This window comes from Molossus molossus, unplaced genomic scaffold (assembly GCF_014108415.1).
Source record: "Molossus molossus isolate mMolMol1 unplaced genomic scaffold, mMolMol1.p scaffold_m16_p_13, whole genome shotgun sequence".
NCBI lineage: Eukaryota > Metazoa > Chordata > Mammalia > Chiroptera > Molossidae > Molossus > Molossus molossus.
The window spans coordinates 82879163-82980205 of record NW_023425348.1 but is presented as its reverse complement, the minus strand read 5'-3'; the positions used below and the strand labels follow the sequence as shown (position 1 = coordinate 82980205).

At 50.2% G+C, this 101043-nt stretch overlaps 5 protein-coding genes across 62 annotated transcripts; 2 read left to right on the top strand and 3 right to left on the bottom strand.

Annotated features, from left to right (window-relative positions):
- The first annotated feature begins 732 nt into the window (after positions 1-732).
- On the top strand, positions 733-18827 carry MYBPC3 (myosin binding protein C3). Its single transcript, XM_036259603.1, has 34 exons — positions 733-775; positions 1864-2130; positions 2933-3046; positions 3128-3220; positions 3309-3457; positions 4258-4375; positions 4855-4903; positions 5052-5081; positions 5259-5312; positions 6010-6030; positions 6311-6474; positions 7432-7564; positions 7793-7795; positions 7917-8041; positions 8120-8225; positions 8317-8483; positions 8857-9022; positions 9780-9886; positions 9970-9999; positions 10860-10999; positions 11173-11250; positions 11886-12045; positions 12365-12469; positions 12559-12747; positions 13616-13750; positions 13944-14111; positions 14723-14811; positions 14964-15159; positions 15418-15557; positions 15780-15939; positions 16050-16186; positions 16482-16668; positions 16765-16911; positions 18793-18827. The coding sequence occupies exons 1-34, from the start codon at positions 751-753 to the stop codon at positions 18825-18827; spliced, it is 3987 nt and encodes a 1328-aa protein (XP_036115496.1). The 5' UTR covers positions 733-750.
- On the bottom strand, positions 18569-59017 carry MADD (MAP kinase activating death domain). Of its 50 annotated transcripts, none has more exons than XM_036259326.1 (39): positions 58793-59017; positions 54952-55111; positions 53776-54372; positions 53061-53364; positions 52177-52308; positions 51644-51757; positions 50495-50575; positions 49576-49584; positions 48473-48651; positions 47909-48144; positions 47557-47713; positions 47172-47275; positions 46891-47081; positions 46253-46506; positions 45866-46005; positions 44462-44563; positions 43073-43132; positions 42615-42717; positions 42092-42278; positions 41844-41994; positions 41368-41574; positions 39336-39389; positions 38098-38198; positions 36067-36150; positions 35613-35771; positions 33280-33388; positions 32932-32994; positions 32591-32711; positions 32386-32491; positions 30969-31079; positions 29251-29358; positions 24413-24577; positions 24110-24182; positions 23882-23988; positions 22018-22026; positions 21768-21837; positions 21108-21110; positions 19908-19954; positions 18569-19579 (listed from the first exon to the last, which is right to left on the bottom strand). In XM_036259326.1, exons 2-39 carry the CDS (start codon positions 55011-55013, stop codon positions 19475-19477), a joined length of 4965 nt encoding a protein of 1654 aa, XP_036115219.1. In that variant the 5' UTR covers positions 55014-55111; positions 58793-59017; the 3' UTR covers positions 18569-19474. The 50 variants fall into 50 exon arrangements, with proteins under 50 accessions (XP_036115219.1, XP_036115218.1, XP_036115222.1 ...); XM_036259325.1 differs by lacking the exon at positions 58793-59017 and adding an exon at positions 58448-58566; XM_036259329.1 differs by lacking the exon at positions 58793-59017 and adding an exon at positions 58448-58566 and having other exon boundaries at positions 36070-36150.
- A 220-nt stretch (positions 59018-59237) lies between these two features.
- NR1H3 (nuclear receptor subfamily 1 group H member 3) lies at positions 59238-72797 on the bottom strand. Of its 5 annotated transcripts, none has more exons than XM_036257790.1 (10): positions 72782-72797; positions 65544-65623; positions 64853-65041; positions 64165-64431; positions 63717-63925; positions 63434-63613; positions 63153-63252; positions 60564-60677; positions 60254-60348; positions 59801-60090 (listed from the first exon to the last, which is right to left on the bottom strand). In XM_036257790.1, the coding sequence occupies exons 2-10, from the start codon at positions 65584-65586 to the stop codon at positions 59944-59946; spliced, it is 1344 nt and encodes a 447-aa protein (XP_036113683.1). In that variant the 5' UTR covers positions 65587-65623; positions 72782-72797; the 3' UTR covers positions 59801-59943. The 5 variants fall into 5 exon arrangements, with proteins under 5 accessions (XP_036113685.1, XP_036113683.1, XP_036113681.1 ...); XM_036257788.1 differs by lacking the exon at positions 72782-72797 and adding an exon at positions 66368-66590; XM_036257789.1 differs by lacking the exon at positions 72782-72797 and adding an exon at positions 66368-66590 and having other exon boundaries at positions 65544-65618.
- A 223-nt stretch (positions 72798-73020) lies between these two features.
- ACP2 (acid phosphatase 2, lysosomal) lies at positions 73021-81278 on the top strand. Of its 3 annotated transcripts, none has more exons than XM_036257797.1 (11): positions 73021-73155; positions 73745-73840; positions 74144-74230; positions 75269-75421; positions 75520-75618; positions 75695-75784; positions 76248-76380; positions 77103-77185; positions 77301-77407; positions 77526-77701; positions 80759-81278. In XM_036257797.1, exons 1-11 carry the CDS (start codon positions 73042-73044, stop codon positions 80770-80772), a joined length of 1152 nt encoding a protein of 383 aa, XP_036113690.1. In that variant the 5' UTR covers positions 73021-73041; the 3' UTR covers positions 80773-81278. The 3 variants fall into 3 exon arrangements, with proteins under 3 accessions (XP_036113690.1, XP_036113688.1, XP_036113689.1); XM_036257795.1 differs by having other exon boundaries at positions 80369-81278; XM_036257796.1 differs by lacking the exon at positions 80759-81278 and adding an exon at positions 80420-80539.
- DDB2 (damage specific DNA binding protein 2) lies at positions 73039-100804 on the bottom strand. 3 transcript variants are annotated; one of them, XR_004959201.1, is made up of 13 exons: positions 100541-100804; positions 99066-99202; positions 98499-98690; positions 87228-87373; positions 85717-85816; positions 85449-85626; positions 85025-85167; positions 82267-82431; positions 82088-82133; positions 81662-81797; positions 80699-80761; positions 74765-74947; positions 73039-73151 (listed from the first exon to the last, which is right to left on the bottom strand). XR_004959201.1 is itself a non-coding variant. In XM_036257793.1 (10 exons), the coding sequence occupies exons 1-10, from the start codon at positions 100665-100667 to the stop codon at positions 81748-81750; spliced, it is 1284 nt and encodes a 427-aa protein (XP_036113686.1). In that variant the 5' UTR covers positions 100668-100804; the 3' UTR covers positions 81393-81747. The 3 variants fall into 3 exon arrangements, 1 of the variants encoding a protein (XP_036113686.1); XR_004959200.1 differs by lacking the exons at positions 73039-73151; positions 74765-74947 and having other exon boundaries at positions 80665-80761; XM_036257793.1 differs by lacking the exons at positions 73039-73151; positions 74765-74947; positions 80699-80761 and having other exon boundaries at positions 81393-81797.
- Between the last annotated feature and the right edge of the window lie 239 nt (positions 100805-101043).

The window sequence follows — 101043 nt, the reverse complement described above, 5'->3', positions numbered from 1 at the left end:
AGAGACTTTCCCTCATGCCCTCATCTGCTGGCTCAGTTCCCCTGGGGCAACGTCAGCCCCCACCATTGCTCCCCCACCTGGCTCTGAGCGCACCCGGGGCGCCACAGCCGGCCCAGGGCCCTGTGAGCAGCCATACGCGGGGCCAAGAAGCAGCGCAGACACTCAGCACGGTCCTGTGCCTGCACTGCGCCAGCATTCTCATAGGTGAACCCACTTCATTTATGGAGCAGCCGTATGCGGTGGGTGCTGCCATCACCAGCCCCACTTTACAGATGAGGAAACTGAGGCCCTAGGAGGTTAAGGAAGTGGCCACCGCAGGACTAGGGCAGCCCCACGGCAGGGTCTGTGTGCATAACCACCACCCACGCGGCCCAGCAAGGATGCACATTTGCTCCATCCTCCTCAGGGCCGTGGGCCCAGCACACTCCCAGGGCACAATACCTCTGTCAGATGGACGTGCAGACAGGGCCTGAGGTACCCCTGAGGTTCACTGAGGACTGGGGGGGCAGAAGCCACCATATGGGGCTGGCAGGGGAAGGGATGGGGGCCAGGAGCAATGCAGCCCCACCTTCTCCTGGAGAGCCCTTGCTCTCTGGAATTTGTCTATATTTAGCAGGTAGCTGGGAAGGAGGCAGATAAGGAGGGCCTGGGGAGGGGGAGGGCCCCTTATATAGTGGGGGGACGGGTCCCTGCTCAGATCCTCTTTGGGTGGCCTGTGCCTGCTCAGTTCCAGGTTCAACCTCTCTCAAGATGCCTGAGCCAGGGAAGAAGCCAGGTAGCTCCAGGCCTGGGGTTGGGCTGAGGGTGGGGCAGGGAGTGCTGGGGGCATCTGCAATTAGGGGCAGGCCTGGGATTGAGTTCCTGAGGTGCGTACTGTCTTTCTGGGTCCTTTTCTGACTCTCTGTTTCTCCTTCTTATTTTTCTGATGAGAGTGAGGGTTAGCCAGAGTCAGGGGCACAGAGGAGAGACGGCCAAGCCCCCAGGGTTATCCCCCACTCTGAGATGCAGGGCGACCCTCCCCGACCCACTCCCATCTCCTTCTGCAGCAAGGTGAGGCCTGCCCTTTGGGGAAAGTCCGCTGCAGCCAGGAGCCCAGGCTGAGTCTAGACTCAAGCCAGGCTCACTGAATGCTGGACAAGAACTTCCCCTCTCTGGGTCTCAGTTTCCTCATCTACACCAGGACGGGTTGGTTTTTTTCATCGTGAGATTCTCTGCTTTATGAGTCTGCACCCCTGTGGCCCCCGTACCGGGTGCGGCCCCACGTTGAGGTTGTGCAGACTTTCTGCTCTGGGAGAGGAAGGTCAAGAGGCCCCTGAGCCCCTGCCAAGGGCAGAGAAGGTCACAGCCTTTCACAGGACCACAGGGTCCTGGTCCTGGCCTGTGTCCTTAAAGAGGCTGTCCAAGGCAGGGATCCAGCCCCCTGCCCCCAACCCCCTCCCAGGCTAGCTTTATCTCAGTTGCTGATTCTTAGCCTGAGGCTCTTAGAGGACAAATTTAGCCACATCCAAGTAGGCAGTGTCCCCGTCCCTCGCCAAGGGCCCCAGATGGTGGGGAGAAGGTGAGCTCATCGCTGGTTTCCCTGGGTGGGTTATCCAGGGATGCACTTACCAAAAGTCTTGTGTGGAGACTAGGGCCACAGCCCTGGCTTTCCTGCCTACTGGCTGTGTGATAATGGTAAGTCACTTAACCTCTCTGAGCCTTGGTGTCCTCATCTGAGAAATGGGCATAATAACTGCACCTACCTGATAGAACATTAAATGAGGTGATGAGTTAAAGAGCTTATCGCTGTTTTTAATAATAGGGGCTGCAAGGGTGGGGTGCCGGGCAAGCCAGGGGCCCCTACAGCCTCCATTGGACCCTCAGTCTCAGCCTTTAGCAAGAAGCCACGGTCAGTGGAGGTGGCCGCCGGCAGCGCTGCCGTGTTCGAGGTGGAGACAGAGCGGGCAGGAGTGAAGGTGCGCTGGCAGCGCGGGGGCAATGACATCAGTGCCGGCGACAAGTTTGGCCTGGCAGCTGAGGGCACACGGCACACGCTGACAGTGAGGGACGTGGGCCCTGCCGACCAGGGATCTTATGCAGTCATCGCTGGCTCCTCCAAGGTCAAGTTTGACCTCAAGGTCATAGAAGCAGGTAAGACCTTAGTCAGTCTTCCCTGAGGTTTGAACTTCTGGGGGTTTGAGCAGGGGCAGCCCCTCCAACTCTCCATTGCCCAGGGCTTAGGAGGTACTTTCCCACTGTCCTGCCTTTGCTTTGGTTGTGCCCTCTGCCAGGAAAGCCCCCCTTGTCTGAGAGAGCAAGACCTCTCTGAGTGCCCTATGTGGCTCCCTGGCCTATTCCAGCCATTGTGGAGGTGGGGGAAATTCAGAGATGAATACACAAGGTGCCCTCCTGCTGGACACCCACGCAGCTGTGGGCTGTGTTCCCCAGGGAAGCCCCTGGAACCTGGGGTGTAGGCGTGGAGGGAGCCCAGCCTGGGGGCCTGGACCAAGGCCAGAGCCTGGGGAAGGAAAGGAGGGTGAATGTCAGACGGGGTCAGAGCAGGCCCACGGGACGTGAGCATAGACGGGCGTGAGGGCGAGGGGAAGGCCACAGACTGGCCCCCTGCTCCACGTGAGTCGCTCAGAGAGGGTCCTGGGAGTGGGAAGAGTTTTGGAACCTTCATCCAAGTGAGATGCCTCGTGGACAGTGCGTTCTTGGGTCTGATGCTCAGGAGGGGGGAGGTGGGGGGGGTGCAGGAGCTCACAGAGGTGTTGTGTAGAAAGGGGGAGCATTTAGGGGAGAGATAGGGTCATGGGGGAGTGAGGAAGACAGGGACCAGATGGAGCTCTGTGCACACTGTGGTATTTGATGAGTCTACAAAGACCAAGGAAAGACTAGGTGCAGGGATCTCTGGGTAAAAGCTGCTCCATGACCCTCCCTCCATCTCCTGCAGAGAAGGCAGAGCCCCCGCCAGGCCCTGCCCCCACCCCTGCCGAGGCTCCTGAAGGTCCCGGAGAAGCCCTGGCCTCAGCCACTGAGGTGGAAGGAGGCTCCCCAAGTCCCGAAGGTGAGAGGGGCTGGGCAGGAAGGGCCAGGGCCAGTGCATGGGGTGTCCCAGTGCAGATCTCAAAGGTCTCTCTGCTCACAGGGTCAGGTTCAGCAGCCCCCAATGGCCCTGCTGCCCCCGATGACCCCATTGGCCTCTTTGTGATGCGGCCCCAGGATGGCGAGGTGACCGTGGGTGAGTGTGGGGCTGCTGCAGCCCGGTTGGAGAGGGGAGGGAGGCAGCAGGGCATCCCCCAAGCCCGACTGTCATCCCTCTTTTGCAGGTGGCAGCATCACCTTCTCAGCCCGAGTGGCTGGGGCCAGCCTCCTAAAACCGCCCATGGTCAAGTGGTTTAAGGGCAAGTGGGTAGACCTGAGCAGCAAGGTGGGCCAACACCTGCAGCTGCACGACAGCTACGACCGGGCCAGCAAGGTGGGGCCTGCAGGGCCCGGGAACCTGGGGGTTATGGAGACACATGGAAGGAGGGCACACGGAGAGCCCTGGGAGGCACTGGGGCACCAGGAGACTGGAGGCACCCAGGGGGTGCAAAGAAGGGCCATGGGGAGCCTGGGAAGCAAGTTCGGGGTCAGAGACACATGGACAGCATGGGGAGGCTCAGGGGACCTGTGGGACACAGGGAACTTGGAGACCATGATAGTCTCAGGGGGACATAATAAGGCTTGGGGGGCCCAGGGAGTTCAGGCAGGCAAAGGGACACTGGGAAGCATGGAGGCACACGCCAGTGAGGGTACAAGGCCCCTGGATGGATGGGAATCAGAGCTAGCAAGGACCCCAGTGGCCAACCAGAATAATTTGTTATACAGACAGGAAACCAAAGCCTCAGAAGTCACTCAGAGCCAGGCCTAGAACCTGCGCTTGGACTCTCAGCCTCTGCTGCTTCCACTCTATAAATCTGGCCCAGGCGGGGGCCCTCTGGCAGGGCGGGGCCCACAGTTCAGTGGTGTGTGCTGCGCACAGCACCCTAGCGCCTCACGCAGTGAACACCACTTGCCTGCAGCCGTACTGATTTATATTTCATTGCCTTCCTATGCCAGCAGGTGGCAGTGTACGTCTTGAGAAGGGGTTCTTTTTGCTAGTTACACAAAACCGCATGGGGTAACTTAACCTTGAAGGGTGAGAGGTTGGTGGCCATTAGCCGCCCCCCCGTCTCTTGTAGGGGTGAAGGGCCTTGTCTTCTGGCTCTCATCTCCCCTAACACCTCACCCCCATAGGTCTACCTGTTTGAGCTGCACATCACCGATGCCCAAGCCACCTTTGCTGGAGGCTACCGCTGTGAGGTGTCCACCAAGGACAAATTTGACAGCTGCAACTTCAACCTCACCGTCCATGGTGAGGGGGCCCTGGCGTCTGTCCTGAGCTCGGGCTCCCTATGGGTTCTGTCCCCTGCACCTGCCTCCATTTCCCAACACTAAGAAGGATGCCTCGTCCTGGCCAGACCACTGCTGACCACGTGCCCATCACTGCTCATTAAGGGGCATGAAAGAAATCCCCGGAGGCTTCCAGGGCTCGGGTGGGGTGACAGCCAAGTCCAGATCCCATCTGGGAATTATCTTGGTGTCCTGGGCTCCTGGCACAGGTGAACAGGTAAAGGGCGAGTTGAGGGATGAGTTGGGGCTCAACCACCTGTGCTGAGGGATTAGTGGTCATAAACTGTCCCCTTCCATGGTACCTCGACCCTGGCAAAGCTCAGGAAGTGGGGTCCTGGGGCAGATGCCCACTCTCAATGGGTCATGGGTGGGCAGGTCTGTGATACAGGGATGTCCTTCTCTGAGGTCCCTTTCCCTTCTTACCTCCCTCTTTGAATCCAGAGCCCATCGGCCCTGGAGACCTGGACCTCCGATCAGCTTTCCGCCGCGCGTGAGTGGCTCTCTCTCCTCAGGGCCTGGGGGAAGCCAGCCTCGGGGTCAGGGCTGGGGGTGCTGTGGGGGGTCGGGGCTGAAGTTGATGGGCATGGGGGAGAGCAAGCTCCCCTGGGCAGGTGAGGAACTGGGTCTAATTCCCGCAGGAGCCTGGCTGGAGGTGGTCGGCGGATCAGGTACTCTCCCCCGGCCCTACTTGCCCTGTACACAGACCCCGGGGCTCTGAGATGGGCATCGGACCCCCATCAGCCAGTGTCCCTTTCTCTCACTCTATTCCACCGCCCAACCTTCCTGGCCCCCAAGCCCCTTCTAATCAGCTCCGCTGCGGCTCACTGGGGGGTCCTTCTCCACAGTGACAGCAGTGAGGACGCTGGGATTCTGGACTTCAGCTCGCTGCTGAAGAAGAGGTGAGCCCCCGGACAGCAGCTTCTGGGGCAGGTTGGGAGGCCGGTTTCAATGGTGGCACTGTGACTTTCCAGCTGTGACCCTGAGCTGGTTCCCTTGTCTGTCACATGGGACGATCCTGGTGTTGGGAAGAGTTAAGAGGGCCCTGCAGACATCATGTCCTGTGAACTAAGATCTTCGTAGCGTCCCCCACGACCACCTCACATTGTAGTCTGTGGCAGCTCACCCCGGTGAACTCCGGGGACCCAGGCGAAGCTGGCCGAGGGCCCCAGAGCTGCAGGGTTTGCCCATTCAGGCCGCCCCACTGACTCGTGTGCTCTGTGTCCTCTTGCCCCTGCCCCGGACCCTGCATCATGGCCCATGCTGCTGTGGCCCAGAGAGTAAGCACTGGGGTCGGGTGCTTTGGGGCAGCAGGGTGCTGGGGGGACCCCATACGCTCCCTGCGGATTGGTGGGAGATGGGGGGGCTGGTGATCAGAGAGGCCTGAGTGAGAATCCCAGTGACTGGCGGAGTCTCTGAGTCGGGTTCTGATACCCCCTGTGAGGTGGGCAGGAGACCCTGCTGGCACCTGTGGTGCATCATAGGTGCCCGGTAAATGGGGGCATGAGCTCAGGGAGGAAGGGGGAGGGGAAGGCCCATGGGCCCTGTGGAGAGGTGGCCACACCTCTAATGTGTCCCCGCCTTTCTGCCCCCCTGGAGCAGCAGTTTCCGGACCCCGCGGTGAGTGCCCAGTGAAGCCCAGCACCCTGGCTCCTCTACTGACACCAGGAACACTCCCCTAGCCCCAGCCCCCCACTAAGCCTTAAGCTCCCTGGGACCCCAGAGCTGGCTGGAGACTCACACTGGCTCAAGCTGCCCCACCAAAGGGAAAGGGGCAGAGGGCTGGGGGCAGCTGCAGCTCCTTGGTCCTGGCCCCAGGGAGCCCCACCTGGGAGGGGGCTGCAGTCCTGCCCTGCCACGGGGTGTCCCCTGAGGCCTCCACGCCTAAATGTGGGCGCAGGGACTCGAAGCTGGAGGCCCCGGCCGAGGACGACGTGTGGGAGATCCTGCGGCAGGCGTCCCCCTCCGAGTACGAGCGCATTGCCTTCCAGCACGGAGTCACCGACCTGCGGGGCATGCTCAAGAGGCTCAAGGGCATGAAGCGCGAGGAGAAGAAGAGCACAGGTTAGCCCTCCCCTCCGTGCAAAGGGAGAGGGCCCGGGTCAGCCCGCCGCCGCCACACACACACACACACACACACACACACACACACGCACACGGGAAGGAGACTGACTTGGCCCAGGAAAGGAGAAGAGCACAGGTTAACAGCCCTCCTGGGCAGGATAAAGACAGGGGTGCCCAGGTTAGCCCCTTTCCACACTGAGAAAGAGGAGAGCACAGGTTAGCCCAGAGACACCACCAGGAAAAGGACAGAGCACAGGTTAGCCCTCCTTGTCGAGTAAAAACCAAGCGATCCCTTCTCCCCTACCCGCCCTGGAAAAGAAAAGAAGCCTGCTGAACCCCCACCACACCCAAGAAAAAGGGAAGAAGCCAGTGTGGGCCAGAGACCCGACCTGGGAAAAGAGACGGCCTGTTCGTCTTCCTCACGGGCCAGGGAACAAAACAAACAAAGCAGGCGGGTACCCGCTCGCCCCTCACCTGAGGCCGGTCAGAGAGGGCTCAGGCCAGCCCTTCCCCATCAAGGTGTTGGCAGGGCAGGTGTCAGCCCCGGACAGTGAGCCGGGAAAGCAGGGGCCTGGCCTGCCCTCTAAGTAGAGGCTCATCGTAGGGGTGCAAACCCCGGAGGTTGCTATTAGAACAGAGTCTAGAGGCAGAGAAGGTCCGTTCGTCCCATCACCTGCTCTCCTGCCAGGCTCTGTCTTTCTGGAAGCTCCTAACCCTGTCTCTGAGCTGAGCAGGTAGCGAGGACCCCAAGGCCGACAGAACGGGAGACAAGGACGTGACAGGCACATGGAACAGGCAGAGACACAGTCAGAGTGGAGACCCAGAGAGAGCCAGGGGAGGCAGACAGAGAGACACTGGGCCCTCTGCCACAGTGGCTGTGGGGTGTGAGCTTCTGTGCCAGGGCCAGCCTGGGGGTGGGGGGCAGGCGGGCAGCAAGGGCTGAGGGGCGGTGCTCAGCCTTTCAGAAGAAGCTGCAGCCGGCCTACCAGGTGAGCAAGGGCCACAAGATCCGGCTGACGGTGGAGCTGGCTGACCCCGACGCCGAGGTCAAGTGGTTGAAGAACGGACAGGAGATCCAGATGAGTGGCAGGTGCTCCAGGGGCAGGGAGCAGGGTCTGGGGGGCTGGGGGTGTGGGGAGGGCTGCTCCCAGCCATGCTCTCTGCCTCTCCATCCGTGTTCTCTGTCTGTGTCTGTCTGCCCTCATTTTTCTCTCTCTGGGTCTAATTTCCCAATTTTCTGTTTCTAACCATCTCTGTCTCTCGCTTTTTTTCTTGCTTTCTCCCATCGGGACACACCAATGGCCCCTCTGTTCCACAGCAAGTAAGGCCCAGCTCCTGGAATGCGTGGTGTGGGGGCCAGGGGTCATGTGAGGGCGGGGTGGTGAGGGGCAACAGGAGGTGAGTTCACGACCCTTCACTACCCTTGCGCGGCCCCTTCCCAGGTACATCTTCGAGTCCAACGGGGCCAAGCGCACGCTGACCATCAGCCAGTGCTCGCTGGCGGATGACGCCGCATACCAGTGCGTGGTGGGCGGCGAGAAGTGCAGCACCGAGCTCTTTGTCAAAGGTGGGCCGGGACCTGGGGCCTCGGGACCCCGGGGGGGGGCCACAGCAGGGCCCTCCCTCACACCCCCTGCCTCGACAGAGCCCCCTGTGCTGATCGTGAGGCCGCTGGAGGACCAGCTGGTGATGGTGGGACAGCGGGTGGAGTTTGAGTGTGAGGTGTCTGAGGAGGGGGCGCAGGTCAAGTGGTGAGTGCCAGGGGCATGGGGCAGGGGACAGGCCTGGGAGGCCTGGGGCAGCCCCAGAGGCCACAGCAGTTGCTGCCCACCCACCGGCCAGGCTGAAGGATGGGGTAGAGCTGACCCGGGAAGAGACCTTCAAGTACCGGTTCAAGAAGGACGGCCGGAGACACCACTTGATCATCAACGAGGCGACGCTGGAGGACGCTGGGCACTACGCACTGCGCACCAGCGGGGGCCAGGCGCTGGCCGAGCTTATCGTGCAGGGTGAGGCCCACGCAGCAGGTGGGGGAGCACGTGTGGCCCAGGGTCTGGACCCGGCAGCCCAGCCCCCAGCCAGGAATCCTGCAAACCTGAGGTCGAAGTCTGTGTGACCTCCAGCAAGTCACGTCCCCACCCTGAGCTCCACCTTTCTCATCTGTAAGGGGGACACTGAGGTTGCCACCTGAGGGGTGGTGGGAGAGTCGGGAGGCCCAGTTAGTGCCACACACACACACTTGAGGTTCCGTCATACGCATACACACATCTCACACACGCACACGTGTGTTTTCACATGCCCACGTGATCTCCAAGGGATTCAGGCCCACACCCCCACACCCCCACACCCCTCCCCAGCTCACTGGCTCTGCCCTGCCCCCAGAGAAAAAGCTGGAGGTGTATCAGAGCATCGCGGACTTGACGGTGGGCGCAAAGGACCAGGCCGTGTTCAAGTGTGAGGTGTCGGACGAGAACGTGCGGGGCGTGTGGCTGAAGAATGGGAAGGAGCTGGTCCCTGACAGCCGGATAAAGGTGTCCCACATCGGGCGGTGAGTGCGGAGCTCGGCCCAGTGTGGATGGGGGCAGCAGAGGGGGCAGCAGAGACTGAGACAGAGACACGGAGAGACAGACACACGGACACACAGAAAGACAGAGACAGAGAGACAGAGATTGAGATAGACACACATAGAGAGACAGGAAAAAATGGACAGAGACAGGGGACAGAGAAAGAGATAGAGACAGACAGAAATGGACAGAGATGGACAAAAGTAGACAGACGGACAGATAGACAGAGACAGGACACAGACTGAAATGAAAGGTAAGAAAAAGAGATGAAGAGAGACAGACAGACAGCGATGGAGAGACAGAAGCATGCAGAGAGAGCCCATCAGAGCCAGAGAAGAAGCAGGGAGAGAAGGCTCAGAGCCCCCAGTCCCCTCCCCCAGTGGTGACCGGGGCAGGAGGCCATGGGGGAGGCCAGCTCTGGCCGGGGCCCTCACTCTCTCCCACTCTCTTACTCATGCCCTGAGCATCTGGGCGGGCCCGTGCTGGGCCCAAGGTCATGGAGATTAATGAGACCAGCCCCTGTCCAGTCTCCAAGGGCCCAGCCAAGGGGACACTTCTATCCTGTTTACCTCTGAAAACATGTGAGGGAGCTGGAAAATTTAAAAATAAAGAAAGCACTTAAAACACCAGAACATTAGTGAGCTGGGATGGGCCAGGGGCCCCTGGAGCCCTGGCTAGGGTGTCTTGTGAGGCCGGGGGGTGTGGCCCAGTGGGACCCTCTGCGTCACCGTTGCCCTGCAGGGTCCACAAACTGACCATTGACGACGTCACGCCCGCGGACGAAGCTGACTACAGCTTTGTGCCCGAGGGCTTCGCCTGCAATCTGTCCGCCAAGCTCCACTTCATGGGTGAGCCGCCGGGTTGGGGATGGGGTCCCTGTCACCGGGCCCTGCCTGTGTCCTGGTGACACCTGCTCTTCCTTCTCTTGCAGAGGTCAAGATTGACTTTGTGCCCAGGCAGGGTGAGTCTCGGGGCCCCTGTGTGCCACCTCCCCACGCCCACCCGCCCCTGTCTCCCCTCCACTCCCAGAAAGAGATCTGGGGGAGGGACCTGGAGCCCCAGTCCCAGCTCTGCCCCTCAGGACCAAGGGCCGACTGTAACTTCTCAGCCTCAGTTTCCTCCCTAAAATGGGGATCCTACTAGTGCCTCCTCCCTAGGGGGTAGGAAAGGTGAGGTGAGATGTGTGTGAGCTGTCAAGTGGCGCCACAGATGGGAGATTTTATTATTTATTTTTTTCTGTTTTTAGAAGTCTCTCTCCTGCTTCTAGGTAAAACTTGAATCAGGCATTTTAGAGTCCTAACTTCATGAGAATAGTCCAGGGTGAGGCGTGCCCCAGGGTAGTGCTTTCCAAACTGGGTTCACTTACTATAAGATACTCCATTTAGAAGGGTTCCATGGTGAAGCAACTTTGGGAAACACTGAACACTTGCCCCCATGCCCCCTCCCGCGTGGTTAAGAAATATGCTTAACTTTGTTTAATCCAGGGTTTTCTAAATTATTTGGCCAGGGGAATTCTTTTTTTATTTTCCTTGCAGGACACTGATGTCCCTGACCCCCTTCCTCCCACACACAGTTTGATATATTACAAACCTCCTCGTGGAACTTCCTGGGGTGATAGAATGTTCTAGATCTTGATTGGGTGGTGGTTACATGGGTGTCTTTGTCAAAACTCTTCAAGCTGTGTGCTCGGATCTCGGTACCTGATTCTGTGTAGATTATACCTCAGCAATAAAACAAGGCGGGGCGTGTGCTCCCTTCCGGTCTTCCCCTCTGTCCTGGGCCTCCCCCCTTCTCTGACCTGGGCTGTGTCCACTCCCCCAGAGCCCCCAAAGATCCACCTGGACTGCCCTGGCCGCACACCGGACACCATCGTGGTTGTGGCTGGGAACAAGCTACGCCTGGACGTCCCTATCTCCGGGGACCCTGCTCCCACTGTGATCTGGCAGAAGACCATCACACAGGTGCCTGGAGCCCCTCCACTCCCCTCTGTTAAATGGGTAGTTGGGACCCCTGAGTGCCCTGCAGCGGCCCCTGGCTGGGCGTGCAGAGACTCAGCTGGCCAGGAGGTGGGCAGAAGGGGAGGCAGAGGAAAAACAGGGGCCGCCTCCCCCCCTTCCCTTCTGCTCTGGTCCAGGGGAAGAAGGTCTCCAGTGGGCCAGGGGATGCCCCAGGGGATGCCGGCGCCAGCGACGAGTGGGTGTTCGACAAGAAGGTGAGTGAGGCTGAAGGTGGGGCCAGGCTCGTCGGCATGTGGTGCCCACCCTTGGGCAAGGCCTCCGGGAAGAGGCCACATCTGGTCAGCTGTGCTCCAGCCCAGGCAGGGTGTCCACGTACACACCACACACCTGTGTGCAGTGCCTGCACTCAACGTGGCCAGGAAGCCCTCCTGAGCCAACCTGGACTATGGGCTTCCTCCCAGGTGGTGGGTTTCCAGGCCCTTTTCAGTTGGAGCAGCTGCTGGGGCTCCACTCAGGTGGGCCCCCCTCTGTCCACTGCTGGGTCCTCTGCCCAGCTGAGGGCTGGTGGGATCCTCCTCACATAGCTCTGTGAGGTCGTGTTATCCCCATTTGGCAGACGAGGAAACTGAGGCACAGAGAGGATGGGTGGTTGCCTCAAGTCCCATGACAAAGCTAGAGCCCAGCCCGAGCCCTGGGACTTGCCATGGCAGGCGCTCAGTCAGGGTTTCTGAACTAGGGGCTCACATGGCACAGGACCCCTCAGGCTGTGCCTCCTCCACGGACCTGTGCTGAGCCCCTTTTTCAGCTCGGGGCTGTTGGCTACCCCAGAGGCTGCAGAAGCTTCTGGGGCCCAAGTTGGGCCTTCCCCACAACTCCCCATCCCCACCAGCTGCTGTGTGAGACTGAGGGCCGGGTCCGAGTGGAGACCACCAAGGACCGCAGCATCTTCACTGTTGAGGGGGCAGAGAAGGAAGACGAGGGTGTCTACACCGTCACAGTGAAGAACCCTGTGGGCGAGGACCAGGTCAACCTGACAGTCAAGGTCATCGGTGAGGCCGGCTGGCTGGGGTCCAGGCAGGGAAGACAGAGGGGCAACCAGGGAGGGCCCATCTATGTACTCATTTAGTCACCCAACAAACATCGAAGGACAGCTTCTCAGGGGACGAGGACATGGGTGAATGTGGGCAGTGGGGAGCCATAAAGGGCTGGTCATAGGCTGGGGACATGATCAGAACTGCCTTCCAGAAAGGTTGCTTTGGCTCTGGGGCTGGGGGGTGCAGCCCGTAGTAGTTGGCCGGAGTGGTAAGGGAAAAAGCAACACTGACCCTGGGCCGGGGCAGGGCTGACGTGGGCCCACAACGCCCCCAGATGTGCCGGATCCCCCTGCGGCCCCCAAGATCAGCAACGTGGGTGAGGACTCCTGCACGGTGCAGTGGGAGCCTCCTGCCTATGACGGCGGGCAGCCAGTCCTGGGTGAGTGCCAGGCGCCAGGGCAGAGCCCAGGGCAGAGGGTCCGGGGGCGCCCGGGGCCCCAGCCCAGAGCTCCTGCTCGCCTTCGCCAGGTTACATCCTGGAGCGCAAGAAGAAGAAGAGCTACAGGTGGATGCGGCTGAACTTCGACCTGCTGCGGGAGCTGAGGCACGAGGCGCGGCGCATGATCGAGGGCGTGGTGTACGAGATGCGCGTCTACGCCGTCAACGCCATCGGCATGTCCAGGCCCAGCCCCGCCTCGCAGCCCTTCATGCCTGTGGGTGAGCCGCCCCGCCCGGCACTGCCTCGTGCCGTCCCGGTCCAGGGACTCAGCGCGAGCAGCTGCTCTGTGTGGGCGGCCACCACGCTGGGCGTTTACACCCCGGTCTGTAATCCCAAATCGGGGATAATCCTCTTCATCTCGCAGATGAAGAAAGCGAGGCCCCCAGCAGTTAAATGACTTGCTCAAGGTCACCCCGCCGGTAGGGGTGGAGCTGAGACTCACGCCACTCTGACCCTTGGTTCATCTTCTCCAGGCTCACTTTTCACATCTAGAAAAGGGGCATAAGGACAACATCTAGTCACAGAACCGTGAGGATGAACTGAGATAGTGCAGCAGAGCATTGGTAGACAGCAGGTGCTCGGTACATGGTCGTTGTCCCCTGATCCCCACTCCCTTCAACCAGGTTGTCGGGTACGGGACAAGGTGAGGACCGTGCGTGCCTGTCTGAGGCAGGGGCAGGCGCCCCCTCCGGCCCAGGGGGAGGGCACAGACTGGGGACATGGCAGGAAGGGGGTGCCTGTGTGGAGCAGGGTCCAGGCCTCTCTTTTGGGGACTGCCTTTCAGTTTGCTCTTCGTCAACTCTCCTCATCACAAGGAAGGAAACTCCCATGTTTCAGGCTAGTTTTTCCTCAAGCTACACGGTAGCCTTTCCTACGCTGTCCGTCAGAAGCGGCGCCTTCTAAGCTCTGAGTTCTTTGGGTGTCTGTCCTGTTTAGAGCCCCTTTCTGTGATTGTTTGTTTCCTAAGCCTATCTGGACACCTGCCTTTCAACGGAGCTGAACTGTTTCTGAAAGTGCTTGAAAGCCAGCCAAAGGGGAAGTCCCTCCTTGTAACTCAGCCCCCTCTCTGCCCTCCCCTCTGCCCAGGCCCCCCCAGCGAGCCCTCCCATCTGGCGGTGGAGGATGTCTCCGACACCACTGTGACCCTCAAGTGGCGGCCCCCAGAGCGCGAGGGAGCTGGAGGCCTGGACGGCTACAGTGTGGAGTACTGCCAGGAAGGCTGTGAGCGCCCCCTGCCCGGCCCTGCGCCCGCAGCCTGCACCCTCTCTGAACTGCCCCGGCCTGGCGCCCGGCACCCTGCTGGGCCTTATCTGCCGTGGAGGCCCCAGTTGGCCACCAGAGGTAGGGCAGCAGGGTGGGGCGTCCATGTTGATCCACACTACCTGTGGTTTTGCCTCCCCACCCCCACCCTCAGGCTCAGAGTGGGTGGCTGCCCTGGAAGGGCTAACAGAGCGCACCTCCATGCTGGTGAAGGACCTGCCCACGGGGGCCCGGCTGCTCTTCCGGGTGCGGGCACACAATGTGGCAGGGCCTGGAGCCCCTGCCACCACCAAGGAGCCCGTAACGGTGCAGGAGATACTGCGTGAGTGCCTCTTGTGCAGTGACAAGACCTGCCCTGACACCTTGGCCCTTGGGGCCAGTCAGGGAGGCCATCCTAGAGGGAGGAGCTAAATAATGGGCAGGGACAGGAAGGGGAGGAGACTTTATCCAGGCCCCAGGCCCTGGACAAACCTGTGTGGAAAGTGTAGGTCATTATACCATCATCTAGCTCTGTCCTGTGAGTCTCAGCTCCAACAGGTAGATGTCCATGTGCTCAGGACTGAGCAGTGACTCCACTCGGGGTCAAACTGGCCCATCTGGGGTCCCCTTCCCAACAAAGGATCAATTGTGTAAGGACTGGGTCTCAAAGTGAAAAGAGACAACAAACTGGGGTGGTAATGGCACGGGGCATAGATCTGCATCCTGGCCTGTGGCACCTCATACCAGTCGCACACCCTCTCTGACCCCTGCCTCTCACAGTGGTGTGGTGAGGCTCGGGTGGAGGCAGGGGTTTGTGGCCATCTGGGGCTGGGTAGGGGAGCCAGAGGATGGCCCAGGAGGCAGCACTGTTCTGGCTGCAGCTCTCCAGGCCCTGCCTCAGGAAAGAATGAGCGGCGGAGCAACTCAGGCTGAGCGCCCACTCTGTACCCACAGAGCGGCCACGGCTCCAGCTGCCCAGGCACCTCCGCCAGACCATCCAGAGGAGGGTCGGGGAGCCCGTGAACCTCCTCATTCCTTTCCAGGTAGGGCCGGCCCCCTTCTCCGTCCTGCAGTGTTGTTCACGCAGACGGATGTGCCTCGGGGCTCCCACAGGCTGAGATCACCTGGCATGTGAGGCTGGGGGTGGCCAGCCCTCAGGGAGAGCCAGGCTTGGGGTGAGCTGTCCCTCCCACAGGGCAAGCCCCGGCCTCAGGTGACCTGGACCAAAGAGGGGCAGCCATTGGCAGGAGAGGAGGTGAGCATACGCAACAGCCCTACAGACACCATCCTCTTTATCCGGGCCGCTCGCCGCACCCACTCGGGCACCTACCAGGTGACACTGCGCATCGAGAACATGGAGGACAAGGCGACGCTGGTCCTGCAGATCGTGGGTGCGTGGACTGGGGCCTCGCTCTGAGCCTGCTCACTTCCAGCCCCCGAGCTGGGCTGCCGGGGCCCCAGCACCAAGGCCTCAACCCGGAGCTTCACATCTTCCAGTCCTGGGGCCCCTCCTCGGGCGCCCAGAGCCCTGCAGAAGGGGCCCAGGTCTAGGCTGGCAGGGGCGGTGGGGCCCCAGAGCCGGGTGTCCCCTGCTCTTGCTCAGGCAGTATCAGGAGGTGTGGTGTCCCAACTGGGTCTATCTCCTACAGACAAGCCAAGTCCTCCCCAGGACATTCGGGTCACAGAGGCATGGGGTTTCAATGTGGCTCTGGAGTGGAAGCCACCTCAAGATGATGGCAACACAGAGATCTCGGGGTACACGGTGCAGAAAGCTGACACGAAGACCATGGTGAGCCTGCGGTCCTGGGCGCCACACACACCCCTCCTAGGGCCTGGCAGACCCAGCTCTCAGCTGCCCCTCCACTGCTCTTAAAATGGGCCCACCTTTCACCCTCCACGATCTGGTTCCCTCCACAGTTGGGGTGCAGATACCAGGGGTACCCGAGACACCCCCGGTAGGAAGTAGGGCCTGCCCCCAGCCCGAGACCCCTCCCTTCCTCCACACCCACAGGAGTGGTTCACGGTCTTGGAGCACTACCGCCGCACCCACTGTGTGGTGTCAGAGCTCATCATCGGCAACGGCTACTACTTCCGGGTCTTCAGCCACAACATGGTGGGGCCCAGTGACAAAGCCGCCACCACCAAGGAGCCTGTCTTCATCCCCAGACCAGGTGCTGTGCCATCACTCCCACCCCGGGGGGCCTGGGGCAGCGAGGCGCGGGCACAGGGAGGGGGCCTGGCTTGGCGTGGGCCCCTAGGTACAAAGCCCTGTCACCACCAGGCATTACATATGAGCCACCCAACTACAAAGCTCTGGACTTCTCTGAGGCCCCAAGCTTCACCCACCCCCTGGTGAACCGCTCGGTCATCGCCGGCTACAATGCTACCCTCTGCTGTGCTGTCCGGGGTAGCCCCAAGGTAGGGAACTTCAGGCCGAGGTCCAGGCAGACCACGAGGCAGGGCTCAGAGGCTCCAGCCTTGAGCAGTGTCGCCCCCCACCCCGCCTGACTGTTCCAGCTCTCTCTCTGCCTTTGGGCATTAGGGCCAGGTCCCCCCCCCCCCCCCAGCAGGGCCCTGCACTCTGTTCCCAGCCTTGGTCCTAGTTTGGGACTCCAGTGGGAGCCCCCGGAGTAAAAGCACAAATGCTAATCTCTACATTCCTGCCAGACCCTTAGTCTCCCTCCTTCCCTCCCTCCTATGACCTGACGTATAGCCCAAGATTTCCTGGCTCAAGAACGGCCTGGACCTGGGAGAAGACGCCCGCTTCCGCATGTTCAGCAAGCAGGGAGTGTTGACCCTGGAGATCAGAAAGCCCTGCCCCTATGACGGGGGCGTCTATGTCTGCAGGGCCACCAACTTACAAGGCGAGGCACAGTGTGAGTGCCGCCTGGAGGTACGAGGTGAGGAACCCACTGGGCCAGGGCCTGGGGTGGTGACGGCAGGGCACCTGCTGGGACTCTGCTGTCCTGGCCCCGCCAGCTGCTCTGGCTGAGCAGCGGTCACCACGCCCAGACGGTACCGCTTCTGGGCTCTGCTGCTGCAGCTGCTCCCAGCCTTCTGGGACGTGGGGGTGCAGCGCACACAGCGGCCTCCTTCTCTCCTGCAGTGCCTCAGTGACCAGGCTGGCTCCTCAGGGTGGCCAGGTATGGACTTCAGACCGTCCCGAGACCCACGACCCAAATCAGAGGCTGAACCTTGGCCCTTGGCCCAGGGGCAGCCATCAGGAAATGGGGGTGCCGGTGGCTCTTAGTCCAGCTCACTCACAAGGGAACCTGTGTCACAGGTGCAACCGGATGCCAGCCCTGTGCCAGGAGCCTGGAAGGAAGCCGGACGAGCCTCCTTCCTGCTGTTGGATGTGTGTGCAAGTGTGTGCCTTGGGCTGGCTGGGAGCATCCGGAGGGCCGTGCAGTGATGAGCAGGCATGGGAGGCCTGTGCAGACTGGCCTGTCGGAGCTCCCATTGGAAGCTCTCAGATCTTGGGGGCGAAAAGCAAGTGGGCTTAGAAAATGATGGTTGAGGACGGTCTTTCTGGCCTGCCATGTTTTCTCAGTTATAAGGGCAATAAAAGCTCAGTGCAGTCACAGGGACCCAACCCTTCCCGTCCAATGTGCTTATTTTCACACGAAGCACAGGGAAACTTAGCTCTTCAGAGCACACTGAAGGCAGAAGGTCCAATGAGGCCCAGAGTGAACACTAAATTCAGAAAACATTAATACTGGAAGGAAGCTCTGTCTCCCCTACTGCAAACACTCCTCAAATGAGGAAACTGAGAAGCTATGCCAAAGAAAATGTATTAGCAACAGAGCCCAAACACCAAGGCTCTGCGGCCCCATCCTGTGTGCTCAGCACTGTACTTGTCTGGTGACCGTCACAGCAGCCTGACGTGGGGCAGAGCTGTGGTTCTGTGCCTATAACGCCTGGAGTGGAGAGGCACCGGGATACTCGGGGTCTCAGTGGGCAACAAGCCCACAGCCTGTGCACACCCGAATCCCACTGGGGGCGTAATCCTGTCCAGTGCAATGCACTGGGAACCAGGAAGAAGTAGGGACAGGGCCCTATTCAGCTCTTCCTTCCCCAGTGGGGAACCTAAATCTGAGAATGGTTTTTTGTTTTTTTTTTTGGTATGTGCCCCTAGCGGGAACCGAACCCAGGACTCTCTGGTCCACAGGCCGAGCTCCAACCGCTGAGCCAAACCGGCCAGGGCTGAGAATCAGTTTTCTTTAGGGAGGACGCAGCTAGCAAGTCTCAGAGGTGCCCTGATAGTATAGTGTAGAGGGTCCTTCCTGCCCAAGGAGTTCAATGAGGTTTTTCCATGACATAGGAAAAAAACTCCATGAAGGTTGGTCCCAGGGCTGCTTTTAAGAGTTCCACCCAATCTAAGACACTCCTGGCCAAGATACAACACTCTCTGGATCACACATAAGGGACACTGAGAGCTGGGACCTCTGTGCTGGTTTTTCCTTCACTGTGAACTGTGCTCAGGGGTCAGCCGGTTGGGCTGCCCCCTCTAGTGGCCGACCCAGAGCACAGCAGCCCTCTGTGGGCCTCGGGCACCACAGGAAGGAAGCCTCCTCCCTCAGCCTCGCTGGGAGCCGGGGAAGCGTGGGGAGGAGCCCTGCTGGGCCAGCGGGGTGGGAGGCTGGGGTGCAGCATGCCAGAGCGCAGGTGGGCATGCTCTCATCTCCTGCTTCCTCCAGAACAGAGGTGCCTCTGTCAAGTCCATGGTCAGCCTTCCTCAGGCCCAGGCTACCAGGAAGCATCATTTACTACTAGGAGCCCAGGGAGAGTTAAGGACATTTATTTCACATTCACACATCTGTACATTTTCTATAAATAATGTGGAGCTGAAGTAAATATGTACAATCATCTCTTGCCCACTCCCAGGCCATCTCTCCCTGTTGGCACCCAGTGCCAGGAGATGCTGCCTGCAGACACAGGTGTGTATACGGATCTTGGCCTTTCCCCGCCCCTGTGCGTCCCTGGGAGTCTCCCGGCCCCAACCACTCTGCTCTCCTCTGCCGAAGGCAAGGAGACCACAGGGAAACAGCTGCTCCGCTGAGCGGGGCAGGCCCTGGTGGGCAGCAGCAAGGCTGCGGCCCACGGGCAGTAGCTGCCAGCTTGGGAAATGGGTGAGGAAGCGGGGAGGTCACCACTCACTCTGCTGCCCCTTGACTCTCCCCTCCTCTCCCTGCCCACCCCTCGTCGGGGAGCCTCAAGCTTCCCTCGCTCCCCACAGAGTGGGGCTGCTCCGGGCGCCTAGTTGTGCTGGATCATGGAGGATGGAGAGCCAGAGTCCTGCACTGGGAAGTCACAACGCCAAAGACACAACCACAACACAAATGTCTCAAGGACACGCAGGAGTGGATTCACACTGGCCTGTACTCAAAGAATCCTTAGAACCACTGGCCCAACAGATACACTCTCTCTCTCTCTCTCTCTCTCTCTCTCTCTCTCGCCCTGAAGGAACAGTAGGTTAATCTTTTGGGAGTGAAGAGGGAGAAGGTAGGAGTGACTGGCTCAGCCCTGTGATGGGACACACTGAGACACACCGACAGACTCACATAACTGGGAATCAACTGAGCCACGGCAAGGGGCTTGCAGAGAACACACACGCGTCATCCACGTCTGGTCATAGCAGCTTCGTGTGCTTGGGAACAGCAAGAGGCAACGGCGTCCCCTGGACTGGGGCAGCCTTCGCCCCCTCTATCAGCTAGAGACGGGCCGGGGTGGGGTTCTGAGATCTTCCTCACTGCTACGAACCGCAGCCACATACGAGAAGAGACACAACACAGAGTAGCAGATCTCGTGGGCCTAGAGGGGAGAGAAAACCAGACAGATCAACACCACTGAGACCCCACGCCTTCACCTGTGGAGATCTGCCAAGTGGAAACTCCAGCCCTGGGCTGGGGACGAAGCCCGGCCTCAGAGTGGGTGGTGGGAGAGGGGATTAGTGTGCGTCTCTCCCCCAGGACTAAAGACCTGTTCCAGCTGCAGCTGAATCTTTGGCATCTAGATCAAGTCTGCCTCTCGGATCACTCCTGATCACCCTCACCCCACCTGTCGGAGGGCCCACCCCACTCTGCCTGTAGGTCCCGGGCGCCCTGCGCAGACTGGCCGTCGGGGCTGGCGGCACACTCACCATCGGCGTCTTGTACTTGTGGCTCACCACTTCTTTAATTTCAGGAACTAAAACCGGACAGGCAAGAGACAAAACAGAAAGTTCAAAACTAAGAGCAATAGTGCCACGCTCCTCAGGCGGCAGCGCCCGGCACAGGTCCCCTTCCCCTGGGTAGCCTTTCCCAATGGCTGCAGCAGCTTAAGCTACGACAGCTTCTGTCCAGCCCCTGCAGGACGAGGCACTTCCCAGACACTGCTCTCTGAGCTCTGCAGTGGCTCCTTGCTGGTGGCCGTGACTCCGCCCACTTCCCTGGGAGCCCCAGCATGGGAGCACGTTAGTCTTTCACCAGCCTGGTCACTGCTCCTGTCCAGGGCCCCCAAGAAGCCAGGAGGGTCCCAGTCTGGGATGGGAGAAGAGTTGTCTAGCCTGCTTCACCTGCTGAAATGCCCGAGAACTCATCCCTGTCACCAGCCCAAGACTCTGGTCGTGTTAAGCACGGTTCCCTGTACACCCAGCCCCTACACAGAGCGTCCTGAGGCTGGATGAAGACGTGGCGTGACACTAAACCCACCAGACTTGTACGTTTCCTTCCCTGAGTGGCAGGAGAGGCCCAGGCTCGCCTGTGTGAGGGAGAGCGTCAGAGGGCTCTGGAGCAGACACACCGAGCAGAAGAGACAGGCGAGTACAGCACCCGGGAGGGAGGTGACAGGGAGCATCAGGCAAATACACACATGTCCACAGCCCAAAATGCAAGACTAGGAGTCACCCCTGCCCCAGCCATGCAGGGGTTCTGCCTGGCCAGAGAAAGGAGTAGGCCCGGAGCTCAGCCACCACCATGGTCCCTGGAGATGGGAGCGGAGGGCACGGCATCCCCAGGGGCCAGAAAGGTCAGGCAAGAGTTGGCTACACCTCCTTCTGACCCTGGAAGGTGAATTCAGGGGTGAGGGGGAGGGGTTAACAGGGAATTAAACTCATCAAAGGTACAAGAAGCCCAGGTCCTCTCCTGAGTTGGAAGATTCCCCCAAATCTCTCTCTGGCAGAAGAGAGGGAGCACACAAGGGAAAACTCAGAACCAGCGAGCAGGGTGGAGGGAGGCCGGGAAGGAGGGTGGGGAGAGACCAACTGGCACTGTGCGCAGCGGTCGGTAGAGGGAGCCCGCCCCACCCACTGCGGGCCGAGGCAGGGCCTGGGGAGAGGCAGCAGAGCGAGCCGTCACTTTACCTGCTGGAGGACGGAGGTTTTCATAGCAGCAACGAGGGGCACAAGAGAATGAAGCACAAACACAGCAGGAACTCAAAGCCCCGGGGGGAGACCGCTGCACTACTCTGCGCCTGCGCCTGGCTGGGGCGGCTCCCAGCTGCAGCTACAACTGCCTGGCTGCCTGAGGCCCACTAGGCTTCCCTGCCCTCGGGAGTGAGTCTACCTGGACCACCACGTGCCCCTCCTCTGGCAGAGGCTCGGCGGACACCTGAGTGGCATCGGGGAGTGAGGATGGCGCACCGGGCTACCAGGAGGATGGCAGCAGGCGACGTGAACACAGCAGGGCATGGGGATTGCCCGTCTGCTCTGCCCCAGAACTTTCTGACCACCGGCCGGCCACACAAGGGAGCCTGGCGCTAGTTTACTGAGCCTCTGCAGGGCCACCTCTGAACTCTAACCCCGGCTCAGGCCACTAGCTCGTCTGTGACTCACTCCCTAGCTGCTGTCTCTCTTCTTTCTCCCCTCCTCTCCTCTCTGGGTTCTCTCTCCTTCCCTATCACTCCTGCCCCCCAGACCTCTCTGCAAAGGCTCTTCTCTCTGCCTCTAGTCCCTCCTCTGGAGCTCCGAGGTTTGAGTTACTGCCATGTGAGTCCAGACCTAAGAGCAAAAGAGTGTAATTACCAAATTCCTCCAGGACAAAGACGCCTCGAACTGTATTGCACTTTTTAATGTGATTCAGCTCTATGAAAACCTGCAAGAGAGGGAGGGAGGTGGGGTAAGGCCCAGGGGCTCCCCGTGCCCCTAAAGCCCACTCTCCCAGCTACAGCCCCACCCACACACAGAAAACCTACTTCCCGAGGGAGGACAGGAGAATCCACACACACACAACTCAAAAGCGCTAAGAAGCGAAGATAGCAGAAAGGGCATGTACCTTCCGCTCCTGGCCGGAGGAGAAAGCATGGGAGAGAAATGAAGGTGTTAGTTTTAATGGTCAAACCCAACCCGAAGGCCCCTCTGCTGGCTTGGGCTGCCCACCCGGACCCTGTGTCCAGGGTAGTGTTTGTGGGACACTGTGCCCAGGGGTCCCCCATTCAGCCCATCAGCTCTACCCTTCCATGCATCCTCCTCCGGCGCAGAGGGCTGGCACGGGCGCAAAGCTCCCCTCAGACTGTCCTTGGGGTGGCGGCGCTGCTATCTTCCTTGGACAGGATCCAGGCTCTCCCCAGAAGCACGAGGTGATGACACAACAGCTACCACTCACGAGCTCCCACTGGGAGTCTTACAGACACTACTGGCAACCGCCCCACCTACGCGGCCAGCGGAGCTCGGCCTGCACTTCACGATGAGGACACCGAGGGTCGCAAACCTCATCTGCCCGTGAGCAACGAAGCTGGGCTCTGAATCCAAGTCAGTCCTGACTCCAAAGACCACGCTTTTCCCATGTGTTACCCCAACTGCGTTAACTCCCTCGGAGGGTCCCAGGCTCCTCGACTCCAACCCCCTGCTCCGTGGCACAAGGCAGACCACGGCCTTATCTGTCAGTCAGGGTCTGATCTCCCCTCTCTGATCAGGGTCTGATCTCTGTCTTCTGGGGCAAAGCCCTACACTCCAGGCTCAGATGCGCTTTGTAAGTTAGAAGTTAGGTCCGTCCAAAGGGGCCATATACCAAGGGTGGGCACGGCCGAGGGCATCTGGGTGTTGATGAGACCTTGTCTTCCGAAGGTGAGGCATGAGAGGAAGCCACAGTACTAAAATGTGGTAAGAATCCTGTTCCCCAAGAAATGCCAGCACCTTTATGGTGCAGAAGAGCACTTAGGCAACCCCTCTGTGGGACTGTGTACTAGTTTACCACTGAGAATACTAGTATCACTAGTAGTAAATATACTACAGAAAGGACACTGCCATCACACCAAACTGCCCAGCTAGGTTTCTGAAGAACTAGAGCGGCAAGTGGAGGGAGAAAGCACAGAATCCAGGTGTTCAGCTCCCTGAGCACCTGCTGCCCCGCCAGGGCTGTGGCACCTCAAGCCTGGCTCTGGCTCCAAGCCTCAGGACAGCAACCAGTGTATCAGGGAGGAGGGAGGGAAGGCACTTGTGTGAAAAGTCGGAAGTGGGCACGGACCTGGGATGATGCGCTGGCCTCAGAAAGGAATTAGCTTAAGGGATGTCCACTGAGAGAAAAAGTAACATCGTGTTAAAAGACCGAGAGAGAGAAACAAGTCAGCTCCTACTGTGAAATCACAATGAGGGAGAGATGGATCTGAAATGCCCCGTCGGCAGCAGGGGTGGGCCTGTGGGCAGGGACACAGCAGGGCACTCGGAGGAAGGAGCAGGAAGAAGAACCCGCAGGAGAAGAAGCAAACACTCCAGAGAGGCCAGGTATGAGCTGCTCACACACGCAAGCTTCACGCACACCAGACACACGCGAGCAAGATCAGCTGGTCTAGACTCTCAAAGCAAAACCACCAAGCCAAAGCATACCCTGGGGACAGGGACGGCAGACGCTGCGAAGAAGGGCCAGTGAGACGCTCCCACTCACACTGTGCCGAGTCTGATGGGCCTAACGACAAGGCTCCCTCTTCCCCAGCCTCCCTTGTAACTTCCTGCTGCCCCTTCCAGGTGGTGGTCAACGTCACTGTGCCCGCCGCCCTGACTCCTCTGCTCCAGCTGCTCCAATTCTCCCACTCGCCTCAGCCCTCGCATGCTCACTGGGAAGGCACTGGGGACCTCGACCCTGATCCTTATCGCAGATGGAACAACAGGGCTAGGAAGCCTTGCTCTGCCACTTCACCCACCTGGTTGTGCATGAACTTGAGATTGATCCCTTCTAGGGTGACCTGCAGCAAGCCACCCTCACCAGTCTTCATGTCCTGCACCGGGAACTCGCCACCTAGTTCAGGCCCTGGGGTGAGGGAGGAGGTCGTCAGCTAACTGGGAGGTGGGGAATCCCACGCTCACCGTCCTCTGACACTAATGAAGAGGAAAACAAACGAAGGCACTTGCTCAGGGAGCTCTCTCCTCACCAGGTTTGATGCTCTGCTGTCGGGCGGCAGCTCGCTCCATGCTGTCCTTCACGCAGTAGTACAGCTCCCGACACTGCGGCACAGGGGGGAGACCTGCCTGTCACACAGGCCTCCCAGAGTCCCCGCCCCTGCTCCACTTGGCTGCCGAGGGCCTGGGCCAATGCCCGGACCTCAGAGAGAGCTCCATGTAGCCCACACAACGGCCAGAGGCGAAAGTGGGGCTCCAGACATGGGTTTGGGAATTTTAACTTGAGGATGAGAAACAATACTTTACCCTCAGTGCCCACCTCAACCCCACGGTACCTTCTTAGTGTAGAATTTGTTGAGCTGGGTCTCAGAGCCGTTCCTGCGCCACAAGCACAACACCTTGGTCTTGGGACAGTAGGTCATGTTGATGAGCTTCTCGTACCACCAGCGCTCGTACACGGTCCCGATGTTGCTGCGCAGCACCACGCAGTCGTCACACACCTGGAGGGGCGCAGAGCAGCTCAGCGGTTCCTGTCCCGCCGGGTCTCTCGCATCCCAGGCCTCACTACGCTGTTGGGACAACTAGCTCTGGTAGCACCCCAGGGTCACGTTCTCTGATGTGTGCTCATAGTCTTCCTTAGGTGGAGACACCAACACTGAGCTGCTGGACATCCCGTCCACTAGGCGGTTTAGTGAAAAAAAAGGAGTCACTGCAAGGACAGCTCATGCCTGCACCTTACAACCCTAGCGGTCACCTCTGTTGATAAGCTCAGTGGCAGGGACTACGGCAGGCTAACGGAGGAGAACAAGAACGGAACCAACACAGTTCTAATCCTGGCTGGGCCCTAGTTCTGCATAAATCTTTTTTTAAGATTTTTTTTTTTGAGAGAGAGAGAGAGAGAGGGAGAGGGGGGAAAGAGAGAAACATCAATACAGCAAAACACTGATCAGCTGCCTCCCGCACGCCCCCTACTGGGATCAAGCCTGCAACCTGGGCATGTGCGCTGACTGGGAATGATCCTGCTACCATTCAGTGCACATGGGGCGACGCCCAACTTACGGAGCCACACTGGCCACGGCTCTGCATCGATCTTTTTAAAAATTAATTACACAAGTGATGCATTAAATACAAAACAAACAAATTACATAATAATATTTGTACTTTGATACCACTTTTGTAAACACTAGAACAAAATCCCATAGAAGTAAGCTCTATTTATACAAATATGCATGTTTTAAGAAATCTGAAAGGATTCACACCAAACTAACAAGTGACTGCCTCTGAGACATGGCATTGGGAGGAAGTAAGAGAAATTTTTACTTTATTTACTTCTATGTGGTTTGAAACCTTTAAAGCACATACTGTTTCACTTTTGTACTGAAAAGAACAAAACACAGTGCGGGAAGGGTGAATTGGGTAAAGGAGGTTAAAACAGGTGGTAATGAAAGGAAGCTAGATTTGGGGTGGTAAGCACACTAGAGTATACAGATATTAAATTATGATGTACACCTGAAATGTATATGATATCATTAACCAATCTTAACTCGTTAAATTTAATTTTTTGAAAAGGCAAATATAGTTCGGCCGGTGTGGCTCAGTGGTTGAGCATCGACCCATGCACCAAGATGTTGCCAGTTTGATTCTTGGTCAGGGCACATGCCCAGGTTGTAGGCCTGATCCCCAGTGGGGGGCAAGCCGGAGGCATCCAATCGATGTTCTCTCTCTTCGATGTTTCTATCTCTCTCTCTCTCTCATTTTCTCTCTCTGTAAAATCAATAAAGGAAAAAGAAAAAAAATTTATTTAAATAAAAAAAATAAAAAGGGCAATATAGACGATTTAAAATTTTTTCTTGTTATTGTTAATTCTCACCAGAGGATATTTCCCATTGATTAGGGAGAAGGGTGGGGGAGAGAGAAACATTGATATGAGAGGCACAGCGATTGGTTGCTTCCTGCATGACCCTGACTGAGGTCAGCGACTGAACCTGCAACCCAGGTACATGCCCTTGACTGGGAATCAAACCCAGGACCCTTCAGTCTGAGGTCTGAGGGCCAACACTCTAACTGTTGAGACAAACTGGCCAGGGCTAAAGATGATTTTTTATTTTATTTATATTTTTAGATTTCTGTCCCATTCTGTGGATTATTGTTTCACTTTTTTTTTTATAGTAAGGTTTTATTTTTTATTTTAATTTTTAAAAATGATATTGATTTTAGAGAGGGAGGAAGGGAGAGAGAAAAAGAAATCTCGATTCTTGTTGTTCCACTTATTCATGCATTCATTGGTTGATGTTTGTATGTGCCCTGACTGGGGATCAAACCCACAACCTGGCATACTGGAACAACGCTCTAATCAACTGAGCTACCTGGCCAGGGCCCTTAAGATGATTTTTTAAAGCCTTTGCAAATTGCCATAAGCTCAGAGCAGCCAGCTGATGACAGAGTGAGTGAGGCACCTTCCTTTGGTGTGGCAGCACTTCAGGGGAGCGCCATCTAGGTGAGGGTCATCCCTTACCCCAGGGACTCAGTATGAGGCCCCCCTGCACAGTGGTGAGAGGGAGTCCTATACTTCTAAGAATTTTCCAGAGAGATTTATTTTTTAAAGGAATAGGAAAGGGCAGGAATCACCTGCCATCTCTGCTGTGGGCAGACACCCTAAGTCAGCACTCGGCTCTGAGAGACACCTGGCCAAATTCTAACACTTCAAGGCAACATGACAAGGACTCCCTTGTCAGTTACATCAACGTGTATGTTTCTGCTCCGTTTTTGATAAACCATCTGTTTAAAAAGATGTGAGTGTGCCCTGGTTGCAGTTCAATCCCTGGTCCTGGTTGGGGTTGTGTGGGAGGCAACCAATCGATGTGTCTCTCTCACATCAACGTTTCTCTCTCTCTCTCCACCACTCATACTCTATCTGAAAATCAATGGAAAAATATCCTTGGGTGAGGATTAAAAAAAGAAAATAAAAATAAATAAAAAGCCTCTGGCTGGTTTGGCTCAGCGGTTAGAGTGTCGGCCTGCGGTCCAGAGAGACCTAGGTTCGGTTCCTGCTAAGGGCATGTCCTCGGTTGCAATTTGTCCCCGGCCCTGCTTGGGTCACGTGGGTGGCAGCCACTCGATGTGTAGCTTTCACGTCGATGTTTCTCTCTCTCTCTCTCTCTCTCTCTTCCTCTCTCTCCCTCCCACTCTATCTGAACAAAAAATGAAAAAATTCCCTGGCCAGTTTGGCTCAGCGGTTAGAGCGTCGGCCTGCGGTCCGGAGAGACCCGGGTTCGGTTCCCGCTAAGGGCACGTACTTCGGTTACAGTTTGTCCCCGGCCCTGGTTGGTCATGCGGGTGGCAGCCACTCGATGTGTCCCTTCACGTCGATGTTTCTCTCTCTTTCCCTTCCTCTCTCTCCCTCCCACTCTATCTGTACAAAAAATGGGAAAATATCCTCGGGTAAGGATAAAAAAGAAAAAATGTCCTCAGGTAAAGATTAAAAAAATAATATAAAATAAAATAAATAAGTAAAAAGCTGTGAATATAAAAACCAAATTCAACTAAGCCAAAAGGAAACAGAGTACTTATAAAAATTACTTAATTTCGCTACTTTATATGGGAGGTGTACTCGGTCCCTACTATTAGAAGAGGTTCATTTTAGAATTAAAAACACAGAAATGGAGAAAATATAGCCATGTCCTTTATATGCTGGAGTAAGGAAGAGCTTTTCTAACTATGACTCAAAATTCAGAAGCCATAAAAGAAATGACTGATGAATTCAACTACATAAAAGTAACAAAAATTTGCCCGGCCAGTGAGGCTTATTGGTTGAGTGTCGACCCATGCACCAAGAGGTTGCTGGTTCGATTCCCAGTCAGGACACATGTCCAGATTGTGGGCCAGATCCCCAGTGGGGGGGCGTGCAGGAGGCGGCCGATGGATGTTCTCTCTCTTCCATGTTTCTATCTCCCTCCCTATCCCTTGCTCTCTCTCTAAAATCAATAAAGAAGAAAATGTTTTTAAGAAATAATAAAAATTCTACAAGGCAAAAAATATCGCAAGCAAGATCAGAAGACTATTGAGGAACTTTTCAGTGGTTAGATCAGGCTGCCACATCTGAACCCACTGATCACTAGGAGAGAAACGACCATATGTGGCAATGGGAAATATACAGTACTATCCATGAAGTATTCTTGCCAACATACTGAATCTAAAGCTGTTCAAACCTCTATATAAAACTACCAATTTATAAGAAATTCAATCAATAGAAACACGTTAACACCAATCAACAAAGAGTCTAGAATGTGAGATACTCCATAGGGCAAATTTCTTTTTAAAAAAAAGGTACTGGAAAGGTAGGAGGGGGACTATTATACATTAAGAGACAATTCTGGATCATATCAACCAAAATTATAATTTCATTTTCCCTTTGACCCAGTAATCCCACTTCTGGAAATTCTTAGATAAACCTGCATATGTATGAAATGAAGCAGGCCCAGCATCATTCTTAGCAGTATTAGCAACAGCAAAAATCTTGAAGAAAACCAAGGGTGCATATATACTGACTGGTTAAATAAACTATGGTACAGCCACACGGTGGAGTAGTATGTAGCTGTAAAAACAATGAGAAAGCTTTTTTTTTTACTTATGTTGAAGGTCTCCAGAATATGTTTAATGAAAAAAACAAGGTACAGATGTGCTAAGAAAGATGAAAAATAATAAATTATGTTCATATTTTATTGTGTTTGAGTAAAAAAACTGGAAGATACAAAGGAGACCACTAAAAGTGGTTACCTACAAGAGGAAGGGGTGAGGAGGATAGAGATAAGAATGAGAGCAAGACTTCCCAATACATATATCACTTTATGTTGCTCTGACTTATGAACAATGTGACTATATCATCTATTACATCCATATAAATATATATGTATGTGTGTATGTGCGCATGCATATATAGAAGGAATGATGGGGAATAATCTATTATATTATTAGCATAAGAGCTTGACAATTTTAATGATAAATGGATCATGAAGGTGAATAAGATAAATGGGAAAATATCCCGACATCAGTTTTAGGAGTTCCTTGTGACTCTCTTGGTGCATGGGCTGATGCTCAACCACTGAGCCACACCGGCTGGACCCTTGTGACTCTCAAATGTTCCTTTGGGCTCCTAGCATGAGCCAGTACCTACCTCCATAAAAAAGATGTCTCCATTTGTGTCTGTCCCTGCATGTACCACAAATGTCTGCTTCTTCATGTGCCGGCTACCACTGGACCGGATAGAGAGATCACGGCCATTCTGGGGAAAGAGAGACCTTTTTGGGACATCCATACATCCCTCTCACAGAACGCTCTGGGCCAAGAATCCTCCATTCAGCAATTAAATTCATATCAGCTTTCTTAGCACTGTGCTATCTGCTGGCCACTGGTTACCAGGGAAGTGTTCTCAAACTTTTTGGTCTCAGCACTCTTATATTCCTTAAAAATCACTGACAACTCCCAAAGGCTTATGTTTGCGTGCGTTATATTTATATTCACCATACTAGAAATTAAAACAGAAAATGTTAAAATGTTTCTTAATTTTGTTAAAATTAATTAATATTCATTAATAATAAATGCATAGGAAAGTAACATAAATAACATATTATTGGTAAAACTATATTTCCCAAAACAAAAGAAATGAGAAGAATGGCACTGTTTTACATTTTTGCAAATCTCTTTAAAGTTTGGCTTAATAAAAAATCGCTGGATCCTCATATCTGCTTCTGCATTCAACCTGTTGTGATATACTGCTTTGGTTAAGCTATATAGAGAAAACCTGGCCTCAGAGATACGTATTTGGAAAGGGGAGAAGTATTTTAATAGGCTTTCCAGATAAATATGCATATTCTTCTTTGATACTATACCCAAACTTAGAGAAGTTGCAATTTCTAAAAAAGTCAGTTGCAGTGTGGAATCTGAAAACACATCAGTGAACATTTTGTACTCTGCTTCATTAAAATCCATTTCTCTTCCTTACATTATGAGTGGCTTTACCCATACTTGAATTTCTAACATCACACAATAGTCATTTGGGAAATACAGTTTATCAAGTTATGCAGCAGCTCTTCTAAATGTTGACATGTTACATAATATCAAAAATCCACATTTATTAATATCATCAACCACATAAGAAAACTCTTTACAATACCAGGAAGCTTCAAGTTTAAGTCTGCCCAACACCCGACTCTGAATATCTGTAGTCTGTTCGCTTCTTCCACGTCGAAGTGAAGTTGCGAGAACAAAGCTGCTCGTTCACTGCAACTCAAACTGCCACCCCTGCTTCTCCTTGAAACCACTGCATTTCGATTTGCAGCAGAAATACTTTGTGTAAATGACTCATTTCATTACATAGACTATTACAAAGATGTATAATCAAGAATCAGATGTAATAAAGTTAATGCTTCATCAAGGACATTCATAAGTGAAACTGAGTTGTTTTCTGTTTTAACTGAGACTGTGTGGAGGTGAGCACTCCAGTGGCCACTCGCATGGTTTGGGGCCGCTGTCTTCACTGTGTTAAGGCACCAGTGGTTCTACCCACCATCAGTGCAAATGTCAACCAGTGAAAAAGGCAAATACCATTTTAGCATCATGATGAAAACAGTTTTCACCTGGTGGATCCTCAGGGGTCCACTGACCACGTGGTAGATGGCTGCACAAGCATTTTAGTACAAAGGATCCGATCACAAAACAAAAGGACTAAGGCCTCATCTAGCGTAACAGTCCTATTTTCAGAACTGGGGATTTTGAAAATATGCAAGCCTAGCAATGACCAGTGGGGAAGCCTGCATTAGGCCCCAAGGCCCAAGCCTGGGAGGCTGACAAGAACAGTGGAAGGGAGTCTAAGGAATGGCGAGATATGCTTACCAGGTTGGTCAGCTGATCAAGCACTTCATTGATTTGCTGGCTGTACACAAGCCCAATATGGGACTTTCCCATTAGGCGCCTCACCTTCTTCCGGATGTCATTCTTAGGTACCTGGAAAGCAAAAGAGGATCTTAATAAGGGATCCGCGCTCCTTTTGACCTAGGTAGAGGGAATGTACAGGTAAGTTTCCTATTGTCTGCGAGAAGTGCATTTCTGAAAGACTGTATGACTAAATATGAGAGAAAACCTTTCACTGCGTTCTGCCAGAAAAACCCTACTTCTGACTCTCAGTGGCTTCTGCAGAAAAGTGGGACACTTCCTCCTTATCCCCAACCAATATCATAATGCTCACCCCTAAAAGGGCCCTAAAAGCCCTCAGGGTTCCTCGGAGTATAATTCACAAACAATGGCTTAAAGTAGCAATACCGTGTACTCACTCATAGCCAAGACACCTTAAAGACTGACACCCTTTCCCAACCTGAGGTAACTGGAACCCCTGGAGTTCAATAGAGTAGCATGAGCCTTATAACAGAAAATGAAACAAAACCAAGAGGTCCGCCTGTAGGGCGTTCTCTGTATTGGATCAACGCGTCCCTTCACATGTAGAGGCTGAGAGGAGAGCACGGGACAAACCCACTTGGTCTGCCCACTAAGTCCCTTTCAGAGCAGAACTCTTCTATTTGGTGACGTACTTTTCCCACAACTATAAACACCACGTACAGCCAAGTCAAACTAGAACCTACCGCTACTTTTTCAATAGGTAATTCTTTTTATGTTTATGGAAAATTCTATGATAGAGGGCTAGTACTAAAAAGTGAATTCTTTTTTTTTAGTTTTTTTTCCTTTATTGATTTTCAAAAGAAAGGAAGGGAGAGGGAGAGAGAAACACTGATGAGAGAGAACATCAATTGGCCACTTCCTGCATGCACCCCACTGGGGATTTGGCCCACAACCTAGGCATGTGCCCTGACTGGGAATCGAACTGATGACCTGTTGGTGCATGGGTCGATATTCAACTACTGAGCCACACCAGCTGGGCTAAAAAGTGAATTATGAGCATCCTTTCAAACTTTTTAAAACTTACTACTTAAAAACATTTTTTTTTTAAATTCATTGTATTCTGTGGTAAGTTCTACTGGAATCCTAAAACTACTTAGTGAAGAAACCCCATTTAAAATTCAAAGTAAACACATGAGATGGAATCATCAATCACTTTCACAACATGTCTTAGCACAACAAAAGCTTCAGATAAATGGAGCGTGTGTGAGCTTCAGAAAGGCTTGAAACTTTCCATCAGAGAGAGAGCCCTAGTAAGATACTCTGTCAGCTTCCCAATGGCCCCAGAATTTAGGTGATAGGAGTGAGCCTTGCCCTTCCAGCATCAGCAGTAGCTGGGCATAAGCAAAATCGACACTACCTTCATCAGCAGCATATAGGAGATGAGGTTGTGCAAAAGCGTGGCCAGCAAACGATCTTCATCATCCTCTAGGCGCTTCCGGTCATGTTCTCCCAGTGACAGGTACCTAAGCAGGAGACCAGGGACCAGTCATGCCTCAGGTGGGAGACCACAGAATTAACTGTGGAAAAGTTGAATTTTTCCAAGGATTTCCTAAGCATCATACCTGTCTATCATTTCCTGGGGACCCTGGTCCATACCCATCCCTTCTCTCTCCAACATCACAGCATCTAAGAACGCATCTTCCCAGAACTGCATTTGGTCCCATAAAGTAGAACGCTCTTTGCCTGTGTAGGATAGAGGTTTTTAGGCCCTTGCCTAACATATAAGGAATATAGCTGGCAACCAACATAGAGTAAACTCCGGATAAAAGGGAGTCATTACAAATTCTAAGGCAAAGAAAACCCAAGCCTCTCCACCCCAAATCTACAGCCCAGCTGCCTCCACATGAGGCCCGACCCCTCCCGAGCAGGAGGGTGAACACAGCACACAAAGAAAGGTGGTTACTCATAGAAAAGGTCTCCATAGCAGCATCCTCTAACTGGTCCCACATCGATCCTTTGTCCCTTCCTGCCAGTTTGTGAGTGGGAAGGACCATGGTAGCAAGAAAGAAAAGGAAGGAAGACAGAAAGACAGAGGCTACGGATTAATGACAAAATCCAGTCTCTTTTAGAAAGTTTTCACCCATGCTTCTTCCAGACCCAGTAAGTCACCTACTTCAGATATAAAAATGCCCTCTAACATCAGCATGGAGATCAGCAAAGAGCCAAGCAGCCACTTGTTCAGTGCTGCCCTCTTTCCTGGCTGAGTCCAGCTTCCTTCCAGAGCAAGGGACCTTCCTGGTCTGTTTCTCACCTAGGAGTCCCTCGTAGAGGTAGACTCGCTGGCTTACATCCTCAAAAGAGCGAATGGGGCTGCCCGCCAGCTTCTCCTTTACGATCGGCTTCAAGCTGTGGGCTTTACCCTACAGAGAAGAGGTAACAGGTCAGCCACCTAAGGTACCGATGAACAGGAGCAAAGCAAACCAAGTGACTCATCAAGAGGCTCTCACACCCATCACCATCATTGACAACATATACCCCAATACCCCTGCTTTTGCTGCTCTGCGGGCCTCAACGATTTGACCAGAAGTCAATCCAATCACCCTGCTAAAGGTGCAATCAAGTTTTCATTTTGACTTATCATCATTATTTAGTCTCTATGAGACTCTTTGTTCTTAAAAAAAAAATTAGGTTGTAGCAGTACAATACAGTAGAAAGAACACTGGGTTAGAAGTCAGACTGAACAAGGTTCACAGGCCTGCTTCTTACTAGCTGTGTGACCTCAGTCGTGAAACTTAGCTTCTCTGAGTCTCATTTTCCACCTGAAAAAAGGGAAGTTATAATACGTACCTCCCAGAACTATTACAGGAATTAAATCAGAAAATACATATAAAGCACTTAACAGTGCCTGGCACATGGTTGCTATTTGGTAAGTGTTAATTTCCTCTTTCCTACCACCTCAGAAATATCTGCCCCTTAGAAATATCACTAACTTTTTTTTTTTTTTTTTTTATCCTCACCCGAGGACATTTTTCCATTTTTTGTTCAGGTAGAGTGGGAGGGAGAGAGAGAGAGAAACATCGATGTGAAAGGAACACATCGAGTGGCTGCCACCCGCACAACCAACCAGGGCCGGGAACAAACTGCAACTGAGGTACATGCCCTTAGCGGGAACCGAACCCGGGTCTCTCAGGACTGCAGGCCGATGCTCTAACTGCTGAACCAAACCGGCCAGGGCAAAATATCACTTTTATCTGTCACTTCTGTAGTATTAGACTTTCTATTCATTCAAAAAATATTTTCAACTGAGTAAGAGGTTGGTTTCATGTCCATTTCACAAAGCATACAACAGCATGAACAGAGAAGCAATTGATCAAAGATTTTTAGGCAGCATCTAATTAGTGTGTCTAAATGCCAGCCTCCTGGTTCACAGCCCGATTCTTTGTTCAACAGACCATACCGACTTAATATAATTTACTTCCCGCTAGAACAGCCTTTTTTTTGAGCCAAGAAATTTAGGTAACTGCTCTCAGCAACTCAACTGCATGAAGAGCCCTTGCCAACCAGCACAGGACAAGTAAGAATTTGTCCCAGGAGGTGCCAGAAAGACAGCACACAGCTGAATGGCTTCTTGAAAGACTGTTGCTCCATAACACCCACCTTAATCTCCAGAATGAAGTGCATTAGAAGGATTTAAAGTACTCTTATTAAAATCGTCTGTCAGACTCGCGAAGAGTTAAGGTCCATTAACCTGAATGGCTCTGCTGACCCTAGATCCTATTCCTTGTGTTCACTCTGAGACGCCACTTGCTCTATTAGAAACACTTATACAGGAGACCTGGGGTGGGAATGATCACTAGTGTTAATAATTGATTTCATTTCCATTCTCCCCAAAGATAAGGCCCGATGAGCCCAACTACGTCTGATTAAGTGGCAAGTGTATCAAAGTGCTGAACACTCAGGCTAAAGTAGCGTGTATATGCTGAAGAGCAGTGTGTCGAAAGGCAAGGACTAAAAGAATTAATTTAATGTCAATTAATCACTGGCTTATTGTGTGAGACCTAGGGCTTAGTCCCCCATCCCTGTCAGGAGAGATTGGTCACAGCAATATACTGAATTGTAAATTTCTTGAGAGTGAAAAGCATGCCTTATTTATCTCTGTTTCTTCAGTACAGAACCTGGCATTTAGTAAATCACTTAGTAGATGTTTATGAATGAATAAAAATTTTAAGTAACTGTTAGAATATACTAAAAGAAATGCCATTTTAAGGTGCTATACAAACAGAGTGGTGATCAGAATAAAACTAACCCATAGAAATAGGTACCCTGGTACTGGATGAGAACTGTAACTACCCTGACATTGCCACAAAGGTATCACTTTGTCTATTTTAAACATGGGGGTTATTGCTACATAGGATTCCAGGCCTTTATCTAACTTATCAATGATTCAGGAGAGGGTTCTAAAAGCCCCAGATCATGGAGTCAAATGACTGTTTAAAAAGCCTTAAGAAACATTTTTTTAAGCCAAATATATGAGGCTATCCATTTATTTCTTCCTCCTTTACTTCTAATTGCCTCCTAACTGTGCATTCTTTTCTGTCTCCCCCATTAAAAGCCGTTCTCATTTTATTACTAAACAGAGCTTACAAAGATGGCGCTGGTGGCAGAGTTGGTCTCAATTTCACTATCAGACAAAGTGCCCCGAGAGCTTGTCAAGTGGGTGCTTCCCTCGCCACCTGGTCCATCGCCTGCATTGCTGCTTAAGTCACTGTCTGCTCCAAGGGTCTCTCCAGAACTATTACTCACCTGGAAAGGAAAAAAGGTAGTAAGGATACTGCCCAGGGAAGGGGCCCAGAAATGCCAAGCTGGGAGAGTTCTCTGCTGCCGTAAAGAAGGATCCCATTTCAAAGGGGTGCCAGAGCCTCTGGGAGTACCTTCTTTACATGACGAGGAGAAGCCCTAGGTGAAATCCCAGGGTCTGATCCCGTGTACAAAGACCTATGACAGGTAAACATCTCCACCGTGAGAAGAACCAAGCTGACCTGAGACTAAGCGCAGCCCACACCCTGCCCACCAAGGTGCCAGTGTGGTGCTCCCCTACCACGGTGCTAACTTCAGAATCCTGACTGGAGCTTCGGATCATGACAGCTGGGCTCACGCCAACAACAGAGTCTGCATCGGTCCTCTGAAACAAGACACAGGACCTGACACATGAGGGGAGGTGTCCAATCTATTCTGTTTCCCTAAGAAAAACTGTATCTTCTTCCTTCTCCCCACCCCCATCCTTCTACTATCGCTTGTTTCCGAACATAAAATATATGTGACTTACATAATAAGAATAAGAAACACTAAAGACATACATGCTCACTACAGAAAATACATGAAAGGATAAGGAAACACAGGCCATAAACCGACCACTTACATTAATCACTGTCAAGTCTTTAGTATACTTCCTTTTAGTGTTTTTTTATATATATTTTAAAAATAGAATTGTAATCTTACTGTATGTAGCTTTGTCAGCATTTTCCCATGTCACTAAATTTTTTGTTGTTGTTAATCCTCACCAGAGGATATTTTTCTATTGATTTTTAATTAATTAATTATTATTATTATTTTTTTTTGGTACATGCCCCTAGCGGGAACCGAACCCGGGACTCTCTGGTCCGCAGGCTGACACTCCAACGGCTGAGCCAAACCGGCTAGGGCTTCCATTGATTTTTTTTTAGACAGAGTGGAAGGGAGGGGGGTGGGGAGAGAAACGCTGATGTGAGAGAAATATAGTATATAATATTTGAAAAAACCGCGATAGAGTGAACCGTGAAAGTTGAAGCGCAAAGTGGCGAGAGACGATTGTATATAAATACAGAATCCTACTTCACAGAAATTCATTTATTGCAGTAGAGTCTGAAACTGATTAACTGCAATAAACGAGGGCCAACTGTACTCGACTGGTTGCCTCCCGCATGACCCCAACCCAGTCCGGGGATCAAACCTGCAACCCAAGTATGTGCCCTTGACTGGGAATCAAACCCAAGACCCTTTAGTCTTTGAGCTGACACTCTAACTACTGAGCCAAATTGGCCAGGGCCCATGTCACTAAATTAAAAAAAAATTTTTTTTCTTTATTGATTTTAGAGAGAGAGGAAGGGAGAGGGAGAGAGGGACAGAAACATTGATGAGAGAGAACATCGATTGGCCGCCTTCTGCATGCCACTCACTGGGGCTTGGCCCACAACCTGGGCATGTGCCCTGACTGGGAATTGAACCGGCGACCTCTTGGTGCACGGGCTGATGCTCAACCACTGAGCCACACCAGCTGGACTTGTGTCACTAAATTATTTTTTTTTTTCTTTTTTTTTTTTTTTTTTTTTAATCCTCACCCGAAGACATTTTTCCATTTTTGTTCAGATAGAATGGGAGGGAGAGAGAGGAACAGAAAGAGAGAGAGAGGGCGAGAAACATCAATGTGAAAGGGACACATCAGCCCTCGCCGGTTTGGCTCAGCGGTTGGAGCGTCGACCTGGGTTCGGTTCCTGCTAAGGGCACGTACCTTGGTTGCAGTTTGTCCCCGGCCCTGGTTGGTCGTGCGGGTGGCAGCCACTCAATGTGTCCCTTTCACATCGATGTTTCTCTCTCTCTCTCTTCCTCTCTCTCCCTCCCGCTCTATCTGAACAAAAAATGGAAAAATGTCCTCGGGTGAGGATAAAAAAAAAAAAAGAAAGGGACACATCAAGTGGCTGCCTCCCTCACGACCCCAACCAGGGCTGGGAACAAATTGCAACTGAGGTATGTGCCCTTGACCAGAATCGAACCTGTGACTCCTTGGTCCGTGGGCCAATGCTCTAACTGCTGAGCCACACCAGCTGGGTTCATGTCACTAAATTTTTAAAAATATAGTTAATGGAGCCCCGGCTCAGTTGGTTAGAGTGGTATCCTGCGCACCAAGAGTTGTGGGTTCAGTCCCAGGTCAGAGTGCATACGGGAGGCAGCCAATCAATATTTCTCTCTCACATTGATGTTTCTCTCCCTTCCTCTCTCTCTAAAAAACAATGGGAAGATTAACAACAACAACAACAAAAGTATTCTGAGATAGCACATTTAATGCTCACAATTATCAACAAAGGTCACAAACCTGGGAACCAGATGTCAGGCTCATTCCACTATCTGCGCTGATCTGGGACTTTTTCTCCTCTGTCTCACCAAGGTCAAAGACGGGTTTGATTACTTCAGGCCCTGAGTAGGGGAAGACTTCTGTTACTCAGCACACAGAGGCTAGGGACAGGCTGGGGAAGGGAGTGGGACAGCAGCAGGGCCTGGACCCAGGCCTGTTCCGCATGTCCCAGTCACCTTCCCAGGGACTGCCCCCACCCCCCGCAGGCCCCACTGAAAGAAGCAGTCTCCAGATGCCTTAAGAACCAAGGAGAAATCAGACCTGGTCTCAAGGGGTTCTGCAGCCACCTTCTCAACCTGAGACAATTCTGAGCACATCGTCTGAAAACAGAAAAGCTCTACCCAGAGGTGGGGAACGCCCGGCCCTCGGGGAATTAATACCAGCTTATATCACGCGCCTTACCAAATTAGCCTGACAAATATAGCAAGTTAATTTTTGAGTTGATAATTTTGTATGGCCCATGAGTGTTATAAATATCCAAATGGCCCTTGGCAGAAAAAAGGCTCCCCACCCCTGGATACTCCACTGCACTCAGGGTCAGAGCTTCACTGGTGCCTGAAACCACTCAAGGGTGTCCGGGTCACTCAGTGCTTCCCAAACAAATGTGTCTAAAGGGGCTAGAAAAGGATGGGCCCAATGAGATCGAGAAACACCAGATATTTCCATGGACACTGCTTACCCCCACCCCACAACTTCCACATTTGAGATCAAATCCACTCCCCTTTCCCCCACCCACCCACAATGATATGGCAGAAGGACAGAATGACAGAAAGCAAGAAAGCGTGCCTAGGCAAGCCACCAGAGAGAGTTGGGAAGCTACAGACTCAACACGGAGGGATAGCAACCATCTCTGCCAACTGTGCCCACAGGCCTTCTACTGGGTGAGGGAGATATCAGCCAATGAGGGGCACTGAGATAGGCAAACATTCTCCCCACCAACTCTGAAACAATAGAGAACCACGTTCTAAGGGACTTTGCTTGTTACACGCCTCAATTACAGCCTGAGAGCTGGGGGGTGGGGGTGGGAAGCAGCCTACCAGCCACATACCTGAGTCGCATACCACCTACCTGCTGTTGTTCCAAATAACCCCCTAGAGCAAATTTGGGGTGGGGCTGACAAAGGAAGCCTGCCCCAACTGGGCCTGGGGAGTTGGCAGGTATGGGAGACTTGGGAATGGGAAGGGGCATTTGTTCCTTACTCTGTTTTTCCATAGCTTTTTGCTTTTTCACTTCCTGGTGCTTGTTCCACAATTCTACCCCAGATGCAATGTAAGCAGGAGAGAAAGACAGAGAGAGTCAGAGGCTGGTCAGACAGACGAAATGGAAACCCACCCACCCGAGTTGATTTAGTCTCACATATAAGATTACAAATCCAGAGACAAAAGATCTTCATTTGGGGGATTAAAAATCAAGAGATCTAATGCCTTCCTCCCAACTCATGAAATAAAAGACTCCAAATGTCTAACCTTAACCTCAGTGTGGCAGTAAAATCCCTGCAGAATGTTAGAACTTGAAGAGCCTTTCACCGGGCCCCTCGATTTCGGCCCGAAGCAAACCCTAAAGAAGCTAGAGAAGTCCCTCAAGATCATGTGACTTCAGATTGGTTTAAACTTCCACCATACCACACTCTCTGCCAAATGAGCTGGGCAAAGGCATTTTTCTTTTTCTTTTTTTTGGTGTGTGCCCCTAGCGGGAACTGAACCTGGGACTCTCTGGTCTGCAAGCGGATATTCCAACGGCTGAGCCGAACCTGCCAAGGCCAAAGGAATTTTTAAATTTTTTTTCTTTATTGATTTTTTTTTTTTTTTAGAGAGGGAGGAAGGGAGAGGGAGAGGGAGAGAGAGAGATAGAAACATTGATGAGAGAGAACATCAACTGGAAGCCTCCTGCATGCCCCCTACTGGGGATTTGGCCCACAACCTGGGCATATGACCTGACCGGGAATCGAACCGGCGACCTCTTGGTTCATGGGTCGATGCTCAACCACTGAGCCACACCAGCCAGGCGGCAAAGGCATTTTTAAAGATTCCAGGTAAGACAGATGATCACCTCAAGCAGCCAAAGGGTTTCAGAGGCACAAGCACCAATCTGTTTGATTGCTGGACTGGACAGAGGTCATTCATGCAGGATGTGGCCATCCCTCCTTGTTGCTACCAAAAATCCCAACTCATCCTCAGAATCAGTGTCTATCCTGGTAAGAGACCCATTCTTAGCCAGCTCTCTGGAAATCCAGTAGAGGTCACAGAGAATATTAAATGTCAAGAATAGCATCTTGGTAGGGTCAAGAAGAGAGAATAGCAATCATAGTGGTGCTTTTCCTAGAAGAACGTTAGCGTCCACTTAGTCCAGCCACCCCCTTTCCCAGGTGAGGAGGAAGAGACCCTGAGAGGGGAGGTGATGTGCCCAAAGTCACATTCCTGGTTGAGGGCAGGAGAACGGCAGGGTCGGCGGCCTCAAGGGCACTATCTTGCTGGCCCCTAAAAAGGAAACTGGTTCCTCTTCTCATTTACAAAAGCACGGGGCCACTGCTACTGACTGATGAAGAGGCCGCAGGCAGAGCGTATTGCCCTGGGACCGAGAACCAGAAAAAGACAGACACAACCTAGGTGACTCAAGGTCAAGTAGGGAGTGAGTCCCACTGTGGTGACACCAGAGAGCTCGCCAGACGTCTTAGCAGGAATGGAGAAACACCAAACGTAAACAAGCTCCAGTGAGGACAGTTTTGAAGAAAAGCTGACTCAGAAATCTATACTCCAGGTCCGGAACCCAGGAAAATGAGATCATCCGACACACTCCAGAGGAGCAACTTTGAGGGCAGTGTACTGGTTGGATGGGGGGACATTGGCTTTAGAGACCCAGACGATCGTAATTGTACAGCCTAAAGATGCATCTATAAACTTCCTTATTGCTTCCAGGAGCTCATGGGGCCTCTCCACGACGTGAAGAAAACCAGAAGTAAACAAAAGAGGGACCAAGAGCACAGCTCAGACTCCCTGCCAGCCTCACAGGCCCCGAAGAAAATCTTCCGTGTTAAGAGGTAGGTGGGGCTGTGAATGAAGCCTAAGGGACGGAGGAGCATAAAGAACCATCAGAAGTGGACACAGACCCATCTCCCTCTCTAAAAAGCAAAGCATGGGAAAGAGACAGGCAGGACTCTGGATGAATTGAAAGGAGGGAGGGATATTTAAGAAGCCAGAACCCCTCCAACACACCAAACACAGTGATACATACCAATAGATGCTACAAAATTCTCTTCCTTTAAACTTTTGGTGTCCAGTTCCTTAGGACCCTTTCCTGCAGCACTTGGCGCCCGAGGTCCCAGCTGGGGAACTCTCAGCTGTGCCATAGCCTTTGGGTCCCCCCGACCAGCCAGGCCAGGGTCCTTGCCAACTGGTGTATTTACACTCTCTGTTGGACTTCTCTTGCGCTTGTCTGGTTCTGAGGAAAAGATCGAATATAGGAAGAGGTCAAAAGAGGTAGTGAGTGAGAATCAAGGTGTGGAAATGAGGTGGAAGAAGCAGGAATATGGGAGGAAGTGCCAGGAAAGAAAACTGACATCTTATTTTTCATGACAGAAAGACACCCACTACTAGAAAATACAACCCCAAAGCTTGGCACTGAGGAATTTCTCAAGCGACAAGTTCACTTTCTTTGGAGACGAGTGGGAGAGCTGTGGATGGCATCTCCCACGCCGGTACGGTCCCTACCTTTGCTATAGTAGTGGGTCTGAGCGATCTCCAGAAGCCCAAAGATGCTGGCCATGCCGCCCAGGCCTGCGTGCGCATAGGACTGCTCCAGACTGAGGACTGTGCACTTGAGCAGGTCTAACATCCCCTTGTACACCTTTCGACTGATCTCCTGCAACAATAATCCAGGGGCTCACATTGGCAAAACTGCCTTTGCTGTCCACATCCCTCTTCCCAGGTGATTCCCACTCCCAACCCCAAACACCGACCACATCTGGGATGAGGTCCTGCCGGGCATCGTCCTCTGACTGCACTGTGCGGTTCAGCTTGCTCAGCACGAAGACCCGCAGCTGCTCGCTCTCCAGCAGCCGCCGCACCTTCTTCATGTTGAGCCAGCCGACCCCCTGGCCATCCAGCACGCTGTGCACCACCTCCTTCAGGAACTGCTGGTTCTCACTGTGGGTTCCACACAGCATTTCTGTGGTCACTATCTCCTCTGCAGAGCAAACCCCACCCCCGTTCACCAGACTAGATATCTGCCTCTCCAGAGACAAAATGCAAAGCCAAATGTCCAAATGTCCAAGTCCACTGCACCCCCACCTCTCAGAGGGCCTGGTTTGCCACCACTGTCCCTCCTCAGCATCACGAGGCTAGTTGTATGGGGACTGAGTCAGAACTGATCTCATCTACCCAGCGGAGAGCTTCTCTCCTACTCCTGAGCATCCGCAAAGTTTGGTACAGGAATCGCTACCTCTATCCGAGAACTTTTAAAACAGCTCTGCCATTTATTACCTAGAATTGCTTGATCGGCCCTGGGGTGACGGGGGTTCTCTCTTCACTGTTGGGCTGTGTTTAATGACTGATGACTTCTGGTCCACCAAGGCCCTCCTGTTTCCTACAGCCAGGAAGGCGGAACGAGAGATGTCACTGTTGTAGTCCAGGAGCCAGTGTGAGCACAGCCCTGGGTAGCCACGGTCCATACCCATTCCCCAGAAGGGCGGGGTAGGACGGCCCCAGGGCATCACACAGGGGTAGAAACCAGCCATGGCAATGTGGAGGAAGTGGGGATGGAGACTCAGGCCACTCCACATGCACCAGCAGCACGCCCAAGGGCAAGCATGGGCATCACGGGGGACAGGGTAAGGCAGGTCATCGTGTGATGCTGCTTGCTCCATGAGGAGGATGGCCTCAGGCAGGCACAGAGGATGCTAGGGAAAAAAGATCATGCACAGCTCACGGGCAGGACCCACCTTCACCACTCCCGGGGCCGGCTTCAGTAACAATCTCCATTAGAGTATTTAGCCCAAATACTGGGACACAAAATACACAATTAGTAGGTGCGCCACAATCCACAACCCCTACAACCCTCAACAGATCTGCAAGTCAGACAAACTGAGCGTTCTCCAGAGCTTGGTGCACGTGAACTGGGCTCTCCGGCACCTCAGGGCTGGAAGCCAAGTGACCGGAGACAACCAAGCTCCAGGAAAGACCATCCCTCAGACTCTGGCCTCTCACAGCCAGAAGCAGGGTAATGACACGGGAGCCTTCAGGTACTACACAGGCGCATGCGTGGAAGAGGGACCACTGGTTTTCCCGAAACATCTAGCACAGGGGTCCAGAGGTTCTGCGGGTGTGCAGAGGGCAGAGACCCACCTTGCAGATGCTGTCATGGGAAGTGGGGTGGAGGAGTGAGAATGGGGGTGACTGGGAGTGACAAGCGCAGCAAATGGAGTGAAGCATCAGCATGCAATGAAAGCGTTTCCATGTCTCCTCTTCAACTGCATCAAGGGAAGGCCTGTGCCGCTGACACGCTCCATCCCTAACCGACTGAGCTCGGCTGAACTCACTCACTCCTTCCCCCACCACTAGCTCTGATGTCCTTTTGCCCATCCATCCTGTGTTCCCACTCCCCACCCAAAGAACATTCCTTAGATTTCTGACATTTTTAATCACTGGGAAGACAAGTCAGTTAAAAAAATACTTGGAGGTCACTGTGCTTTCTACAATGATTAAATATCAGCACAAAGCCTAGAGGAAACAAACAGAAGGCAGAGTAAATTCAGAAGAGCCCCTCAACCTCTGAGAGACCACTGATGAAAATCAAATGAGGTCTCAACTGCCCCTAGAAGCCAGCCAGTATCACCTGGCCCACTCATAGGCCCTAAGTTGACATGAAGCCAAAGTAAGAGGCTTTTTGACTCTACAAACACTGCCAGGCTCAAAACGTGAAACAAAATAAATTCTCAGTGCCAGGCTCTTCACAACCATCCCCTGGTGGGCAATCTCTTTGGGACGGAGCTTGTCCTAAGTTCATACAGTAGGTACCTGGCAGACGACTGGTGGCACTGGAGGATCCCTGTGTTAATTATGTACCTTTGACAAAGTTTCCCCCGGAAGCAACAGTAATGCCACAGTTGTCATTACGCTAAATGATCTACCAGGGCCTACTCTTCCGCTATCAAGACAGTTTTCAGCTGAAAACCAGCGAGAGGCCACGATGTGCAGTGAAAGCCGTGGGAAGCGATGTGAGGGGCAACAACCAGACGAATGATTCATCACACACGGGGCTCCTGACAAGCACTCGCAGATCGGAAGCATTTCCAGAGAATCCTGCTTGGCCACAGGATGGCTGCGGTTACCTTTCAGACTGGGGAAGGGCGTGGTCTTCTCCCGGGCACCTTTGGTGGGCAACGTGAGGTTTGAAAGACTGAAGCTTGTGCTGTGGTTCCGATACAGGCTGCCTAGCAAGGGAGGGCGGGGGCGGCGAGAGAAATGAGTTAGGGGGATAAAGAATCAAAGCCGCCTGCTCTGATGACGATGACTACGTCACCTTTACCGTCCTCCTTGCCAAACAGCCCTGTGACTCAGCTCTCTCAGAAAGGACCAAATCTAACTTAGGGCCAACGATGGGGCCACTGCCAAAACTGCTCACAACCCAGTAGCCACGTGCTCTGATTACGCTCAGGACGATGTACAAGTCTCTCATCGACTGCTAATTTGGCACCAAAGCCAGCAGTTAATGTGCTACTGGTCTGAAGTTGGCGCTGCCCCTTCCCGGCTTCTGAAAAAACTCAGTTCTCCCCTGTGCTGACTTTCTCTGGTCCCCAGTCTGTCTTTCATCTTTCACTGGCACTGCCCCTCGTTTCTGGAAAAATTCTCTATACAGGAAAGTCAACCTCTCACAGATTTCAAAGCATGTTCACAAAAAAGTCCTTCACTGGACAAAGAAGATATTAGATTTATACAGAAATCAAATTTGACCAGAATATTTCCACAAAATATATGTACAAGTGTATGCTTTTTTTATTTTTTTTATTTTTATTTTTTTATCCTCACCCGAGGACACCTTTCCATTTTTTGTTTAGGTAGAGTGGGAGGGAGAGAGAGGAACAGAAAGAGAGAGAGAAACATCGATGTGAAAGGAACACATCGAGTGGCTGCCACCCACACAACCGACCAGGGCCGGGGACAAACTGCAACCAAGGTACGCGCCCTTAGCGGGAACCGAACCCGGGTCTCTCAGGACCGCAGGCCGACGCTCTAACCGCTGAGCCAAACCGGCCAGGGCAGTGTATGCTTTTTTAAAAAAAATATTTTCTTTACTGCTTTCAGAGAGAGAAGGGAGAGAGAGAAACATCGACTGGCCGCCTCCTGCATGCTCCCCCCTGGGGATCGGGCCCACAACCTGGGCATGTGTCCTGACTGGGAATCGAACTGGCGTCCTCTTGGTGCATGGGTCGACACTCAACCACTGAGCCACACCGGCAGGGCACAAGTGTATGATTTTTAATATAATGATTTTTCAGTTGCTCCGCTATCTTACCTAAATAGACTGAAACCTCCAGGTATAAAGATAATGATTCATCTGTCTGATCTCTATCAACCTCCCTAAAAGTACCTTATTGAGTGTCAACAAATGACCTGAATTGGGGCTCGGTAATGCCAACCCAGCCCCATATGTGAGGTTCTAAGCGGCACCTGCTGTGGCCAGGCCCTACTGGGGAGAAAATGGGACAAAGCACGAGAGAGCTGAAAGCACTTACTGGCAAAAGACATGATGCCCCCGAAGCCCTCGGTGCTGTTGTTGGAGACGGTGGAGGTGGGAGAGCTCGCTCGGGAGTCTGACTCTGCCTCTGAGTCGCTTGCCAGTTTCAAGCTGTTGGGCCGCAGCAGCGTCTGAGCCCTTGAATGCACAGTGGCACCTATGAGTCCCAGGCAGGGGCACCTATCTGGGGCATGTGGGCCTGATACTCCCCTGCAGTCCCCTGTCCCTTCCCACTCTTCCTAAAGGCCCATGGCAAAGCACCGCCCTCTGGAGATGGCAGGACCATGCGAGCACTCAGACTCCTCGGACTGGCTAGCCCTCGCCCACGATCCAGGGTAGTGAGGTCCTTCAGTCACCCATCCAGGAGGAGTCCCCAGGCTCTCACCGACTGCTACTGCCATGGTGGCTGAATCGGGGAGTGTAACTTTCCCCCTGGTCATCATCATCTTCCTCAGGGGGAAAGCCATACTGGGGCTCGAAGTACGGATTGTCATAGGTTCGCCGGCGCACTGACCCCTCTCCAGTTTCTGCCTGACGCCTGTCCGTGCTCGATCTGCCAGTGCCGGGAGGCATGGTAGGGAGGGGCTTGGAGACGCCCACTGCTGCCTTACACTCCATCTCCGATGAGTCCGCAGGTTCCTGCAGGCCACAGCGAATGAAAAGCAGTCACCTGGGGCCCGAGTCTTCCTCGGTCTCGGTTTGACAGGGCCAAGCCAGGTCTATCAGATTTCTATCCTAAGAAATATGTGAGAAAAGATCTCTGTGGCACCCCCATTCTCTGTCCCCACAAACTATGCAAGGGGGGGGGTCTTACCTAACAAAGCCTTTGTTCTTCCCTGAACAAAGCCCACTGACTTCCTTCTGGGGTCAAAACTATATCTTATAGGCTCTAAGCTATAGGATGTATGGAGAGGAAGACGGTGGAGAAAGAAGCAAATTAAATTAATAGCTTCATCCCAGCTTTCCTAAGAGAGGCGAGGCCCATCTGTCCTCACTTGTCCACCCCAACGGGTCCTCACGTACAGAACTGGTGCTGTGGATGACGGTGCTGGGGCTACTGCTGGCCGTGGTGCTGGAGCTGGAGCGCAGCGCGGGGTTCTCCTGGGAGTGCTCCCCGTCGGGGCCAGGCTCCTCTGCTTCCTTCTGGCTCTGCAGCTCATCAATCTCCACCTCACTGGCATCCCCCAGGGCCGCGTGTGTCAGAGGATCCACATCTGCCCAAACCCAGGGTGGCAGGTACAGACCACACCATCCCCGACCCCGAACCCTGCCCGGAGCTGGCCAAGTTCCCCAGGTGCACTTACTAGGAGTATCACCGTTGATGTCACACTTCATCATTTCACTAACAAAGTCACCGAGGGAGGAGTAAGAAGAGCTTGAGTCATCATAATCCATACTATCACTGCCACTGCAGAGTGACGAGCACACAAATAGAAATAAAACAGAAAGAAGGCACAGGGAGAGAATCGACCATCAGCATTAGATAAAATAAAAAGAGGAGCACCCTTAACTCAAGGCCAGGGAACAGTATAAAATAAGGAAGCTGATAAAACAATCAACCAAAATATAACCCAAGGTTCAAATGCTGATGTTTAACTTCTACGAGACTTTGCCATTATGCCACATAAGGCTAGTGGAGAGCCTCTTTTATCTCGAACAACTGCTTTGCTGCCACAAGAGACTGCTCACCTGTCATCAGTGGGGTCAGAGTCAGAGCCCCGCTCCGGGGGCACACTCAGCGCCTCAGCCAGCTGGGAGCAGCTGTCGTAGACGCGGTAACGGACGGGCTGCAGCTGATGAGCGTACCACTTCGGCTTGTCACCAATCAGGGCCGGATCAAACATGTCTGCCCAAGGAGGAAGAAGAACAGAATTAGCAACAAGGGGAAAAAAGCAGACAAAATATAAAAGACAGGTAGTAACAGGTTTAAAGCAAAACAGGAATGGAAGGGGCGGGTAAAGATCCGAAAGGGGAAAAGCACAGGGAAGAGCCGCCAGCAGGGCGAAGGCTGAAGGAGGGCGGTGCAGAGGGGGGGACGCACTGTTGTGAATTCGCTGGAAGGCGTAGTTGGTAGGGTTAAGGATCCATTCTCCAAAGTACTCCACAGCCTGCGTCCTGGCCAGTTTCTCAGCGAAAGGAGTCTGCCGGGGACGTGAGGCCAGGAAGGAGCCAGCTTGAAAAGCGACCACAGGCCGAGGGAAGAGACGCAGGGTTCGTGTGTGCATCTGAAAGCCCTGCAGCACGTTGGGGGAGTTGAAGAAACGGACCATGGCCACTCTGCGGAGAAGGAGAAGTGAGATCATCCAAGTCCCGCACCTTGCAGAGTAACGGTTCCTACGATCCAACGTCTCAGACCTTCTCCCAAAGGCATCAGGGGAGAGACATCTTAAAGAATCATCAATCCTCTTCTTGAAACGAGGCTTAAAATGCCTGACAGTATGATGAACTATTTCTTTGTTTTTACCAAGGTGGCAAATATAACCCAATATTACACATATTTTTCATATAAAGGAACTCTGGCTCAGGGGAGTGGTCTGCCCAACGTCATTGTGTAAGCACAGACCAGTTTAAGAGCTCAGAGTTATCTAATCGACTTGGTGGGTACCTGGTTGCGACATCCACGGAATCCACATCATTGCCATAGATAAGAGGGTTGAATTCAGTGGAAGGTGTGGACTGCAGGTCACTAGAAGGTCTTCCAAAGAGAAGGGGGATGTCCTGGCCCTCATGGAATTTTTCCAGATTGAGGATGGGCTGGGTGTTGAGACTCATGCTGGCGAGGGCCTGTGGACGAGAAATTCCTCACCGGAGGCAGAATCCAGCAGCCAGCCAATCTCACCCCCTAGGAACGAGCCTTCATCTTTGAAATAAGAATCCAAATATTTTAACCTTTAGAAAATAATGTGTTTTACAAAGAGCTTCAGCTTTTGCCAGCCTGGCTCAAGGAGACTTGATCAATTTCAGGGTAATAGCTTTCAAATTTATTTTAGCCATGACATCTTGTTTTTCAATGGAAATCTATGTGGAAATATAAACAATGGAAACTTCAGCTTCTTTGAAGGACATAAAGAACCCAAAGCCTCAGGTGTCTGGTGCTCACAACCTAAATCAACCCCTTGGAGACTCCATGGGGCTGTTTGAAACCACTGGTCTAGCTCAGAGAGCTACTTAAATGTTAATGAGCACAGATTTCACCTGGTAATACTGTTAAAATGCAGATTCTGATTCAGTAGGTCTGGGGCGATTCTGCACTTCGACCAAACCCAGGTGAGGCTGGTGCTGCTGGTCCATGGACCACCCTCTGAGTAGCAGAGGTGGGGACAGAGGACCAATGAGCCAAGGACTTAGCTTCTATAGACATTTAAAGTACAATGCTCTCCATCTCATTAGTCATGCTACAGAAATCACTCAGAATGAAAACACAGCAAAGGAATATAGCTCAAGAACTTTCTGAACTTGCAACCCTCACCAGATGAGACTGCAGTGACAAGGTGTCATATTACATCAGCAGTGGTGAAGTGAGTGAGAGGGATGATACAACATGACCCATTTAAATCCAAGCAGGTATCATCTAGAGGTACTGCGAAGCAACTCGGACAACAGCTAGAGAGAGATTCCTGAAGACCCTTCGAATGACAGCAGGGAATCCTACAGAGACAGAGCTATCCACACACAGCAGGCAGAGGGTGGGGCCTTGTCAGGTTTTACCTTCAGATACTGTGTTCAGCATGCAGAAGAAGAAGAAAGTCAATCAATAAAAAATGCATTGAAGGGCTTACTCAGAGAAAGGAATTTTTGAAGAAAGAATTCCATAGGGAATCAGTTTAAGAGGAAAACATTTAAAAAGCCATTTTGCCCTAACTCCCTCCTTACAAGACTGAGAGACAATCCAAGGACACAAAGAATAGCAGATGTGCCCTATCTGGGTGGGTCAGTTGGTTGGAGCATCGTCCTGTACACCAAAAAGGTTGCCAGTTCGATCTCTGGTCAGGGCGCGTAAGGGAGGCAACTGATCGATGTCTCTCTCACATTGACGTTTCTCTCGATCTTTCTCCATTCCTCTTTCTTTTTTTTTATCCTCACCCGAGGATATTTTTCCATTTTTGTACAGATAGAGTGGGAGGGAGAGAGAGGAAGGGAGAGAGAGAGAAACATCGATGTGAAAGGGACACATCGAGTGGATGCCACCCGCACGACCAACCAGGTCTGGGGACAAACTGCAACCGAAGTACGTGCCCTTAGCGGGAACCGAACCCGGGTCTCTCCGGACCGCAGGCCGACGCTCTAACCGCTGAGCCAAACTGGCCAGGGCTCCATTCCTCTCTTTCTAAAACTCAATTAAAAAACATATTCCCAGGTGAGGATTAAAAAGAAAGAGGAAAATAAAAAAAGAACAGCAGACGTGACAAGAAACTGGAAGTGAAGGGTCGTTTCACATAGCATATAATGAATTACAAGGAATCTAAAACGCCCTTTTGAGGTTCACCCTGCCTCCAGAATGGGGCACGCCTCCTCTGAAGCCCACCCAAGGCAAAGACCATCTCCTCTGCTTGGCACCTGGGAGGAAAGCTGCTAGGAAACAGCCCACAGCAGCCCTGCACATCCCTTTGCTTCACTCTGCACACACCTGCTTTAAATGTTTTTTCAACTCTACTGATTCTGGTTCTGGCAGGACAGGTAGCACTTCTGCGTTGGTGGGGGCAATCACCTGCACCAGAGAAAACATAAAAGGCTTGACCTTAGAATTCATTGCTCAGGACAGTTGTATATACAGTATTATCATATACACGTGAATATACACATTATATACCAGCATACATGAGACAGACACATGTGCATGATATACATACACACCTGAAAGGAAATATATCTGTTATTGGTGACTATCTCTAAACAATAGGATTATGGTTTTTACTTACTTCTTTATATTTATTTGTATTTTCTAAAGTTTTTACAATGAACACATGTGAGGGCTTCCTACGGAAATTTGTGTTAACACTATAGAATGTTACATTTTAAAAAGTCTGTACTAAAAGACAGTTTCCAGCCCTGGCCAGGTAGCTAAGTTGATTAGAGAACTGTCTTGATACTGCAAGGTTGTGGGTTCAATCCCCAGCCAGGGCACATGCAAGAATCAACCAAAGACCTGGCTGGTGTGGTTCAGTTGCTGGGGGTCATCCAGTGCATGGAAATGTTGCTGGTTCAATTCCTGGTCAGGGCACATGCCTGGGTTTTGGGCTTAATCCTCAGTAGGGGGTATGCGGGAAGCAGCTAATCGATGTTTCACTCTCACATCAATGTTTCTCTCTCTCTCCCTCTCCTTTCCTCTCTCTCTGAAAATCAATTTTTAAAATCTTTAAAAAAAAAAGAATCAACCAATGAATGCATAAACAAATGGAACAACAAATTGATGTTTCTGTTTCTCTCTCTAAAATCAATCAATAAATAAAAAGAAAGATAGTTTCTTACTAGAAACTATATCCCAAGAAATCCATTAGCAGAAATACACAGCCTGTGTAACTGTCTGGCAACCACAACTGCCCTGTTGCTCTGAGATGTGGCAGGGCCCTTAATTCTGGCAACACTGAATCTTGTAATTCTTTGAGTCCTAAAAAGGGTCTATTAAACCAATAAAAAAAAAAAAGCAGGATTGAAAAAAAAAATGTTTCAATGAGTCACACAACAGAAATCACCCATCAACTCAGGACCTTCCTGAGAATAATCTAGAAAAACCACCCTATTGTAGACCCTACAGTGCCTCAGCCAAGAACCTCACCCTACTGCTGTCCAGATCCACTAGCCATACATCATCAGGCATTTTGAAGTCCAGTTTGTAGAGGAAGAAGCTGGCAGGGACCCCGATGATGTATGGGGTTGGGGCCAACAGCAGCTGTGGAAAGGATTAAGAGGATAAGAAACAGAAACAAAACCTATTGTGATCACTTATCAAGCCAGTATTTTTCTAGATAAGGAAACAATCCCTTTCCCAAAACCCTTGAGGACAGATGTATTTCAAAATTCAAAATTCTTCAGATTTTAGAAAGGTATCAGTGCATATTCTGTAATACCTGCAGTAGTATAGCCAGTAGCCTCTAATCATTAACATTAACGTAATAAACAAATAAAAGCCACAAACAGCAAAGGTTTTACCACCAGGACAGTTCAAGGCAGGTCAGATTTTGTAGACAAGTAAGTTTTGATAAGGGACTGTGGACCAGTACTGATTTACAGCTTCTTTGGGCATCGAGCCCAGAGCTGGACAGAGTTGGAACACAGACGTGACAAAGCAGAAAACACCTTGAGACTCACCTGCTCTGCTGATGCCATGCAGGTGGGCAGCAGTGGGATAACAGGAAACATATACTCCAGGGGGTAGATCATTGCCACAAATGCCATCACAGACATAGAGAGTGCATTGTAATCTCGGGACTGGAGTACCACCTGCCACAAGTCACAAGGATCAGCAGAAGTAAGGTTTACAAGAACACAGCTCCCAACACTAGTAATTTCATTTGTTTCACCATGCCCATGGCTCAGGAGCTTAGTTTCCACAATTACCATGCTCTGTACCCCACTCTGCCTGCCACCTCCCAATCCAAGCACTGTAGACTACAGTCTTCCCTCGAATCACTCCCTATGTTCCTACTTTCTGCACCCCCAATCCCAGGACCATTCACTGGAACAGAACTACTGATATCACCAGAGAATCAGGTCAGTATAGTTAGAAAATTCAACTGAGTGGCAAGCCCTCTGAATACATCCCACACAATATCAGTACTTTGATTCAACTCACACCTACTGAGTACCTGCTATATACCTGGCATCATATTACCTTGTGGAGATACAAAGATGAAAAACATGTAGTCCCGCCCTGGCCGATTTGGCTCAGCGGTTAGAGTGTCGGCCCGCAGACCAAAGAGTTGCAGGTTCGATTCCGGTCAAGGGCAGGCACCTTGGTTGCAATTTGGTCCCTGGCCCTGGTCGGGGTCATGCGGGAGGCAACCAATTGATGTGTCTCTCTCACATCAATGTTCCTCTCTCCCCCTCCCTCCCACTCTATTTGAAGATAAATGGAAAAAATATCCTCGGGTGAGGATTTAAAAAAGAAAAAAAAAGATGTAGTCCCTGCTCTCAAAGAGCTCATGGTTTAGTCTCTGCCATATTTCAAAGCTCTAGAAAGCTGGCCCTCTCACCTTGTGCTCTAACAGGATGCAGGTTAGCACCTGAAGGCAGGCATCCACACCCAGAAGTTCTAAGGGAAGGTGCAGTGGAAAATCCACCAGGGTGAATCGAGAGGGGTCTGGAAGAGCAAAGGTCAGAGCTTGCTGGAGCTCCTGGGGTAGAACCTCAATGTCTACTCGCTTCTGCCCAGAGACGGGTACTGGGGAGCGCAGCAATCGATAGATCCAGGCCTCAATCTCTCGAAGGTCGTGCAGAAGGGCACTTGACTTCTCCTCCACTAGCAACGACCCAGTGAAGATGCGCCACATGGTGTCCCTGAGGAGCAGAGAGCAGGAAACAGACACATGAGCAGCAGGAGCTGATACTCCACTGCAACCCAATGCAATCATGGAGGGGATAATGATAACAATGGAAAAGTTCGCCCTGTGAGCTCAGCTAGGACCACAGGGTAGATACAAGAGTGAGAACAAGTATAAAAATGTGTACATGGCAGGACTCATTGTCCTGCCCACCATGGAACATCAAATTCCTCAGCATCAACCCAAACACAATTATGGTAGGAAATCTAACTCAGCAGCAGTCTTTCCCTTAGTAAGGACTAACAAAACAAGCTTAGATAGGTCTGAAGGACTTCAGCTTTAGAGAAAATTTCCTAGGCCCCTTACAAGTCAATTATACCTCACCTCTTAAATGCTCCCCCTCTTCTGAGCTAATGGCAAACCATACCTTTGTACGCCTCGAGGGATGCCCAGTTTCTTGCCCAGCAGCCGCTCACTACAGCAGTCCACCAGACGTTTGAGGGTGTACAGACACTCCCGGAAGGTAGAGAAGAAGGGGTAGTGGCTGATCACACAGAGGGATGTCAGAGTACTGTTGCGGGATCGGCTTCCCGCCTTAGCCCGACGTTTTCCGCGAGGGGACTGGTTCACATTGGGGGTGGAGTCGGCGCTGGGAGGCTGCAGGGATGAGCCACTCTCTGAGCTCTCAGTGCCAACCTCTTCTGAGGCACAGGTGGCCCGGGGTCCTTCCTTCCCACGGGACCCTGCCCCAGCTTCCCCCTTTTCCTTAGGCATCCGCTTCTGGAAGGAGCGGTAGAAGTTAACACAGATGCCATAACGCGTGACTCCAGTGTCCTTGTCGGTGAGGGTGAAGACAAAAGAGGTGTCGTCTCGCAGGCTCATGCGCCGCTGCCGCACACTCAGACAGCCCTCTGGCTGGCAGAAGAACACCACATCTGGGGGCAGGGGAAACTCGGCGTGATCCTCTAATGGGTATCGCCGAAGCAGTTCAGGAGTCTGGGCCACACTGTCGCTGCTCGGGTGTCTGAAGAATATAAAGACTGACTCAGCATCCCGAAGGGATAGGCTGCTCTACCAGGTTTTACCACGGTCAACAAATAAAGTTCAAAATGCTATTCTGGATCAAGTAACTAATTGCAGGACCTTGGAAAATGTGGGTGCTGCTTGCTGCATTTAGCTGGTAGGCTAAATGAGGCCTGTGCTGTCAAAGACACCTATCCTACAATGAGAGAAAAATTTCAACAATAAAATTACCACTCACACCTTTTCAAGGTGTAACAGCTAGTTAAAGAGCATATATGGATAGAGAAGGAGCACAATGTACTTTTTCTTTTTACGAAATAAAGAAACTGGGGTGCATTAAGTACATTTGCTCAAGAACACAAAGATGCTAGTGAAGAGGAGAGTTTTGCTCCAACTCTGTTCCTCCAGGCCACTACTCTCAATCCACCTGACTGTTGTTTTCACAAGTGGGATCAATGTTCCCATCAGAGTGAAATAATAGGGGAAGAATGAGATATGCAAATCAACATGGAAAAGGAGAGGAGAATACTTTTGTGGCTATCCCAGATGACAACACAAAAATCAGTGTCTTCTTGGTTACCTGGCGCCTACGATCACTAGATAGTCAAGTAACCGAGGACAGAACTTCTTCTTTTGAACCATGGTTCCAATGCATCAGTTCATCTCAGAGAAACTTCAAGGCACCAAGCAAGGAGTCAGCGTTCCCAGGAGGAATTCTGTTATTATCTGAAAATCCAAGTCTAATAGGAAAAAAGTACTGATAAGATCCATTGCTGTGCCCAAGTGACTCGGCCCTGCCAGCTCCATCCCAGCCGGGGCGAAGGTCAGAAGGTCTTCCATAAGATAAAAGAACCCAACACTCTTCCTAGCCTAGAGTTCGCTGTACGCTTATGAACTCACAGAGTCAAATGAGAAGGATAAATAATGGTTCATCTTCCCATCCCTACAAACCAGTTCTTTCACAGCCTTGCCCCGGGAGTTCTGTTTCTGAAAAACAGACCCAGTTAGTCTAATCTGGATTCAATGATTATGATAACAAAAATTATATCATTTTCAGGACCACTCCAGGGTGGATCAGGATTAAACCAGACTCTCTAGTCAGCACTAATCTGTACTCTTAGCTCTAGATGGAAATCGATTTGTTCTGTTCCAACATTCCACATTCGGCTTGATGTGAAACTACTGTATAGACTGTATAGTTAACTGCTCTCAGACAATAACAACAGCTGGCTACTCTACCCTGTGCAATCTCAAATGAAGAATATCTATGCCCCAATTGCTTTATCCAATAAACCATGTTTCTTCCCTCTTCAAGCATAAAAGGGACCCAGTGGCTACTGCTACTAGCTCTGCCCTTGGTGCTGAATCAAAGTCTCTCCTCTATTTTGGTCCCAGGATTGGAATCAGTAATACAATACACACAGACGAAGCCTTTGTCCTTCTATATCTTACAAAGACTAGGAAATAGATGCAGAAATAGCAGGATATCTGCAAGGACAGGGAGAGGTGCTCAGAGGAATTTCTAAACCATAGTCCAAAAGTTAGGAAAAGCTTACAGGGTCTTAACCATAATTTATTTCCCGCTGGATCTCCATACACTTTTGTAATAAAATGTTTCCCTCTAACTCAAGATTATTTTCAGTACTTCCATAATTCCATCTCTGTGCTTTGCACATGGCCACACCAGGGCCTTGTTCACTATACACACAGAGAGAATTCCATTACACTACACACACACTCACACACCAGTCCTCTTTTGCTGCTGCATGCACTCCCATACACACAGACCTACACACTTCCTGTATGCTTAAGGTCCTATTTGATGCAGATAAAGAGTAGAAGTTCTATCTTTTTCCTCCCCTACTTAATAATAAAAGAGACCTACTTGCATCACTTCTCAAATCCTCAAAATACTGCTCCCTCCTTTCCTGTGCTCCCAATAGAGGACCAGCAGGTAATAGGATTCAGTTTTATCTCCATAGTGATTCTGGCTCCCAATACTATTTATAGCAGAGCCATAGCCCCTCCCCTGCTTGGTGACCTCACAGTGCTAGCAGCTGCTACTCCAGAGTCAGCCAGGGCCCATAACAATGCACTCTCCTTGAATCTGGGGACACCTCTTCCACTGACAGCACCTGCTAATCATTACATAATCTTCTCCCACATCTGTCTTTTGTTTGCACTTTGTCCGAATTCTGGAGTTTGAAAGAGCTCTCTCCTTTCCACACAACCAAAACCACGTTTTCAAGCGTGCCATATACTCATGTCTAAGCATCAGTGTCACCCAGAAGTCCTCTGATACTCTCCTCTCCTGTGGAGCCATGAGCTTACTGCAGAAGGTGGAGCCCTGTTACAGAGCTGAACTGAGCTCCACCCAACCAGAACGAAAGGGGGAGAAAAACAGACAGAGAAATGAAATGGGAGATGGGTAAAAGCATAATTCATTCTATGAAGAATTATGTGGATAATACCTAGGGTGAGAGCCAAAGTACAGTAAGTCTTCACTTAATGCCATCAGGTTCTGCAACTTTAAGTGAAACAATATATCACGAAACCCATTTTACCACAGGCTAAGTTGACATAAACAAGAGTTAAGTTCCTACAGCACCTCATCAACGTTATAACTAAACAATGTTGAACAAAACATTATTTCAGGACCTACTGCACCTTAAAATAAAACAGAATTTATAGGACCAGAGCTCAAGGGGAAGTCTTAAAATCTGTATTTACTTTAAAAACCAGGAACCCTTTCTGCCAAAATCTCAAAGATCACACCTGAAGCATCTTCTAGTAATATATTAGGTGTCAAGCCTCTAGCCTTAGTGGGATCCCAGCCGCTCACCACTGAGAGTCATTTGCTAAAAATCAAATCATTATTATACTCTACAGTGCTCATCTCCCTCCAGTGAGGCAAGGTCCCTGAGATCTTGTGACTCTTCTAGCTACTAGCAATAGGATAGATTTTTAGCCACAATTCCTATCTCATTAACAGCCATTGCCTTGGTTACTGATTGCACAGATAACGAAGGCTATTCTTCCCCTTTTCTCCCCTCCTCACAAACCCTCTACCACTACCTATAATTCACACTCTGTCTTTATATTCACCCAAGCTCAGACTCTGCCTCGCCTCAACCATATTTACTAACATGGAACCCTGGTTCCTAGGTCCTATATTCCAAGGTATCAAGTTCAAAATGCATAACTATCTGCTGAAGTCCTACATCACCGTCCACTCCATCCAGACTCAGAATTAGAACCCACAGACCTTTCTTTAAGTTATCAATGTCTTTCCAGCAAATGGCCACGTTACCCAACCCTTTAGATTCGTCCCTCTTTGGGGGCAGAATTTCATAGTAAAACCACAGGAACCGGAGAGCGATATGACATATTTGCTGACGTGAGCACAAGAGGCTCTCTCACCTCCTCCCCCTCCCCAGGCAGTGACCTTGCAAGCACATCCACACAGACTGGTCCAGCATGGGGGAGAACAGAGAGCAATGAGGCAGGCAAGAGGCTGGGCTGGGGAGGAGGAGAGGGCGGAAGGAGGAGGAAGAATTTAGAGATGCACGAGAATGAGGAGAGAAGCAGTTGCAGTAAAAGATTAAACGGTGTCTCCACTCTCTAACGAGCCAATTTTGAAACACTAAATTTAAATAATTTTTTTTTTTAAAGACTCAAACGTGGTTCTTCAAACCCGAATGAAAAATAAGGCGCAAAGCACACGCACACGCGCGCGCCAGGTGCCAATGCTGGGTCGGCCCCGGAGCTGGACAATCTGCCCGCCCCCTCACCTGCTGGACAGTTCTTCCCCGCCTCCGCCCCGGAACCAGTGCGGCCCGCCAGTTCGGCAAGAATCGAGCCCAGCAGCCCGCGCCCCCTCGGCGGCTCGGAGCGCCCCCACTTCTAGCCCGGAGCCTTCTGTGCGGACCGCTTACTCACTCTCGAGACCCCTTCGTTCCTTTGGGCCTCCTGAGACCCCTTCCTCCTAGAGCTCCTGTTTCCTCTGAGTCGGTTCTCTCCTAGGAGCCCCGTCCCCAAAACCCTTTCAGGGCCCCCAGAGGCCCCGACCTTCCTACCTCCGGAGCCTCGGGGGACGGGCCAGGCGCGGCCGGACGTCCCCCGGCGGCGGAGCGTCAGTCGCTCCCCGGCGCGGGCGCCGCTCCGAGCACGCGCCAGTTCCGCGTCTGCAGGGGGGCGCCTACCACTCCGACCCGGTGAGGGTGGGCAGGCTGAGGGGGGCCGGGGCCCTACCATTCACCCCGCGGGGGGACGGGGCGGCGCCAAGCCGAGCCTGAAGGGTGGAGCGGTCCTCGGGAGAAAGGCAGCTACGCACACACCTATGAGTGGGAGTGGGAAGGCGATGGAGCGCGCAGGGCCAGCCTAGCGCCACTGCGTGCCAAGGGGAGGGCCCAAAGGAATACCTTTTGTTTAGGTTGCGCAAACATTTTAATTCGACGTGGTAACAGAGCAGATCCAACGAAATGTGGATTAATCGGGAAGCTACTTCTCAATATAAACCGCTCCTGACACTTTCTGACCGTCCCCCCACCTCACCTTTCTCCTCCCGCACACGGCTTGGAAGTGCCCAGCGGCCTGGGCCGGACAGCCGGCTGCCGGGCGGTGGAGCCTACCAATTCAGGGGTGGCGGGGGGAACAGAGGCCGGAAGGCGCGGCGCTCGTATCACCTACACCGGGTGCGCTCCAAGGGAAGGGGGCGTGAGCGGTGCCGTGTTGCCCGCTGGGAAATGGAGTCCAGCCCTTTTGAGAGTCGCTACCCGAGCCTGGGCAGCCTCCTCCTGGCCTCAGGGTACTTTTCTTTTTGTTCCATAGTCTGGGGGCCCAGAGGAGGGATGTGTGCCCTCTTTTTAAGATGCCAAAAAAACCCAAGGCATTGTGCGCGCACCCATAAGAAGACAGGTGCATAGTTGAGGCTCTAGCTCTAAAAATTTAACACCCTCTCCCCCACAGGAAGACGACATGATCGCCCCCCCTCCCATCATGAAACGAGAAGAGGGTTATCAGCATTTCATTTATCCTCAGGGCGCAATGGGGCTAGTAAAAGGAGGCTGGCACTTGCGATCCTAAAGGACACAGGCTTCCTTCCTCCGTTGCCACTCCCTTACCCCAATCCAGAAATTGTTTCTCTCATCCTGTATTCATTTCGGTCTTCTTGTACAAACAATATCAGACCGACCTATCAGGGAGGCAGCCCCGAGGCATTTATAGCCAAGCCACAGAGTGACAGTGGAGAATTTCTCTAGGGGCCCAGTGGGGAAAACAGGAAGTGGTGGAGGCAGGATGGGCAGGGCCCTGGAGAACCTTGTGCAAAGTGGCCCCCATGTTCATCCATTCGGTCCGGTCAGTACAGTGTTCATAGGGAGCACAGCTTTTTCAGGACCCTCAGTGCCCAGCAGCCACAAAAGTCCCAATCCTTTGACTCTCCTTTAATGCCACGTGAAGATCTCCCTTGCCCAGCTCCCAGGAATGTTTGCCCTTCTCAGTTTGTTCCACCACTAGGAGGCAGCCACCCGGCCTCAGCCAGCCAGGAAAACAGAAGATAAAGGGAGAACAGTCATTCGTGCACATCCCAGATCTCAGAGAGCAGCGGTGGAAGCTTTTTGTCCTGCAGGCGCAGTGCAAACACTTGCTCTGAGTGGACGCTGCTCAGGGTCCGGAGGCTCACCAGCTTCATTAGCATCCGTGGAAACATTAGTCGGTCCTGGGGAAGGAGAGGACAAGTACAGTCTTTGTCTCTCCCCAGAGAAGCGGGGAAGGGTAGGGGAGTTATAGGAGAGGTGTAATCAGAGAGGGATTCTTGAAGGTAAAGTAGGTGTGTCAGGGAATGAGCCTGTGTTGAGAAAGGGCACAGAGGGGAGACTCACATGGGGGTGGTGGATGGAGACGTAGGCATGCAGGGCATCCACATATGTGTGTTGCAGCCTCTCTACCTGGAGTTGATCCTGCACATTGGGCCGGTCTATAGTTCACCAACAGAGTTGAGGAGCAAGTCTGGCCAGGATCAGTTCCATACCCCAAATCACAACCCAAAATAGGAACATGTCCGGCCCAACCTCTCCCATCCCAAAGTAACACAGCAAGGGCCTCCACCCCTGCAATGCCTGTCTTATGGGGCAAGAAGCCCTCCTTAGTTCAAGTGTCTTGCTCATTTTCCCTCTTGCCCCTCCTCCACACCTGCAGAAAAGATGCTGATGGCAATGAGCAAAGCAAACTCGGCATCATTCAGTTGCAGCTCATTCATGGCCTTGGAGAACTCGAAGATGGGGTTGATAAACTCCACTTGCAGCCCTGGGGAGGAAGAAGGGAGGCTGGGCATGTGGCATGAGCAGCAGGAACTTGCCTCTCTCCTCCAACTCAGTAACTTAGAAAAATACTAGGGACTCAGTAAGAAGTCCCCAGGGCTCTGCTCTGTAATCTTGGGCAAGTCTTAACCACTCTAAGCCTTATCTGTGAGATGGGAATCATATCTGAATTTATAAGACTGTCGTGATGGTTAAATGATAAAACATGCAGAGCACTTAGCACTGTGCCTGGAACATGGGGGCTGCTGGATTACATGATGATAACAATTCTGTTATTCTTATTAAAATTCTGAGTGCCCCCTTACTAGAAATAGAGGCAATTCATTTTTGTTTACAAAAATATTTTCACTGGCAATTGGTTTTACTTATTTGAATACTAGAAATACATTTCATGTTTCGTATCCCAGGGGAACTTAGCAATGTGGTTGAGGGTGTGGACTCTGGTGACAGACTGCCTGAGTTTGAGTCCTGGCTCTACCATTATTAGGCTGTGTGACCTTGGGTAAGTTACTTAACCTCTCTGAGACTTGGTTTTCCCATCTGTGAAATGGAGATAATAGCGCCTACCATAATGGGTTCTTAGAATAATGTGTGGCACATATGGTAACTACTATATGAGTGTTTGCTAAATTAATAAAACTTTTAAAATAAAACCAGTCTCTTGATGAGGAGATTGAAGTTCAACAAACCACAACCTAATGTCATGACATCTAAAAAACACTTCTCCCATATGTACCGTCAAAGTCTCCCCACCCCATACCCTCCCCTAGGCTTTCTCAGATTTCTTATAGCAACCATCTGCTAACTTTTCCATTCGAGGTTTCTTGATTACTCACTTCCTGTACTTTCACCCTGATGTTTATCAAGTGTGTGTTGATACATTTAATGGACAAGCCCCATTTTATAAAGTATTTGTTAGTGAGGTATTGAGCTTTGAATTGTGCTAAGCAGCCTGTTTGTGCAGAGAGAACAAGGCAGTTCTAGAGTTGGATTATACAATCCTGAAAGGCTCTGCTACTGCTCGCTGAATAAAACCTCCGATATCATCAGTCCACATCTTAGTCTTGTGGAGGGAGAAGAAGACACAACAGAAGAGAGCCCCTGTTCCTTCTCCCCGAGACCTCACTGACAAAATGACAAGTGAAAGGCAAAGATGATATCAAAACTGCTTATATAAATGAATCTATAAATAGGTACAGATTCAGATAACACAAGCTTGAAAGTGCTGAAGAAACACATACACGAGAACTGGGAAGGGTTCAGAAAGGAGGATGTTATGAAGGAGAAGGCCATGGTTAAGAAGGACTGGGATAGTAACCACTAGGGGAAAGGTGGTTTGGTACAGAAAGGAGGCAGGGCTGGGCTTTCAAAGATGGAAAAAAAGGCAATAAATTGCCCATACATTCTGGTAGCCCCCAGAGGGCAAAAGGTGCCAACACAGCCCTGCTGTGTCCTCTAGTTAAGGGAGGCCTTCCTAGGAAGCTCATGGGGTAGACTGTGTTAGCACAACAGGAGGCACATGAGCTGTCCTGAGTCACCAGACAGCAGAGAAGACTATAAGCTCAGCCCTGGAAACCAGGACCTACCAACCCCAAGAATGGAGTCAAAGCCTCAGCCATATTTTATAGACTCGGTTATTAGACTACTCAGTCTTCTATTGAGCCTCAGCGCCAGTCCCTCCAGAACAGCCTCAGTCTTCCATCCTTTCCTAATTCTCTTCCCATAACACAAACATTGCCAGCAACTGAACATGAGGAAACCAACACTGCTTAGCCTGCAAGCAAACATCAGACAGACAGCAGCAATGGGAACACATTCTTGGAGAAAACACTCCAAGTACAGAATGGGCACAGAAGCATCCACTCTGATCTTAAAGCTGCCCCATCTGGGCGTGTTTGCTACGTAACAGCTCCAGTTCCAGGGCTCTTGAGAAAGAGCAAGTGAAGAAGAGTTGAGGGAAGTTAGTCCACGCATCCTTAGAGAGCATGTCTGGGAAATATTTGCTCATTATTGACTTCTAAATGACTACTTGGTATGGTCATTTTCAAGCTTTTTTCCTTAGCTGTAAAATCTTTTCTTGAAGCAAAACATTGTTCAGAAGCATGATATGTAATGCAGATTTAAATAGAGCTTCTTGTTTGGCTCCATTTAAAGTAAGAATGAAGGACATCCCTGTGCCTCCTTGTTTCTTCTCTAAGGTGAATGTCTATAAAACCCCTCACTCAGGTTCCTTGGAATATGGTTTGAGAACCACTGGCCCAAGGCAACAGAGGACAGGAGTCTACTTGTGACAGTTGAGAGAGGTCTATCAGCATTCCAACTTTCTGTCTTGGAAAAACAGGTGAAGCCTTCCCTTTACAGCCACCCAAACCTTGGGCCTGTGGCTCTGGAGTTACTATGTGCCCCAGGACAAAACGTGTCTGTCCATCCCACCTAGTACCTTTGTGATCTCAGTTCTCACCTGCTTTGGCAAAGTCTTCCCGGTTATAACTAAAATCCTTGAGGAAGGTGATACTCTCACTCCCAGGGTTGTACCTCCGAGATGTCTCCAGAAGCATCACCTGCACACAAGTAGCAGACCTCAAACAGGGACATGGTAGGCTGGTCTTGGCATGGGGCACCTTCAGTGGAAGGTCCCTACTTCCCAGTGCTGGATCTGGGTTCCCAGCTGGCTGTCTGGAGGCCCTTACCACAGACAATCCCACTTTGGTTCTCCCTTCACCCCTCAGCCCTGCCAGCCACCTCAATCGCAGAGGTCTTTAGCAGGGCGATCTGGTCCTCCCGGCTGAGCTGCAGGAAGCCTGGAAGTTGTTTGGCAAAATCAACGATCTCCTGCACAGAGACGATGGCCAACTCAGTGAAGTGGGCAAAGCGCTGCTGACGGGCCTCCCAGCTCTGGGGATCTGGGGCCATGGGCCAAGGCTACCCGGAAGGGCAAGGGGGGAAACAAACCAGTCTGAGTCACACACCAAGAAGCCAGCTGGCGCTCTGGGCACAGCCACCTCTCCCCAGGTCCCTCAGGTACCGTGACTCGAAGTCGGTCAGAAAAGGAACGTCTGTTACACTGTTGCTGGGCAGCCACTAGCTTCTCAATCATGCCCAGTTGCTCTGGGCTGAGCTGGGGCAGGACTTGGGGAGGTGAGGATGCCCTTGAGGGCACGGATGTGGCCTGAGCCTGTTCCTCCTCTTGCCGCTTCAGTTTCTTCAGTCGGATCTGCTCTTCCGACAGGACACCTGAGGATGGGCCAGACGTGAGGAGGGAAGAGGAGGGGGAAACAGGAAGCAAGGATGGGCCAGAGGGGTAGTTTGAGGCTCAGGAGATCACAGGGTAAAGGCCAGGAAGAGATTTTAACCCATATATAGGGACCGTGTAGGAAGGCCCGGTAGGCTCAGCTGCCTGTCTGCCCTCACACCCTGGCACCCACATGTCCTCCTTCCCATCAGCCCCTTCCCCATTCCTGCCCCCTACTCACACTCCTCCCGCATGCCAGCCTGGCGGCATTTTCGAAGGCGACACTCCTGGCACTTGCGACGCATATAGGTGTCCATGGGGCAGTGGCCCCCGCTGTGGCAGATATAGTGCGCCCCTTTGATGACACTGCGGCGGAAGAATCCCTTGCAGCCCTCACAGCTCAGCACGTTGTAGTGGAAGCCAGAGGCCTTGTCCCCGCACACACTGCACAGCTCATTTCCCAGCATTTTGGGGGCTGGCCCCTTTTTCCGCTTTTGTGGACGGACCTCTGGATACAGGGAAGTGCCTTAATGTTCTTCTCCAAGAAACAAGTGTGGTGCCCAGCAGGCCACTGCCCTGAGCACTCAGTGACCCTCGTTCCCTTTTAACATGCAGTCTAGTCTCTCCATTATAAGAAAGTAGCTCTCATATGCTGTGCTGTTTATTATGTCCCAGATACTGTCTCAGCCCTTTATATGCATTGATCGTGATAATAACTATAAGAGATAAGCTATTATTACTATTTCCATTTCATAAATAAGGAAGCTGAGGCTTAGAAAGGCCCAAGGTAAAAACAAAAAATGCATACTCAGATCACTCAGGTCTAGTTGACACCAAAGCCTTGGTACTGACATGTGGTAAAGAGCCCCCAAGATACCCCTTCCAGATCCAGGGAGCCCCTACATCCTCCAAATCTAATAGCTCCTCACCTGTAGACTCTGAAGGGGCCTCCACCCCTGGGAGCAGGGCTATGGGATCTGCTGCCTCCAGCCTCACCCCCGAAGTGCCCCCAGTTGATTGGGGCATGCTGGCTTCCTTCCTGAGCATGCAGTCGCTGCCTCTCAGTGCCTGGCCGCTTGCATCTTGTGCGTCTGGGTCCCACAGCTCCGCTGCAGAGTCTGAGCAGGGGAAGAGGCACAGGGGTGGGAGGTGGGGGGTGTGTGTGTGTCTCAGGTCCTCCTCCACTTCCCCAGCATCCTGGCTGGGAAACTGAAAAATATCTCCACCCATAGAGGGCAGCAAAACATCAGCTCAGGCTTCAGGACCCTGGGGTTTGTGTGGGCTCTAGAGCTAGTCGCTTGCAATTCCCTGCACCTCAATACTTTAAATGAGGATATTAACCTTTGTGCCCCTGGGGCCTAACATGCATCTATTTCAAAGATCAGACAGAACCCTTAAAAGCCAAAGTTGGATAAGCACTGGACAGGCCAACTCTCCCCAGCAGCAAGCCCAGATTGAGAAGGACTTGAGGTGTCTGCAAGGGCCAGGCACCTGAACCAGGGTAAAAGTAGACTGAGCAGAAGGAGGCAAGGATGGCTCTAGACTGCTCCCCAGGGAAAGACAGAGGCAGGTAGTGAGGGGTCCTGACTGAGGGGAGAGCACTGGAGCAAAGAAGCTTACCAGGAGAAACATCAGGCATAGGGGCCTCCAGCCAGAAGGACATCTCTTCCTGGAGCCCTGGACATTACCAACGGACTGTCCTGCGGGAACAACCCAGATTATACTCTTCCGGAACTGGGCTCCTTCTTTATCAGTACTAACACATCCATTAGCACTTGATATGTATTTACATCAGCCTGTGCTAAGGCATTACCTGCCTTCCTCACAGTGTCCCTATGCGGTCAGGACTATTCTTTTGCCCATTTTTACAGATAAGAAAAACGAGTTTCAAAGAGATTAAGTAAATTGTCTTTGGCCACGCAGTTAGGCAGTGGTGAAGCCAAGACTCCAACTCTGGTCTCTCTGATGCCAAATTCTGAGCCCTCAGCCACCAAGCCACTTTTCTCCCCTGTGCCCATATCCTGGCCATCAGGGAATGTTTGGGCACATCTGCCCTGGTTCTGTCAAAGCCCCTTCCCCTCCTCCAGCACTGGGGACAGCCAAAGTCGGGCAGGACCAGGACATGGGATCGAGGCTCTACCCGGTGAATTATGCTGCTTGTTAGATAACCTCACTCCTGCGACTTCCCAGGATCCCAGCATGAATCCGGTGCCTCCAAGAGCTGCCCCAATTCATATGCAGGACGTCCTCCCTCACAGCCCTTTGGGAGTTATTCTGGAACCTAAGCAGAATTCTGTCGCTGCCCAAGCTTCCATCGCTGTCATCATCCCTCACTTCTCCCCAGAGAGACTCCTTTCTAAGATGCCTAGGACACCCCCACCCCTACCCGCCCCCCACCCACCAGGCACACAGAGTCCCAGGTAAGTGCTGGGGAGCAGACCCACCGAATGCCCAGGCCACCAGACTTCCTGGCTGGGCAGTCTCTGGAGCCCCCTTGCTGAGAGAGGAGGAAGGTGCAGTCCCTGTCCAGAGGCCTCCGTGGTGGCCGAGAAGCCGGAGCTGAGCAAGATGGGGGCCGTAGCCCCAGGGAAGTAGTATGGGGAAAGGCTGAGAAGAGGGACTGCCAAGGGGTCTGGCCACTGTCCTTCCTGCCAGGCAGACCCTGAGTCAGAGCTGGAGCTGCTGACCCAACGACCAGACCAACTGGAGCCCTGGCCTCCTCACCCCCGCCCACCAGGCAGCTTCCCCACCATGCTGACTCCTCCCCAGCCAGCCACCCCCTCAGCCCAGCGCCACCCCTACCCCCCTACCCCCAACCACAACAGTCGCATTTCCCTGCAGACCGGCCCAGTTTCATGGCTCCCCTTCCTCTCCTCACCCAGGCTGCTCCTACAGAAGGACTGCCTCCCAGGCACCCCCACCCCAATCCCGGCAGCCTCCAGAGTTGGTGTTCCCTCCCCTCCATAGACATTTCGTGGAGCAAAGGTCCCAGCACAGCCTGAATTGCAACACGGAGCCCCAGCCTGCTTTCCTAACCTCCCTCCTCCTTCCCTGCCTCTGGGAAGGGGCCAAGAAGCTCTCCCCACCAGCCCCAGGCCTCGGCCAAGCTGGAAGAACTCCAGGGGTGGAGAGAGGCAGGTGCTGGGCCTTCTTGGGAATCTCAAAGTGGGGGTGCCCTGTGAGGGCTACTGACAGGGGAGGAGGCCAGGAGAGACAGAGGAGCAATGGCAGGCCGGGGATTGGGGTCAGGGTAGAGATGGCCGGTGACCCAGATGCCAGCCCAGGATGGACCTGGGAAGGTGTGCAAGTTCCCTCATCTGGGGGGCAGTTCCACATGAAGTGATGATAGGCTCTGCCCATTAACTATTGAGGCCATAGCCACAGCCTTCCTGTCCTGTTGCCTAGAACATGAGCTACATCCCTGAAGGTAGATACCAAGTTTTATTGATTGTATCTCCCCTCTAGCCCATGGATCAGGGCCTCAAATAGAGTAGGCAACAGAATAGGTACTGTGTTCCTGTTCATTAAATGAATAAGTAAACAAGAAAAAAAAAAAGATCACCTTGTAAGCTCTAGTCAACTTCATTTCAGCATGTTGATTTAGGTTTTGGGCTCTGGGCTCAGATTTTGGGTTCAAACCCTGACCTTGCCTCTGCCTCTTATTAGCTGTGTGATCTTGATTAAGCAAATTACTTAACATCTCTGAACCTCTGTTTCCCTATCTTTAAAACTGAGATAATAGCCCTGGCTGGTTTGGCTCAGCAGTTAGGTCTTCGATCCAAGCACCGAAGAGTCATAGGTTTGATTCCCAAAGACACGTACCTGGGTGGCAGGTTCGATTTCTGGTGCCTGTTGGGGTCGTGTGGGAGGCAACCAATAGATGTGCATCTCTCAAACTGATGTTTCTCCTCCCCCCCCATTCCTCCCTTCCACTCTATCTAAAAATCAATGGAAAAATATCCTCGGGTGAGGAATAAAAACAAAACAAAAAAACCTGAGATAATAATCATGGTTTTTGCCACCTAAAGTTGTCACAAGAATTAAATAATATGTCACAGCACAATGTGTGGCCCATAGTAAGTGTTCAAGAGATGGTAGCAATTATTGTTAAATTTCCCATCCTTTTAGCTATCGACTTCTCAACACCTTAAGTCTGTACGTTGTTAACCCTCCAGTGCTTGTTTCCATAAGCAAACCCCTCAGTTTCTTTTGGTCCTCAGAGCAGCCCAGCAAGGCGGGGTAAATAATACAAGCTCCATTTACAGAGAACACTAAGCTCATGGGAGAGGCTTCCAGAAGACCACACACAGTGAACAAGCCGGAATCAGAATCCAGATGTCCTCACTCCAGTCCCTGTTCTCTTTCTTTCTCCTGTGTCTTATCTTGTTGCCTCCAGGTCTGCTGGACCAGTGAAATGCTGAGATGGTAGAAGCCCGAGCTGGGGACTACAGTGGGAGAGGCAGAGAGTCCTGGGGATGCTTCAGTCCAGATGTGGGAGGCGAGGAGCCGAGGTTACTGCTGGCTGTTCACCCCCTGCCCCACTCCCAGCTTCCTGCTCACAGACTCTTCCTGTTTTTCTGTGAACTCCAGTTCCCATGGGCCCCACATTAAAGCATGGGACAGGGGGCCAGGGCAGGCAGCCAGAGGCACCAGAACAGATGAACAGTGCATGGGGAAAGAGGACAGAGGGAGCAGGGAGAGTGGATGGGAGTGTGGGGAGAACAGGCTGGGAGGACAGGGAGAGCAGAAATAGAACAGGAGCTTGGTGAAAGATGGGAAGAAGCACACAGGGTGGGGCAGGAGGAACAAGTGGGGGCTGGGGAGCACAGGCTGGAGATGATAGCAGGCTGGGTGGTGTTGCAAAATCTGCCCATGTACCCGTTTTCACATTTCAGAAAAGCCCCTCTCAAAGTTCTGCCTCCAGCTTTTGCTCTAGTTCCCTCTCATCACAAGGTCATCCCCTCACACAGCCCCCACCTCGGTCTGGGCATCTCTGAGTCATGAACACAAGGCTCTCCATTCCTCTTGCATGTGTTCCCTCCCTGATGTTCACAAGGCCCCAGATGTCCTGGGAAAGTAGAAATGAGGACTTAAGCTCCTGGGAAACTGGAACTACTCTGTCCCGGCACCCACATCATCCATCCAGCTCCTTCCTCCTCTCTCCCTGTTCCTAGGAGCTCCGGCATTACACAGTCAGAGATATCACTGAAACACCTGCTTGCAAGGAACTCAGCATGGGACACTGAGGCCTGATGACTTATCTTCTGGGAGTTGGAAAAAGCCTCTCTCATCTACCTCTGAGTCTCAGCTCCCTACTCTCCCCACAGCCCAGGACCACACACAAGCACCACCTGGAGCCTTCTGACCCAGGATGGAGCCAGTTGCTGAACATGCAGTTCAGGGTGCCATCTCCCTGATGCCAGGAGGTCAGCCTCAGCCTCATCTCAAGTAGAGGAAGAGGAAACATTGTTGGTGCTACATTGAAAGAGCTACCCCTTCAGGTTACAGGGGTTCAGGAGCCTCCCACCTAGAGAGGATTGGAGAGAAAAATGGGGGAAGACCAAAACCTGTAGGCAGTATCTCCAAAGAGTTTCCAGAGACCAACCTCTGGACTCCTCCCCCAAGCCAGGACAAGTAGTCAGGTAATCAGCACCTGGAATCACATGTCCTCCTTTGCCAGCCCTGCCCCCACAGCACAGTCCCACCAGCTCACAAGAGATGTTAGGCACAAAGCCTCCCAGTCCCATGGGGCCTTTCCTACGTTTCCTTGGCTCCTAGAGGGGACACCATGCCTGGGAACACCTTCGGCAATCTACCAAGTCACATTTCTGACCCCCTGAACCTCCAAAGGCTTCTCATTGAAGCAAAGAGAACCTTGAAGCAAAAATAAGAGCATTCACCAGTCCACGGTCCTATGCACTACTGAACAGCTCCCCTGAAAGCACCCAAACTCCCATGAAGCAGGCCACCCGGTAGTTTGCAGTTACAGGGATGGACTAGGGCAACTGCTTCTTGCTCTCTCCGTCACCATTCTGGAAAGGTTCAAAGTGTGGGAGCATCTTACAGGTCCCTCAAATGACTTCTGCGCAATTTCTCAATCACAAGATAGAGAAGAACCCAGGAATCCCTACTTCCCAGACTGATGAGTCCAGAGATATTATAAAAGACAGAAGAAAAGTAATAGTTAGGCCCCACTACAAGTATTATTTATCCTTAGCCTATGAGATAGTTACGATCAAGGGGGTAAATATCAAATTCGGATATAGGTATGGCTGATTCAAAAGCTCAAATTCAGTGGTTGTGCATCAACCCATGCACCAAGAGGCTGCCAGTTCGATTCCTGATTAGGATACATGCCCAGGATGTGGGCCCCATCCCCAGTGGGCGCATACAGGAGGTGGCCAATCGATGTTCTCTCTCATCAATGTTTCTCTCTCTCTCTCCCTTTCTCTGTCTCTAAAGTCAATAAAAAAAATTTAAAAAAACAAAAAACAAAAGTTTAACTTTAAACAAAGAAAGTTTCCTCACCCCATTATACAAAATTGCCTCCCCATATGGGAAAAATGGGTAACTCACCTGGATTTAGGTTTGCTTCTGCCAACACAGGTTAGAACAGTGGTTCCCAAACCTGGCCTCACTTCCAGAGATTGACTTATTTGGTCTGGGGTGACCTATGTATTTACCCATCTACATTGTTTTGTGTGTGTGTGTGTATCTGTAGTTAGGAACTCAGGTATGGGAACCGCAGAATCACCTGGTACAAAATATGCAGAACCTGGGGGTCTAGAAAGCAGGGCTTAGCTATTGGCTCTACCATGTACTTGTGGTGTGACCCTCACTCTTCCTGGATTTGTTTCTCACTACAAATACTAGAATATCTGCTCCATCAATCCCTCCTAACACGGGATACTTGCAGGCACAAAGGATATAGGCATAGTTGAGCAAGTGGGAAGAAAAGCAAAAGATGAATTTGAGAGACTTTTCACTCTACTTGCCAAAATTTAGTAAGCCCAAAATTTACATTATGAAAATCAAAATGGTCTAGTTAGTTTGCAAGGAGAGTAGAGGCATATTAAAATAAAACACTTAAAAATTCTAATATGCAGTATCTTACCAGTTAGCCATGCCCATTCAACCCCACCAATGTGAAAAGGTTTCCTTCATTAGAAATCTCTTTATTGAAGGTATTTGGGGACCACCAAATACAATTTAGCAATGTAATTTGAGTAGCCTGTGAGAAACATCCCATTATAAAGACTACTTAACTGGGGATCAGAAAACTTGAGCTTTTTGCCCTGGCTGGTTTGGTTCAGCGGTTAGAGTGTCAGCCTGTGGTATGGAGAGACCCAGGATCGGTTCCTGCTAAGGGCATGTACCTCGGATGCAGTTTGTCCCCGGCCCTGGTTGGGTCGTGTGGGTGGCAACCACTCAATGTGTCCCTTTCACGTCGATGTTTCTCTCTCTCTCTCTCCCTCCCTCTCTATCTGAACAAAATATCAAAAATTGTCCTCGGGTAAGGATAAAAAAAAAACAAACTTGAGTTTTAATTAATTCTCCTAAACAGTGTGGTCTTGGACAAGTCACTTCCTCTCTAGGGTTGTTTTCTTATCTGTAAAGAGGATTAGGTTAGATCAGGGATTAAAAGATGCAGATTTATGAAGTGTATGGGTGGTCCAAAGCCCTGTACCCCAAACAAGACCTCTTCTAGGGAACAGAACCAGAACCAAGGCTCAAATTCCACTAGAAGGCAGGGGTGGGGAGAGGGGCGCCCCATACCCCTCATCCCAATTCTGCACCTGTTCTGGCTCTGTGATCCAAAGACCACTTGAGATTTATGAACCACTTGGAATTATATAAAAATTCCACTTGTGTTTTTGTGTGGCCATTTTTCTGGAGAGGGGACTAAAATTTCATCTGATTTACAAAGGAGCTTGTGACTAAATAGGAAGGTTAAGAACTACTGGGCTACCAGGACTTCAGCTCTCACATTCTGTTCACTACTCCACAACTCTGAAATCAAAGTTTAGGTCCTGAGGTATATATAAATTGAATAGGAAGTCCTAGGGCAAGATCATGACCCTGCTTTCTCCCATACAGTTCTGATCAGGTTTTATTTTCATGATGATCTGAGGTGATTTGCTTCTAGTGGGCAGACTGAATCAAAGAATCCCAAGGGCCTACGATCTGACCTCCCAGAAGTGTGTCACTCCCACCTCAGAGTCACAAAGCCTTGAGACCAAATTAGCTGCACCTGGACCCTAATGGCCAATGCCAAGAGGGCCTCTGCTTCTGCGAAAAACCCACCTACTCCCACCTGGTGGTAAGTTCTTTCTCCCTTCCCCCTGTATATCTTCCCACTGGTCTGAAATTCCTTCCTTAGGGATTCACTGCCTTGGTTTTGCAAAGTCTGAACACTGTGCAACCCAACTCCTTCGGGAAGAGGCATGACATTCTGATTCTAATTAACTAAAACTAAGAATGGTGGGAGGCCAGGGAAAGGACTGGAAGGGAATGAGAGGGCTCCTGAGCTTTGCTCAGGGCACGAGCGCTAGGATAGACTGGATCAACCTCAAGGACATAGGGAGTCCAAAGGGCTGTTTACACGCTGTGCCCTGTACCCCAAACAAGACCTCTTCAGGGGAACAGAACCAGGACCAAGGCTCAAATTCCACCCGGAGGCAGGCGTGTGGAGAGGGGCGCGCTATACCCCTCGATCCAATTCTGCACCCGCTCTGGCTCTGCGGTCAGGACTGGCAGCACCTGGCCCGCGGGGGCGCTCGCTCGTTCGGCCTAATGCTAGCGCCACCTTGGAACGGAGTTTCCGCCGGCCGAGCAAACCTGAGCTCAGGGCTCTTTACCAAGACAAGGTCTTCAAGCCCCTGCCCCGCGAGTTCGCGCTACATTCCCACGCTCCTCCGCCACTGTCGCTTCGCGAGTCTCCCGCAAGCCATCCTTCCCCGATTCCTCCTCCTTCTGCAAGCATTTCCTCCCAACCCCTCCTTTAGCAAGATGGTGGCGAGCGCACTTCCGGCGAGTGTCCTTACGGGTGGGTCCGGGCGGCTGCTGTAGGTGCCGTCCAAGGGGTTCCACCCTCTTGGCTACATAGACTATAACGGTGATGGCGGGCGGACATTGTGGCTGGAGCTGGGCGGCTCTTCTCCACCTCCTTCTTGGCGTGAACCTGATCGTGATGCCATCCATCAAGGCCCGGACTCTGCGCTTCGTTACCTTGGTAATGAGAGATGGGGTTGCCAAAGGGCTCGCCAGAGCTAGAAGGGCACAAGCTTGCTGGGGGAGGAAAGGAAGAGGGGTGGGGGTCTGGAGGAGGAGGAGCTGGTTTAGGAGGAGACTACTGGCCTGCGGTTTGGGGGGCACAGGACTGGGAGCCTGGGTTCTGGACTGATGTGGAGCCGTGGGGTATGGGGGGTACGCTGTAAGGAATTCTATATAAGGGGATAGGTCGGGTGAGTCTGCCCTAGGACAGGGATGTAGTTGAATGATTCAGACACCCACCCCCTGCATAACTTTTTGGTGATGTTTTTTCCAGTCCCCCACCACCTACTTTGCTTTTATTTCTTTTTTCCTTTCCCATCTGTACCTTTGGCTTTGCCTATGATTTCCAGGGTCATTGCTTAAACATGTTAGACTCTCTGGAATCTGGAAGAAGTTACTGACTTCTGAATTGGGGCCTTTTGCAGTGGGTAGAGTTAAGCCGCCTCAGAGAGAGTGAGGCTTCCCTGCCCAAGTGAGGCAGAGGTGGGCTCTGTGTCCCCATCAAGGAGACCCTTCTGACCCATAGGCAAACCATTTTCTTTTGACAGCTGTACCGACATGGAGACCGGTCACCAGTGAAAACATATCCCAAGGACCCCTATCAGGAAGATGAATGGCCCCAGGGGCTTGGCCAACTAACCAAGGTGGGTCAGAAGCCAGCCCTTCCTCAGTATAAGCTGTAGAATGAGTGACCTCCAGAGCAGCCTACAGAACTTGGGGCCCAACAAACCGCCATATCCATTGTAGGTGCTGACTCTGACCAGAGTTCTTAACCTTACTTTCCTCTGTGCCCAACACAATGCCATGCACAACTGGCTACTTAATAAACGACTTCTGGGATCCCATTAATACACTCCTACTTCCAGCCAGGGGTAAACTTGGAAAGCAATAGTGCCTAAGCCCTGTGGGACTTGTGAGCCATCTCTAACCCTTGGGTTTGCCCATAGGAGGGGATGCTACAGCACTGGGAGCTGGGCCAGGCCCTGCGGCAGCGCTACCATGGCTTTCTCAACACCTCTTACCACCCGCAAGAGGTAAGGCTGGGAGCTCAAAATGCAAGGGGAATCAGATCTGCTGTCCTCATCCTCTGTCCTCAGGGAGCCTAAAGGTGAGGCTGGGCACTCTGGCCTCCCTCCATGCATTTTTGGTTACAACTACAGGACAAGGCATCCAAGGGCTGTCCAGAATAAACCCCTAGAGGCTGAGTTGCCCCTGCTTGGCTGGGAAGAGGCAAAACTTATCAAGCATCCAAGCTTGGACTTAGGGGTCTGACAGAGTAGTTTCTGGCTCTGTGAAGTAACTCAGGCTTTCCATTTAAGATACTTATTGAGCACCTACTATTGGCCAAGCACTATGCTATCACATTGCACATTATGGCGCAACACACAGATATGATCTCTTTCTTTGTGGACCTTAAACTGTAGTGGGGGTGACAGATAAATCACACAGGACCCCAGAGATAAAGGTAACAGGGAAAACAGGGCGTGTCAGGGAAGATTGGCAAGTGTTTTGGCTCCTTGAGGCCCCCTCCCCATCCCAAGGAAGGGGATAGCTGTTCCTCTGGTTACCAGTCTCAGCAGTCTCAAGAGTCTCTAGATGTTGTTGTTCCCTTGAGGGCCAGCTCCATCCTGCAGCTTTTTCCTTTCTCTACAGGCAGTTATCTCTGTTCTTTATTTCCTCTCCCTGGTCTCTAAGCCAGTTTATAGAACGGGGTGTGAGTGGAGATAGTTTCTGCCTTCAAGGATCCTGGCCTAAAAAGGGAGACAGGCATTATAAAACTAGACAGACAGACCAGGGAGCCTTACTGATGAAGCACTTCAAACTGGGAGTAGCATCTGAACTAGAGCCATTCCCATAGGGGCAATTCTCGGAGTAGTGACAGCTAGCCCCCAGGGAGTGTTTGGGCCATTGTGGGAAAGAGGGATGGGGAAGGCCAGAGAGGGTGCAAGGGCCAGATGCATGGTGGGTTTACAATTTGGTAACCATCAAGAACAGGTTCTTTTCCTAGAGCCCCAGTAAGGAACCAAAGCTCCCCTCTGCACCCCACAAGAGAGACTCATGTCTCTCTGCAGGTTTATGTGCGAAGCACTGACTTTGACCGTACTCTCATGAGTGCTGAGGCCAACCTGGCTGGACTCTTCCCTCCCAATGAGATGCAGCGCTTCAACCCAAACATCTCTTGGCAGCCTATTCCCGTCCACACTGTGCCCATCACCGAGGACAGGGTAAGACTGGCCAGCCCTTCCCTGAAGGTGGTGAGAGGCCATGGGCCTGCTGATCGTTGACTCCCTCTGTGCCTCTGCTTCCCCCTTTTGGTCTGTAGCTGCTAAAGTTCCCATTGGGCCCATGTCCCCGTTACGAGCAGCTGCAGAATGAGACCCGGAAGACACCAGAGTATCAGAATGAGAGTATTCAGAATGCAGTGAGTGGGGCTGAGGGGGGTCATCACATTGTCCTTTATCCCAGGGCAGGACTGATCCCCGATCCATTTTCCGTAGCAATTTCTGGATATGGTGGCCAACAAGACAGGGCTTACGGACTTGACACTGGAGACCATCTGGAACGTCTATGACACACTCTTCTGTGAGGTGAGCCCATTCAGGGTCCCCAGTGTGACCCTCTTCTCTTACATTCAGCAGGCCCAGGGGACCAGAACACGAAGAACATGATGCCTGGCTACCATTCCCACAGGGGAGGTCCAGGCAAGCGGCCTGCTTCTTGTGAAACAAGGGAACTTCCCTCAAGGGTGAAAAAGAACCCCAGAGTGGGAAATAGTTTATTAATTGTCAGCAGTTCCTGCCCCTCTCCACCCAGAACTCTGGGGGTAACCGACTCCATTCTGCTGAGTCATGCTTTCTGTGCCTGAGCCTCCTTTCCTGTGCCCTGCCTCCTCCACTCTGTCTGCCACGTCTCCTGGTTCCAGTCCCTCTGCTCAGCTGTCCTCTCCCTCCCCTCTCACACACACAGGCACCTTCTCACTGGGGAAGAGAGATGCCCCGGGAGAGGCTCTGGCCTAGGCTGGGGAGCTAACTTGCCCACTGCGATATGCAGAAAACACATGGGCTGGTCCTGCCACCCTGGGCCTCACCCCAGACCATGCAGCATCTGAGACAGCTAAAGGACTTCAGCTTCCGCTTCCTCTTCGGGATCTACAAGCAGGCAGAGAAGGCCCGGCTTCAGGGGGGTGAGTGACGAGAGCAGCATGTCACTCCCTTCCTCAGGACCCTACAGCATTAAAAATCTGCCCCTGGGGGCTTCTCACACACTTCACCTGAAATGTTCTCTCTTTCAGAACCCTTCAGGTCCCCCCGATCATCTCGTTAGTCACCACAGTCCCTAATTTACCAAATGCTTAGCATGTTTGCACGGTATGAATGACCACAGTCAGGTTCGCATGCTTCTCTGCCATTCGTATTCTTAAGTTTCACTCATGTCAGAAGACCCTTCTCCAGTGGTTCCCCCTCCAGAGAACCACTGGGACCACTTGGGAAGAAGGCTGAGGGTAATACACGGGCCAGTTTCCAGCACACAAGCGAGTGCTGCCATCAACCCTTTCTGACCTCTCAGTGGTTTTCAGAGCCTGCACGTGGCAGAGTCCCCTGGCCTGGGGCCACCATCTTGTGTGTTCTGAAGCTGTCTTAAGTCTACATTTGCTCCAAATTGGAGGAATTGTTCAAAGGTGGGCAGGGCCTCGTAGCTCATATTTATCTTGCTTCCCTCTGTGAATCGGAAAGTTGTCAGAGAGCAGGGCGTGCTGTCGAGTTGCTCTGTGGTGCCCAAGCACCCAGGGTTCTCTGTACTGGTGATCAGACCCAGGACTAGCAGAGGGTGACAGGACCACAGATAGATCTGATCGGAAGACAGTGATGGCTGTAGCCACTGACACTGGGGACTTTTCTCCTTCAGGAGTCCTGCTGGCTCAGATACGGAAGAACCTGACGCTGATGGCAACCTCCCCCCAACTCCCGAAGCTGCTGGTTTACTCTGCGGTAAGCTCCTATAGTCCCCAACGTGCTAACATCAAACAAGGAGCTGGATTTCTTCTCTATTCAGTGCCTAGGGGGTATGGGGAGCAGTGCTAATGGGGAGCCCTCTCCCTTACAGCACGATACCACCCTGGTTGCTCTGCAAATGGCATTGTACGTCTACAATGGTGAACAAGCCCCCTACGCCTCCTGCCATATATTTGAACTGTACCAGGAAGATAATGGGTGAGTGGAGCTACTTGTCTGCCCTCTGGAGGGGCACTCGCATGGTGGCTGTGGGCAGCCCAAGGACTCCGTTACAGGCCTGGTTAGCAGCTTCACCTTGTCTCCCATCAACCCATAGGAACTTCTCAGTGGAGATGTACTTTCGGAATGACAGTAACAAGGCCCCCTGGCCACTGAGCCTGCCTGGCTGCCCTCACCGCTGCCCACTGCAGGACTTCCTGCGCCTCACAGAACCTGTTGTGCCCAAGGACTGGCAGCAGGAGTGCCAGCTGGCAAGTGGTCCTGCAGACACAGGTGAGCTGTTGCCTGCCTCTGTACTAGTCATGTCCCAGAACAACTTTAAATCCATGCCCACAAGTCTCGAGGGAGCTGTCGTGCTTCCAGCCATCTTGCTGCATTTCCCTAGAGTTTACTTCCCCACCCCAAGGCCCTTTCACTTTCTCCCTAAGCACATTCAGGTGATGCCCTCACTTCTTATAGCACTGAGAAGATAAATCAGGAGAGAACTGTCCTGATTTTATCACCACCACATCTTCCAGCTTACTTGCTGGTGCAAGCTGCTACTTAAGGCTTCTCTCTCCAGTTACATACTCTGGGCCCCTCTGTTCTCACCTCCAAAAGGACCTCTGATGTCTCAGTGTTTCCTCTCTGCTGGATCAGTCCCATCTCAAAAGCCTAATAAAAACCTCTCAGACACCCGTCTTTCTCCAGCTACCATTCTATTTCTGTTCTGTTAGAGCGCAGGCCTTCAGAGCTGCCTAGACTCTGGTTTCACTTCCTCCCTGCCCGTGGGAGGCTCATGCTGGACAGTCTTGTGTCCACTTTCACTCCATTAACTTTTGTTAAGGTCCAGCAACCTCCTCTTACCAAAGCCTCATACCAGTTCTCAGTCCACTCCTCTCATCTCTCAGCATCATTATATAACTGGTCACTCCTTCCTTAAACACCTTCTTGGCTTCTCTGGTTCTCCTCCTCACTTATAGGCACCTTCCTTACCGGCTTCTCCCCACTAAACAGTGGGTGGCCCAGGGCTGTCTTGGCACTTTTCTCATCTCTGCCCATTCCCGAGGTGATCTCGCCCACCTCATGGCTGGATATACCCTCTCCATGCCAAGTTCCGTCATTTGTGACTTGCAGATTCATGACCTCTTCTCTGAGCTAGACCAGCATATCCAGCCAGCTGCAGACTTGGATGTGACATCGCAAAGCTGATATCTGATACCATATGCTCTTCTCCCCGAAATCTGTTCTTCCTCCAGTCTTTGCCATCTAAGTAAATGCCACATTAGTGACCCAATTGCATAGTATAATCCTAGGACTAATCTTGAATCCTTTTTCTTAGACCCCACACCCATCCACTAGGAGATCCTAGCATCTCAACCTTTAAAATACATGCTCTTACCTTTCATAGTATTAACTCAGTGTCTGATTTCTCTTTGTTCACTCCATTTACTTCTAAAATGCAACACTAGCCTGCAAGGTCCACTTGGCTTTGGTTCTGGCTCTCTGTAGGAGAGACGGTCAGCAACTCCCACCCAGTCAGACCAAGCACTCGTGTCTGTAGAGCTGTGTTGGATCTGAAGCTTTCTCATTTTGGGGAAGGCAGTATGACTCTGTGGCTAGAAGTCTGGGTAGTATAACTTTGTGGCTAAGAGCACAGATGCTATGTCAGACCTTATTTTGACTCCTGCCTGCCTTCTTGTCATCAGACTTTTTGGCAGGTTTGACCTTTCAGAAATTTCATTTTCTGTAGTATAACTAAAAGCCTACCTTGAAAAAAAATAAAAAACAGCCCAGCCAGTGTGGCTCAGTGGATTGAGCGTTGTCCCATGGATGGAGAGGTCCGGTTTGATTCTGGGTCAGGGCACATGCCTGGGTTGTGGGCTCAATCCCCAGTAGGGGGCGTGCAGGAGGCAGCTGATTGATGTTTCTCTTATCTCTGTCTCCCTTCCTCTCTCTCTCTAAAAAAAAATAATAATAAACCTGTTTTAAAAAAAACATGCTCCTGCTCCATAGTCCAATCTACCATCAGCTCTTGCCTGAATTACTGATAAGCTTCCTAATGTTCAGAGTCTTTTCTTGTCCATATCAGTCTCTCAGCATAGATGAGTTAATTTCTTTCTTTCTTTTTTTTTTTTTTTGTGGTACGTGCCCCTAGCAGGAACCGAACCCGGGACTCTCTGGCCCACAGGCTGACGCTCAACCGCTGAGCCAAACTGGCCAGGGCTAGACGAGTTAATTTATTTAAAAAGTAAGTTGCCCTGGCCGGATTGCTAAGTGGTTAGAGCACTGGCCCACAGACCAAAGAGTTGAGGGTTCAATTCTAGTCAAGGGCATGTACCTCAGTTGCATTTCAGTCCCTGGCCCTGGATGGGGTCCTGTGGGAGGCAGCCAATCGATGTCTTTCTCTCACATCGATATTTCTCTCTCTCTCCTTCCCACTCTGTCTAAAGATAAATGGAAAAATATCGAGTCAGGATTTAAAAAAAGAAAAGTCAGTTCACATTACTACCCTTCTCAGAATCTTCCACTGGCTTCCCATCACATTTAGAATAAAATCCAAGTTCTTGACCACTTAGCCTGGTCCTCCACTCTCATCTCCTACTTATCCCTCACTCTGCTCTAGTGGTACTTTCTTGATGACCTCAGAACATGCCAAGTTATTACCACATCAGGGCCTTTTGCACTTGCTTCCTGTCTACTCTCCGCCCCACCACAGGACTCTCTCCTCTCAGATCTTTGTATGTCTCACTGACTCTGGGTCTCTGTTCAATTTATCCTCAGTGAGGCCTTCCCTGACTGACTGCATCCTTTCTCCCTTACCTTGCTTTGCTTTATCGCATTTGTCACTAACTGTGGATATCCCCATTGTAAAAACAGTCCCTGGCATATGGTAGGCAATCAAATATTTGTTGAATCAATGCTCTGACTTGCCCTTTCTCTCCCCGTCCCTGTGCCCAGAGGTCATCGTGGCCTTGGCTGTATGTGGCTCCATCCTCTTCCTTCTCATAGTGCTGCTACTCACCGTCCTCTTCCGGATGCAGGCCCAGCCTCCTGGCTACCGCCACGTGGCAGACGGGGAGGATCATGCCTGACAACCACTCAGCCCCTTCCCTCTGCCTCCCCAGGGAGGTGGGCTTGGCCCTCATTCCTGACTGTTGCTGCTCCCCAGCCCATGGACAGGAGACCCTGGGTTGGGCCTCCCTCTGATTACCCCAACCTAGATGAACAAGTGGGACTCGGCTTGGTCCATGGCACCTGTCACTCAATATTCACGTTCCCGATGTTTACCAAGTACTGTTGGATATTGGCTGTCTCCAAATAGGATTTGTCTCCTCCATGCTCCCTTAGGACCTGAAATGTAGACAAGTATTCAAGTTTCACTCGGGACCTGGGATAAAAAAACTGAAGGAGCTGGTGCTTCATCTGCCTTGCCCTCCCCCTCCCCCAGTCAAGACCTGCTCTCTCCCAGCCCGGAGTCTGGCAAATGGCTCAGAAGACACGGTCGTGCTCTCAGTGCTTTTTTTAACTGGGAAAAACTGCATAACATTGGGGGCACGAATAGTGGCCACCAAGGAACCAGATCACCCAACAGCCAGCCAGTCAAGTTTCCCTTTGTCCAGCGGAAGCCACCGTTAGGGTGAGACATAGGGCTTAATGCATCCTGGTCACCCCTGTAGCTTGAGCAGGTCGGAAGGGTATTTGTACTTGGGAGGGAGTCGGGGGAGGTGGGAGGAGAGTGAATGGTGGTATAGACAGGAAACTACTACCCCCTCAGCTGGCTGGCTGAGGTCTCCAGGAATGTGAGTGAGTCAATGCAGGTGGTAAGCTGGACAGCTGTTGACTGTGGCCCACAGTAGGGCTGAGGTAGCTTGAGAAAAATGAACGTTTTGGATTCTTAATGCTGTTTCTGTGCCTTTTCTTCATTTTGGAGACCCAGGAGCGACCAGGTCAGTGCTCAAAGATCCACTCAGGAGCTCAGTTAGGTATAGTTTTATTGGCCATGTCAATAGTGAACACAAATAAAAAACCACCACCTGATCACTCTGCCACCGCATGTCAGAGAGGAGAAGAGTACCTTGGCTCCAGGAGAAGCTTGGTTCCAGGCTAGAAATAGCAGGGACCCTTGGGGGAGCTGGGTCACCAACTCTGGAGAAGTTTCCAGAGCTAAGTCCAGAGCAATAACATGCCAGTGTCCTAATCCCACAGTATCCCATGCCACAGCATCCTTGCTCCACCCTAAGACTTGGATACCTTGGGCCCTTTAACACATAGCCGCCTCTTCTCGCAGACTTGTCACGTGGCTCCAAGCCCTTGGCCTACACCTTCATTAATGTCTCTCATTTCCGCTTCCCAGCTTCCTCCTGGCTCCAAATGAGAATGTGATAACCTAGGAGGAGTAAGACCAGTCTGACTCACCTTCTGTTATCAGTCTCAGTGCTTGGGGCTGGCCCAGGGAATCCAGAACTTGGTAAGGAAACACCAGGGAACTGGATAGCAGCCAGGCAGTGCCATGACCAAGACAAAACAAGAGGGGTAGGGGGCCTAGGCTGAAGAGACCACCGTCTCCTGGTTATCTTCTCCACTGACTGCTACTCTGGGGTGAATGTGGCAGGGCTAAGCTGAGGTTAGCTTACACTGAACCTTGGGGAATAATAGGGTCGGGCCTACTTCACTCACCCATCACAGAGGCCAGTGTGTCTCCCATAGGATTGAATTCATTGAGCTGCAGAGACAAAGGGATAGCATGAGGAGGGGGTGAAGGTATTAGGAGAAGGGCAATTTCTGGTCATCTTTGGTCAATAAGGTAAGTTGAATCCTTGTTCCCTCCCATCATTATTTGAGGGCCTAAGACTCACCGAAATGATACCAGAAGATTCTGGGTCATAGAGCTGATGCATCAACTTCCCTGAGCTTCCATCAAACATATCGATTGTCCTTAATTCATAGGGGGTACAACTTTTGAAATTAGGATCTGGGTATCTGCCCACAACAATGAGGTTGTACCGAGGGTGCCAGGATGCCTAGGAGATGGAAAGGCTGGTCACTAGAGTAAATGCAGAGCACTGTCAAGAGGGACATCAAAAGTATTCTTTGCCATTAACAACTGTTAATACAGTTGCCAACAATTTAATAGTGGAGATAAGCCCTGGCCGGTTTGGCTCAGCGGTAGAGCATCGGCCCTTGGACCAGTGAGTCTCAGGTTCAATTCTGGCCAAGGGTTGCGGTTTGTCCCCGGCCCTGTTCAGGGTTGAGTGGGAGGCAACCAGTCTATGTGTCCCTCTCACATCGATCTTTCTCCCTTTCTCCCTCCCTCCCTCCCACTCTATCTGAAGAAAAATGGGGAAATATCCTCAGGTGAGGATTAAAAATAAAAATAAATCCCCAGCTGGCTCCCCTGGCCCTTAGGACACCTTCAGGCCTTCTCTCCTGCATTTGCTGAGGTCATACCAACTGATAAATGTTTTTTATTTATTTTATTATTTTTTAACCCTCACCCAAGGATATTTTTCTATTTATCTTCATATTGAGTGGGAGGGAGGGAGAGAGAAACATTGATATGAGACAGGCACACTGACTGGTTGCCTCCCACACGACCCTGACCAGGGCTGGGGATGAACCACAACAAGGTACGTGCCCTTGACCAGACTCGAACCCACAACTCATTGGTCTGCAGGCTGACACTCTAACCTCTGACCTTCAAACTGGCCAGGGCCCAACTGATAAATGTTTTAACATCAGCCTGACCCAGATATTAATCAAAGAGGTGAGCCTACAACAAAGGAAAAAGCCTCTGGTAACCAAACCCAAATAGGACATATGTTCTGAAGCAACCCCACTACTATCTCCATCAATGTGAATGATAGAGTTGAGTAGTAAATAGCTGGTGTCTGAAAAGGAGAGGAAATGTATGTTTCCCAGATTACTCCACTCAAAACAAATCTCAGTTATTGTAAGACAGCTTAGACAGGATTTTCCTAAGAAACTTCTCAAGGAAGTGTTTTAGGAGGAAAGATGTAGTCAGGAAGAAGCATACTTGCGGTCTTGGAAATAAGGCACCAGCCAGTCATAGGTGGCTTCACTGGATATGAAGTGAGAGATGACAACAGATGAATCAGTGGGAACACAAACTGGTCAAGGACCTTGATGCTGTTAAGCACTTGGATTTGATTTGAGGTGTATGGGGGCCACTAATAACTGTCATCACCAATGACTGAGTACTTAGCAGGGAGCAGGTGCCACAGGCTCCAACTCCACTGAACCAGCCCTACAGCAACCCCATCAGTTAGACACCATGATTCCCTTTTCATAGACAGGGAACTGAAACCCAACATTAAAGTAATTTGCCCAAGATTCTAACCCAAGGGGTCTGCCTGCCTGGAGCTGGTGCTCCTCACCACTGTACTATACTGACCAAAGTACAGGCATGAAACCTGGAGGTTTGAAGAGGGGCTGTGGTTCTGGAAAAGAATATAAAATAGTAGAGAGGAAGAACTGGCAGAGTTCAGACTGCTTGCAGAGGTGGGGAACGTCCGGCCCGTGGGCCATAGAAGGCCCTCGAATCAGTACCAGTTAACATCACACACCTCACCATGTTAGCCTGACCAAATATAGCAGGCTAATTTTTAAAAATCCTTACCTGAGGATATCTTTCCATTGATTTGCAGATACAGTAAGATGGAGGGGAGGACAGAGAGAGAAACGCCGATGTGAGAGAGACATAAATAGTTGCCTCCCACATGACCCTGACCAGGGCCAGGGCCCAAACCACAACTGAGGTACATGCCCTTGACTTGAATCAAAATCGAGACTCTGGTCCGCAGGCTGGTGCTCTAAACAATGAGCCAAATCAACCAGGGCTAGCAGACTAATTTTTGTGGGTTTTTTTAATCCTCACCCAATGACATTTTTCCATTTATTATCAGATAGAGTGGGAGGGAGGGGGAGAGAGAGAGAAACATTGATGTGAGAGAGACACATTGACTGGTTGCCTCCTGCACCACCTGACCAGGGCCTGGGATGAACCGCAATGGAGGTACGTGCCCTTGACTGGAATTGTACCCATGATTCATTGGTCCATGGGCTGATGCTCTAACCACTGAGCCAAACTGGCCAGGGCTAGCAGGCTAATGTTTTAGTTGATAATTTTGTATGGCCCTCGAATGATGTTATAAATATCCAAATGGCCCTTAGCAGAAAAAAGGTCCCCCAACCCTGGCTTAGGGCCTTGGGCAGGAAGGAATCTCAGGACTTGAAGACTCAGCCATGGGGACTGAGGCTAGAGAAACTGCCAACAAGAAGACTAAGGTTAGCGTATAGGTCAGCTACACACATGGAACAAACTGCGGGGACCAGAGGGTCAGGATCTTAGAAAATACCTCAGTGAGGAGATCAGGGCTGAGTTGAAAAAAGTCAGGAAAATAGCTTATCAGAGGCAAAAGAAAATCCAGCCAAATGGGAGTGCAGAAGTGGGACAAAAGGAGCAAAGAGCCAGGGGATACGAGACTACTGTGTGTCAGGGCAGGAAGAGGTCTGGGAGAGGCTCCTGTAATCTGTCCTTTCCCACCTTGGGCAGATGCTGTCCCCATGATCACAGCTCTTTACTCCATCACTTACCTTGATGGGTGTCAGGTGCTGGAAGTGGCGGTGAGGGTGTGGGATCAGGCTTGGGGGGCAGTCCCACTGGGAGGCAGAGTAAACACGGATCTCACTCTTCTGGTCTGTGGTCAGGAGCTGGGCTCCATCGGGACTGAAATGAGCTGGCAAGTGAAAAGCCACAGGATGAAGGTGTCACAGGCCTTCTTTTGCAGGGACACCCTCCCTCCTACTCCTCTCTAGACAGAAGGAGGTGAATCTGGGCTGTGAACAAAAACATTCTAGAACTCAGCTGATGGGGCAGCTAGAGTCAGAAGGGTTCCAAGACAGCGTGGCAGATGCTGTCAGGGGTAAAGGTTTGACCTAGCAGCTTCTAAACTTTGAGGGAAAACCTTAGAAGAGGTGGGTTAGACAGGGTCTACAGGAAGGATGAAGTATATCACACCTGCGTTGACAGGATGCCTGTGTGGCAGCGAGTAGAGGAAGCTGGATTTCCCTTTGACCTGGCGCAGATCCCAGATTTTCACTGTTTGATCTACAGAGGCTGTAGCTAGGAACCAATCACAGCATGGGTTCAGGGCCACATGGGTCACTTTCTTTTTGTGCATTCTCAGATTCCAAATCTGCAGAAAAAGGCTTGGTTCAGGTGTGGGCAGAGAACCAAGGTGGGGGTAAGGGAGGCAGAGGGAGGACCTGAGCTCCCGAGCACACACCTCCTTGCCGTCCATATTCAGCAGGACCACGTGCCCCACATTGTCTCCTGTGACCACCACTCGGCTTTCAGCAGATACATCCAGGCTGCAGAACCAGAAACTGGAGGGAGAGACTGTGCTATAAGGTTCTTGGGGACAGCAGCAAGGTCCACTTATTCACTGTTGTAGCTCCAGTGTCTGACACAGAGACATTCAATAAACATTTGTTGAATGAATGAGTAACTGTCTTGCATGGACTCCCAGTGAGGAACACTCACGTTTTCCATCCAGACAGAAGGTTTGGGGGTGATGGGGCTCAGAAATGTGTCTGCTGGACCCAGGATGCTCAGCCAGCATGAGTCCTGGAAGCAGCCAGACCTCAGAGCTATAAGGCAAGTCCCCGGGCTAGCTTGCCCCACACAGCCCTGGGTTCTGAGGAAAACTCTATGATCCTCTCCCTTACTCTCCACTTGTTGAGCCAAAGGAGGTGACAAACCAGACAGGTGACAAACCAAATAGCCCTGTTCCTCAGAGCTGGCTAGAAAGGAACTTCTGCCCTCTTCTGAGCATTCAGGGGAAAGTACACACAACCCAGAAGCTGTCTGGCTCTTGTCCCTCAGATGCCTTGAGGACGATGGGGAAGGGGTGCTTCAGGGATCCCAACACCCAGTCAGGAGAGCTCAGATTCATGTCTTTTCTTTCACACCCTCAAATCCTTGCTACACCACCTGTTGCATCCCCTGTAAACATCTTCCAGAGGGATATTTTTTTTTTGTGGTACATGCCCCTAGCAGGAACCAAACCCAGGACTCTCTGGTCTGCAGGTCGACCCTCAACTGCTGAGCCAAACTGGCCAGGGCCAGAGGGAGATTTTTTTTGTGGAAGAGAAACCTAGAGCTGAGTCTATCTCGTCACCTGTGCGGGTTGTGTGTATACTTCTTACCCCTGTGGGGCAGTCCAGGATAACACCCAGTGCCAGTTAGATCCCCCACACCCTCAGTTCCTTAGGGAGCAGGGTCGCGTCTCTGGCTAGAAATCAAAGTGACAAGCATTTTGTAGCTTCTACAACTACTTGCTCTCGGGAAGTCCATAGTGCCTTATGGACATGATTCTATCCATTTAAGCTTCAGGGAACTGGTTGAGTCGTCACACCCCAGTGGATGTAGGGAATGAAATTTAAGTTCTTACTTCCTGCTCCGGGATTTAAGTGGCTTTCTAGGCCAACGCCGTGTTGACTTGTCCAGTGAGAATCAAGGTCTTGTCTAACGCAGGAATAACAGAAGAGCTGAAGCTCTTCCCTTGCTGAGAAGAGCAAGGCTCCAGAACACCTCCCCAAATTAGTAACCCACCTGGACCAGAGTAAGAGCAGCTAAAGCAAGGGTGTGAGAAAGAGACGGAAGGATGGAGAGTGGCTAACACCTTTCCTTACTTCCCTGCGCCAGGTCTGGGGAGAAGAACTGGGATCTGGACGCCCTTGCCAGAACTACACCAAGAGCCTAGACGCCCTTTCCCCTAGTCGGTAAACTACTCACTTGCAGGTGCCATAGTTGGTATAAACTTGGAGAGTGTTGCCTTTAAAGTCTTGCAGCCTAGTTGTTCCCTCCATTGAGGAGGTAAAAAACTGGTTGGCATTGAGAGGGTTAAACTTCAGCCCAGTGATGCTCCCTCCAGCTCCAATCTAACGCAGGAAGAGAAAAGCCAGTGAGTGATCATGGCCCAGGAGCAGGATGAGGTCTGGTGCACCTACTCTGCCCGAGAGAAGTGCCAGGCAGGCCCTGTACCTGGGGCCAGGCCAGTTTACATGCCTAGACCCTAGGATGCTCTGCACAGTTTATTCTTGAGGCTTTAGTTTTAATTTTATTTCTTAAATTTACACACAGTAAATTTAGTTATTTTGGGTTTATAGTTCTACAAAATTTTTTTTTTTAATCCTCACCCGAGGATATTTTTTCCTTTTTTTGTTGTTGTTGTTCAGATAGAGTGGGAGGGAGAGACAGGAAGACACAGACAGAGAGAAACATCGATGCGAAAGAGACACATTGAGTGGTTGCCACCTGCACGAACCAACCAGGGCCGGGGACAAACTGCAACCGAGGTATGTGCCCTTAGTGGGAACCGAACCCAGGTGTCTAGGGACAACAGGCCAACGCTCTAACCGCTAAGCCAAACCAGCCAGGGCTAGTTCTACAAATTTTAACACAAGTATGGCTTTGAATAACCACCACCAAAATCAGGATGCAGAACAGTTCCGTTACCACCCAAAACTTCCTTGTGCTCTTCCATTGTGGTTATACCTCCTCCCACCTAACCCCTGGCAACCACTGATTTGTTGTCCATTGCTATGGTGCTATGGTTTTTGCCTTTGATAGACCATCATATAAGTGACCATAGAGTATGCATCCTTTTGAGACTAGCTTCTTTCATTTCACTCAGCACGATGCCTCTGAGACTCACCCAAGTTGCTGTGTGTATCTATATCTGCTTCAGTCTGATTGCTGAGTTCTCCACTGTGTGGATGCACCATAGTTACTACATGATGCTCTTTTTAGAGGTGCTCTGGCTCAGTACAGTGGCTGGGTTAGGAGGGCAGGAGACAGATCTGAGCTCCTTCCTGTTTTTTCCCAGACATCCCAGACAAGGATGATGAAAATAATCACGATAACATCAATAGCTTAACCTTATTACGTGCTTACTATGCATCAGGCACTGTTTTAAGAACTTTACATCCCCAAGGGTTCCTTCTCTACTTCTTCCTTGTGCTACTCTCTCAACTTCAGGACTCCACGAGGTCTCTTACACAACAACCACTTCACTCATTCAACATGCTAACGGGCTCTTTCCATTCCTTCTATAAACATTCTAACCAATGCCCATTGTCTGACAGACCCTTGATGCTAGGAAGATAATCTGCTCCCACCTGTTGAGGTCAGTGCTTACAAGGGTTGGTTGTGTTTGTTCTTAAACCTGTATATGCCAGTTTTACTTTTTATTATAATTATATAATTCAATTAAACATGTAATTTAATCACATAACTTAGTAAACATTTAATTAAATATTTAAACATTCAATTAAACATGTAATTTAATTAAACCAATGAAGTACAAGCAAAAAGAAAGACTACTGTTATTTCTATGAAAGCCATGCTGAATGCTTTGGAAAAATCAGATAAAAATGAATTGCTAGCCCTGGCCGGTTTGGCTCAGTGGTTAGAGCGTCGGCCTGCGGTCCGGAGAGATCCGGGTTCGGTTCCCGCTAAGGGCGCGTACTTCGGTTGCAGTTTGTCCCCGGCCCTGGTTGGTCGTGCGGGTGGCAGCCACTCGATGTGTCCCTTCACGTCGATGTTTCTCTCTCTCTCTCCCTTCCTCTCTCTCCCTCCCACTCTATAAAAAACAAAAAACAAAAACAAACAAACAAACAAAAAATTAATTGCTAAAAATAACAGTTGTCAAACTAAGCATGAGTGAGAAACTTAAAACAATTAGGGTGGGAAATAAAAATTTTAAAAGAATCTGCTATCAGATTGCTTCAGGACTATCTTTAAATTACATTTCCACTTTAGGGAAATGGAAATTAGACCATATAAAGAATACACTATATGAATAGTTTATGTAAGACCAGCTGCACCCTAATCAATGGGCCCTTACTCCAAGAGAAGGACAGGCCCTTTATCAAAGCAGAAGTAACAAACACACACACAAACATTTTGTTGTTGTTAATCCTCACCTGAGGATATTTTTTCCACTGAATTTTAGAGAGTGGAAGAGTAGGGGGTGGGACGTTGGGGGAGGGAAAATCATCAATGTGAAAGGGACACACAGACTGGTTGCCTCCTGGGCCAGAGATTGAACCTGCAACCCAGGTTCCTGCCCTTGACTGAGAATTGAACCTTCGACCCTTCAGTCCGAGGGCTGATGCTTTAACCACTGAGCCATACCAGATAGGGCCACACACATAAACATTTTAAGTAAAAATGCATGAGTGTTCTCCTAGCAAAGGTGGACTAAGTGGTTATGACCAACTTTTGCACTGAGAAGGACTAACAAAACTTGGACAAATATGAAAATAAATATATTTGAGACTTCCAATTCCAGTGATGGTGGTTTAGCTTGTGTCAGACCAACCTTCTGTTGAGAACAATAAGAAAAGGTAGCTAAAACATGTCTTTAAAGAATGTAAAATGGGCCCTGGCCAGTTTGGCTCAGTGGTTAGAGCGTCGGCCTGCGGTCCAGAGAGACCCGGGTTCGGTTCGGTTCCCGCTAAGGGCACATACTTCGGTTGCAGTTTGTCCCCGGCCCTGGTTGGTCGTGCGGGTGGCAGCCACTCAATGTGTCCCTTCACATCGATGTTTCTCTCTCTCTCTCTCCCTTCCTCTCTCTCCCTCCAACTCTATCTGTACAAAAAATGGAAAAATATCCTCGGGTGAGGATAAAAAAAAAAAAAAAAAATGTAAAATGGTGCACCCGCTTTGGAAAACAGTTTGGCAGTTCTTTAAAAAAGTAAACATAGTTACCATGTGACTCAGCAATTCCACCCCTAGAGAAATGAATACGTATGTTCATGCAAAGCTTGTACACAAATATTCATGGCAGCACTATTTTTAATAAAGGAAAGGCAAAAAAACAACAAAAAAACAGGTAACTCAAACATCCATCTCAAGAAGTTGTAGAACTAACAGGAAACTAAAGCCAAAGAAAGTAGGGAAAAAAAAACACTCCAGAAATTAATGTAACAAAACAAATATACTGTGGGGAGAGTCAACACAGCCAAAAGACTAATAAAATTGATATTGCCCTGGTGAAACTGACCAAACAAATAAAAAGGCACACATAAACAATTTAATAGATAGAAAAAGGGACATCACTATAAATCTTAGACACTTTAAAAAGTAAGACGATATCATAAATAATCTTATGCCAATGAATCTGAAATTTTAGATGAAATGGGCAAATTCCTAGAAAAAGACAAACTTGCCAAAGTAACAAAGATGAAAGAAAATCTTATTAAAGAAATAAAATAAAATAAAAAAGAAACTGAATTCACAACTAAATACGTTCTTGCAAAGTAAATTCTAGATCCTGATGGCTTCACTGGTGAATATACTAAATATTTAAGAAAAAAATAATATCAATCTTTTTGAAATTTTATTTTCAAAATATCTCAAACTCACAGAAAAGTTGCAAGAATAGCACAAAGACCTATTTTTTCTGGAACCATTTGCTAATAGACTGCCAACATGACGTCTCATTCATCCTCAAATACTTTACTGTATACAAGGTGAGAAAAAAGTAGGTTTACAGTTTTTCATATGGAAAATAATACAATAAATAAGAAATGATAAGAATAAACTGTGTTTTGTGTAATCACAACTGTAAACCTACTTTTGTCCCACCCTGTATTTCCTACAAGGTTATTTCCTACATAACTGCAATAAGATATCAAAACTTAGGGGTATCTTAAGTAGTTCAAACTCATAGAAACAGAAAGAACTGTGGTTGCTAAGGGCTGGGCAGGAGAAGTGAGGAATGGTTATTAAGTGGGTATGCAGTTTCAGTATTACAAGATGTAAAGTTCTAGAGATTTCTTGCACAACAATGTGAATATAGTAACACTACTGAATTGTACACTTAAAACTGTTTCAGATGAGCTCAGGTGGTGTGCTCAGTGGACTGAGCATTGTCCCCTGGACTGAGAGGTTCCAGTTCGATTCCAGGTCAGGGTACATGCCCGGGTTGCAGGCTCAGTCCCCAGTATGGGGTGTGCAGGAGGCATTTCTCTCTCACACTGATGTTTCTCTCTCTCTCTCTCTCTCTCTCTCTCTCAAAAAAAATCAATTAAAAAATGTTTCAACCCTGGCTGGTTTGGCTCAGCAGTTAGAGCGTCGGCCTGTGGACCAGAGAGTCCCGGGTTCGGTTCCCGCTAAGGTCACGTACCTCGGTTGTGGCTCATCCCTGGCCCTGGTTGGGGTTGTGCGGGTGGCAACCAGTTGATGTATCTCTTTCACATCAATGTTCTCTCTCTCTCTCTCTCTTCCTCCCTCTCTCTCTTACACTCTATCTGAAGATAAATGCAAAAATGTCCTCGGGTGAGGATAAAAAAAAAAGGTTTCAGATGATAAATTTTAGGTTATGTGCTTTTACCAGTTTTTAAAAGAAGCAGTATTAAAAAAAAAAAAAAAAAAAAAAAAAGCCCTGGCCGGTTTGGCTCAGCAGTTAGAGCGTCAGCCTGCAGTCTAGAGACCCAGGTTTGGTTCCCGCTAAGGGCACGCGTACCTTGGTTGCAGTTTGTCCCCGGCCCTGGTTGGGTCATGTGGGTGGCAACCACTCGATGTGTCCCTTTTACATCGATGTGTTTCTCTCTCTCTCTCTCTCTCTCTCTCTCTCCCACTCTATCTGAACAAAAAAATAGAAAAATGTTCTTGGGTGAGGATAAAAAAAAAAAAAAAAAGAAGCAGCAGCAGCAGCAGTATTACTTGCTAGGGATATCATTATAGTTGTAAAAGAGTAAAAAATTTTTTAAATTTAAATGAAAAAATGGAATATAACTAATAAACCAAAACAAATAAAAAACAATTAGTATAGTTTACCATATTAACAGAATAAAAAAATCATATGTCTATTGATATCAATAGATACAAAAAAGTATTTGATGAAATTCTATTATCATTCATAAGAGCTTTTGTCAAACTAGGAATAAGAGGCACTAACTTAATATTTAAGTAAAGGTATTTAAAAACAAACACGTTTTTAAAATAAATGAGCTCCTAGGTATACACCCAAAAGAACTACAAACGTGTTCAAACAAAAACTTGCACAGGAACATTCACAGCAGTAGTATTAACAATAGCAAAAGGCAGAAACAACCCAAATGTCTATCAACAGATGAATGGATAAATAAAATGTGGTATATCCATATGATGGAATATTACTCAGCTATAAAAGGCATGACAGCCCAGCGGGTGTGGCTCAGTGGTTGAGCATTGACCCATGCACCAAGAAGTCACTGGTTCTATTCCCGGTCAGGGCACATGCCCAGGTTGTGGGACGGATCCCCAGTGGGGGCCATGCAGAAGGTGGCCAATCAATTTTTCTGTATCTCTCTCCCTCTCCCTTCCTCTTTCTCTAAAATCAATAAAGAAAAAAATAAATTAAAGGGCATGATACATGCTATAACATGGATGAACATTGAAAACATTATACTAAGTGAAGCCAGACCCAAAAGGACAAATATTGTATTTGTCCATTTATATAAGGTACCTAGAATAATCAAATTCATAGAGTCAGAAAGCAGATTAGTGGGGCTGAGGGAAAGGGTAATAGAGAGTCATTGTTTAAAGGGTACAGAGTTTTAGTTTGGGATGATGAATATGTTCTAAAGATAAACAGTGGTGATGATTGCACAACAATGTAAATGTACTTAATGCCACTAAATTGTGGGTACAGAGTTTTAGTTTGGGATGATGCAAATGTTCTAGAGATGAATAGTGGTGAGATTGCACAACAATGTAAATGTACTTAATGCCACTGAACTGTACACTTACAAATGGTTTAAATGATAAATTTTGTTATGTATATTTTACAATAAAAGGTAACAAATTATACTTAATGATAAAATATAAAAGCCTACTATAGTCAAGAACAAGACAAAGATAAAGCCTCAAGACAAAGGACCCAGTGCACACTCTGCCTCTGGGGAGCAGCCCGTGCCATTCCCTTCCCCCTCTCATTCCCTCACAGGCACACATCTCTGAAACTCTAAGTGTCTCCACAAGACTTGCAACCAAGGGAGCAATGGGCAGCGGTAGATCATCCCAGGCTAATCCCCTGAACCTGTCCCAAGGCAGCCCAGCCTAGGCTTTCCTGTGCTTCTTCTGTGCTAAACCCCTGCTTGTTTTCTGTCCCCACTTTAATAAACATACCATCACGGTAAAAAAAATAAAATAAAAAGGCAAAGATGTCTGCTATTGTCAATATTCAACAGTGTACTAGATGTCTTTGTCAGTGTGATAAGGAAAAAAGAAGTATTAACAATGGTAAAGGAAGAAACCAAACTGTTATTATTTGTAGATGACAAGATTGTGTAGGAAAAATGTTTCAAACCTCAAATAAACTATGTATTAAAATTAATAATGTGGATTTATCCTTCCAATCATGAAGAGCACACTGGTGACATGTAGAACAATAATAATAGCCTAACATATATATAATTGGAGTCTGAGAAATAAAGGGTAGGAAAAAATTATTTGAAGAAACAATGGTCTAAGATTTTCCAAATTTGATGGCTGTTATAAATTCACAGATCCAAGAAGCTCAATTAAACTCGAGCAGAAGAAACAGAGAAAAAGACACCAAAAAAAAAAAAAAATCATAATCATTTTTAAAGCCACTAGAAGAAAAAGGGAAAAATCATGAAAAGAGAAGCATAAGAATGAGAGCAGCCCTGGCTGGTGTGGTTTAGTTGTTTGGGCATCGTCCTTTGCACTGAAAGGTTGCCAGTTTGATTCCTGGTCAGGGCACATGCCCGGGTTGTGGGCTCAATCCCTGGTAGGGTGCATGCAGGAGACAGATGATTGATGTGTCACTCACATCGATGCTTCTCTCTCTCTGCAGCTCTCCCTGCCTCTCTCTCTAAATATCAAGTGAAAATCTTTAAAAAGAAAAGAAAGAATGAGAGCAGATTTTAGAGCAGACAATTTTAGAGAAGTAAAAAAAAAAAGAAAGAAAAACCCAAATAGACCTGTGAATCTAGAATTCTATACCCAGCAAAAATATTTTCTCCCACCTCCTCATAAAAGAAAAAAAAAAAAACTTTTAAAGATAAACAAAAGAAAAAATGCATCACCAACCAACCTACAATATAAGAAATGTTAAAGGCAGAAGGGAACTTTTACCAAAAGGTCATCTGGATCACACAGAATGAAAAGCACTGGAAATGGCAAATATGTGAGGTTTTATTAGTTAATTTTTTTCTTGTTTTAACAATATCTTTAAGCTCTAACCAGTTTGGCTCAATGGTTACAACGTCGGCTTGTGGACTGGAGGGTCTCGGGTTCAATTCCCAGTCAAGGGCATGTACCTAGGTTGCAGGTTCAATTTCCAGCCCTGGTCGGAGTCGTGTAGGAGGCAACCAATCCATGTGTCTCTCACATTGATATTTCTCTCTCTTTCTTTGAATCCTCACCCAAAGATATTTTTCTATTTATAATCAGATAGAATGGGAGAGAGAGAGAAACACTGACGTGAGATAGACACATTGACTGGTTGCCTCCTGCACAACCCAACCAGGGCCAGGGATTCTTTATACTCTCTGTATTGTCTAAATTTCTTATGATAAACATGAATCATTTTTATAATGAGAATAAAATTTACCTTCATTTTTAAAGTGTAATACATGTTCCCTTGCCAAGGTCAAATGACTAAAGTGGCAAAATGGGTTCGGTTCCAACTAAGGGCACGTGCCTTGGTTGCAATTCGTCCCCAGTCGTGGTCAGGGTCGTGCTGGAGGCAACAAGTCAATGTGTCCCTCTCACGTCAATGTTTCTCTCTCTCTCCCTCCCACTCTAGCTGAAGGTAAATAGGAAAATATCCTTGGGTGAGGATAAAAAAAAACAACACCTTACATCTCGCCCAGCCAGTGTTGCTCAGTGGACTGAGCATCCCCATGGACTGAGAGGTTTTGGGCTTAATCCCCAGTAGTGGCAGCTGATCAATGTTTCTCTCTCACATCGATGTTTCTATCTCTGCCTCCCTTTCTCTCTAAAAAACTCAGTAAGAACGTTAAAAAAGAAAAGAAAAAGAAAAACTTAAATCTCTTCCTACCTGACCTTTGGTTGACTTCAATTTAAAGCTGTCCTTCCTGGTCCTATCTCACCAGCTGGGCAGGAATACCACTGAGCTCTGTCCACAGCACTTTGCTGGCTGCCTTTCTTCTGGCTTCCGGCACTTGCTTTCTTCAACATCCATCTCATACCTTGAATTCTAATCTCCCAAGCCTGTCTAACCTGGCCGTTTCGGATGGGCTGCTCTCTTAACTCTCTACGTAAGAGAACTCATTCTGGGTTTTTCCTTGGCCTCTTCTGTCTCTAAATCAGATGTGTTTTGTTTAGTGACAGAGCATGTTAATTTTATTTAGTTCCTGACATGAAAAATCAGGATATTTTAAAATGAAACTCTTTTGTATTGTTGGTGGGAATAGAAAATGGTGCTGTCTCAATGCACCATTTTAACAGTTTGGTAGTTCTTTAAAAAATTAAAAACAGAGTTACCATATGATCCAGCAATTCCACTTCTGGATATATACCCAAAATAAATGAAAGCAGGGACTCAGATATCTGTACACCCATGTTCAAAGGTACATTATTCACAATAGCCAAAAGGTGGGAGCAACCCAAGTGTCCAGTGACAGATGAATAGATAAGCAAAGTGTGGTCAAAGCATACAGTAGAATATTATTCAGTCTTATAAAGGAAGGAAATTCTGACACATATTGCACTATGGACGAACATTGAGGACATTATGCTAAGTTAAAGAAGCCAGTCACAAAAGGACAAATATTGCATGATTCCACTTATATGAGATATTCAGAATAGTCAAAATCATAGAGACAGGAAGTAGAATGGTGGTTGCTAGGGGCTGGGGGATGGAGGGAAGAACAGTTAGTGTTCAATAGGTATAGAGTTTCATATTTGCAAGATGAAAAGTTCTGGAAACTGGTTACACAAGAAAATGAATGTACTTTTTAACACTGAACTGTGCATTTAAAAATAATTAAGATGCTAAATACTGTTTGTGTATTTCATCACAACTTTTAAAAATCAGAACATTTCATATTTAAAAAATCAAGATTTCAGGCTTCATTTGAAAAAAATCAAACCTGATACCAGGGGACCTAGATTCTTGCATGTCAATCATCTCTAGTTTATCACTGACCCTAGCACCTAACATCATTCTTTTATGTTTGGCTTTTTAAAAAATATTTTTAAAAATTGATTTTAAAGAAAGAGAAAGAAACATTAATGGGAGAGTGAAACATTGATTGGTTGCCTCCCATACACACCCAAACTAGGGACTGAACCTGTAACCTGGGCATGTGCCCCGACCAAGAATCAAACTGGCAACCTTTCGGTACACAGGATGACACCCAACCAATTTAGCCACACTGGCCAGGGCCTTTTGGGCTTCTTTAGTCATGTGAGTTTGTGATTTTTGCTCTAAACCCAGAGCATTACTTTTCACAGTACATCCCTCCAATGTCAGCATTCAGCTGGACAAGCTAAAGGTCTTCCTTTGGTAGAAGGGCCAACACCCTCACCCCTCAGCAACTGATGGTAAACACCAGAATGATTAAAACCATCCCTAAAAAACTCTATGCCAGCCCCTGGCCAGTTTGGCACAGCAGTTAGAGTGTCAGCCCGCAGACCAGAGAGACCCAGATTTGGTTCCCACTAAGGGCATGTATCTTGGTTGTGGTTTGTCCTTGGCCCTGGCCCTGGTTAGGGTCGTGTGGGTGGCAACCAGTTGATGTGTCTCCCTCACAACAATGTCTCTCTCTCTCTTCCTCCCTCTCTCCCTCCAGCTCTGTCTGAAGGTGAATACAAAAATGTCCTCGAGTGAGGATAAAATAAATAAAATAAAATAAAAATATTCTTTAAAAAACAAACAGCCCTGGCCGGTTTGGCTCAGTGGTTAGAGTGTCGGCCTGCGGTCTAGAGAGACTAGGGTTCGGTTCCTGCTAAGGGCACGTACCTCGGTTGCAGTTTGTTCCCGGCCCTGGTTGGTCGTGCGGGTGGCAGCCACTCGATGTGTCCCTTTCACGTCGATGTTTCTCTCTCTCTCTCTCTCTTCCTCTCTCTCCCTCCCACTCTATCTGTACAAAAAATGGAAAAATGTCCTCGGGTGAGGATAAAACAAAACAAAACAAAACAAAACAACTCTATGCCAAACCTTGACCCAAACACACTCTGCTTTTCTTCCTTTCATGTGCATTTATGTAAATATTGTTCTTCCTCACTTCTCACTCATCCATGAAGCCTTCTCTATAAACTAATTTGAGAAAGGTTCTTCCTTCTCTCATGTTCTATAGCATTTAGCATCTGTACTGCTAGTTATTATGTAGGTCTACACCCTATCTTCCCAATTACACATCAAGTCCCATATTCATTCAAGAAATATAAAGCAGCTACTCTAGGCCAAACATCGTTCTAGACCCTGGGAACAAAGTGGTGTACCAGAAAGACAAAGTCTCTACCATCATGAAGTTTATTTTCCAGTGGGCAAAGTAAATAAATAAGTAAAACATTTCAGATCTTAATAAACTTGGTGGGGGAAGAGTGAAGAAGGAAGACATGGAATGACTGGGTGGGGTGGAGGCTACTTTAGACAGAGTGGTCAGTGAGCTCTTTGAAAAAGTGTATTGAGCTAAGACCTGAATAATAAGAGAGAACCGGCCATGAGAAGACCATGGGTAAGAGAAGTCCAGCCAATAGGAACAGCAAATGCAAAGACGCACTTTCAGGAATAGAAATCCCCAGTGTGGGTAAAGCATAGGAAAAACAGCAGTATAAGATGAAGTCAAGTGTTATGAAGGGGATTAGATTCTATATGATAACTTACTACAGGGTGATCAGTATTTTATACCTTCTAATATTTTGAGGGCAGGCACTCAATAAAGATTTTAGTATCATCACCATTTACTTGTTTGAAAATACCCACAGTTACTTTTGATCCCAGTCATCTCCTTTTACTGGTTGATTTTTCATTCCTTCAACACTTCTTCAGCACAGTTATCTGGCACAGGGACTGCTCACCCCTTTAATGAAGGTAGGTTTGTCCTTTATGCCCAAGTTCCAGAGCATGATATCTCCCCCTTTGGAACCCACAGCCAGGGTGCTGGGGTGAGTTGGGTGCCATGCCAAGGATGTGGCCCTCCTGTCAAAGGGGGCAGCCTTTTGGAATATCCGGTAAGAAGCCAGAGAGTGCAAAAAGGACTGCTGGAGAGCCTGACACAGAGAGAAAACAATTAAATTGAATTAAAACCCAAATCCTAGGTAAACTGCCAATCTGTGCCTCCTCCATAGATAAGCCCTAGGGCCAAGTCCTCCCACCAAAGGAAAACTGCCTAGCTCTGTGCTTGAAAATATTTGCAATATACATGAACTAATCTTGGAAAGCAAGAGGGAAGAGTGCATTCCAGCTGGGACTTTTACAGCATAAGACTTCTACCTGGCTGAGTGCCCAAAAGGCCAGACACCAAGGTGGAGGTGATCTGACCACTCTGAAAACCCAGTGAACCAACTCGGCATCTAATTTTGGAGCATCCAGTTGAAAAAAAGCATCATGCAAACCTTGAGCACTTCAGCCAGGAAACGCCTCACCTGCTGTAGTGATGGCCAGGCAGTTCTACCCAGCTTATGGTGATGGAGGGCCCTGACGATGCTCCTGCATCGTGGTGGGACCTGCTGGCTAGCCAACCCCTCCCAAAGGCAGTTTGAATCAAATCTTCTGCTAGAACCTGCCAAGTAGAACAGATATATTTTCCTCTCCAACCTTAATGAAGAAAGATTCTTCTGCTGAAATCCCAGAAAGAAAGCCTTGTTGTTTCATTCGGTTTAGCCAATCTCTCCCATTACCTTCTAAAGTCTTTCCATGGTCCGCTCAGTCTCACCCAGCACAAGAAATAGTGAGTAGAGATTCAGCCCCGTCCACCAAATAGTAATTCTGAAGTGAAACTAAATATGATTTTGCAGGGTTCCTGAGAGCTGAGCCAAAGAAATACACAAAGAATGTGCAGAGAATTCTTCCCAGTTTGGGTTGGAAAACTTGTGATAAGGTTGGGTGACAATTTTAAAATCATATATAGAGCACAATAAATTTTTTTTTTTCGTACAGCATAGAAATGACTATTTAGGGAAAGAAGTGTCTTTAAATCCTATATTAAAATAATGTAGAGGAGCCCAGCTGGTATGGCTCAGTGGTTGAGCATTGACCCATGCACCAAGAGGTCACCAGTTTGATTCCATTAGGGCACATGCCCAGGTTGTGGGCCCAATCCCCAGTGGGGGCATGCGGGAGGCAGCCAATAGATGTTCTCTCTCATCGATGTTTCTCTCTCTCTCTCTCTCTCTCAAATCAGTAAAGAAGAAACTTTTAAAAATAAAAGTGTTTTAAAAAAAAATGTAGAGGAAAGCAGTTGTTGGCCCCAAGTCCAATCTGTTCTGGAAAGCAGCAGGATCCAGATCGTCTGACATGGCTCTAAATTAACTAAGCTACTTTGGGACAGGTAGATCCACTCAGACCAGGAATAAAACAACTCTGGATTACCAAAATGTATTTGAGGATCTGATCTCTATGAATTCGACCTCTTGACAACCAATTATTTCTTCTTGTGGATAAAATCCCACTTCATCAACCCTCTGCTCCAGTCTTTGGAGTTCCCCCACACTCCTTATAGCCCTTGGTTCAGTCGCCAACTAACCTCTGAGAATGTGTTTTCTAAGGAAGGAAACTGAGAGCTCTCACAGCTGAATCTAAGGACCTACTGCTACACATGCCACTAAGCAAGGAGGGATTATTTTAAGCAGTCCTCAGGGTGTAAAAATCCTGGTACAAACAAGGTATTTGAAAAGTCTGTTGTGTCTGATGTAATGGGGCTCACTTGCCTCTTTTCATCACTGGAGGGAGGTTAAACTCAAGCTCTATGGTGTCAAAGGACCAGCAGACAAAACGCACAGCCTGAGGCATCTGAAACTTCGGACAGCCTCAGGAACCTAGAAGCACCCATCCCCCACTCCAGCCTCCTGAGTGAGAACCCCAATGGCGGAATTATGAAAGCAGCAGGCGTAGGCAGTACCGGGGCCCTTCACACAGAGCTTCTTGGCCTCGGGCTCCAGCTCCCCTGGGCTCCTGCTCCTCCTGCTCCTGGAGCGCAAAACCATCTCGGGGGTCTTCCGGGTTTCTGGGCGTTTCCTGGGAGCCATCGCGTCCCCTGTACAAAGGGATACTATACCGTATGCCGAGATTATGGAGGTAAGAGAGAAGCCTCTGGGGAGAAAAGGGCGGGGACTAGGGAACTGGTCCAACTTCCCGCCAAACAAGCCGACTTCCCGCCAAACAGCCTCCCGGCTTCCAAACTAGCTTCTAGTTCCGGCCCCGCCCCTCTCGGAGAGGCCCCGCCTCTCGGGGGGAAGGTGGGGGCGCGCGCGGAGAGATGGGAAATGAGTGACGGGTGAGGGGGTGCTCTTGGGCTCCCTAGAGAAATGGGACAGCGTCTACGTGTTGGCTCTGATCTGGTCCAGGCCTCCGACCTGCCAGAACTAAAGATGGCCGCCAGCGCTAGGCCACCCAACCTGAAGC

What these genes read in the sequence shown, in the direction of transcription:
- NR1H3 (XM_036257790.1), bottom strand. Translation starts at nt 65,586, where the DNA reads ATGTCCTTCTGGCTGGAGGCCCCTATGCCTGATGTTTCTCCTG. An exon ending in GGAAGACTTTGCCAAAGCAG is followed by an intron (nt 60,678 to 63,152) that starts GTGAGAACTGAG and finishes CTTCCTCCCCAG; the next exon opens with GGCTGCAAGTGGAGTTTATC. An exon ending in CATCAGCATCTTTTCTGCAG is followed by an intron (nt 60,349 to 60,563) that starts GTGTGGAGGAGG and finishes GGTGAACTATAG; the next exon opens with ACCGGCCCAATGTGCAGGAT.
- MYBPC3 (XM_036259603.1), top strand. Translation starts at nt 751, where the DNA reads ATGCCTGAGCCAGGGAAGAAGCCAG. An exon ending in GAGGGGGCGCAGGTCAAGTG is followed by an intron (nt 8,226 to 8,316) that starts GTGAGTGCCAGG and finishes CCCACCGGCCAG; the next exon opens with GCTGAAGGATGGGGTAGAGC. An exon ending in AACGGTGCAGGAGATACTGC is followed by an intron (nt 14,112 to 14,722) that starts GTGAGTGCCTCT and finishes CTGTACCCACAG; the next exon opens with AGCGGCCACGGCTCCAGCTG.
- DDB2 (XM_036257793.1), bottom strand. Translation starts at nt 100,667, where the DNA reads ATGGCTCCCAGGAAACGCCCAGAAACCCGGAAGACCCCCGAGATGGTT. An exon ending in GCTCTGTGTGAAGGGCCCCG is followed by an intron (nt 99,203 to 100,540) that starts GTACTGCCTACG and finishes TCTACTTGGCAG; the next exon opens with GTTCTAGCAGAAGATTTGAT. An exon ending in ACCAACTATGGCACCTGCAA is followed by an intron (nt 85,817 to 87,227) that starts GTGAGTAGTTTA and finishes CTCTCCCTCCAG; the next exon opens with TTTCTGGTTCTGCAGCCTGG.
- ACP2 (XM_036257795.1), top strand. Translation starts at nt 73,042, where the DNA reads ATGGCGGGCGGACATTGTGGCTGGAGCTGGGCGGCTCTTCTCCACCTC. An exon ending in GAAGGCCCGGCTTCAGGGGG is followed by an intron (nt 76,381 to 77,102) that starts GTGAGTGACGAG and finishes TTTCTCCTTCAG; the next exon opens with GAGTCCTGCTGGCTCAGATA. An exon ending in AAGTGGTCCTGCAGACACAG is followed by an intron (nt 77,702 to 80,368) that starts GTGAGCTGTTGC and finishes CCCTGTGCCCAG; the next exon opens with AGGTCATCGTGGCCTTGGCT.
- MADD (XM_036259326.1), bottom strand. Translation starts at nt 55,013, where the DNA reads ATGGTTCAAAAGAAGAAGTTCTGTCCTCGGTTACTTGACTATCTAGTG. An exon ending in GCCCTTCCCCAGTCTGAAAG is followed by an intron (nt 43,133 to 44,461) that starts GTAACCGCAGCC and finishes TTTGTGTCCCAG; the next exon opens with TATTTGGGCTAAATACTCTA. An exon ending in TATGGAGACCTTTTCTATGA is followed by an intron (nt 32,712 to 32,931) that starts GTAACCACCTTT and finishes TATCCTACACAG; the next exon opens with GCAAAGAGCGTTCTACTTTA.